This window comes from Tenrec ecaudatus, chromosome 15, assembly GCF_050624435.1.
Source record: "Tenrec ecaudatus isolate mTenEca1 chromosome 15, mTenEca1.hap1, whole genome shotgun sequence".
Lineage (NCBI taxonomy): Eukaryota > Metazoa > Chordata > Mammalia > Afrosoricida > Tenrecidae > Tenrec > Tenrec ecaudatus.
The window spans coordinates 22,316,481-22,460,659 of NC_134544.1; the positions used below are offsets into that span (position 1 = coordinate 22,316,481).

A 144,179-nucleotide genomic window follows, 5' to 3' on the forward strand; every position below is an offset into this window, starting at 1 on the left:
GAGGGATTTAAGAGTGAAGGGGTGGAGTATAGACTGTCAATCAGATTGCAGCTTGATGACCTCATTTGGAGGCAATGAGATAAACAGCTTGCTGGAGGAGGGACACAGGCAGACTCCCTGGGAGACATTCCAGCTGAGAAGACACATGGAGCTACACTAGCACACTGCTAGTACCCTTAGCTGGAGGAGTCATGTCGAGACCCCTGCCAGCACTGAGATGCTAATGCCACTGGATCCACAAGACTTCCCACCCACTGGCCTGTGGTCTTCCTGCATTTGGCATCATTGCATGTGTTTCATGAGTCTGAAAAGGACTTTATAGATTGGTATTAGACCTATGGGCTAATATCAGACTTATGGACTTGATCTGGACTGGACTGGGATATTTTCTCAATATTCAATTGCTCTTTTACATATAGCTCTTTCTTATACACATATAAGTGTCTATGAATTTGTTTCTCTAGACTTCCCAAACATATGCATCCATTTTGTCTTCAGTGATCGTGTCAGAAAAGTGAGTATCAAAAGTGCCATGTTATTAGAACAGTGTTTTTGTGTTTAGAGGGGCCTTGAGTAGAGGTCCAAAGTCCATCTGCTATCTTAATACTTAACATATAAATAAGTGTACATTGGCCTCTATCCCTTTCACTATAAATTAATATATTTACATATACACATGCCTATAGCTATACCTCTATAATTAGCTTTTTCTTCCTACTTCTTACCTCTATTTCCTTTCATCTTCCTCCTGTCCCACTATCCTGCTTATTGTATTCTCCTCCAATTATTTGTCCTACCTATCTTATATAGATAGACTAAGGTGAATAAAAACAAAATACACAAAAAAAATCCCCGATAGATAGTTCCAGGTCTGTCTGCTGACCCTTATGGGTGTTTTCCAATTGGGTCTGATGAGGTGCCAAGCCCTGTTCTCTGAGTCAGAAGTCTGTTTTCAGGATTCCTCAGGGACTTGATTACTCTGCTCCCCTTGCTGCCCTGTTGCACTCCGTTCACATTTTACCCTGCTGTGTGTGTGGCAGACCGGGCACACTTTCCACACAGTGTCTCCAGTGCTGTCCCCTGTATGGGTCAGTGGAGTGGGGCCGGCCCTACGGTCCTCTCTGTGCATTGGCTGCTTAGAGCAGGGATGTCTTCCCCGGGGCTTGGTGGGCTATGATGAGATCCGCTCTTTCTCTCTTAGTTCACACCCTGTGGTCTGGACAGACCTGCCACTCTCCCCAGGGCTATATCTTCAGGGCTGTCCATTCTTCTGAGAAGAGGGTCAGCATAACTCCTCTTGGGCCTGACTGCATTGTCTTCTCTGTTAGTTTGCTGCTCACCATGCTAGCTTCTCAGATGTTTGTTCTTTTGTCAGCCCATGGTATATTTAATATTCTTCACCAACCCCATAATTCAAGTATATTAATTCTTCCTTATTTATTGTCTGGCTTTCACATGCCTGTGAGTTGATTAAATATTTATAGCTCAAGTCTGGTGCTCTTTAGTTCTCACAATGATGTCTTTGCGTTTTAATGTGGTAAAGAGGTCTTTTGCAGCAGATTTGCACAATGAAATTTGTCGTTTGATTTCATGAGGGTTGCTGCCATGGACGTTGCTTGTGGATCCAAGTAAAACAAAATATTTGATGACTTCAATCTCTCCTGTCTGTCATTGGTCCAGCTGTGAGGATTATTTTTCTCCTTTACGTTGAAAGGTAATCCATACTGAAGGATGTCTTTGATCTTCATCAGTAAGATCTGCAAGTCATCTTCACTTTCAGCAAGCAAGGTTGTCGTCTTCTGCATAGGACAGGCTCTTAGTGAGTCTTTCTCCAACATCAATGCTGTCTTCTTCTTGATAATAGTTCAGCTTCTCTGGTTCTTTGTTTGCATACAGATTGAACAAGAATGACAAAAGGATATAATCTTGACAAACATCCCTACTGATTTTAAGCCACCCTTTGTTATGTTTAAATGACTGCTTGTTGTCGTTGTTGTTTTCCAAAACCATTTAATTGGGAGGTAATATTGATATCATATCATTCTGAGTTGCTTCGTTTTTAAGAGGTACTAGTGAAAAAGGACGGTGCAGAACCCACGCAGAATGCAATCTTACTACCGTGAGTTAGAAATGGATCATTATATCTTCCCTGCACTAGTATAATAAGAACAAGTTTGAGAAAAATGTGTTAACATTTATTATGAGGGGGTATTTGGGGCTGGAGTGGGGATTTTGAAAAATCATATGGTTTTTTTGGCCTGATTAGAATCTCTGGGACAATGGAAAAGAAGAACTAATTTTTCTAAGCAATGACAGGACCAGGGGCATGGTTTAAAATCAGAAAAAGTATGCACCAAGATGCTACCATTTCATCATGCTCATTCACTCTGTATGCTGAGCAAATAACCAAGCAACGGGGCTGTATGAAGCACACAGCGTCTGGATTGGAACCAGACTCAATAGCAACTTGTGGTGTGCGGATGACACACCTTGCTTGCTCAAAGGGAAGAGCACTGGAAGAACTTGCTGATGAAGATCAAATACTGAGGCCTTCAGTATGGATTATATCTCAACATAAGGAAAACAGAAATCCTCTCCACTGGGCCAGTAAGCAACATGATGACAAAGGGAGAAAAGTGTGAAGTTGTCAAGTATCTCATTTTACTCAAATGTACCATCACTGCTCATGAAACCAATCAAGGAATCAAATAATGTACCACAATTGGGCAGGTCAGCTCCAGTGATCTCTTTAAAGTGTGAAAAAGCAAAGATGTCATTTTGAGACCTACGGCGTACCTGACCCAAGACATTGCATGTGAACCGGGACACTGAGTAAGGAAGACTGGAGAAGAAGCGATGTCTTTGCATTATGGCGTGAGTGAAGAATACTCATGCTGTACAGACTGTGAAGAATGGACAAGTCTGTCTTGGAAGAAGTACAGCCAAAATGCTCTACCAAAGTGAGGATGGCAAGACTTTGCTTCAATGGCTTTGTTATCAGAAGGATCGATGTCTGAATATACTGGTCAAGAGGAAGGTGAGTGGAAGGGAGGAGCATCAGGATGATGGACTGACTCAATGACTGCAACCATGGGCTCAAACATAATCACCATGGTGACAATGGCACAGGACCGAACAGCGTTTTTTCCTGTTACATATATGGTCACGACGAGTCCTACCCTTCTTGTCAGCATCTAACACTAAACTGATCAACAAGCAGTGGCCCAGGGAAGACTGTTAGGATTAATAGGCTGTTTTAACTAAAATCTTTGAATCAACTTTAAGAAGCTCATACGAACCTCATTTTCCTTTGTAGGGGGTCTTATTAATCTCAATCCAGGAACACAGCAAATATACACTAAATTGAAATTGCTAATTTTTCTAAGGTCATATTGAGACCACCTTTATTTGTTTCCTCCAAATTAAAAATCGGTGATGGATAATGGCCTGCTCACGTTGCTCGCTCAGGCAGAGGTATCTCACAATGGTATGTGTGGTTTGTAAAGAAACAGATACGCACGTTTATGTGCAAGACAAACAAAAGCGTCTTTTTTAAATCGTGCTTTATGAAAAGACGTGTTAGCGTGGGCACAGAGATTATGAATTGTGCCCTGTTTCTCTTTAGGTCCTTTGTGCGTCTTCCAGCTTCTCTGTTATAATCATAAACTACATTCGAAATCATATCAGGAGGTTCTTTTTTTTTCTTCAGATCGCTCCATTCAGAAGGGATGCTTGCAAGTCTAACACAGCATACCAAGCAGTGTCAACCGGCTTGCACTTTCCATATGATGTCAAGGGGTTGTCTTTCTCTCCATGATGGAAGCTTGCAGACTTTATTTACACACAGAAACCATGCGCATGGTCCTATTGAGATCACACGGGTCCCACTTATTTCCATGGAAAAGGAGCCACCCCATGCAGTGAGCGACCCCTACAGTGTTACTACTACAAGGACTCTGGCATTCTTTTCCCTAGACTTCCAGAAAAACAAACTGCAAGGTCTAAGCCAGAGGAATGGACTGTGAGTCACCACTCAGCCTCTTGTACTTTTGCCTAGTCCGATCACACACACACTTGGCATGCAGTAAATTCCTATTGGGCAACACAGAGAAAGCTTGAAATTGGCACCTCTGGTGTAAAAGAGAGAATGAGGAGTAGATTTCTTCATGACAACTGAAGAGTCTTTTTGTTTCGTTTTGATGCAAAGGATTTGAGACCTTTCGATGCAAGTTATTAACTAAGTAGCACATGACATGTGCATTGTACAACAGCATATGATAATTACATGCTTCCAACCACCCCCAAAGCCTTTCTACACGTTCTGATTTGCGCTCGGCTTTGCAAATTGCTTCTGACTCATTAGCCTTTCACCCGAGGGCAGCACACCAGCTCCACAAAAGTATTGATATATTTTTCCCCTTAAATTTCTTTTTGTAGCAAATGCATTCCATTTACTGTTTAGCCTTGGGATGTCGATTTCCACAATGGAAAGCAGCGGAACCCTCGGACTTCTTTCCAATAGTCCCCCTTCTCTTCACACATCTACCTACCGGAGGCACACAGCCAAAGACCAAGTCTGCATGGCCACTCGAGGGCCTCAGCAGAAGAGTCCCTGAGCGGGGCAAACAGATAATGTGCCCAGCAGTTCACCATACGTTTCAGGGTTCGAGTCCACCCGGTGCTTGAGGGGTGCCTGGGCAGAAAGGCCTGGAGATCCTTGAAAATATCAACCACTGAAAAGCCTGAGGAGCACAGTGCCAGTCTGACCGGAATTGGTGGGAGGATGACTACCTTCTCTCTCTCTCTCTCTCTGAAATACTAAGATGAAGAAGAGTCATAGGGAGTTGTATGGTGTAAACACTACTGTCTTTGAACTAGGATGTCCCAATCTTGGGCCTATTGCCGAGCTGGTCCAGAAAGTTTGTGGTGAGAGGCTGTCCGGCTCATTGTAGAAATCTCAACAACATCCCTGACCTTTACCCATGCAATTTCAGTAGGACAGAGTTCTGACCTCCAGTTTTGATCATCAAAAATGTCTACAGCCATTGCCAAATACCCTGGGAGGACAAAACCTTCCTTAGTTAGGAACCTCTGTCAGAAACTAAAACCCAAACCCATAGTCATCAGCAGATGATGACTCATAGTGACCATGTAGAACAGGGTAGAATGGTTCCTGTGAGTTTCTCAGACTGTAACTCTTTATGGGAATAGAAAGTGCATTTTTTTTCTCCTGAGGAGCGACTAGTGGTTTCAAACTGCTGACCTTGGAGTTAGCTGCCAACTCGTTATCACTACACCACCAGGGCTTTGCATGAGACTAAAGATGAAAGCAAGCCCATTTCTCTTTTGCCATTTCCAATGACCTTCCTGACTCCTGGGGTCCACCTCTACCTACCTGCCGAGCCCCCAACAGGAAACACAGACATTCACTAAGGCTCTCCTCCTTTTCATGTCTAAACCCTTGAGCTCTGGCGAGCGTCCACCTTGGCAGGGAGAAGAAAGCAGACCCCGGAGCCCACTCCCAACCCTTCGCTGAAGTGGGGTTTGCGCATGGAGTTTACTGCACAAGGTCCATAACGCCTTGACTTCTGAAGCTGTACAATGCCCCCTTTTACCCATTAGCCACACCTGGGTCCCATTGCTCCCCCACAAATATTGTTTTGACTACAATTGTATTTAATTAAGTATGTTTACTCTGCCTTCCAGTTGTTTGTCTCATTTGGCACATAAATGCATAATTATGATCTAAGCTTAAATTATTCACATCCTGAAATTATCCTAGATTCCCACACTAAAAATATCCATATCCATCGAGTCCATTCTGACTCATAGAAATCCTATAGAACAAAGTAGGACTGCCCCACGAGGCAGATTCAAACCACCCATCTTTTGGTTAACAGGTGAGCACGTCCTGTTGCCCCACTCAAGTGCTCCCGTGCCTGGCATCCAGGTGCTTCTAAGTATCACTCTCTATACTGGTTCCCCTCCTTCCTTCAAGGCCTGCCTAAATAATTGGTGAGGTCATCCAGGACCAGTTGAACGGATCCTTTTGATTTACAATGCGGGTGAAGAACATTGCAAACACCAGGGATGGCCAGAAGAACAAACAAATCTGTCTTGGAAGAAGTACAGCCAGAATCCTCCTTAGAAGCAAAGATGGTGAGACTTTGTCTCGTGTATTTTGGACATGCCAGGCGAGAACAGTCCCTGAAGAAGGACATCATGCTTAGTCAAACAGAGAGGCAGCAAAAGAGAGGAAGACCTGCGCGTAGATGGATAGACACAGTGGCTGCAACAATGGGCTCAAATGTAGCAATTGAGGATGGTGAAGGACCACCAAGCAGGGTTTCTTTCGGTCGACCCCTAGGGTGACTGTGAGTTGAAACTGACTCCATGAAACCTAACAACAAAGAAGCCGTGGTCATCAGGAGTCAATCGAGCATGGTTGCTATAAACATGTATACAATTAGATAACTCTCTCTCACCAAAGCTTAGTTGTTTAAAATATATACCTATATACTCGAGTATAAGCTGACCCAAATATCAGCTGAGGCACCTAGTTTTACACAAAAATGGCATTAAAAATGTGCTGAAAAACTTGGCTTATACATGAGTATATATGGTGTATATACAATCTTAACCAATCCCAACTTCTTTTTATTGCTATTTGGTTTCATAACATAGATTCCTCATTTTACTTAGTTGCATGGTGGGAAGTGTTTTAAAACACTTCCTGGTGTTTATATCTTTTGAAGGAAGAAATACAGCCCATGAATTTATGTGATATTAATTTAATTTTTCATGAATTTTAATTGCCATGCAACTACTATATTGGAATAATTGTTACTTGCTATTGAGTCCCGGTGGCAGAGTGGTTACACATTGGCCTGCTAACTGCGATGTCAGCAGTTTGAAACCACCAGCTAGCTGCTTCTCAGGAGAAAGCTGGGGCTTTCTAGTCCCATTAAGAGTTACAGTCTCGGAAACCCACGGGGCCAGTTCTGCGCTGTCCTGTGGGATCTCTGTGAGTCAGCGTCGAGGAGCCGAGTGAGTGAGCTCAATAGCAGAGTAGAGCTGCTCCAGGGGGGTTTCAAGGTGTGACCTCTCAGAAGCAGATCTCCCAGGCAGTCTGCTGAGGTGCCTGTGCCTGGGTTCAAACTATCAACCTTCCTCCTAGTAGTCAAGTGCTTACGTGTTTGCATCACTGAGGGGCTTTGGTATTGGAGGCTTAGTCCGTGATAGCATACTGTGGATAGAGGAGGTGAGTAAGGGAGGCCAGCGAGGGTACGATGTTCACCAAGAGAACAAGTTCTGCTCTCTCTCTCCACCAAGGCTGCTACTTTAATATCGGATCCTTTTGACACAGGTCTTTAGCAACTCTGATGTTCTAGACACTCTACCTTCTTCAACTAGCACTTTCCTCCTACCCACACCGAGCAATCAGACTTGGGAAACAGATGCTCTGGACTGTTTAGGGCTATCACGTAGTGTTACTCTTTTTTTTTTGAGGCTCGGTGTTAGTGCTGAAAGCAGTCATTAAAACTAGATTAATTGAGGAGAAAACAGTTTTACAGAGTGCTTGGAGGTATAGACTCAGGACGTGAGGAAGGCAGACATGCTATAAATCCCAACTCAAGAAATGACAGCATAATCAACAACACCGGCCCAGCTATCCATAAAGTCCATCCTGGGAATAATTCACTACCAGGTGGAAAACAATCCAATAGATAAATAAAAGGAAAGCTGTATTTCACCACGAAGAATCATCAAAGGGCTTACCTCTAAGAGGTTTAACTCCTGTGAGTCATAATCGACCAGATGACAGTGAATTTGGGTTTTGTTTTTAGTCTGTACCTGCTGGAAAAACTTTGATGGGTAGCTTAACCTTAGTTTCTTCATCTGTAAACGGGAGATAATAATATATACTTTGCCTGGTTTTGTGATGATTAGCTATCATGCACGAGAAGTGCCAACCCAAGAGCTGGTATGTAATTGGCACTCAGCAGAAGGTGGTAATTAACCGTCATGTCTTAAAATTGTGAATAAGGGTCTGAACAAGCTTACTGCAAGAAATGTTTCACATTGCACGATAGCCCTAAACTATTAACATGGAGATAATTGTTATATTTTTTATCAAATCAAAAAGGCTAAATAATAATAAAAATTCTACAAAGGAAATTTACACCCCTCAGCCCATTGCTCTGTACTTCCATCTCAGAGGCAACCCTCTTCTACTTTTCAAACTACTTCCAGTGGTGAGACAGAACCCTGGTGGTGTAGTGGCTTATGCGTTGCCTGCTAAGTACAAGGTCGGCAGTTAGAAACCACTAGCCGCTCCCACAGCAGACTTTCTACTCCCATAAAGACTTACAGTCTCAGAAAGCCACCTGCGGAGTTCTCCCTTGTCCTATATGGGCACCGTGCGTCAGAATTGACTCCGTGGTGGAATGTGACTTTTAGTTACCTGTAGTAGGAGTTCACCTTCCATCATCCGCAATTCTGAAGTCCCAAAGTCTCTGAAAATCAAATGTTTGTAGCAACTCATTCGATTGCCAACCTCCCTGAGATCTGAGTTGCTGTTTCTCCCAAATGATTTTTCCCCATTGTTTTTCCACTGTGTTTGTCCATGTTCCTGGCTTTTCTCAAATATCAGGAGATTGCAGGCTGTCCATATTTAAGGGAAGCCCAGAAGAAAGTTGTCTGGAATATTTGTGTACAGGCCTTGTCTTCAGTTAAGCTTAATTCTGGGGAGATCTGATGTTGTACAAGTATATTCACATACTGATTTTCGTAGACCAGTACCTACAAGAATTTTTTGTAGGGTCTTAATAATTCTTTTTTTCTTGATGGAAAATTTTTCCTAAAGACTACTCTTTTTTTTTTTTCCTGAAGAGGTAAACAAGTTTTTCAAGTTATGGGGAACTGGCTGGTGGGCGTAGGCTGGTGGTCTCTCAGCTCAGTGGGCTGTCGACTCTTAACTATTGTTCCTGGCTCCTTTCCAGTGCCATCTGCTGTGTCGGAGTTTCCTGTCTCTTTGTTTCAGCTTCTCCCAAGGTTAAAATGATATCTCTCATAGAAATAAACCCTGTGGAATTGTATGTCAGAAACGAACACAAAAGGTCATTGCCACCTACATTAAGATTCTCCCAGTCACTCAGTGCAGCACATTTTAGACAGAACTAATTCAAATGGGAATTTCTATGTCTTGCTAATTAGCACGTTTTCAGGAGGAGGAAAGATTTTAGGAATGTCTTTTTTTGTTTTTTAATCATTTTATTAGGGCTCATACAACCCTTAACACAATCAATACATACATCAATTATGTAAAGGACATCTGTACATTCATTGCCCTCATCATTCTCAAAACATTTGCCCTCCACCTAAGCTCCTGGCATCAGCTCCTCATTTTCCCCCTCCCTCCCCAGAATGTCTTCAAAGAATAAAGAACAGGTGTGCGTCAGATGGTAGTGTCAGGCCTTGCCTTCCTTCAGAGGAGACGATGAGAATTGCCACGAAGACCAGCCCAGTGCTGGCTCCCGTGAGGTGAAGGAAAGCCAATTCTGACATCAGCCATCCCTGCCACAGAACTTTCTACCCTTGTGTTGTGTTCAACAATGTGTTGCAATGGTCCCTCAGAGCTCACAGTGGTTTATTGAGAAAGTAACAGTTCAACTGGTGATTAGTATCAACAGGCTACAACTCAGGGTCAGTCCTTGACTTGCGGACTAGCTCTCCCAGGAGGCTACTTGCCTCCTGTGTCTCTGCCTTGTCCCTCCTGTCTTTTCTCCTTTCTGTGTTCTTCCTTTTGAACCCTTTCAAGGGCAGGTTACACAGTTAAGAAAACTAGCCAATGATTAGATGAAGGCTTGGTTCTCTCAGCAGGGCAACCCACTGACAATCTCCTCAGTGGCCTATAATCACCTCATTTGAATGGTCCACAATACTAACCAATCCCTGTAAAATGTGTAAAATAGACCAACCACAGCACAGGCGGAAGTTCAGGGCCAGACAAAATGTATCAAACAGCAAGTTGCTGACAGTTTACTCAGAAAATGTCAATCAACCAAGCCAGAAGTTACATGTCTCTGGGGTAGAAAATTTGGGCAAAGGTAGCTCCTCAAAGATTTGGAAGGAATCTCTCAAGCTGTTTTCCCAATGAACCGAGGCAAAAGGTTACATAAAGAAACTCATTCCACCAATGATGCAAATCACAAAAAGCAGGGCATTGATGGATGCACCTTGAACCTGATGATAAACACAAAAGAATTAAGTAGTGTCACCTGGGGTGAATCTATATAGAGGGCAAGAAATAGGCTAGGAAGAAACCCAGTCAGGGGCTTAGGCCAACCTTCCTGAAGCATTTGCAATGCAATCCGTTGGAGGACTTTATCCGATTAAAGGGCAGAGAAGGCACTGGAAGAACCTGTGAATGGGATGGTCTGATCAGAAAACACTGTGGAAGTGAGTTCAGACTACACAGGCTATTGGTGTGGAGGAGTCTAGCGAGAACATTATAAGGTAAATTCACAGCAGAAGATAGCAGCCTCGTAGTTGTGTTCCTGTTATGGAGATGAAACTGACCTCTGGCCCGATCAAGCCTGAAGTTATGGAGACCAGGTCAGCACCAATGTAACGATGGGGAAACGGCAGGAAAGGGGAAGGAGACAGTGCCAGTCATGGCACCTTATCTCTCTCTTTAGGATCCCTTCAGACTCAAGGGTCTTCAGATGGGGAGTTGGCTGATTTCCATGCTTCATCCAGGCATGCCATTGTTCATCAATAGAGGCCTTCTGCCAAAGGCATCTCCAAACCCAACAATGGCTCCATCCAGACATGGGTTAGTATCTCAGGTAAGAAGTCTGGGATGGACTGGGTTCAGCTGCTTAGCGATGCCATGCGGGCGCTCCAGCCTTCCTGCTCTGAGTGCTCTTCTTAGGGCATTGCCCTTGCTCAGCTGCAGAGTTGCAGATGCAACTTGCAGTTGAAAGATGCCTGTTGCAATGCCAGAAACCAGGTTCTTGTTGAAGGCAGGACTCAGGAGGGGGATGGGTAATGCCAACCAGGTCGCATTCTCTTTTTCTTTTAAAAGACAAAACCCAAACAAAATCACTGCTGTCAAGTCGATGCGGACTCATAGGGATCCCATCGGGCAGGGTGGATTTGCCCCTGTGGATTTCTGAGACTGGGACTCTCTATGGGAGGAGGAAGCCCCATCTTTCTCCAGCAGAGCGACTGGTGTTTTCAACCTGCGGATCATCCACAGGCAGCACCCCTATGGATAACCCCTAAACCCAGGAGCTCCAGCTCTGCCCTTACCTCTGTTCTCACTTAATGACGGCGATCATGAGGTCAAGCCACAGGCTCGCTAGTATGTCTTTAAAATGTGCGAACAGCTGCACAGATTAAGGGTAAATGAGAGATGCGCAATGTCAAGAGGAAATCCTTCTGAGAATAACTTTGGGGAAGGTTGCAAAGCACCGGAAAGCAGCGAGACCTGGACAGAAATGTGTGTCTGTCTCGAGCTGTCATTTCAGAGACTCTCGGGGAGAGAGACTCAGGCTACTTGAGGTCAACTGAATAGAAACATAAGTGTAGATAAATGTGTGGACCCAGGGTTTCTCTTTTAGCAGAGCGTCATTTGCGATGATATCTTTATGATCGAGATGCTGTAGAAATTTAAGCAATTTGTGACCAGTTGGTGTTATTTTCCAAAGCCTCAGAAGAGACTTCAAAATCAAACATTACACATGCTCTTCAAATTAAACATACTTGTAACATGAATTTTCAAGTCTCATTTTTAAATGAACATGACATCAAATGTATTGATAAATATCTCCTGGGGCCTGGATCCCTGTTCAACTTTCTGAGACTAGATGGATGATTAGATTTATCTTATATACTCCAGGTAATTATGTACTTCCATTGAGAAGAAATCAATGCTGGCCCTTATTTTGATAACACACACTTTTTAAAAAACATTTTATTAGGGGCTCATACAACTCTCATCACAATCCATACATACATCAATTCTATAAAGCACATCTGTACATTTTTTGCACTAATCATTTTCTTTTTTTACATTTTATTAGGGGCTCATACAACTCTTATCACAATCCATACATATACATACATCAATTGTATAAAGCACATCCGCACATTCTTTGCCCTAATCATTTTCAAAGCATTTGCTCTCCACTTAAGCCCTTTGCATCAGGTCTTTTTTTTCCCCCTCCTTCCCCCCTCCCCCATCCCTCATGAGCCCTTGATAATTTATAGATTGTTATTTTGTCATATCTTGCCCTATCCGGAGTCTCCCTTTCCCGCCTTCTCTGCCCTCCATCTTCCAGGGAGGAGGTCACATGTGGATCCTTATAATCAGTTCCCCCTTTCCAACCCACTCACCCTCTACTCTCCCAGTATCGCCCCTCACACCCCTGGTCCTGAAGGCATCATCCACCCTGGACTCCCCATGCCTCCAGCTCCCACATGCACCAGTGCACAACCTCTGCCCCATCCAGTCCCTCAAGGTAGAATTCGGATCATGGTAGTTGGGGGGAGGAACACACACTTTTTAAAAGCTAGGAATCCATTTACTCAATAGGTAGCTTATAAACTCTTCCTGTAAATCAGGCACAGTTCTAGGCAATGGTGTCAAGGAGAAAGGGAAGAAGGAAAAATAGCTAATTACAATATAAAATAATCCAACCTATTGCTACCAAATTGACTCTCACTCATAGTGACCCTATGGGACAGAGAAGCAGTGACTGTTGGGCCTCTGGGGCTGTCAATCTTTGTAGGAACAGAAAGCCTCCTCTTTCTCCGGCAGAGCCACTGGTGGAACCAGATGCTGGTTTTTGCCTTTAGAATTCACTGAGCAGCCCACTTTGCTATCAGCGCTCCTTCTGCATCACTACCATCGAGTCAATTCCGATTTCTAACCACCCTATATACCAACATCTCAAACCAAATGCACTTACCATCCAGCCGGTGCTGACTCATAGGGACCCTGTAGGACAGGGTAGAACTGCCCTTGTTAGTTTCTGAGACTGTAACTCTTTTTTTTTTTAAATCTTTTTATTGGGGCTCATAAGGCTTTTATCACAACCTGTACATACATCAATTGAGCAAAGCACCCTTATACATTCGTTGCACTCGTCACTCTCATAATTCACCTTCCACTTGGGTTCCTGGAATCAGCTCGGTTTCCCGTTTTTTCCGAGACTGTAACTCTTTACATGAGTAGAAAGCCCGTTTTCCTTCTGAGGAGCTGCTGGTGGTTTGGAACTTTTGACATTGTGATCACAGCCCAGTGTGTAACCAATTCATCACCAGGGCTCTTTCAGTGATACTGTATCAGGTACAATAAATGGGTAAGTTGGAATTGATTAGTAAAATGTGCCTGCACTGTGTGGGTGGAGACGGGTTTTCTAATCTGAGGTTAACAGCAAATTGTTATTGTTGGTGCTATTGAATCAACTTCAACGGAAGGCCACCATAGAGGACAGAGTGAAACTACCCTATCAAGTTACCTAGGTAGGCTGTAATCTACCAGAGCTGACCACTAGATCTTGTCTCCAGCTGAGCCATTGGGTTTGAACCATTGACCTTCTGGTTACCATGGGGAGCTTAAGCACTGAGCCACAGGGCTCCTCTAACAGCAAATCCCAAGTGGAATGTGCCAGAGAAAGTAGGACAGATTGGAAATAGTTGATGAAACTTGGGTTCCAGTTCTACCGTACCACCTGGAAAACGTGTTCTTTTTGTCTTCCAGAGTGATGACTGTCCAAAGGAGCAAGGGGGCGAGAGGCTTGCACAGAGTGGGGAAAAGAAGTTCTTCAGTGAGGTCTGGTTCTGATTTATCGTTACCATTCTGTCTCTCTTGTGAATTACAGCCACGGTATCTTTTCACTTCTCCTGCATCACGTGTCCAGCACTGTGGTGTCTAGCAAACGGAACGGAAGTATAAAATGACAGTTTAGATACTGACTGGTTTATACATATGGCGAAGACATAGATTTGGGGGGACAAAAGGGTGAAATATGGATTGCATTGTGTCTCTCCCAAATATATGTCAACTTGTCGAAGCCACGATCCTCAGCGTAAAGTGATTCTCCTCTGATACCAATGAGGCAGAATTAGAGGCAGCCATGCAAATTATTCATGATACAGTCTACAGGGTTGGGTTGGTTGTATTAAGAGTGGATCTTTTTTGAGCTATGAGCAACATTAAACACTGAGCAGACAGCAGAGGGATCTGGTTGCCATCTAGAAAGAAGAGCCCAAGCAGAATCCTTTGGACCAACATTCCTAACTAAGAACCTGCCAAACCCGGGGGACGGGGGGGGGGGTGCCCCAACGTGTGGCGCTCGCCATGGCACTCCAGGCCACAGATGGTGCAGAGAGAAAGGCTCTATCTCTAATGCTGACACAGAGCTGGCATCTTGAATTTGAAATGTTAGTCTCCTAAACAAGGAGAAAATAAATTTCTCTTTGTTACATCCATCCTCTTGTGGTATTTCTGTTTGGGAGAGGGATGGCAGAGAAGGGGGGGAGGGAGACTCCGGATAGGGCAAGATATGACAAAATAACTATGTATAAATTACCAAGGGCACATGAGGGAGGGGGGAGCGGGGAGGGAGGGGGAAAAAAAAGAGGACCTGATGCAAAGTGCTTAAGTGGAGAGCAAATGCTTTGAGAATGATTGGGGCAGGGAATGTATGGATGTGATTTATACAATTGATGTATGTATATGTATGGATTGTGATAAGAGTTGTATGAGTCCCTAATAAAATGTAAAAAAAGAAAGAAAAAAAAGAGCATGGGATAAGTGAGACAAATGGTATGTTAAAGGTCTGAAACATAACATTCATTTTCTTTATCCCGGTAGCATTGTGTTTCTTTGTATAATTTTTAAGGAAGATATGTAGTGGTGTAACTCTTCGACTCTGTGATTCAAACCCTGGTGATCCATTTCATGATGATTAGGATTACAGCCTGGAAAACTCTATGGGGCAGTTCTACTCTGTTGCATAGGGTCATTGTGAGCAACAAGTAACTCAATGGCACCAACTCATCCCAAATATTTACTGTGGTTACTATAACAGTTCCAGTCATTTGGCAGGAGCCCTAGTGGTGTGATAGATTAAATGTTGGACTGCTAACCACCAGGTTAATAGTTCAAACCCACAAGCCAGTTCACTGTAGAGAGATGAGGCTTTCTACTCCATAAAGAACTAAGTCTTGGAAACCCACGTGGGCAGCTTGACTCATCCTGTACTGTCACTGTGAGCTGAAACGGACTCAATGGCAGTGAGTTTTTTAAAGTTTTATTGGCATATACTTCATATGTACAATTCAAGAGTTCAATCACATCAAGAAGAGTTGTACAGTCATCGCCACAATTGGTTTTAGAACAGTTTCTTCATACTTGTACTCATTGTTTTTAGTTCCCCATGTCCCCAAATTTGGGTTTTTGGTTGATTCATCCACAGTTTGTCACACTGTGGTGGTATGCATGTTGCTGTGATGGTGGAAACCATGCTACTGGTATTTCAAATAACACACACACGTAGACACACACACAAGAATCTCCAAAATTAGATCAATAGATAACACCAGGATACACGAGCAAAGATTGAAGTTGTCAAAGATTTCTGCGTATTGGGATTTACAAGTGATGCTCATGGAAGCCACGGCAAATAAATCTGCAAAAAAAGTTCTCTAAAGGGTTAAAGATCAAGGATGCCGCGTTGAGGGACAAAGTGTGCCTGGCACAAGCTGTGGATTGAGACAGCTGGACAATGAATAAGGAAGGCCGCAAAAGAAGCGATACATTTGACTGTTCATCCCAGTGAAGAATGTTCAGTGTACCAAGGATCATCAGAAGACCAGCCCAATCTGGCTTGAACCAAGTATGGACAGAAAGCTCTCTGGGAACCAGGCAAACAAGGACTTTATCTCACGTCTTTCAAGCGTGTGATCAGGAGGGACCAGCCCAGGGGTAAAAAACACACCCCAGTTTTTGGAAAGTAAAGGACCACCGAGAAAGAGGAAGACCCTCAACAGGATGGACGGACACAGCGAAGCTGCCTAAGGAACGTGTCAGTGTCCTGTTGTCCGCAGGGTTGAGACAGTGCAGAACTGACCCCAAGGCACCTAACAACCGTCGAAGAGCTGGCGGAGATTTTGCAAATGCAAAACTCATCTTCCTATAATTTCTATGACTTCAGAACTTACCTCTCCCTGTTTTCCCTCGCCTTTTATTGCAATTAAAGCTTCACTTTTTAGTTCCAAGCATGCAGTGCAAGATTCCTCTATAGCCATGCCAAGTGGAAGGTAATAACAACACTAAAATATATATCTTTATACGGCATAGACATGAAAGTATCCCTGGGCCTTCTGACAGGTATTTCATTTTCGTTGGGAATTAAGTGCCGAGAAGTGGAGCCAAGTCCGTGAATCATACAACGAATTCGAGTTAGAAGATGTTTCCTTTTGTTTTGCTGCGCTGTCCAGACACATTCTAACCACAGGAGGGGGCTTCAAAACGTTCTCGGAAACGTCCACTATCTCTTCATTCAGTCTTCCCGGGCACTTCCTGAAGCCCCCTCCTGCTGTTTGGACTACGTGCGAGAGGGAAATGGAGGCAAATATTCTCATTGGAAAGCCTTAAGGAGAAATTCCATTGATAAACCTTTATTGATCCCATCTGAAGACTCAAAGGATATACTCGTGAAGAACACCTGCAGCTCTCCAAATCAGACGCGATCGTTCTTTAAGGTTCTTTTAGGTTTCATACCCCGAGCTGGGCCTGTTTTCTTTAGTTAAGTCCCTAAGAACAACTTTTTTTTTCCTCACGCTACTTCATCTTTGATGGTTTCACCCCAGCGTGACCTGCCAACCCAGGGAGAAATATTGGAAAGAAGGGTTGGTCTCCCAGGGGTGACAGTTAAGTTTCAGCGCCTGCTTTTTAATACCTGGGAGGAAGGGGCACCCAAACGATGCCTACTGCCATAGGGTCGATTCTGACTCGTAGTGGTCCTGGAGGGCAGAGCAGAGCTGCCCAGGGTGTTTTCTCTGTGAGTGCCATTGAGTTGGTCCCGACCCTAGCAACCTTACCTACTGCAGAAGGCAACACTGCCCCGGCCGGCCCCATCCTCACGATGGTTCCTGCTTCTGAACCCATTGAGGCAGCCTCTGTGTCTACCTGCCTCCGTGAAGGCCTTGCTCTTTATTGCTACACGTCTATTTTCCAGAGCAGGATGTCCCCCTCCAGGGACTGGTCTTTCCTGACAGCCTGTCCGGAGGATGTCAGACAAAGTCTCTCCATCTCCGCTTCTAAGGAAGATTCCCAGGGTAGTTCTTCCAAGATAGATTTGTTTATGCTTTTAGCAGTCTGTGGAGCTTTCAATATCTTTTCTTTTTTTGCCAGCACCTCAGGTCACATGCATCGATTCTTCCCCATAAGAGCTGTCCCAGAGGGTTTATAAAGTTATAAATCCTTATGACAGCAGATTGCCACCTCATTCCCCTGTGGGATGGCTGGTGGTTTTGAACAGCTGACCTGTTGGCTAGCAGCCAGCCAGCAACTGAATGCTTAACCACTGTGCCACGGGGTTCCTCCGCAGAGTTCACTATATCCCTGTTGTTTGCTTAGTAGATCAGATTTCAGACATGCTGGTAATCCTTTCTTGTTCGGTAGTGCCTTCACTTTTTCTTCTCTGAAGAGCTTGTCCCTCATCAGATAAAAGTAAGAGGTGCAGTCACCATTTTACTGCTTGCGACAACAACGTTGCCCCAGGAAAGGGCATTGTCAGGGAATTCTGAACGTTTATCATTTGTCTAGTGTTTTAAAGGAAACAGGAGCCTGCTTCTTAAATGTTTAGCATCTGTTCTCAATACATTTAGAGTCTCAATCCAGTCCCCGAGGGAATTCAATCTGCTTTCCTTAATTGGATTGCTTTCTTCTTTGAGTGGAAGGACAAATAAGTGCTACGATTGTTTTGGTTTTTTTCCCCTTCTACTTCACTTTATGGTACCACAGCAAAAAATAAATACAAAAAATTCAAGTGTGACCAAAAAAGCTTTTGAAAATGATTGATGAGATCGTTCTCCACAGAGGGAACACTGAAATATGTCTGCTGGGCTTTAGCAAATGGATTTTGGTAGAAGTCAAAGTAATTACCTTAACTTCATATTGATTTATTCCTTTAAGCATGCTTTCACATCTATTCTATCATTTGATACATCGTCTTGTTAGACATGACTTCCGCCACAAACTCACTGCCATTGACTTGCTTTTGACTTTAGCGACCCTACATAGGGTTTCCGAGGTTGTAAATCTTTATGGGAGCACGTAGCCTCATCTTTCTCCTGTGGAGCGGCTGGTGGGCTTGAACCATGGGCGTCCTGGTGACAAGCAGCCCATCCTGTAACTCACTATGCCACAAGAGCTGCTAGACACAACCAGGAAAGGTAAAAATTTCCTAAACGATAGTATGTCTCATTTGATTGAGATCTTTGTTCATCTCCATCCTTTTAGCCTAATCAAATGTGAACATTGAATTCTCTCTCTTTGACTGTAATCTCTCTCCCTTCTCTCTTTATTTTTCTTCTGGTATTTATATTCATTCACCTGAACCTTAAGTATAGGTGTTCCTTAAGATTCAGCTCTTGGTGCTCTTTCCTTTTAAAGCATAAGCTGTGCTCATAGTAGGTCTGGTAACTGCACATGGGCAGTAAGGCATGCTCTCCTGAGATCCTGACTTGAATCTCCAGATATTTGCTGGACACATTTCTAGATGAATCTCTTGGAAGAAAAGTTAAAAGTTGATCGAGGGCGTTGACAAATCCAAGATCAGGAATCCTTTTTGTGCTTTATCATTTGGAGGTTGGAGCTCTATGAGCGACATTGTGGAAGAAAGGCCTGGTGATCTATTGCTGAAAGATCGCAACCATTGAAAAACCACGTGAGGCTCCGATTTACTTTGCTCATGAGGTCACCATGAGCCGATCCACTTAAAAGCAATGGGTTTCAGTTTTTGTTTTGTTTTTAAGGTGCAGCTCAGAGATAATCAAGCTGTATGTATGAACTGGGGTCTGATTGCATATATTGTGTAGGCAAATGGGATAACATTTCTATTCTATTATATTAATATATGTATTAAACATGGCCTTCAACTTTTAGAATCTAGGTACACAGCAATCCAAGATTGTGTATTACCAATCAGATAAGATGCCACTTTTTCCCCATCTTCCAAACAATTTATAATATATGATCTCGAATTTCCATAGCACATTTCTTTCTTTTTTCTATTTACCTGGGTGGAGAAAAAATCAATTTATTCCCTATTTAGAAAATGTAAAAAACAAGTACCTTGGGTGTACAATCTAAGAGTTGGCGGTGAGGTCAGTCAGGCACCCAGGAGTTTCACTCTGGGCCCATTCAGCCATGAGTATGTGGTGCCTGTAAGACAGGTCCGGGAGGTTCTCCTGTCCACACACACGAAAGGACAGCCACAGAACTCCCTGGAAGTCAGGTGCTAAGAAGAGGATAGAAGGGGGAGGGGGTGGTATGGGGAGGGGAGTGTGATGGGGAGGGGGCCTCAGGTAGGCAGGAGGAACGAGAATACTTGAAAATGCAAGAAGGAGGCCCTTCCTTCTTGAATGCTGACCCCACTGGCCTACGTGAGTCCTGAGTCCTAGCAAGCCGACCTTTGCTTCGGAAAGGCACATGGAAGGAAGAGCTTTCGTCCCAGTGATTGCAAGAGGTCACCTTCGGCCTTGCAGGCACTCCTTGCGCAGTCAGATTGAGCCCAGGTAGAAGCATGGATGCCCCTGTCACACAGCCCTCCGCTCGCACATGTAGCAGTGTTTGCAGTCCATCGGTCCAGACGCAGCAGTTGGGGTTTTTCCAGCTTAAGTTCATCCAGATGTGATGGGAGATGCTGAGGGTGAAGTGCATTGTCAGAAGTACACTCCTGATATCCACTGTCAGGAGGGGAGGAGGGTGACTTTGAACTTAGGGAGCAGAAGGTTGACCAGTCTGCCTGAAAGACGAAGGTGTTGAAGAACATGAGGAAAATGATGACGATGTTGAAGAGGATTTGCAACACCCTGGAGGATGAAGAGGATGAGCTGGATGATGGAGCCATTCAGAGCAGCTCCTCAAGATGGAATTGACAAAGAGGTCATAGGTCAGCAGTAGGAACTGCAGCGAGAGCACCAGGTTGTAGTACCTGGTCTGGGGCATCTTCCTTGTGCTCTCTTGTGCCTCCAGGGGGCACATTCCAGAGTTTTCTACAAAACAGCTCCTGGCTCCCGTGCCCACACAGAAGAGGCCTGGAGCCTGAATCAGGACTGTTTCCCTTGCTCTAAGGCAGTGGTTCTCGCCCTTCCTAATGCCAAGACCCTTTAATAGAGTTCCTCATGTGTGGTAACTCTCCTATTATAAAATAATTTTTGTTGCTACTTCATATCTATAATTTTGAGCTATTGTTATGAATTGGGCGACCACTGTGAAAGGGTTGTTCGACTCCCGCAGGGGTCTCGACGCACAGGTTGAGATCCATTGCTCTAAGGCAAGGATCTCAAAATGCCATCCTCCATTGTCATGGGATGCCCTCCATAGCACTTTTCTATGAGTGCTAACCAACATCTATAACAATATGTCTCTCTGCAAGTTACCTTAGTTTCCTTAATTTGTCATGACCTTGAAAAAAGCACACTGAATTAGGAGCTGTGTGACCCAAATGAATTCCAGACAGATTCTCAAAGGCTGTGACAGTAGGTTAAATTGGTCTTCCAACATCACAGAGCATTTGAAGATTAGAGCGTATTGATCATGCCAAAAGACGTTTTTGGTCTTTGCGTTAGGCAAGGAAGATGAATGCAGAAAAGCCTCTCCGGAATCTGGTAAATCACAGAAGGATTTAGAAATTCTGGTCATTTTAAGCAAAATCTAGAAGTGAATCCAGTGAGACTGGAAGGAATTATTATTTCCCTCTTAATAGCCTTAGAAAGTTCTGGAAGTGCAGTTAGGTCAGTCTTTGTGGTGGCAGCGGCATTAGCTGCCTTGGGTTGATTCTGACTCACGGCGCGTCCAAGTGTGCATCACGTTCCAAATGGTGACCTCCCTGAAGCAGAGTGCTAGGTCTAGCTTTGAAGGACGTCTGGGTGGGTTGGAACCACCAACCTTTCAGCTGCTTGCGCCACGCAGGGACCTCGAACCTTGGTGCAGAAACAAGCAGATCACCAGGCTTACCTTGACGGTGCTGCCGGGTGGGATTAAATCACACTAACCTTTCGGTGAGACTCCATACAACTCACTGCCATTGAATTGATGACAACTCATAGGGAGTCCATAGGACGGGGTAGAACTGTCTTTCAGTTTCCAAGACTGTAACTTAGAAAGTAAGGGAACAGAAAGCCACGTCTTTCTCCTGAGGAGCTGCTGGTGCTTTCGAACTGCTGACCTTACCTTGCAGTTAGCAGGCCAATGAATAACCACTGTGGAACCAGGCCTCCTTTTTTGCAAAGAATCTGCACCATTCCAGAACCTCACATAAAATGTAAACCAGTGAAAACCCTTTGGAATGCAGTGCTAATCTTTGAGACCACTCCCCAAGCTGTTTAGCCCGCGAGTGAGACACGGTGAATTCCTCAGCTTGCCAGAAGCACCGCACTCTACCTTAGGATGAGATAGTGTCACAGGATGTTGACACACATACTTCATACATTGCCTGTCATTAACCTGTTCCTTTCTTCCTGGTAACCTGTTTACTTTTGAGCACTTCCTCCTGCGAAAGTATCCGCCACAACCAGCGAGCATATCAGCTATAACCAGATCTGGTTGAATCGCCACCCTTTCCTTAGAAACCAAGCACAGACCACTCAGGTTATTGTTGTGGTTGTTAGGTGCTGTCAAGGCAGTTTCAACACCGAGTGACCCTGTGTGCAACATGCGGCAAGAATGAAACACTGCCTGGTCCCGAGCCAGTCTCCCAGTGGTGATCTTTGAGCCCATTGTAGTCACTGCGTCAAACTATCCCATTGAGCGCCTTCCTCTTTTTCGCCGATTCTCTACCGAGCATGACATTTTTTCCCCAGGGACTGGTCTCTCCTGACAATATCACTTATCATCAAAACCTGCTGTCATTGAGTTGAGGCAACTCATAGGAATCCTTAAAAGGTTTCTGAGACTGGGAATCTTTACAGAAGCAGACAGCCTCATCCTTCCTGGTGGGTTTGTACCGCTGACCTTTTGATTAGCACGCCAACGCTTAACCCACAGCACCACCAAGCCTCCTTAAAGCATCATTGAAGAGGATATTGCTCAACCAGATGAACAGCCAGATTAGTAAACATAAAGTGACATGTACTTTCTTCATTAGTTGGGGGTTGGGTTGAATGCAGGTAAAATCACAATGAAGGCAGTCAACCTTATTTGAAGCAACCGGTCACGTGGCCATTCATTCCACCAGTGACTCAGAGCCCAACCGGCCTTGGGGCCCCGCGCGCCCCTTGGGGGCGGGGCTATGCCCGGAAGGGCGCGGCCGGGGCGGAGCGGGCGCGATCCGGGGGGCGTGTCCTCGAGGAGGCGGAGACAAGATGGCGGCCCGGAGCGCTTGGAGGACTTAAGAGGCGCGGTCGGGGCCACGCCCCGGGCAGGAGGGACGCTCTGCGCGCGCCCGCTCTATGATGCTTGCGCGCGTCCCCCGCGCGCCGCGCTGCGGGCGGGGCGGGTCTCCGGGATTCCAAGGGCTCGGTTACGGAAGAAGCGCAGCGCCGGCTGGGGAGGGGGCTGGATGCGCGCGCACCCGGGGGGAGGCCGCTGCTGCCCGGAGCAGGAGGAGGGGGAGAGTGCGGCGGGCGGCAGTGGCGCTGGCGGCGACTCCGCCATAGAGCAGGGGGGCCAGGGCAGCGCGCTCGCCCCGTCCCCGGTGAGCGGCGTGCGCAGGGAAGGCGCTCGGGGCGGCGGCCGTGGCCGGGGGCGGTGGAAGCAGGCGGGCCGGGGCGGCGGCGTCTGTGGCCGTGGCCGGGGCCGGGGCCGTGGCCGGGGACGGGGCCGGGGCCGGGGCCGGGGCCGCGGCCGTCCCCAGAGTGGCGGCAGCGGCCTTGGCGGCGACGGCGGCAGCGGCGGCTGCGTCGGCGGCAGCGGTGGCGGCGGCGCCCCCCGGCGGGAGCCGGTCCCTTTCCCGTCGGGGAGCGCGGGGCTGGGGCCCAGGGGACCCCGGGCCACGGAGAGCGGGAAGAGGATGGACTGCCCGGCCCTCCCCCCCGGATGGAAGAAGGAGGAAGTGATCCGAAAATCTGGGCTCAGTGCCGGCAAGAGCGATGTCTACTACTTCAGGTACCGCCCCGGGGGCGGGGAGGGGCGGCGGGGGTCATGCCGGGGTCAAGGGTCAAGAGCTGGCCGGGCTTGGGGGGGGGAGGGGGTGGCATGACAGGACGCACGCGGCTGGGCCCGGGGCGCTGGAGTGAGTGTTGAGCTCTGTGCAGTGACAGGCAGGGGCTGAAAGGCCAGGACCCCCAGGGGGAAGCCCTCTGTGGAAGGAAAGGGTCAGAAGGGACACTGGTTTGCCAGGAAAGGGTCACCGTGGCAAGGATGGTTTGTCCACGGAAGGGTTAAAAGGTGTAATTCATCTAACTATAAAACCCAGTCACCGTTGGCTCCTGGCCCAGCCTGTCCCAGACTCATCACAGGAGTGTAATCATACACATGTGGAAGAATCAGCTCTCCCTACTAACGAGGGCCCGGGTCTTGGGAAAGTTGCACGGATGGAGTCTTCGGCATGTCCGGGCGTCCCCACAGCTCCCTTGGTTGCAGACCAAGTAAATTGTTACAGCTCTTACCTCCTGACCTTTCCAAAGAGTCTCTCCTACAGAGTGGGAATAGGCCTTTTCATTGTCTTCTGGAAACAGGCTTTGTTTTGTGAGTGTGGCTGCATTCTTTTATCACTTTGGTCAGTTCCAGAACCCTGTAAAAGATGGGTTTGTTAGCTTGGCTCCTGCTCTTTGACAGGAACCCCATCTCTTGATATTCTGAGGAAGAAGCCTGCACTTCGGTAAAAGGACATTTCCCCCACTGTTAGTTTTCAATCACATTCTCTCGTCCTTAGCTGTTCTGAGTTTAACTTTGCATGCAAGAGAGTAGGTGGCGGTGGTTTTTTTCCAAGTCATTATTTACACCTCCTTTTTCTTTTGGGGGCAATGTTGCCCCACTTCTGCAGCCAGCATTCAGTTGGCAATGAATGGGGACAGTTTGGTTGTCACACCTGGGGAGGGGTGGTGGTGGCTGGCAGATAGTGGATGGGGTCCAGAGAATGCTGCTATATTTCTTACAATACACTCGACAGCCTCCACAACAACAGAAAAAGAAGCATCTGGTCCCAGATGCCACCAGTGTCTAGATTGAGAATCGTGGCCTGGGTGATCCAAGGTTTTTCATCTGAAAGCAGGCTTGTGATCCTGTGGTGACACTGCCCATGGTTTTGGTGTGGAGGACCCCAGTAAGCACAGAAAAGTGCCTGTGACTGTTGGTACCCGTGGCATTACCTTGTGAGCAAGTTTACTAAAATTTCTTTGAAGCCATCCACTTCGAGGAGGAAACAGAAGCGTGCTGTATTCAGTGGCTGTGGACGGCATGCTTGTGGCTGGAGGGAAGCATCTTTCAGGTCATGTGCTTTGGCGTTGGAATTAGCTGGTTGTCAGCCATCTAGGTGAGAAGGCGTTGAATAAAGTTACTCAGGAGTTCATTCCTGTCTTCTCAAGTTAGTGTAAGTTAATACATTACCCCTGAGGAAAAGTGTGTGCACGCGTACAGTGTGATATTTGTGAATTGATAGTACTTAAATAGTACGAAAAAGCTAGAAGTAGATACATATAGGGGACTCTGGTGGTGGACTCATCGGCTAAGCACTACCACAGGTCTGCTTTTTGAACTCACCGGCAGCTCTTCAGGAGAAAGAGGAGACTGGACGCTTTTGTGAAGATTTGAAGTTTTTGACGCCTAGAGATGCAGTTCTGCCTTGCAAGCCATGTAGGGTTGCTGTGAGTCAGAATAGACTTGATAGCAGGGAGTTTGTGTACACACACACACACACACAGAGAGAGACACGCACATGCGGGCGCGTGAGCCCTGCTGGTAAGGTGGTGCAAGCATTATGTTGCTAATTGCAAGGTGTCCAATTCAAACCCACCAGCCGTTGCGCAGAAGCAAGACGAGGCTGACGGTTCCCATACTGCCCTGGGGTTTCTGTGAGTCGTAACGGACTCGATGGCAGTGAGGTTGCGTGCACGTTTCCACGAATGTCATCCCTGCTGATGTCAAATGCAAATAAGAACATAGCCCAGATGGTTGCTCAACTAAATAAATTCAGTAAATTTGTTCAGCCTGGTCTAGTAAAAAAAAATGTGGTGCTGCGGTTCTACTCATTTTTCTGTTGATTAAAGCTTCATCTTGAAATCTGAAACCGAGCGGAGGCCCTATTTAAAACATAGACGCTTGATGTTGTTTTATATTTTTCCATCGATGAGCATGTTAAGAGTGCTATTGGGAAAAAGAGGCCACCCCTCGAAAGTCCCCTTGTTGGGTTTGATGCTGTGAACAACTTTTCACTTTTGTGTGTTCTCTCGTTAGCAGTGCATCTAGTGCTTTTTCCCAAGTAGACAGTCTGCTGCAGCGCTGCCTGATGTCCTGTAGCAGGCAATTAGGTTTGACAAGGATATTCCGTGTCTGAAGCCCTTGGAGAATAGGTGCTAGTCTGTTCTCAGTGGAGCATCTTCCACTCTGAGCTCCCCTCCCGATGGCAGTTCTCCAGGGATAGGGTTTGTTTGGTTTTGAGATGACGTATTTGCTGAAGCGAACTTGACTGTTGCTCAGCTTTTTTTTGGTTGTCCTTGGAGTAGCTGGGAAAGTTCCTTTTAAAGGTCAAATGGCTGTAGTGGTCATCCTGACTGGCTGCTTAGTGTTTTTCTGATTGTTGTAAGTCTCTTGGTAATAACCTTTTTATTACAAACCCCCGAATTTGGTAGAAAAACCGATGTGATCCATTTAAAACAAACTCTTAAGTATATTCATTGTGAGAGGACTTGCAAACCACTATTCTGATAGTTACTTGGTGAAATCAGGCATTTTTTTTGAGATGTTACTGCTTATGCAAAATGGAAAAGGCACACATGAATGGGTCTGTGCCACGTGTGTGCAGTTAAGGGCTAAAAGGAGTCTTGCTAATTGTTTACTGACCCAGTGAAGATTTTGGTACCATGCAGAACTTGATCACTCTGGGTTTTCTTCTGATAGGTTATATTGCAAGGCCGAGGGGACCCAAGGTGGCGCAGAAGGCTGAACTCTTGACTAGTTGGCAGTTGAAAGGTTGGCATTTTGAACCCACCTGAAGGAGCCTCAGAAGAGTGGCCTGGCAATGTGCTTCTGAAAGGTCACAGTGCCATTTGAGAACCCCCCACGGTAGTTCTGCTCTCTGCCCTTGGAGCTGCCTTGAGTGGACAGCCAGCAACAGCAGCAGGGGTGCCATGGTGGGCACTCATCTTACACCCAGGAGAGGAGACCCAGGTTGGGTTCCTGGCTAGGGCACAGCCGCCAGGTGACTGCCAGTGCGTGCTGCTCCGATGCTGAACAGGTTGCAGCAGAGCTTCCAGACTCAGGTGGACTAGAAAGGAAATCCTGGAGACCAATGTCCTAATGTCACCAGTGACAACCTCATGGACCACAGCAGTTCACCCCTGTTGAGCATGGGATCAGCATGGGTCTGAGGCTGATTCACAGCAGTTGACAGTGGGATACTTGTTGCTTAATGAGAAACAGTAGCGACACAAACCTGTGACTTTAGTTTTCAGCCCTGATATTCCTATCAGGGGCGTCACTGCTTTTACCATTTGCTCTTCAAAACAACTCAGTGGCTCATAGCACCTGCCATATCCCTTCTGAGGTGGCTTAAGCGTTAACGCACCCATTGGTAATATGAACACCTGCGCCCAGCTGTTCACACAGATTCTCATAATGCTAATGCCTGGATTAACCTCCCCTGGGAGACTAATTTAAACAAATCTGTGCCTGTTAACGGAGGGTGTGGCTGGCGTTTATTAATTGGACTGAAATTAAGTGGATGGAAAAAGCATCAAATTTTGGTGGGAAGTTTCTAGCTGCTAACCTGCATCAGTCAGGTTCTTAAAGGAAGGTGTGTCTCTGGTTGCCATTTAAACAATAGAAGTATGCCTTCTCTCAGGATTACTGACAGTACTGTGGCAGTTCCTATATGTTTTTTTTTTAAGGGTGGGGCGTGATAAGGTATGGATCCATTGTAAAAGTTCCTCAGAAAGGCCCTTGCCATCATTTAAACCATTATTTGAATATAATGCTTTGCTAAGTGGTCTGCTGACTTCTGTCATTTCTGGGGTTTGGTTTCCTGCATGATGCTGGTAGGTTGGTATTTTTGAAATACAGTAGGCCTGGCCAACAGCGCACCTTTTGTTGCTCTTGCTTGCCTATGTCTTTGAGTCTAAACGTGTTGGGTTCTAGATTCATCTTTACAGCCCGTGTTAGAGACATGGGAATCATGGGAAATGATTCCATTTTCCACTAGTTGGATAGTGGAAACATGCTGGTAAACATTTTTGACTCTATATCAAAATTATGTGCATCTGCCTTCTGAAATATTGTGTATAATTCTGATCCCTTCTCAAAAAAAAAAAAAAGATGACCGTGGAAGCAGAGAAGAACAATTAAAATAATCATAGGGAGCAGGTGCACAAATGGAGACTTAAAACTACCTTATTGATCTGGAAAGAAGACACAGGAAGTCTAATTGAGGGTAGAACGCCCGGGTGAGGGCTGATAAAGGCAGGGTCTCTAGGGAAGGCCACAGAACACAGAGGTTCAGGGCACCAGCGTGGATGTGAAAGGGCTCCAAAAGTTCATGGAACAACGTCTGGGGCCCCCCACCCTGAACTTTTTGAAGCACCTGGAGGTCCATCTCTGCTTAGACGTGCCTGTCATTGCTAACCCTGTGGAGGACGGTTCTGTTTTGACCCGCATGGGGCTGCCACGAGTTGGAAGCAACTAGATGACCACTGGATATAACAATGTTGTAAGAACTTAATTCTAGAACATTAGAGTAAAGGCGAGGGTAACTCAGAACCTGTTGCTACACACAGGTTTATACCAAACAAAATGTGTTTAAACATGCCTCTTCGATCAGTGAATGGCTGTAGACACATTCTTTCATCCATTCACTTGGCTTAGTCTCATAAGGATGCCTTCAAAGAAAAGGGCCAGTGAGTCTGCTGGCCAGTTAAAATAAGGCTGAGAGGTCAGCCCAGAAGGTCATAGTCCCCTTTTTGGGGAATTCCAAAGGGATGATCTTGGTAGATTTTTCCAAAGGACAGAGACGAACATGGAGATGTGCCATGATCATGAAGGTGGTTTTCCCAGGACAAGGCTCATCCATTGCACTCCAGATGTGCTGACCCCTGCGATTTCCCCAAATGTGGGAAACTTGACTACCTAATTTGTGGGAGGGGGGGGACTGCATTCCTGCTCTGCCCTGTTTAAAAAAAAAAAAGTTTTAAGGAAATGGAAAACTGCACTGGTGGGAAAAGTCATGACAATCCATCTGCCTGTTGTTGAAGGTATAGCAAAGGCTGTCCTGAGAATTTTGTTGTGAAACTTTACCCCCAATCTCCAGGCCTGAACTTGCCATTTCAGACTTCTTTCTGAGTTCTCCAAACTCAACATTTCAAAGGAACATGATTTGAACGCCTTGAAGATGCTAAGTGTATGTTCCTTGGATCACTCCCCAGATTTATGTCCATCCCTGTGTTTCTTTTACAACTGTGACCTGACACCACCAGATTGAAAAAATAAAGGTTTTTCAATTGATTACAAAACAAAAGCAGCAAAAACTGCCATCCAGGGGAGTCAGGTACCTACTCATAGCCATCGTACCACTCATTCACTCACTGTCAGTGAGTCGATGCTGCCTCATCAGCCTTATAGGACAGGGTAGAACTGTGTGCCCCTGTGGTTATCTGAGGCTATAATTTTATGGGCGTTGAAAGGCCCATTTTTCTCCTGGGGACTGATGGTCTTAAAACTGCTGACCATGCAGTTAATAGCCCAATGCTTAACCACTGCGCCACCAGGGCTCCTTTCAATTGATCGAAACTCCAAATTCATTGCCATCCATGGTAGAACTCCCCTTTGGGTTTCCAAGACTGTAACTTTATGGGAGTAGAAAGCCTTGTCTTGCAAAAATAAAAGTCTTAGGTGATTAATTTTCAATGATTGTAAGACCACACTTAAAATTTTGGCAACTGTTAATAATGTTTTGCTAAATGCTTTATTTTGATAACATCTCTTAGGTATAGTTATCTCTGTCTTACAGATGGGGAAAGTCAGTTAAATGATGTACTCAAAGTTGTGCTTCTGGGAGGTACAGTTTGACCTCAAACCCTCCGTCCACTCTTGCAGAGACCCCATCCCTCCTCACAACCTCAAGTATGGCGAGACCTCATGCCTTATCCGCTTTGCTTTTTGAGCTTGGCGGTCCACGAAAAGACCCTAATTCCTATTGTACTCGTGGCTAGAAGTTATCAAAGGGTAGATTTTAAATCCTATTGTACCTTAAGATGATGTCAAGTTTAGGAAATAGAACAAGTAAAGTAATGTAGTTAATAAAGTATTATTGTGGGAAATAAAAAGAGATCGTACTCTTACCCAAGGCTTCAACACATTATTTCTCAGAAACAGATAAGCAACACTTTCCTTAGGGGGGAAAACTAAAATAGTAGTAGGAGTAAGTAGTAGTAGTAGTAAGTAGTAGTAGTAAAATAGTAGTAGGAGTAAGTAGTAGTAGTAAAATAGTAGTAGGAGTAGCAGCAGCAATAGTAATATGCTGTCCAGTCAGCTCTGACTCATAGTGACCGGAGGCACAATAGAAGGAAATACTCTCTGCGCCTGTATCATCCTCAATCGTTATTGTTGTGTTTGAACCCATTGTTAAAAGCACTGTGTCAGTTCACCTTGCTGAAGCTCTTCCTCTTTTGCTGACCTTCCTTCTCCATTACCGAGGTTGATTGACTTGTCAAAAAAGAAAAAAGAAGAAAAGGGAAAAACCAAAATCACTGCCATCAAGACGATTCTGACTTAACCACGACCCTGTAGGACAGAGTACAATTACTCAGGTGGGCTTCTGAGACTGTAAAGCTTTACTGGAGTAGAAAGCCTCATTTTGCCTCCATGGAGGGACTGGCGGTTTCGAACTGTTGACTTCATGGTTAGCAGACCAATTTGTAATCCACTCCACCACCAGGCCTTCTCCTGTCTTCCAGACTGGTGTCTCTTGGTCACATGCCCAAAATATGTGAAATGAACTCTTGCACCCTGGCTTCAAAAGAGCCTCTGACTGACTATAGGTCTTCATTTTAAAACATAGAAGAAATCAAGTTGTCACTTGCACACTATAGCTCATGAAATGCTTTTATATAGTTCCTACAAAAAGCTGCAGCACAAATGATTCAGAGTTGTTTTTTTTTTAAAAAGTTATCTTTAGTTTGAAGAAAGCAAAGAAATATATTAAGTGCTTATTATATAATATATAGTAAGCACTTAATAGTCTTTTCTCTTTTTAGTCTTTTCTCTTAATTGCTTTTAGCTTTTTCTCTTACTATTCCTTGTTGTAAACCTAGTTCTTGGAGTGAAGAAACCCTGAGATTGCTACCCTCAAGGTCAGTGGTTCAAACCTACCTGCTCAGCAGGAAAAAGTTGAGACCGTCTGCTCCCCTAAAGGTTCAAGCTTCAGAAACTATGTAAGGTTGATATGTTGTTATGAGTTAGAATCAATTTAGCGACAGTGGGTTTGGTTCCCCCCCCCCCTCCGACCCCCAAGAGTCAAAGGTGAGGTGGAATTGTGCTGATTATTCTTTCAGGAGTACCGAAACATTTTTACCTATTTCTAACTATGTTTGGTGATAATCTGTAAGAATTTTTCCAAGGGCATATCATCTTATTTGTCTTCCATCTAGTTTCTTGAATCTGGCTTACAAAGTCTTCATCAACCAGCACACTACCATACTTGTTACTCATTAGAGGAAATACAAAGCTCAAAACAGAATTGGACAGATGACTTTTCAAGTTGCTTTTGAACTTTTCTTATGTGAAATATATAATCATAACTTAATTTTCCCCATAACTTAAAGTTTCAATTAATGCAGTGGAAGCAGATGACTTGCAAAGAAGTTGCAATGCTTTATTATTATACTTAAGTTTTTTAGTGAGAGGAATAGAAACACATACCATTTTGACTCATGCTTGAGAGCGTCTCAAAACCAGCATGAGGCTTTGGAGATGAGCTACCCACTTTTATCTCCGAATTTACTGTTGGGGTTGGAATTTTAATATTCTTGGCAGCTCTTCTTTTCTTGTTCCTCTTTGCTGCCTCCACTAAGAAATGGGTGGAGGAGATTGTCAAAAGACAGCTCATGTAATTCCATCCGTCCGAATTTCTCCAAACCAAAAGCTTCTTAAGGAAGTAGGGATAAAAGTGACTTTGGTATCATAGCACTGCCTGCAAGTCTTGACCTTGACTTCTTCCTTGGTGTAGTAGCAATTCAGGCACCGATTTGAGAACCTGAGGAACATAAAGAACCAGCAGTGCATGGCAGTTGAAAAGTTCGTTTTAAAATTGAGCACTTTGCATAACATTGTTCAGACAATTCTAAGTGATTTACAAATGTCAAGGGAAATGACATTCCCTTTTTGAAAAGAATGTTAGTTTTGGAGTAATATTCATCATAGAAAATTTGAAAAGTACAGAAATGTCTAAAGTAATCTAAAGTTACAGAAAAAAATGCTCAAAATCTTAAGGACTCAGAATTTCATGACCCAAATGTTAACATTTTTGATAAAATGTCTACTAACCTTTCTCTTTCCACTTAAGCTTAAAAATCCCGTTGTGATTATATCATGATCATCAGTAGTGGCTTCCCCATGGAGATTGTCAAAGGAGGGTGCCTTGCTTTGGTACAGGGTGCTCTTAGAGGAGACCTGGTGGCACAGTGAGTGGAAGGTTGGCAGTTGGAACCCATTGGCTGTTCAGTGAAAGAGAAGACCCCGAGATCAGCCCCCATACATATGTCATTTTGGGAAACACGGGGTGGGGGTGGGAGTGGGGGTCTGTTTCTTCTGTGTTCTTCAGAGTCAGGAAAGAGGCAGAACAGACTTAAGAACACACAACAAGAAAGAGCATGTGATTTAGAGTGAACTTCCTTAGTAATGCTTTTTTTAAAGAAAAGTCCTTTTGTACTAGAAGAATCTCTAGACAAAGAATGAATGTTCTTAAGGTTCTTGACAAACAATACACTTAAGATAGAGCTCTGGTTATGCATTGGGCAGCTTAACCTTAAAATCAGCAGTTCGTAACCACCAGCCACTCCTAGGGAGAAAGATGAAGCTTTCTACTCCAGTAAAGAGCTGTATAGTCACAGAAAGCCACCGGGGAGCAGTCCTGCCATGCTTTGTAGGGTTGCTATGTGTTGGAATCAACTCAGTGGCAGTGGGTTCAGTTGATGAACACGTAGGCCTACATTCGTGTTAATGCCTTTCCTGGAGGCTCTCGCAGAATTAGGTGCCTCCTCTGGTATTCTGCACCCAGTCTCTGAACTCTTGCCACGGTTGCTGTAATAAATACTCTGCAAGTCTTGGGTGCCTAACCGATTCCGAATCTCCTCAAGGTCATGGACTGGATCTGATTCATGTCAGGGTCCAGTATGGCCTCTGTTACATGGAAGACACTTGCTGAATGGAGCAAATGGTTCATTCTTTTCTCCAGCAAGATCTTAGACTTCTGCCGGAGACTAGCCTTACAGCACAGAGACACTTTCCCCGCTGTGCTGCTGCCTGCCTGGGACATAAAGCACTGTTCACCTCGAATAGCCAGAACCCAACTGAGCCTGCTGCCCTGGAGTCTTTCTGACTTTCAGTGACTCGGGTTTCTGCAGCTGGAAACCTTTACAGGAGCAGACAGCCTCATTTTTCCCCCCTGGGCATCCATGTTACCAAAGTCCCGTTTCTGTCCACTGCGGGAGAGGGGTGTTTGGAGCGCAGCTTCACTGCAGACAGCAGGTTTTCCGTTTTTGCCCCACATGGTAGGGCATGTTGTAGTGGTTTGCTTTAGACAGCGGCAATTTCTGGAGAGTATACAGACCACATGTGACTGTACAGACCACATGTGACTGCCAGTAAATTAAAGTCATCATCCACTTAGAAATTTTTATATCTCAATGAAATGTTCTTTTTAGAGTTGAAAATCCAGTGCCTTTTCTTAATTTGTTCTTTACAGCCTCTTAGGTGGAGTTAGGGTTAAAGGTGACTTTCAATGAGTATTAGAAATGGAAGCAGGCCAAGATGTCATTCAAGCAGTAAAATGTTATTTTAGCAAGTCGGGGAATAGAACTCTTGTTGGCTTTTAATGAATGATCCTCAGTAATTTTCTTTGGGGCATTTAAATCGTGAGTGGGAGGAGTTAAAAGGTGTGAACACAGGTGGTTCAGGGGTGTCATTTCTAGGGGACTATTGGTGGGGAATTTTTCTTGTGGTTGAAATGAAATACTAGTATTTAAGGAGATTAGCAGTCATCACTATGAACTGAAAATGACTAATCTTTTTTGCTAGTTTACCAGGGTTGAGATAAGTAATCTCCCTCAGTTATGACTTGATGGTTTTAAGATACACTTACTCACTTGAGATCCTGGCATTGCTGAGACAGGGAGCTGCTGCAGCCATCTTAGCCTCAGGGAGCAGAGTCTAAGAGACGTGTGTTCTCCTCCTGGCGTCGCCTTCCCCAGGTGGCCCTTCCCAGGGCCAGGTTGTCACTGTGCTGATGCTTTCTCTCTGACAGGCAGCACTCCTGTCTACACAGCCACCTGGGGCCATGCTTGCTTTCCTCTCATACAGAGCAAGGTCACTGGTCTTAAAATCCTTCCAGTGCCCGGGCAAGCCCTAGTGCTGAAGGAAAAGAGCATGGCTGCACCATTGGTGGCAGGGATGTGGGTGCCAAGTACTCACTGGTGGCTGTCCAATATAGTAGAATTCCATCTGTGTGGTTCAGCGTTGCTACACTGCGCCCTGACTGGCTCGTCTCGTCCCAGCGACCCTTCTGTAAGGGGATGTCTGCTTGCCTAAAGATGGGCTTTCGGTCTCCACTCTGCCCTCCCCCCTCATTCACAATGATAGGGTTTTCTTTGACGCCTGATACCTGATCCAATCGACACCTTGTGATCACACAGGCTTGTGTGCTTCTGTGTACCAGTGAAACATACAACTTTCCTTTAGTTCTTTAATGTCCCCTCCCTCCCCCACTATCATGTTCCCAATTCTACTTTACAAATCCGGCTAGGGCAGAGCATGTACACCGGTACAGATAAGAGATGGAAACTGAGGAAATCCCGGACAGATAAACCCTCAGGACCAATAATGAGAGTAGTGATACCAGGAGGATAAGAGAAATGTGGAGGAGAAAAGGGAAACCGATCACAACGATCTATATATAGTCTCCTCCTTAGGGGACGCATAACAGAAAAGTGGGTAAAAGGAGACATCAGGCAGTGTAAGACATGAAAAATAATAATTTATAAATTATCAAGAGTTCATTAGGGAGGGAGGGGAAAAATGAGGAGCTGATACCAAGAGCTCAAGTAGAAAGAAAATGTGTTAAGAATTATGGCAACAAATGTACAAGTGTGCTTGACACGATGTATGTATGGATTTGTATGAGCCCCCAATAAAATGATTTTTAAAAATTCCATCTGTATGACAGGAAGTGGTGATTCAGTATGAATAGGAGGTTACTAAATACCAGTTAATATTCCGATGTTTTTGGATGTACTAATAGTTCAAGTTTGACTTCTACCCCACTTCCTGCGTTGCTAATTTGGTTTAGCAGTAGCAAGTGTGAGAACTGTTTTTCATGAGTCGATTCTGACTCATGGAAGCCCGTGTGTAACTGAGCAGAACTGTTCCACAGGGTAATGTGTATGGAAGTAGATCGCCAGACGTTTCTTCTGCAGTGCCTCTGAGTGGGTTCAAACTGCCAACCTTTAGGTTAGTTGTCGACCACAAGAGTTTGCATCAGACTTTTATTATAGATGACTTCCATTTAACTTTTAAAGGCAGTGAATTAGTTAGACAACTAATCCAATACATAATACTGTCCAATTGCAGTTATCAAGATCCAGCCTTTTAATTGGGTTCTCAGGTACTTAAACTTCCTTGATTTGGAGAGATGTGTTGGAACTGCGGAATTTTGTTGTGTAGAGAATGCTGCAGTGAAGCAGGGTCTCAGCTGCAGTAGGTCATGGGCACTTCTGCCCTTCCCTAAGGAAACTACCCGTGCAAGGTCACCTGCCATCAGAAACCTCTTACTGTTCGTCAGTGCCCTGGACTGTACTTAAAACAGAACGAAACCCTGCTGGTCCTTCGCTGTCCTCACCAATGCTTTCTTTGAACCCGTGTTGCAGTTTGCTGCCAATCTTATTTGCTGACCGTCTCTCTATTTTTCTCTTTTTTACCAAGCGGATGTCATTTTCCAAGGACTGCTCTCTTGATAACATGTCCAAAGTACACGAGACAAAAGGAGCATTCTGCTTGTAAGAAAGATTTGTATGTTCTTCTAGCAATCTCTAGGACATTCAGTGTTCCTCACCCACACCATCATGCAAATGCAGCAATTCTCGCCTTCCTTATTCGTCCAGCTTCCATCTGTATTTGAGGCGATTAAAAATACAGGTCAGGTGCACCTTCAAAAGTGACAACTTTTCTCTGAAATCCTTTAAAGTGGTCGTGGGTAGTAGAGTTGCCCATTGGAATCTGTCGATAGATCTCTTCACCGCTAATTCCATGTACATTGATTGCGGATCCAAGCAAAATGAAATTCTTGACAACTTCGGTCTTTTCACCATCGATTGCAGCGGTTCTCAGCCTGTGAGTTGCCACCCCTTTGGGGGTCGGACGATCCTTTTCACAGGGTTTGCCCGATTCATCACAGTAGCAAAATGACAGTTTTGAAATAGCAATGAAAGTAATTTTATGGTTGGGGTCACCACGACATGAGGAACTGTATGAAAGGGTTGCAGCATGAGGAAGGTTGACAACCACTAATCCACCATGATCTTGTCTTCATATATTAGTCCATTCGCTTCTCTCAAAAGTGACTTAACTGTTGCTGCCTGCTATATTTATGAGTGATCCTTATCTTTTTACTTAAAGTTGCTATCATAATATTCTCGTCTTCTGGAAAGTGAGTCTAAACGAGCTCTCGGGCCCTGATGGTGCAGTGATTAAGCACTCAGATGATAGCGAAGGTTGCTGGGGGACCCAAGCTGCTCTCTGCGCTGGAGAATGGCAGCCTGCTTCTGTATGGGTTGCAGCCGTGGGAACCCAAAGCAGCAATGTCCTGTAGTGTCACGGTGAGGCGGAATCAACCTGGGAAGGAGTTAAAATTTAAAAAAATATTCTTGATTAATGAGGTGTACTCCACTTGTCAGCACTGTTGAATTCTTACTACAAAGAGGGCTGTCTGGCTGACAGCTTTTGTTTTGTGGAGAATTTTTCCTTTGCTTTTTTAAGTACAAGGGAGCTTCAAATAGTTCCTGGAACGTTTTTATTTCCTTACCTTGCAAGACCGAGAAAAACAAGGCAGACGTATCAATTTCCAGGCTCACCCGTCTCACTGTATTAGTGTAGCGATACTTTAGCATTCAGTTATAAGGACTATATGGCTAGTCTAGTATCATGACAATTAGTTGTGATTGTAGAGGTGGCATAATAGCAGGTTTTCATTTGGGCTTCTTAGAAATACTTCATTTCTGTGTAGTGAAATAGACTAACCATGAAAGGATTTTCTAGTTGTTTTTTAAATTCCATGCAGTATGAATAAATGAAAAATTGATAATTTTATTTTGTCTATAATTTAAAATGATAGTGTCTAAAATTATTTCCCTGGTAAGGTTTTTTGCTGTCAGAGTTATTTTATGTGGTACTAATTTATATACATTAAACTTTGGAGTTTCAAAGCTCTGTGGTAAGACGGTAGAGTCATCTCTAACCACCCCCACCCCTAGTATTGCAGCATTGTGTGACCAGTGCACGTCAGTGCCTACCTACCCTGCTTTGTACTGAAAAGATGCGCGTATTGGACAGGGTTCTCTAGAGAGACAAACCAGATGGCTAGTAATTATATATAAATATATTTATAAAGATAGATATATAATTCAATAAATAAACCGTTAAATAATATACAGATAGATAATACAAGAAATTAACAGTTAAATTATAAAGCAGTGAGACACTAGCAGTCCTTCAAGTTTTGAGAGCTGCCAGTTGCCAGTCCCCTTCTGTAGACAGAGCTGGGCTATATATACCCAGGCAGCAAACAGCAAGGCAGGTCCCCAACTGTCATCAACTGTCAGTCCCCAGCTCCAGAGATGAACATTCCAATCGTGTGGGCTTAAAGGGACCTCAACTTACAGCGACACAGTCCACAGGCTAGGCACCCCACAGGAAGTGTACCCCTTTAAACTGAGGCAGAGAATAACCAAGGTGAGGCTCACCGAGCCATTTATCCCTCTGCCCTTCAGTTAATCCTACTTGTGTCTATCGGCCAGACCGGCACAATAAACTATAGCAATGCGATTCCTTAAAAGTCGCACTTCGTTCCAGCTTGTTTGAGCCTCCAAAGGGACGTGTGTTGAGATTGTTGGAAATAAGTAGATTTGCAAGGAATAGAGGAATTATTTCTACCCTGGGTTGAGGACTGAAAGCTTCAGAGAGGAGGTGGCATCTTAGCTGGGCTTGGAGTCTTTAATCGACTTTCGACAGGCTGTTGCTCATGCCATTCCTTTCATGGGAGCTCTGGTAGTACAATGGTTAAGCACCTGGCTTCTAACCCAGAGGTTGATGGTTCAAACCCCAAAATGGGTTCAGGGTGGGCAAGACCTGACGATCTGCTCCTAGGAGTCCTTGTATGGTCACTGTGAGTCTGATGAATTGACTCCACAACATCAGCATTTCTTCCATGTAGATGGACAGGACTGCAAAGTCAAAGGGACAGCGCTGATTGTGACCAAGTAAATCCTTTGAAGTTGAAATGTGAGTATTTTGCCAAGGAATTGAAAGGTCCCTGGGTGGCACCGATTGTGTTCAGCTACTAACCTAGAGATTGGTGGTTCGAACCCACCTCGCAGCACCTGGCTATCTGCTTCGGGAAAGGCTACAGCCTAGAAACCGCATCTATGGAGCAGTTGGTCTCTACTGCGTTGGGGTCACCATAAGCCTGAACCAATTCGACAGCAGCAGTTTTGTTTTTGAGGAGGTACATCGCTTTTTATCAACCTTGAGTCTAGAAGTTGAGAATGGGGTACTGGATGTGTGTCCGAGGGACTGGACCCTGAGGATTCTGCTCTGGCCTTTCTAGGTGGCCAGTGATGGCTCCAGCCAAGACGGAGAACTAGAAGAAGGTTCTGTGGCGGGTAGAAGGTGGTGGGCAGAAGCCCTTTAAGTTTTGGATAAAATTGAGTGTTCTGTGCTATTTTATTTTGTGATACTGAGCATATTTGGCCCTCTGGGTTAGAACTGGAGTTGAGGTTTATGTAACACGATACTCTTTGGTCTGGTATGCTCTGGTTGTTTCCTACATTGTTCTTTTCTGTTCTGGCGACTGACATCAACTGTAGTCAGAATTGTATGCTTTTTACTGTGTTTCAGGACTACTTAAGTCACGTGTTTGTGGGCAGAAAAGGTTGATAGTATCATCTGTTACCTTGAAGTCTGTGGTAGCACAGTGTCATAGCCTTTGTGACAAAGTGGAATGGGTGGATTTGGACTTGATCCAGAAAGAAGTTCTCCTTGGTGTTCTAGGGGACCATTTCATCGCTTGGTTTGCCTACCTTTTTCCTTTGTTTCCTGTTTCATTGTTTCCCGTTTCTTAAAGATCAGTTACTGCAAGCTTACGTTCCAAATACAATACTCTAGTTTATTTGAAGGCGAGGTCTTCTGGAGTTCACAGCAGTCGTCTTCTGGGAACACGCAATGTTGATTTTTAAGTTGATCTGGCCAGGACATTTCACTACATAAGATTTTGGAGACCAAAAAAAAAAAAAAAAAAAGGACAGGACATTCTTCCTCTAGCATTTATTTATTTTTTTGCAGATGATTCTTAATGTAGGGGGTTTTTTTTTGTTTGTTTTTTTCCCTCTAGGAAGGGCTAGTTTAGTTGGCTTCTAGCATATCTGTGACTTTTTGTGGTTTTCCAGCTTTGACAGAACTTCTTGAATAAAATTATTCTTGATAATGTTTCTTGAAGGTGGGATTGGGTGAACAAAACTAAGGAAGAGAATGAGTTCAAACCCATTTATAAATGTTTAATCTTTTTGCCTTAATAGTTATATGCGGAAGCGTTAAACAACTTCCAGAATTAGAGTTTTCTTTTTGTGTAGTGTAAATGTCATAAGCCCCAATCACACCAGCCCAAGTGCTACGCCAGCACCAAGTATTTGTGTGCAGTGTGTACACACTTAACTAGGGGAATGGTGCGAGTCGGTGGCTGTTGTCATCGTGAGTGTAAGACAGGAAGCAAAGGCTGTACGTGAGCTTGCAGCCATTTGCAGTGTGCATGTTGTGATGCACGTGCAGTTAGCTGAGTGACTGACCAGTGGGCTCCACTGTGGTTACATCTGTTAGAGGTTCCGGTGGCACCTGGAGCGCATATTTACCCTTCTTACAGGAAACTTCCCAAGTTCTGTTGGAGCGTTAGTGTTGGCTTGCATAAAATGGTCCTATGGCACCATGGGAGGCCGGCCAAAAGGCATACAGAAAGGGGTGTGTTGCAGAGGTCTGGGGCCTCTGTTGTTATTATTTGTAGAATTCACCCTATATATATATATATATATATTTATTTTTCAGTCCAAGTGGTAAGAAGTTTCGCAGCAAACCTCAGTTGGCAAGGTACCTGGGAAATACTGTTGACCTCAGCAGTTTTGACTTCAGAACTGGAAAGATGATGCCTAGTAAATTACAGAAGAACAAGCAGAGATTACGGAACGATCCTCTCAATCAAAACAAGGTGGGTTCAGTCACTCAGCATGTTTGTTTGTCACTAGAATTTTGGTTACCTAAATAACCTTCACACCTCCTCCTTCCCCCAGCTCCTCCTATGCCCATAGTATTTTGATTTTTAAAATCTGATTTAATTTCTTAATGTAAACATGGAGGGGGGCTTATGTTTTTGATTATCCTTTCATTTCATTCCTCCATGACCTTTTTGAAGCCCACCTCATACATCACACCTTAGGCCAATTTGGGCTACTGTTGGCAAAAGTATTCTTTGTTGATTAATTATCCTTTTTAATTCCCCCACCCCCATCCCCCGATAAGGCCCCATTGTCCAAAGAACTGTCAACATTTTAATTTGGCAATCATCCTTATCACATAGTTTGTGATTGCACACGAATTTTCAGATAAAATTTGAGAAAGAAACATTTTTAATGAACTTTTTAGTAATGTTGAATAGTGTTCTCATTCTAATACTGTGTTTGGAGAGTATTCCATTATTTTTGTTTAAGCTGTGATTTTTGTTGAGCTGATTAGTTAATAGTTTAATGTTTAGGATCCGAAATAAATATAATCCCAAATTAATATTATTCTAATTGTATTGAGGCACCCAGATACCTTTATAAAGAGCATTGTTGTTCTCCCACACTGCACCCCCTCCCGCTTCTTCTGGTAATGTACCCCACGGGCAACTGATGTTAAACATTTTTGCTCATTGTTTTCTTCCTTTGCCTTTGCGGGGTAAGTGTTGCCAGCACAGCTGTCCCACACTGTTCATGGAAGGGAAGCGGAAGGAGAAGCAGGAGCTCTTCTCTCTTGGGGAGGTGGCTGATGGAGTCCTGTTTGCCCTGCAAGTGTTGGTCTCACTGTAGGACACCGGGAGCAGTGGAATATAGTGGAAAGGATGGCTGGTGCATTGTCTCTGCCACTTATTAACAGGTGCTTGCCTGGGTGAGTTTCTTAACTCCTGAGGGCCTCAGGTGTCTCATTTGTAAACTAAAGGTAGTAAAACCTTGCCCTTTGCACTCTCGTCGTGGCTGACTGGGGATTCATATAAAAACATGCAGCATAGATAGCATTGGACAGACTAGTCTTTCTCCTTCCCCGGTGCCCCCTGCGAATGCTCTCACTTTCCTAAGCAAGCAAGCTACCTTTGTGAACGGATGATGGAAGAAAGGATGCTTTCTGGCATAAAGCTCCTAGTCCACATCTTTGCTTCTCTGAAGGGTGTGAGGTGTGGTGTCGCCTCCATCTCTTCTCTTTTCAGAACGGCTTGCATGCAGTTGGTTCTGTCTGCTGATTGAGAGGTCTGCGCTGGCACACCGTTAGCATATCAGTAGCATGCACGGTGACAGGACGGGAGGGAGACCACCAGCTAGAGGAATGTATCCAAGACCGATCCATAGTCTTACTCTGGGAAGTTTAATTTCCAAAATTGGTGTAAGGCCATGTCCTTATGCCGTGCATTATTTTCCCCAGGTAGCTTGGCATATGCCTTATGGAGAGACAGAAGGGGAGGGAGAACCGAAACTGCTTACCTGTGGGCTAGTTCGAGCTGATGCTTATGACGGTTTAACTGAGCCTAAGAAATGGGCATTGGAGCAGAGGGAGCTCCGTGTTTACACAGACGTGAAGCTCCCTGATTGCAGCTAAAAGAAACCTCTGCTGTAGGTTTACTTTGCTGTTTACATGCACAGAGGAAAATTGAGATTGTTCCTAAAGTTGCCTTTATAAAACGTCATTTTAGCCATGTTGCTAGGCAGTCTAGAGAAGGGGCTCAAGTATTTATAAACAGAATGGGCTGCTTTGAAATTGCCCTGTTGTTTATTATCAGAGTCGTAGTTTAGCTACAGTGAGTTTAATGTGAAGAGTTACTGCCTGACAAATTATGAATCATTTCAGCCCCCCAGGAGGCCCGAAAAACTAATCCGTCTCTAGTTTGTGTGCACCTTTATGCTTTAGCTGCGCTGGACCACTCCTCACCTGCACCATGGCATGTGCTTCCAAGATTCTGCTTGCGCATACGCTGTTCCTTCTGCTTGGAATGTGCCCCCCCTCCCCCTCCATCTGACGAGCTCCTCCTCATCCAAGGCCCAGCTCCATTGCCTTCATCTCTGTGAAGCCTGCCCTGCGTATGCCGCTTCATGCAGGAGCCAATCCCTCCTCCGTGCTGCTTCCCTGGTGCTTTGCTGTGGTCTCTGGTGGTTTGTCTGCTTCAGCTAGACTGTGCGCTCCATGAGAGCAGGGACCAGGCTTTTTTTTTTTTTTGCCTTTGTCTTTGTACCTCAAGTCCAGAGCCTAGCACCTGGTAAGTATTTAATAAACGCTTGCTTGATGCTTATTTGATGTAGTGTCCATCTCATTTCAGAAGTTTATAGTAGTAATAAATGTTTCTCGAATGAATAAATTGATATGTGAGACATTATGTTGGAATTGCTTTTATTTTCAGTGTTTTTGTTTGGTTTTAGATTGTCATCAGAATTTGTGAATGTATGATCTTACTGTTCCATGAGATTTTTTTTCTTTTAGTTAAGCAACCTGAAAATGAAGTTTTGCATTAAAACAATAACTCTTCTGTTTGTAAAGCAGAAAACCTATTTGTGGCTAATTAAGTAATGACAGCATTAAATAATTCTTTAGAACAATACCATATAAACAGAGTTTCAAAGCATAACATGCTGGGGAAGCTGAGGTGCTTAATTGGAATCTGAGATGGTGTGTTACTATTATAGCTACAGACCCGGCCCGAAGTATAATACAGACTAATATGTGTGAGCAGTAGAGTACTAAGCAGACATATCCCATTAGAGTATCAGAGAAGGTTGGAGAAGGAGCTTTTTCTGAGAACGGCTCAGGGAGAAGACGTAGAGCAACATGTCCGATGAACTTCTCTCCAGGAATGGAACTCCCTCAGCCACGAGCCACATGTGACTGCTGAGTACTTGAGTGTGGCTAGTGTGACTGAATAACTGCATTTTTAATTTTAATTTGACTCAAATGGTCACAGATGCCCAATGGCTGTATTATGTGACAGACAGCACAGCCTCTTGACATGTAACTAAGACAGAACCTTTCTTCCAAAGTTGAAAAGGCAGTCTGTTCACATTTGTGGATGCAGATTTTATTTGTTCTGCATATCTATAGACTCTGCAAGCATTCAGAAGGTATTACAGGCAAATCTTAGCGACATTGTGGGCTTCATTTCAGACCACCACAGTAAAGTGAATATTCCCACAGTCATGTTTATACCATACTGTGTAGTCTGGTAGGTGAGCAGTAAGTAGCATTATGAAAATGTTGGAAATATTGGAGAAGTTACCAAAATGTGACACAGCCACGGAGTGAGCATGTGTTGTTGGAAAAGTCACCAATGGACAGAGGGGAGTGTTGGTCAAACTCCAGAGCAAATTCAACTGCTTTTGAGTCCATTCCGACTCTACAAACCGGCAACTTAATAAAACGCAGTTCTTGCAAAGCATGATAAAGCAAAGCTTGATAAATGAAGTAGGCCTGTATTTAGGCTTTGATTCCCAAAAAGGACATGCATCAGGGTTTCAGAGATGTGACCTTGAGCGTTTTAAGATGGAAGCGGAGAGAAGCAAGTACGTTACTTGTATGCAAATAATGCACTTAACATGTTTTATGTGTACGGCACAATCATTTCTCCTTGTGTGTGATTTTCACAAGCTCACCATGCCTGGGTTTGAGAACATGTTGACTTTGGTTTCACTTTTCTTTGTGTCCAGTGGATTCAATAGGAGGTTTTCACCCTGGTGCTTGGCATGGAGGTCTGGCTCCCAGAGGGATTCCTCCCTGCTCTGCCAACGGCTGTGGCCAGTGTAGGAAGAAACCATGGTTCCTTCTTTGGAAACAGCTCCCAATGGACTCCACGGCCCCCACCCACAAAGAGTGCTGCCCTATGCACCCTGGACCACAAAGGCCACGCAAGCCTGTGCACAGTTCACCCCACTATCTAGCTGGCCAGCCACCACGTTTGAGTGGTTTTAATCTCCCCATGTGGACCCTGCGGGGAAAGCATGAGAGCTGGGGGCATAGAGAAGTCACTCAAAGCCCACATAAGACAAGCCCAGCTGTGGTCTGGGGACCCTGTTTGTAGCAGTGTGCACCGCATGTACACCGTTTGGTGGCCATCTTGATAGGGGGCCAACACTTTGGGAGCTGAATATTCTAGGGTTTGTAGCCTCCCGGCAACCCTGGTGGAGGTTGGTTGAAAGAATCCCTGCCGGTGTGTTCCAGCCTGACCGAGCTTCTCCAGGGCAGAGTTTCCTTGTTTATTTTCGGATGACTGGGTTATCAAATTCAATGTGGTCTTTATAGGTCCACCATCGTCATAGTTTTATTATCAAATACAATCCGAAATAATGTTTTCCAGTGTAAATGAGGGGGAACAAATCCGAAACTCACTTCTGGAAATGTCATGAGACAGTGTATGTGCCTACGTGCAGGCGCGTGGCCAGGACTCCTCACATAACAGTCATTTATGTGGGTATGGTATTTGCTACAAATACACTCACTGTGGTCTCAATATGTTTGTAGAAAAAATAGGTTTGATAACAATGTAGTGCTTCTGAGTGCTAGATGTCTTCTGGGAGCTTCAAGTAGCTGTTGCTGGAAAAAAATTTCATGTTTCAGATGTATCAAGATGAAATTTATTTTTACTTAGCCCTTAATATCACCAGGTTTATATAAAGCTGCAAAACTTATAAAATTCAAGTCCCCTAACATTAATTTCATGTGACACGCTGTATTTACCAGTTGCTCACAGTTTGAATATGGTATGGGACAAGTAATTGCTAGTTTTGGTTACAGTGTTACTAAAAGCAATGAAAGACCTGGTTCTTCACCTCATTTCTCTGTTCACACAAGTTAGAGACATCTGAAAATACAGAACATTATCTTTCTGTTGGATGGACTCAAAGGTAACAGTAAGCCTGCCATTACTGGTTTTATGGTAGCACGGCATTGTGATTATCTACACAAACTTGGATTTCTTGTGACTGTTTTAGATACTCAACCAAATGACCTAGAAGGCGCTTGTTTTTTGTTTCCCTCAATGAATAATAAGTAATTTTTATAACCTTATATAATTCAGAGGTGTTATCTGAAGTTTGAAATGCTCCTAAGTGAGGAGGCAGGGGTGGTGGCAATCAATGGGTATTGGATCAGATTTGAGAGGTTGGATTGGAAATGGGGAGGCTAGTTAATCTGTCGGAGAAGAAATGACCTGAATTAATACTGAGACAGAAGGCATGGTGCGGCGTGATTCCCCATCAAGGACTAGCAGATGTCAATTTAGAGGCTGTAGAGAAGTGTTGCATGACGACAATTCAGACATCACTTGTTCGGGTAGCATAGAAAATGGGAGAAGAATAAACGGAATGCGATTGGGAAGACGGGTTTAAAATTTGCTGCTTTCTGAAGGATCATTTGGACAGCAGGCATTCCCAGGCCTCCCTTGAGAACGGCTGCCATAGTGCTCTGTCATAACTTGTTGCCATTGCCACACTGAAGGGGCAGAAGAAAGGTCTCTTGGCGCACCGAGGACAAGCCATTGTTTATTAAATGAATGAATAAGCCTTGAAGATGAGGGAATTTCCAGAGAATGTGGTGTCTTAAGAGCCAGGAAAAACATGCCATAGTAAAATTGGACTAAGTCTGTGTAGATGTCTTCATTGGACGAATGTGGACGTCACATTAGAAAGTGAAGGGCGACCATCACATAATCAGCCTCACAGGATAAAGCCAAAAAGTTAATAGGAAATGAGAAATTCATAACAAAACACAGCTTTCTCTTATAAAGTACAATTTGGATTTTTCTTATGAGGTAGTTCATGTACTTGGGACGTAGCACATGCTATTAGAGAACTTGGAAGTAACTTGAGGAGCGAGTATTTGGGGGCCGGGGCAGTCAAATTTTACTAAGCCCAGGATTTGGAGAGAATGTCTAGAGAACGTAGCAGAGCCTGGTGCCACCGTCAGGTAAGTGTTAGACTGTTAAGCACAAGGTCAGCAGCTCAAACTCCCCAACTCCACGGGCGAAACATGAGGCTGTCTGTTCCCATAAAAATGTCCAGCCTTGGAAACTGCACAGGGCCACTGTGATTTGGAATTGACCAATGATTTCTAGAAAATAGTATGCAGTTTAAATATTTTGACCCTGACAAGGAGATAAAGTGTACATTTGTGGATTATTCTCATCAGCAAGTTTAGAGAACACTTGTGCAAGTATGCCCGTCTGGAATTTCAAGTCCCGCAAGAAATGGTGGCTTTGGTTTTGGTGTTTTTCATAGGAATGCACAGTGTATGGATTGGAGGTGGGATGTTTAAGGCTAGGGGGTTATTTCCCAAGCCAGATTATTGAATCATGACTCATGACCAGAATTTTTAGGATGTGAAATGTAAAATATCCTGCATATTTGGGGTGTGAAATATGGTAAGATACCACATTCAGTCTAATACTGTCTTCGTAGACTTTTATGATGTGTGTGTCCTACGCAAAACATTTTTGCTCTTCTCAAAAACTCGCCATCAAGTCAATTCTGTCTCAGTGACCCTACAGGACAGTGGAACTGTCCATGCGGATTTCCAAGATCCTAAATCTTTACAGGAGTAGAAGGCGTAATCGTTCTCCCATGGAACGACGTGGTTTTGAACAACTGGCCTTGCATTTAGCAGTCCCGAAATGTAGCTCCTATGCCACCAGAGCCCTGCTTATTTTGTACTCTTGGTTGAGTTGAAGTTTGAGAGCCACTGAATTAGGGGTGGATATACTGAGTAATTTGAGGATGAGTAGTGGTTAATAATGATCTAAGAGATTTTGATACATAGTTAATCACGAGGTAGGGATGTGAGTTGTGATGAGATTTGCTGAATAATTTTTAGGACATAGTGTGCAGTTCAGTATTTTGAAAAAGATGAGTATATTGCTGGATTCTCAGAAACAAGTTCAGAGAACACTTGTACAAGTCTTCCTGTCTGGTTTCAACTCCCACAAGAAATGACTTATTCCTGACCACAGTGCCCAATCTTGCACAAAAATGGCCTGTATTAGGGCTATTGAGGGTATGTGCCCCTCTAATTGCTTTAGTTACATCCCCATAAGAAAGTAGTTTATCATTTGGGGAAAATTTTACTTGTTTATTAGTGCCAAGATCAATTAGCTCTATTTACCTCCTACTATTCTGATCAGTTGAATTTTCTGTGCCACTATCTAAGGACTAACTTTGTCACAATCCCTACTCTGCCCATGAGCATCCACCTCAGTTAACCTTTTCCCATCTGTTCCGTACAATGGAAGGAACCCGTCCAGTGCTGCGGCACCACCCCCACAATGGTTACGTTTGAGTCTATTGTAGTCAATGTGCTGATTCATTTCTTTGCCCTAAAGTCTTGTTATTGGCCCTTAAATGTGATTATTCTTTATACATCTAATTTCTGTTAGGCTCTGCTCTTCTAATGAGAGTGTATAAGAGCTAAGGCCATGCAGAGGGTTTGTTATTTGGTCCCCAGGAGTTGAGTCAATACTGACCCAGCGACCCCTAGGGCAGAACCGCCCCTTGTGAGTTTTTGAGACTGTTTATGGTACTAGAAAGTCTTGTTTTTCTCCACCGGAGTGGCTGGTGGTTTCAAACTGTGGGCCTTGAGGATCACAACGTAACCCATAACCTACCTCTACACCACCCAGAGCTCCCTCAGGAGTTTAGGAACCCTAACAGGAAGACACATTGAGATGAGTTGACACTGACTACAAGGTGACAATTGTGAGCATGGTGCATGACTGGACAGGATTTTGTACGTTGTTTTATTATGAGTACCAACTCACTCGATGACACCTAACCACAGCATAGGCAAATTATATATGCAATTTTTTTGGTGGTGGGGCCCATATTGTGTGTTCCTCCCCAGTGATTTCACAGGGATTTCGGACAGGACTGCTGTACTATAGGTTTTCCTTTTTTATTTTTTGTAACTCAATATCAAGCAAACAAAATGCTGTCATCTAGTCAGTGCAGACTCATTGCGACCCCCTGTGGGTTTCTGAGACTGACTATTCATGGGAGTAGAAAGCCCAGTCTCTGCGAGGAACTATGCAGAGGTGAAATGCGGCGTGTGTGTTTCAGGGAGGGGCTCCATGCGGAGGTGAGATGTGAAGTGTGTGTTTCAGGGAGGTAGTTTATGCAGAGGTGAAATGCAGTTTGTGTTTCAGGAAGGTGGCCCATGCAGGGTGAGATGTGGCGTGTGTGTTTCAGGGAGGTGGTCCATGCGGAGTGTGTGTTTCAGAAAGGGTCTGAGGTTGGTAGTTGACTTGTTTCTCTTGAGCTTCAGCCCTATGCGTATCATGACAAGTAAACACCATTGTACTAAGTAAACACCATTCTTTCATAGGTACTCGCTATTTTGGCAATCTGCTTCCGTCTAGATTCTTCACACTCTTATTTGTCATTATTTCATGAGGTTAACAGCCTGGTTGACAGTGACTTTGCCAAAAAATACCATCTGGAGGCTGAGAGAACGGCTTCCCCTGGACTATTTGGAAGGCTGGCTTGTGGTTTGAAGAAAGACACTGGTCCCACCGATCTCTTTTCACTGCATCAAGCCCATTCCAGCTCAGAGCGACCCTATAAAGATTAGAATTGCAAAATCCAAATACTACAAGGGGAATGGTGTCAGCTTAAACTGTAACACTTAATTTGCAGAAGTCCATGGATGACAGGCCAAAAATCCATTCGCAGGGTCCGTGACTCCCCTCTGACCATGGTGGAGGCATGTGGATAGCGTTGCTATCTGTCAGAAAGGGTGTTGTAACCTTGATTATGGAGGATATGATTAGGTTAAATGTAATACCTGGTCATACGACTTCTCTTTGGACCCATTTAAAATTTGCTCTGATTTTCAATATTACCTGCTTTATTCTTTTTCTTGAGCATGTTTCCCCCCCCCCCTCTGGTTTATTAGTGTTGTTGGTCTATATATATATGCTGTTTTTTGTTTGTTGTTTTCTGGTATATAAAGTCCAGGAAGGGCAAATATATAGAGACAGTAGACAGTAGTTGGCGCAATGGCTTATTAGGGATGGAGGTTGTGGGGCCGGGAGAGGGCCAGAGGTTGGAGGGAAACAGAGCAAATAAGGAATGCAAGAAGAAAGAGAATGTTCTAAAACTGATTGTGTTAATGTTTTTTGTGTTAATGTTTATACAACTCTTTAAATACCGTTGAACTATGGATGTGTATCATACATGAATACCATATCAAGAAAATTAGAAAACACTAGAATTGCTCCATATGGTTTCCAAGGATGCAAGTGTCTGTCCATGGAGCGGCAGCAGTGGAGGCCGAGCCATCAAGCCTTTCCCTGGGTTAGCGTTACTCCGTGCTGTTAAGTAGTAAGGGAGGGAACAAACCTCTCTTCCATTCATAATCTTGAAGCAGATAATGCAGTTGCCCCTATTCTTTGCTTCATGATTTTGAGATGGGTATTGTTACAATGAATTATACTGCCATGCACTTAGCCTTGGAACTGGTTTGACATAGAAAGTGGAACCACTCAAGGTTAGGGACTGCGTCGCATACACAGGACTTTACACCCAATAGATATTTACTCCATCTTACAGACATTTTTATATTTTATTAGGAGCTCGTACAGCTCATCACAATCCATACACACATCAATTGAGTAAAGCACATTTGCACATTCATTGCCCTCATCATTCGCAAAACATTTGCTTTCCACTTAAGCCCCTGGCATCGGCTGCTCATTTTTCCCCTCCCTCCCAGTTCCACCCTCCCTCATGAACCCTTGATAATTTATAAATTATTTGTCATATCTTGCCCTGTCCGACATCTCCCTTCACCCACTTTTCTGTTGTCCGTCCCCCAGGGAGGAGGTTATATGTAGATCCTTGTGGTCGGTTCCCCGTTTTCAACCCACCCTCCACCCTCCACCCTCCCAGTATCGCCACTCACACCACTGGTCCTGAAGGGATCATTGCCTTGGAGTCTCTGTGTTTCCAGTTCCTATCTGTACCAGGGTACATCCTCTGGTGTAGCCATATTTGTAAGGTAGAATTGGGATCATGATAGTGGGGGAGGAGGAAACATTTAGGAACTAGAGGAAAGTTGTATGTTTCATCATTGCTACATCGTACCCTAACTGGCTCATTTCCTCCCCGCGACCCTTCTGTAAGGGAATGTCCAGTGGCTTACAAATGGGCTTTGGGTTTCCACTCTGCACTCCCTCCATTATTCACAATGATATGATTTTTTGTTCTGATGATGTCTGTTACCTGATCCCTTTGACACCTTGTGATTGCATAGGCTGATGTGCCTTTTCCATGTGGGCTTTGTTGCTTCTGAGCTAGATGGCCGCTTGTTTTCCTTCAAGCCTTTAAGGCCCCAGATGCTATATCTTTTGGTAGCCGGACACCATCACCTTTCTTCACCACCTTTGCTTATTCACCCGCTTTGTCTTCAGTGGTTATGTCGGGAAGGTGAGCATCATAGAATGCCAATTTGACAGAAGAAAGTACTCTTGCATTGAGGGAGTACTTGAGTGGAGGCCCAATGTCCTCCTGCTACCTTAATACTAAACCTATAAATATATGCACATAGGTCAGGTCTATTTCCCATCCTCATATAAATATATTTACATATGTACATGGCTTTGTTTAGACTTCTGTAAATGCCCTTTGCCTCCTAGTTCTTTCCTCTATTTCCTTTGACTTTCCTCTTGTCCCACTATCATGCTCAGTCTTCATTTGGGTTTCAGCAATTCATCTTGGTTACATTACCCTTGATCACACCCTACCAGGTCACCACTGATTTGTATCACTTGTACCCTTGTTCCTTGGTTTGTTAACACCACTACCTCCCCCCCTCTACCATGTCCCCCGGAACTGTCAGTCCCACTGTTTTCTCTTTTAGACAGACCTGCACTAATAACATGCACTAAAACAAGACAGCATAACCAAGCAACATTATACAACAAAACAACAAACCAAGGACAGAGCAAAACACAACAAGAAAGAAAAACTTGTAGTTCAAGGACTGTTTGTTGACCTTTAGCAGTGTTTTCCAGTCCAGTCTGTTGGGGTACCAAGCCCTGGCCCCAAAGTCCACCTTTGGCTTTCCCTGGGGACCTTGCTGCTCCATTTCCTTGCTTTGGTGTGGCGGGATCAGATCGGGTGCAGGTCCCACACTGTCTCTGGTGTTGTCCCTTGTAGGGCTATGGGTCAGTGAGAGACGTGTCTCATAGTGGGGCCAGCCATGTGGTCCTCTGTGTACTGGCTGCTCTAATCAGGAACATCATCCTTAAGGATTGGTGGGTCTTACAGACATTTTCGAGCACATTCTATAAGCTCATGTATGCATGTTGGTTCAGAGGAAATTTCTGTGTTCATGAAGATTAAGTGGGATGACAGCTAATAATATCAAATATTCTAGTCAGTGAATTAGAGGGAAGTAAGAGTGACTCAGGCTGTTTCAGGTTCAGTGGTCAGGAGCAGGGTCTCCAAGGGGATCTGGCATGGTTATATCTAAAGGATAAAAGCCAACTACAGAAAAACCAGGGAAGAATGACTCATGCAGAGGGAATTCCCACCACCATAAAAACAACTCTGACTGATTGTGAGCCTATGTACAGAAAATAATTTTTCCGTAGGCCTGAGACTGCAAATCTTTACAGGAGCAGACAGTCTCGTCTGTTCAGTGTTGGCAGGTTTCAACCACTGACTGGTTAGCAGCCAATCAGTGCAAAATCCCAAGGCAGGAATGTACTTAGCATGTTGTTAGGTGCCGTTGGGTCAATTGTGACTCACAAGGACACTATGTACAACAGAAACACTGCCCAGCCCTGTGCCATCCTCACAACTTTGTCATGTTTGAAACTATGGTTGCAGCCATTGTGTCAAGCCATCTCCTTGTTGGGCTTCCTCTTTTTCAATGACCCTCCACTTAACTAAACATGATGTCCTTTTTTTCAGGGCCTGGTCTCTTACTAGTATGTCCAACATCTGTGAAAGGAAGGCTCACCGTCCTCGATTCGGAGGATGTACAGCCTCCAAGTCAGATCGGTTTGTTCTTCTGGCGGTTCATGATGCATCAGTGTTCTTCATACTTAGCATAGGAGGACAAAAAGAAGGCTGGGGTGTTTAGGGTTTAATGAGTGAGAGCAGAGCAGAACTAGATGAGGTTAGAGATGGAGACAAACCTGACCGCATGAGTGGTATGGAATTCCACTTAAGGCATTTAAATAGTAGCGCAATTTACCTTCCCCGTGGATAATGTACTGTGAAAATGTAGAAGCAGAAGGTGGGCCAGCAGGAGGTTATCTGTCTAGGTGGAGATGATGACTTGGATAGTGTTTGTTTCAGGAATGAATAAAGGGAGAAAACATAGGTCCACACCAAAACGCAACTCACTGCCACCAAGTCAGATCGGAGTCAGCAATCCTATAGGACAGAGTAAAACTGCCCCTGTGGGTTTCCAAGAGTAACTCTTTACAGGAGTAGAAAGTCACGTCTTTCTCCCTCGGAGTGATGGGTTTGAATCACTGACCTTGTGGTTAGAGCAGCCTGACGAATAATCAGTATGCCACCAGGGCGCCAGCACTATGTACCAAAAGGCACTAGAACTATTTAGTATGTTTTTGTCCAAACAACTTCAAACTTCCTGTTAAATGTGGAAATATTCATAATTAAGGATATTTGTCTTTAGCTAATTAGACAAAGGTAACAGGCTCTTCACTAGCACCATTGTTCCATTGTATCTGGACAAGTTTGTGCCATGTAGTTAGCTTCTGATTGGACAGAGATGGCTGGAAACATCCAATCAGCAGAAGATCTGCAGCCACATTAGCAAACACGCTTGCTGATAATCATCATCTTGTCACTACAATGTTAGGGTTAAATCAGAAGTTGGTACTTCCAGTGTACTCTTCTATAGTGCCAATAACTAAGATAGAGATGGTAACACAGCTGCCCAAGCTTTGGTAAGATTTAACTTGGGTGCTCAGTTTCTGTTGATAATGGAAGCCTCTCTATTTCAGCCAGCTTTATAAATCCAGACTAACCCCTATGTAGACTGTAGCTCAGAGAGAGGATTAGGCTGGAGACAAGGACTTGCATGATGTTTTGTCTCAAGGGCACGTAAAGCAGATGCCATAGTTTGAATGTATGTTGCTTTGGCTGCCTTAGCCGTCTGTTTTGTTCGACGTCACTACTGGCTTATGCCATAATCATTTACTGACCTCACATTAATGAATCTCTACACCATTATATTTTGTAAGATTTTAAAATAAGAAATCTTCAGAGTTTGTTTCAGTGATGAATTCTAACCCTCCAGCTCTTCACGTAACCCCAGATGGCCCTCCTTTACAATGAACTCAAAGAGTAGTCCATTCCTCCTGTACAATTTTTAACATGCTACCTTAAAGGAGGAAAAAAAGAAATAAAAGTAATGACTTGGTTTTCAAGTAGATGTTAAGACTATAATTACAACTGGCAAAATTATAGATGTCAGACTTTTGGCAAAAATCTATGAAGAAAAAAATTTATGAAGATTGTGCAACTGTGTGTGTGAGTACACTAAACTACTCAGTTGCCTTGTTAAAATGGTATGTTTTGTCATGTATGCATTATATCAATTAAAATAAGACTACGAAGGGCTATAAGGCACTTTGCATTGTTGGTTTTTGCTTTTAGTGGAAGGACATTAGCTGTTGTCCACTCTATTCTTCATCAAATCTGAAATGCCCTTTTGGGAACTATCTTTGCTCCAAAGGTGGGTGCCATCCTTTGTATGAACAAAGGACTGTTTTCTGGCCAAGTAGACTAGTTTTCTAAGTTTCAATAGCATGTTCAAAATCCAACACCAATGCCCACTGCTGTCTAGGGGATTCCATCTCAGAGCAACTCTATAGGACAAACCAGAACCTCTCCCCAGGGTTTCCAAGAATGCCGTCTCTAAGGAAGTAGATCACCCCATCTTTCTCCGGGGATGCAGGGTAGCGTGCTTCTGGCAATGATAGAAATAAATCATGTGTTTGAAGGAGCCAGCATGACTCTATGCCACTCACTGCCGACTCTTGGTGACTCTTGGGCAGGGGACAATTGCCCTGTGTGGGTTTCCAAGACAGCCTCATCCTTCTCCTGAGGCACTGGCTTTATGGTCAAAGAATAAAAAAGGTTATATTCTTGATCAGTTGGAGGTGCGCGAGTTTCCAGTAGGAAATAGCAGTGTGGGAATGTGATTAGTATGCCTAAGATACTCTGTTACATTCACCCATTGCCATTATTTACATTAAAAAACACTTAACCATTCTTGATGCCAACTTTAAAGTATAGGGTAAGTCTGTTCATTTTCAATTTTATCCAGTGAGGTAAGAATGCAAAAAATACTTGAAAACCATTAGTGTTTGATACATGCTCTTCACAACTTTAGTGATCTTGCTCTTTATCCTTGTTAAAATATCAATTGACATCTAGTTGATTCTGACACCCGTTGACCTATGTGTGTCGCAGTAGAATTGGGCTCCCCAGGGTTTCCGATGGCTGATTTTCAATTGACTGCTGCTCCTTCTGAGGGGTCTGGGCTGAAGTGGAACCTCCAGCATTCTAGTTAGCAGACTAGTGGGTTAGCGGTTTGCACTACCCAGAGACTCCTTTAGTCAAGTTCTAAAAACCAAACTCACTTCCTTCTAGTTGATTTCAACTCATAGCTACCCTATGGGATAGGGTAGAACTGCTCCTGTGGATTTCTAAGACTGAAATTCCTTATGGAAGTAGAAAGTCCCTTAGAGCTCCAAGTAGCAACTGGTGGTTTTGAACTATCAGCAGCCCACTCTGCCACCACGGCTCCCTTTAGTCAAGTTAGATCACCGAAAAATCAATTCACTGTCACTGAGTCAATTTCAACTCTGAGTCTATGGCTTTTCCAAGGCTATAAATCTTTCAGGGAGCAGCCTCCTTTTTCTCCTAAGTAGCCACTGATGGGTGTGAACTGCGGAGAGTCTGACGCTGTTCTACCAGCGACACCAGGGTATCACTGAAAGTCTACTCGATAATTAGGCCACCCTCGTTTAGTCCTTTTCAGAATCACCACCAGGACTTGTCCTGTTTTTTAAAAATCATTTTATTAGGGGCTCATACAACTCATCACAATCCATACACACATCAATTGTGTAAAGCACATCTGTACAGTCATTGCCCTCATTCTCAAAACATCCACTTTAATGTTATATTCTTGGCTTTAGCACAAGGTCACTGAAAAAGTAGCATATGTTTGATACATGTTAGTGCCTTTATAATTTACATTTAATATCAGGGACAGCTTTTTTTTTCATTTTAAAAATTTTGTATTAGCCCGTAATTCACATGCCATACAATTCAATAGTACAATCACATTAAGGAGAGTTGTGCTATTATAACCACAATCAATTTTAGAACATCGTCTTCCTAATACTCATTGATGTTAGCCCATCCTTTCCCCTCAACCTCCCTAGCCATGTCCGTGGGTAATTGTTATTATTGTTTTTAATCATTTTATTGGGGGCTTGTACAACGCTGATCACAATCCATACATACAACCATTATGTCAAGCACATTTGTACGTTGTTGCTATCATTCTCAAAACATTTGCTTTCTACTTGGTATCTGCTCCTCATTTTTTCTCCACCCTCCCTACTCCCCCTTCTTCATGAACCCTTGATAATTTATAAATTATTATTCTTGTGCCAAAACTTACACTGTCTGACATCTCCCTTCACCCACTTTTCTGTTCTCCATCCCTCAGGGAGGAGGTTATATGTAGATCCTTATAATGGGTTCCCCCTTTCTGTCCCACCCTCCCGGTATCGCCACTCTCACCACTGATTCTAAAGAGATCATCTGTCCTGGATTCCCTGTGTTTCTGTCTGTACAGTGCACATCCGGGACAGCTTTTATTCTACTTATTTTGGATGCTTTTTCTTTTCTGATTATTATAGTTGTATAATTTAGTCTTTTTTTTTTTTTTTGCTCACCCCAAGCTCAGATCCACATTTGAAGCTCAGCTTTAGTATCCTTATGGACTTTCCAAGGGAATTTTTCTTGTTCTCAATTTTCTGTGTCTTAAAATTTATTGCGATCACATGTTTGTACACTGTGAGTTTCCAAAGAGCCACCTCAGATACTTATTGGGAAATGAAGAAATATAAATTTAAAAAATAATAAAAGAAATAATTTTGTATGTCTTCCAGGGCTTTGAGGGATAGGCAAGATCCTCAAAAATTGAGTTAATTAAAAAACTTCTAACTTAGTATAAAGAAATGTTAATATAAGATTCTTTGATGATGGCAACAAATGCACAAAAGTGCTTGACACAATGTATGTATGTATGTATTGTGATAAGCGTACAAGCCCTCAATAAAATGATTAAAAAAAAAGAAAATGATGGCAAAAAGGGATTCTTTAAATTTTTCACTCACAGATTTCAGGATTTTCAAAAGTTGAACATTCAGTTTTAATCTTAGAATGTATACTTATTTGTTTATGATATAAAATTTTTCATGTTTTCATTTACTGAAAAGGGACGGGTTCAAGTACTCAAATAGCTTTAATCTTGTCCCCCTTTCAAAGTGTGTGCTTTTAAAGTCCTAATTTCATGAGATTGGCAGTTACTTAGAAACATTCAGACACATAGCTGGGCATGGCCTAACTGACTGCTCGGCTGTCCCTGGGGGTGCGTAGCAATAACATTTCAGTGACAGCTCCTGGGGAAACCTGTTAGCCCAGCTTTACAAGTTACTCAATTGCACATGAGACTGTTTTTCAGCACAAAATGACTGAAAAAATCCTGTCTTCTGATGTCAAGTGAGTTAAAGGAGGAAAACAGACTCAAGAAAATACCAAGAAGAGATTGGGAGGAGAGGAATGCAGCCAACTTTGGGATTCTGTCTGCAGTCTCCAACTCTTGGGAAGTGAAAGGTCTCATGACAGACAACAGAAGTCAATTGTGTACTCTGAACATTTTTGCTTCTAATTTTTATTTATTGTGCATAAGAGCGCGCACACACACACATCACCACTGAAGCAAAACAAGTTTGTGAAAGAATTAGATCTTCCCTTACGATCAATAGTTTTACAGACTTAAGATGTTTGCATCCTAAGGATTACAATGTACTTCTGTTCTACTGACGCCATATTTGCTTCTAACCCCGAGTACCTTGTCTTATTGAAAGACATGTATTGTGTAGTGATACATAGTAATGCATAACTAATTACACCTAACTCCCGTAGTGGTTACGTATTCCGTCGTGATCCTCATGGTCGCTATTTCCAAACCACCAGCAGCACTGGGCGGGGGCGGGGGGTGGCGATGGCGGTGGGGTTTTACTCTTGTAAACAGTTACAGTCTAGCAAACCCGCTCGGGGGTCGCTATGAGTTGGCATCCACTTGAAGGCAGTGAGTTTTTCAGAGTGTCAGGAAACAAGGAACCTCAGTTACGTTAGGCTGCGATCCCAAAGTCCATCCCGGACTGAGGGAAAAAGTCAGGATTTTCTACTCCCATAAAGAGTTAAAATCCCAGAAACCCGCGGAAATGCAAGGGACACTTCTACCTTGTTCTGAGTCGGCATCGACCCGGTGGCATTGAGTTGTTTATTATGTAAGGGTTAGGAAGAGGAGCCCTGATGTCATAATGGTTACTCATTGGGCTGCTAGCTCAAAGTCAGCAGTTCGAAACCATCACCCCCTCCGCAGGTAAAAGACGAGGTTTTCCACTCCGGTAAAACAATAGTCTTGGAAACCCACAGGGGCAGTTCCACAGAGTCAGAATTGACTCGGTGGCAGTGAGTGTATGAGTCGGAAGCAACTCAATAGCAAGGAGTTAGTCGAGTGTCAGTGAGAGTTATTGATTCCACAGAAGCATGTACGTGTTAAACTTCTGTGTTAGTTGCCATCGCGTCGTTCTGACTCACAGCGACCCCATGAATAGTGGAACCAAACAGCCCCGGTCCTGTGCCATCCTCACAATTGTTACATTTGTAGCCACTGTGTCCATTAATCTCGTGTGGGGGTTCCTGCTCTCCACTGCCCCACCATTTTACCAAGCACGATGCCCTCCTCCTCCAGGACGGGCCTCTCCTCATAAGCTTCTTAGGATTACAAAACATCAACTATGCTAGAGGTGTGTGTGTGTGTGTGTGTGTGTGTGAGAGAGAGAGAGAGAGAGAGAGAGAGAGAGAGAGAGAGAGAGAGAGAGAGAGAGAGAGAGAGAGAGAGAGAGAGAGAGAGAGAGAGAGAGAGAGAGAGAGAGAGAGAGAGAGAGAGAGAGAGAGAGATTCATGTATGGCTTAAGTGAACCTTCTGATGTAATAGGTTTTCATAGAACCTGCTGAGTCACCAGGAACTTCCTCTAAAGTACACATTCCTGAACATTCTGTTCTTAGAGATGGCATCCTAGATGGCTCCTTTGTAGCCTGCTGGCCAGGTTTGTGCACTTCGCATGAAATTATCTCTTTTCAGCTATGTAAAGATAAGCAACCTGGGTGCCAGGGCATACTATTGATACTCATCTGATGGGAGTTATCTCTGAAAGGTAAGCACACCCATGGGGTGAAACCTGAGAAAAAACATGTCAAGCCTGCCCAGTACAAAGAGGGAAGGTTCCTAGGGCCCATTCAATTGGGGTCAAGTACTCCCACAATTAACACCACAAGTAACACCACAATGGGAATGATTGTTCATTTTATTTATGAGGGTGCATATCGTTCTATTGGTCACGTGGTGGTGAAAGTGCTTGGCTGCCACCTGAAACATGGCAGTTCAAACCTACCAACTGCTCCTCTGAAGAAAGATGTGGCCATGTGTGTCGGTAAAGATTTGCAGCCCTGGACACCCTAAGGAGCAGTATACTCTGCCTAGAGGGTCTTAAGACTGAACTGGCTGGAAGGCAATGCGCCTGGTTGGCTGTTCTTTTGCGTTATGATCATGTCTAAGCAGAGAGTGCACACAGTGCCTACAGGGCCCAGGCAGGCAATGCAAACACGGCTGTGGAAGAAGGTTGCATTCTGTGGGGCCGCCAGTACAAATCAATTGTAGCCCATTGCCAAACCAAGTCCAGTATTTCTAGATACTCCAGTCGCCAAGAGAACCTAGAATCCTGGGTTTTTATGCGAAGGTTCAACAATTTTAAATGTTGGTTTAATGAAAAAACTAAACAAAGCACTTCTTTGGGATACACTTGGCCCAGCTGCCACCAATGTGCACTTTTTGCTTTAGAACAGTGGGTGCCTTCAAGGCTGGTCTCAGGACCAGCAGGATCCATGTTACCTGAGACTTTCGCAGAAATGCAGATTCCCAGGCCTCATAGGACTCAGCATCTCTCGGGCATGGCGCTCAGTACTCTGAGCTTCAGCGGGCCTCTGTAATTCTCACGTGCCCACTGTATCAGCCCTGGAGGTTTCCATTGCAAATTCTCTCAGGAGGCAGTGATGAAGACCCAAGCTCATAGAATTTTCTGTGCATTTATCGATTCTGTTTCTAATAGCAGATGCATATTGTTTTCAGATGTATGTGTCCTTTAATGATTTGTGTTTGCCCACACCAGAAAGCACGATAATTAAATTGAAGCTCTTGTTCATTTTCTCTCTCTTTGCTCCCTGCGGCAGCAAAGAGTATTGCAAATGAACTTACCAGCAATTTTTGGCCACATTTTGATTTCCTTAGAACATGGCCGATAAATCCCCAAGTAACTCATAGCAACCCTGTAAGGATAGGGGAGAACTAACTGCCCCTGTGGGTTCTGAGACTGTGACTCTTTACAGGACAATCAAGCCCTGTCTTTCTTTAGCGGAGCAGTTAGTGGTTTCCCAACTGCTGACCTGTGGGGTAGCAGCCCCACTTGCAACCATGATGCCAAAAGGGCACCTCTGAGAGCATAGCATATACGTTCATTAAACATATGAACTGGCTTTCTGAAGCTTCAAGTCTCTTCTTTAAAATAATTACATGCAATACATTTTTTTAAAATGAGAAATACTTCTAGTATATCAGAGTTTCAAAATGGAATTTTGTTTGCTGGAATTAGAAATTCCACTCCAATGACCATATGTGTATTTGACTTATGTGGTCTTATCTAAGCTTGGGCTCCTAACAACTCATCAGACTGTTTATACTGAGATGCCATGCTCACTACTCTTTTCCTCCATTGTCAGCTCATAGAAAGGACTGCTGCCTCACCGATGTCCTTACAATTCTCCTGTCTTTTTCTATAGTTTTGCATAGCCCCGCCTTAAACATACTTGTTTATTAGAAAGTGTCTGGCTGATCAAATTAACAAAGAATTTTCTTACACTGTATATGTACAAAAACAAAACAAAACAAAGCACCGTTTTTCATCTATTATGAGAAAATATTGTGTAGGTTCTTCATAAAATTCTTTAAATTTTAGAATGTTAAAAATGCCGAGATAGATGTTTGGAATAATATAAATTAAAATAAAGAATACTGATTTTAGAAGCAGAATGAATCTCTTTGTCTTTATCTGTAATATTTAACTTATTAATGAAAACACCCTTGTTATTCACAGGGTAAACCAGACTTGAATACAACATTGCCAATTAGACAAACAGCATCGATTTTCAAACAACCAGTAACCAAAGTCACCAATCATCCTAGTAATAAAGTGAAATCAGACCCACAACGAATGAACGAACAGCCGCGTCAGGTAAGGGCCTCACTGCTTCTCCAATCCTCCTTTCAGACATAACATTTTGGTTTTCTTGTCAGGTCAATTAATTCTTGTTAAAATGAAATACATTTAGAAAGAGAGTGATTTTCTACCGTATGAGATGATGTGATTACAGTAGGATAACTATATTACTTTAAAATATAAAGTGCTTCAAGAAAAAAGTTAAGTTACCATTATAGTCTTCTGAGTTTTTTTTGTGTGTGTGGTAATATACATCAGACTTGCTTCTGCTATTTTTGTTTTATTTTTTAAAGATGATCTTTTCATGAATCCTAATTTATAGAGGGGTGAAGTAGGTAGCTTGTATTGTGTAGTTTAAAATTATTTTCTATCATTTATTTGGAAACTGTTTATGTTCAGATTTCTTATTTCATGCAGTCTGTTCCTATACTTTTGGAAAACCTAACTGAGTGAAGTTTTTCAATGCAGCATATTGTCCTGTGACTTCCATTTTTGTAGAAAATTAAATGTATTTTCCTTGTTCTGTATTGCTTCAAGCTGTGTTCCACCAGATCTTTTCTTAGGGTGTGTGTGGGGTGGGGTCTCGGGCAGGGATGGGGGTAGGGAGCTCCGCAAAACTGTCCTTCTGTGTTAATAAGGTCACATCACCCGGAAGGAGACTTGACAAAAAGTTTAAACTTTCCAAATAATCTTCTTTATTCACTCCCCAATTGTTCTCATAAAGTTTAGTGCTTCGAGAACTTTTAGTGGGATTTGAGGTGAGGGAGTGGACAGAGAAATGTGTGTTTGCGTGTTTTCTCTCCTCTCCTTTCACCGCCTCCTCTCACCTACGGAGTAGAAACCCTGCTTTACCTGTGACAATTGTCTTTTTTTTTTTTTCCAAGAAAGAAAAGCTGTAGTTAGTTCAAGGATCGTTTGTTGGCCTTTAGGAGTGTTTTCCAGTTCAGTCTGTTGGGGTACCCCGCCCTGGCCCCAAAGTCCACCTTCAGCATTCCCTGGGGACCTCGCCACTCCATTCCCTTGCTGTTCTGCTGCACTCCCCCAGTGCTTTGCCTCGGTGTGGTGGGATCACAATTCCCACACTGTGTCTCCGGTGCTGTCCCCTGCAGGGCCATGGGTCAGTGAGGGACGTCATATCTCATAGGGGGGGCTGGGCATGTGGTCCTCTCTGTGGACTGGCTGCTCTAATTGGGGTCATCGTCCTCAGGGCCTGGTGGGCCAGGATGTACTCCACTCTCTCCTCCTCCCCCTTCATCTGCTCCTGTGTGCTCTGATCAGATATGTCCCTCTCCCGGAGCTGCAGATTCAATGTCGTCCTTCGAAACAAATTCTTCTGGGGGGAGGGGCAGGCATCCACTTAATATTTGGTACTGGGGCCAGCCTCCCAGACCTCTCCACTGATTCCCTACTCCACACAGGAATGTTGCATTCATACCTTGAGGCACTGGGTTGAAGTCTGGTCCCTCGACGATTGTCTTTGGCTTTCCTATTTCTGATTCCCCCTTTAGATTACTCATTCCACCTTTTCATTTGAATTCTGTGTTTCACGAGCCCCTTCAGTGTGTCATCTCCAGACTTTCTAATAGTTTGGGCCAAAGCGTTCAGGCAGTTGCTCTTGAAGAAACGACACAAAGCAACTCTGTCCCCATATCCTCAGTAGTGTTTTTTCCTCTTCAGCTGAGCCAGGGAAACAGAAGATATTGGGAGCCACGTTGGATTAGCATCTTGCTATAGACGTCTCAAGATGTGAAGTTCTAAACTTGCTTTATTGTTGGCCCTCGCGAGATTCAACAGGGCCCATGTAAGTGTAACATCCAGTCTCAAAGAGGAGGACCTGCATGTGCCTTTAGGTTCTTGTGAACACGTAGCTTTTCTTTGGGTCATTAAGCCCTCTGTCGGAGGCTTTCACCTTTGGTTCCACTACTCTATCCAGTGGTGGTCCCCAGCCAGCCCCTTGGCAGCTTTAGAATAGTGATTAAGATAGGGAAGGAATTCTGGGTTTCTGAACTCTGCCCACCTTGAGCAAGCCTTTCCTTGGTTGTATTCTTTTTCATCCAAACCAAACCAAAGTCACTACCATAGCAGCTCAGTGTAGGACAGGATGGCACTGCCCTGGTGCGGTCAAGGCTAGAACTCTTCATGGAAAAGCCTTGTCTTTCTCCCTTGGGGCTGCCGATCGTTCCAGTCCACCAACCTGTGGTCAACACGGAACTGCTCCACTTAAAGATCATTTCTTCACAGAGGGTTTTATCCACATTTGTGTTGGAAATCGGGTAAGATAGTAGCTTAAGAAATCTCCGAGGATAAACAAGGTGGAAGGTTTTTTTAAAACTAATAACACCATTCCACATGGGAAGCTTGTATTGTCTTACTGAGAATAGAGAATATTTACTAAATTCCATTATCATCCTTTCTTTGCCTAATGATGCTCAGTACAGTCTATGAGCCCACGTGTTTTGGTTAAAGACTAGTTTACTAGCCAATTCCAGGCATTTTAATAGGAATTCTTTAATTTGTACACCTAAATTCAGTCAGATTTAAAAATTTTTTATTGAAGGATCATTTTATTTGGGGCTCTTAAAGCTCTTATAACAATTCATACATCAATTGTTTCAAGCATATTTGTACATCTGTTGTCATTATTTTCTAAACATTCATTTTCTATTGAGCCCTTGTTTCAGCTTCTGCCCCCCATCCTCATGACTCCTGGATAAATGATAAATTATTAGTATTTTCATATCTTCCACTGACCACTGTTTCCCTTCCCCCAGATTAAAAAACAGCTGTAGTCATTATATCTATTGTCTATCTAGCTATATTTAAGGACCCAGACTAGCTATGTTTATTTTTATATGTTAAAGACTAGTTTAATTTTTCTTTTATATTTGTTTTATGATTTTCTTCTCAAATAAAAAGAATATTTCAAAATACAAAGTCCCTTTCCTTTGTACTCTTCCTCCCAGACACATACTGCTTTTAGCCCAAATCTTCTGGAAGTTACGTGTGAGGGAGCGATAAAGTTATTTAGCAGATTAATTCTCAGAAAGCTTGAGGTGTTTTCACCTTGCTCGTTGTCACCGTACATGTTTTGCTAGGTGTTTTTAATCACACAGAGACCTTAATCTCTTTCCCCTTCTTTATCTTCACCATAAGATGAAACTTGACTACTTTCTCATCGGTAAGACTTCCAACTCTAGAGACATGCATTGGGTATATTTATGAAAATAGTAGCAGGATCATTTTTACATTCATGTTTTGAAAAGCATGATTTGTCATCCCAGTTGTTCCAGTTTAGATTCCGGTTGTTTAGTAAAGTTATTCTATTTTGACACGCAAAACTGCTACTTGACCAAAAATGTATAGACAAAGAGGCTTTTCTGAGTTTGCAATATTTTGCTTAGATTTATTGAATTAGATTGGCAATATAAATGGTCAAACAAGATATACAAGATATAATTCCTTGTAAAGCATTGAATTATGAGGCCTAGGACTAGGTTTCTGGATCTTAATCTCAGATATACCTTGAATACAAACCCAACCAAACTCACTGCTATCAAGTTGATTCTGATCCATACTGACCTTGTAGGACGGGCTAGAACTGCCCCTGTGGTCTTCTAAGACTACCTCTTTACAGGAGTAAAGGGCCTCATTTTTAGGTGTAATTAAATGTGAAGCCATTAATGAAATTAATAATTATATCTTGTCTAATAGACATAAGACAACCACATTTTACTTTTATAAAAATACAATTTAGGGATATCTGCTATATTGAGCCCTTGGTGATGCCTTAACTTTAAACATGGAAACCAGCACATGGAAAGTAAAGCTTCTTAAACAGAAGTCAGCCGTGGTTTCTGCATAGAACCTTAATTATAAGGTGGAAGTGGGGTAGTGCTCCAATGTAACAACACTTGTGAGGATGGCATGGACTGTCCTGGCTTCGAGTTATTACACACAGGGTCACTGTTGGTTGGCACCGACCCAATGGCACCTCCCCACCACAACCACTTGATTGTGAGGGAAGTGTCAGCCTGTTTTATAGACCCTGTTGGCATATTTGGTGAGCGCTTGCTTGTCTTTTCCCTGTACTGAAAACAAAACTTGGAGTTGTCATAAACAGTAAGATCATCCACCTGGCCTTTATCAGCTAGATAACACACAACATACCCAGGGTGGCTTTTAATCAAATTTAGTTGTGACGGTGTTGCTCAGGGTGACTTGCAGCACACGAAGAACTCCCAGTTCTATTCCTCCGGTAATTCGTTGGTGTGTCATCTTGGCTCTGTTCTGGACTCTTCGCTGCTCCTCCTGTCTTTTCATCCTCAGAGAAAGAAGCTTCATCTTTTAGCAGTTACTTCTTCCTTTTCATGATTGGGATGGAGGTTGCTGCTAGCCTTTAAGTGTTTTTGGTAGTTTTTAAATATTGATTACCTTTCTTTTTTTTTTACATTTTATTAGGGGCTCATACAACTCTTATCATAATCCACACATATACATACATCAATTGTATAAAGCACATCTGCACATTCCCTGCCCCAATCACTCTCAAAGCATTTGCTCTCCACTTAAGCCCCTTGCATCAGGTCCTCTTCCCCCCCCTCCCTCCCCGCTCCCCCCTCCCTCATGTGCCCTTGGTAATTTATACATTGTTATTTTGTCATATCTTGCCCTATCTGGAGTCTCCCTTCCCCCCCTTCTCTGCCGTCCATCTCCCAGGGAGGAGGTCACATGTGGATCCTTGTAATTGATTGCCTTGCTTACGGAGTATTTACATTTTTGCTGAGAGTACAGTGAAGAAGGGGATTTGAATATTTCATTAAAATCTAGGTTTTGGTTTTTTTTTTAACTTTTGGTTTTACTAATTTCTCTTTCAAACGGAAAGAATCTTTACCTTCTTTCTGGAAGTCACCCTTTTCTTTTAGAATAAATGTTATAAAATACATTGGAAGAGACTTTGCAAATGAAAGGTACATGATTAAAACACATGCATTTTAAAGACACTGCTGTGTGAAAAGTTTGTGAATGATTTCAGTGTTCAGTTTTAGTTGTAAGATGCCCAGTCAGTGCTGAGTCATCATGATCCTGCCCACAACAGAACGGAACACTGCAGCATTTTCAGAACTGTAGTGTTTGAACCCACTTTTGTAGGCACTGAGTCAATCCATCTCATCAAGGGTCTTCCACTTTTCACTGCCCTTTTACTTTATCAGGCATGATGTCCTTTCCCAGGGAGTGGTCTCTCCTGATGATAGAAGAGGGGGTACCCCCCCAAAATGGATTTTTTTCAAAGCTATGTATTGAAATAAAAACAACAACCACCTTTATCACCTTCAAAGTGCCCTCGTTACACTTAATACATTTGTCAAATCTGCGATGCCATTCTTGGAAACATTTTTCAAATGCATCTGTTTGGATGGCTGCCAGCACCTCCCTCACTTTTTCTTCACCTCTTCTACTTTGTCAAAGCACTGTCCTTTCATGTCCTCTGCATTCTCAGAAACAAAAAGAAGTCACAGGAGTGAGGTCAGGTGAGTCAGGTGCGTGGGACAAGAGAGCTATGCTGGTTTTTCCCCAAAAAACTAGCACACTGAGATGGCTGCGTGAGCAGGTGCATTGTCGTGGTGGCAAAACCAGTTCCAGGTCTGCCACAAATCAGGCCATTTTCGTCACACATGGTTACATTATCTTTTCAGAACGTCTAAATAGAAAGCTTGATTAATAGTCTCACCTGGTGGAGTGAACTCCAAATGCACTACAGTTGACATTTCATCCATTTGGGAAGTTGATGGACCTCCAGAAGGAGGTTTGTCATCAGTCGGCATTTCACCTTTTTTGAGATGAGAAAACCACTTGTACACTTGAGTTTTTCCATAGCACTGTCCTTGTAAACTGTGTTCAACTTCACAACAGTTTCTGTGGCATTTTTCTCGAGCAGGAAAAAACATTTCACAGGCACACACCGTTCTTTTAAATCGGCCATCACAAAAACTGAGGTTTGAGCAAAACTACTTCTATAAAAAAATTCACTGTGATCAGAGGGAACCTTCCCAGGCTACACCACTGGGTGCATTAACTCAGAGCAAGTTACTCAGTGCTTGCCTAGCAGGAAAAATGCCTACTGCTACCACTCTGCCCAGCTCAATTCCGCTTTTTGGGGGTACCCCCTTGGATGTGAGATGAACTCTCCCCATCTTCGCTTCCAGAAGCATGTTGGCTGCTCTTCTCCTAAGGCAGATTTGCATGTTCTTTTGGTACTCTGTATTGTCAGTATTCTTCACCAACACTGTATTTCAATGCATCAGTTCTCCCTTGGTGCCCCCTATTCAAGGTCCAACTTTCACACGCATATTAGGCAATTGAAAATACCTTGGCCTGTCATTACAACCTACAAAGTCACCAGTTATTCCAGGAATTCTAGCGTCATCCCCTCTTCTCTAACTTCTGAGAGTTATTTATAGTATAGTCTCATGATCATGTTTTTATGATTAAGAGCAATACATGTAAACACAGAATCCCACAGGGAACTCTCCTCTCTAGGCAGAAAAATTGGCTGCCTGGGCAGGGAAAGGAAGGGATGTCTAAGACAGGCTTGAGTTATCTTGTTTGTTTGTTTTTTTCCATGCTCTAGATGACAAGTTGTTGTGTACTAAAAGCATTATTCTAATGATGTTGGAAAGATGGCATGCAGCAAATGTCACTAGTACAGACAAGTGCTATAGGTGTTCAAGAAGGGGAAGAAGGTTTAGGGAAATCTTTAGAAAAGCTAGAAGACATATGCTAGACTTTGAAGATGGAGTGGAATTTACCAAAACAAATGAGAGAGAACATTCCAATTAGGAAGAATAGCATTATTTAGGAATGGGCAAGGAATAAGGAGACAAGTTGGTTGTGACCCTTCTGTGAGGGGATGTCCCATTGTCTACAGACAGGTTTTAGGTGTGTTAACAATATGGTTTTTGTTTCTTTGTTTGTTTGACTCTTCTGATGCCTGTTAACCCAATCCCGTCAACACCTTGTGATCACACAGGCTGGTGTGCTTCTTCCATGTGGGCTTGCTGCTTCTCTCCTAGAGGTCTGCTTGTTTAACTTCAAGCCTTTAAGACCCCAGACGCTATATCTTTTGGTAGCTGGGCACCATCTGCTTTCTTCACCACATTTGCTTGTGCACCCATTTTATCTTCAGCGATCGTGCTAGTAGGGTGAGCATCACAGAATGCCAGGTTGTTAGAACAAAGTGTTCTTGTGTTGAGGCAGGGCTTGAGCAGAGTCCCAAAGTCCATCCACTACCACAGTACCGCAGTGTATTGCCATGTAAATATATATACATAGGCCAATACCTTTTTAAATGAATTAATGTATTTACATAAGTACAAACCTATGTTTATACCTCCATCCATAGCTTTGCTTCCTAGATCTTTCCTCTGTTTCAAAAGTAAAACTTTTAAAAACTCACTTTCATCCTTTCCTTTTACCACCCCAATAGCATTCTCTTTGAATATTTTGTGTTAATGTAGGATCCCCCCCAATAGCATTCTCTTTGAATATTTTGTGTTAATGTGGGATCCCTGGTGGCACCAGGGTTATAAGTTTGAAAGTGTGGACACATCAGCCACTCCACACCAGAAATGACCTGTAATCTGTTCCCATAGTGATTTCGGCCTAGGTAACTCACGGGGGGCAGTTCTAGTCTGTTCTGTAGAGTCACAATTTGATAGCAGTAAATTTTTTATTTTATTTATCTTGTAAGTCTGAATTTAGAAATCACTTCACGTGTTCAGAAAATCCTTGATAGATCAAGCCTAGGTTTAGAGACCCTCCTTAGTGTTTCTGGAGCTCTAGTGGAGTTGGGCTGGTAACTGCAAGTTGAGAAGTTCGAGTCTACTCCACTGGAGGAAGATGAAGCTCTCTGCTCTTGTAAAGATTTAGTCTTAGAAACCCGAAAGGGCAGTTCTACTCTGTCCTATAGGCTTGCTAGTCAGAATCAACTCAATGGCAGTGTTTTGCTTTGTTTTAGTTGGGCAACTACTCTGGTTTAGGAAATTTTCTTTTATAAAAACCCAAACCAAAGAAACTAACAAACTCACTGCCATCGAGTAGATGCTAACTCATAGCCATCCTGCAGACAGGGTGAGTTTCTGAGAATGTAACTGTTTGCTGGAGTAGAAAGCCTGTTTGTTTTTTGTTTTTTTTACCAAGGAGCAGCTGGTGGTTTCTAACTGTTGACCTTGAGGTCCGCAGCCCAAAATGCATGACTAATTCTCCATAGGGCTACTACTTCTTATAGGATAATTCCCTTTTTTTTTCTTGCACCCTCTTCAATTTTCCACATTTTAAAATTTCCCACCCTGCCCCATTTTCCTTTTATTGGTTATCATTTCTTGAAAGAGTATTCTAGAATATGTCTTTAGCTGTCAGTGTATATCTTGGAGTTGAAGTGCTGGGTCATACAATATTCGTGTATTCAGTCTTATTAAATACTAATACACTTTTCAGGTTGTTTGTTAATACAAAGTTATATGCCTACCAGTAATGCCAACATTTAATATCATCTATTTTTAAAATTTAACCATCCTGGCATGATTTTAGGTTGACCACATTATGATTTTACTTGCATTTTCTTGGTAATTAATTATATTAAGTTGTTTATTGGTCATATGCCCATTCTTTTATAATGGTATAGTTCGTTAATCTTTTAACACATTTCTCTACTAGATTGTCCTTTTTTTCTTATTGACTTTTGGGAGTTCTTAATATATCCCAGGGATGAGTTCTTTGTTATGTATATGTATTACAAATACCTTCTCTCCTTTTATGGTTGAGTCTTTTTGCTATTTTAATGATTCTTTTCATAAAAGAAGTTCATAATTCTAACAGAATTGAGTGAAGACTGGGAGGTAGCTGGGTGGTTCTTGTGGGATGCTAATAATGTTCTTTTTCTTGACTCAAGGGCTGACTACTTAAGTGTGCTGGTCTTGTGAAATCTGAATGAGCAGCATGCATCTGCATGGCTTTGTTAATTTTATACTTTTCTGTAGGTAACACGTCAGTCAAGATTTACAAAAGACAAGGAAGATGTTTTCTTAGCCTTTATTTTTTAGTTCTGCTAACCCCCAAATTATCAAAATATCTCCGTGTTATCTTCAAGAACTTTTGCTTTACATTTAGATCAGCAGCACTTCTGGAATTGACATTTATGTGTGCAGTGAGGGGGCATTATTACTCTTGTTTTTCCATATGAATATCCAGTGCCGTGTATTAGAACAACCATTCTTCAGTGTTCTGTAGGTTGCCTTTGTCACACATCAAATGTTTGTGTATGTCTGAGTCAGTTCTTCGACTCCCTGTTCGATGTTTTTGGTCTATTTTGTATTATTATGTGACTCTTATCTCTGGATTCTGTGCTTTTCTCTTGATATCTACCCGTTCTTCCCCAATACCACACTGCTTTCATTGCCGTAGCTTTGGGAAAAGGAGTCTTGGTATCTGGCAGTGTACCTTTTCCAAGTTTGTTATTCTTGGATCAAAATCGTCTTGGTTATTTTTTATAGAATGGCTTGTTTATTGTCTCCAAATCTGGCTAAGATTTAAATATACAGAGAAACTTTTGAGAACTGAAACAGGAGCGGATTGGCTTGTTTCTTCCACGTCTCAGAAAGGCGCTGCCTTTGATAGGGTGCCGTCTTACTGTGTTTCTGTTACTTGTTTTGGCGACATGCTTGCCTTTTCCTCCCTGGCGTGTTTCTACCTTTCCCAGAGGCTGCCTTCCTCAGGGCTCAGGGCATCAAACAATTTGGGAAAAATTCACATTCTTATGGGATTAAGCCTTACCATCCATGCATTTTGTTTTTGCTTCTATGAAGATGTTATAATTTTCAGTCTAACAATCTGCATATCTAAAATGATTCCTAAATATTTGATGTCTTTATGTTATTGTAAAGGACATACATTGAAAAGATTTTTATTTTCCATCTGCTAAGGTGTAGAAGTAAATGGAATTGTGTATATCTGTCATCTTCCTAATTGTTGCTGTGTTTGAGCCCATTATTGCAGCCAGTGTGTCAAATCATATTCTTGAAGGTCTTTCTTGTTGTTGTTGTTGTTGTTGATCCACTACTTTACCAAGAATGATGTCCTTCTCCAAGAACAGGTCCCTCTTATTCGCATGCGCAAAGTACAGGCCTCAAACTCTCATCATCCTCGGTTCTAAGGAACATTCTGTTTGTACTTCTTCTGAGATGGATTTGCTTGTTATTCTGGCCATCTATAGAATATTGAATGTGATTCACCAGCACTCTCTCTCAGGGGCATCGGTTCTTATTCATTGTTTTAGCTTTTGCAAGCATATGAGGTGACAGAAGATGCCATGGTTTAGGTCAGAACTCTTTCTTCTTCAAGATGACATATTTTTGCTTTTTTACTCTTTAAGGTGGTCTTTGCATGAAATTTGCCAAATGCATACAATCAATAAAAAATTCTTGATTTCTTCCATGAATGTTGGTTGTGGATTTAAGTAAAATGAAATCTTCTATGGCCTTAATCTTTTCTTTGCTTATTGAGATAGTTAAAGTTTATTGCACCAACATGGCTGATAAACACATGTGGGATTAATTGAAGGGTGGAGAAATAAATGGCTTGATGAACCTCGCCCTTTTGGTTCTCAGGTCTCTTGCTCTCTGATGGTCAGACCAAGGTGCAGCTGCCTTAGCCAGTTCCCTGCTTCAGCTGGCAAGGCTCACTTCCTGCAAGACATCCCTAAGGAGAAGCCACATGGACCTACCCCGATGCAGCCCTGAGTGCTGGAGCAGCCGCACTGAGATGCTTACACATTCACTGATTCGGCTTTTCTCCTGCTGTCGGTGTCATTGCGTGTGTTTTGTGAGATTGAGGAGGACTTTGTAAATTGGTGTCGGACATATGGGTTAATGTTGGACTTAAGGGTTTGGTTGCACTAGGTTGGGATACTTTCTTAACATACACTTACCCTTTATATAAAACTCTCTTATATACATAAGAGTTTCTGTGGATTTGTCCCTCCAATGTACCCAGACTAACACACTTATCATGAGGTTGCTTATTGATCCAATTGTGATTTTGTTGTGCACCGCCCACCCCTTATGTTAAGGTATAAGCCCACACTGAAAGCTGTTGCCTTTGATCTTCATCAGCCCGTGCTTCGAATCCTCTTCTCTTTCAGCAAGCAGTGTGTCACCTGCATACTGCAACTTGTTAATGAGCTTCCCCCATCCTGTTGTCACATTCTTCCTGATATAGCCTAGCTTCTCAGATGATTTACTCTGCATACAGCTTCAATAAGTGTGGGGAAAGGATACAACCCCGGCACACATATTTTCCGATTCTCAACCATGCAACATCCCCTGGTTCTGTTACAGCGACTACCTCAGCCTGTGTACAGGTTCTAAATATGTTCTGGAATTCCCATTCTTTTCAATGCTATCCATAATTTGTCGTGATTCACACAATTGAATGCCTTTGCATATGCTCTGAACCCAAGAACACATCTTTCTGGTGTTCTCTGCTTTCAGCCAAGATCCATCAGATATCAGAAATTAGAGTCCCCATTTCATGTTTTCTTTTGAATCTTGTTTGTGTTTCTGGTAGTTATTCTCTGTTACCTTTGGTGTAATTTTACTTGCACGTGATATTAATGATATTGCTTGATAATTTCCACCATTTATTGGCTCATCTCTCTTTGGAGGGATCACAAATAACATCGTTTCCAGTTAGATACCACATGTCTTCCACATTTCTCGCTGTAGATGAGTGAGTGTTTTCAGCAACGCATCCATTTGTGGCAACATCGCAGTTAGTGCTCCATCAATTGCCTGCTTTTTGCCTTCTGTGCAGCTTGTCTTGCTTCTTTCAGTCCTGTCGGTTCCTGATGACATGCTGTCCCCTGAAATGATTGCATGTGTTTGGTACGGAGACTCTGTGTATACCTTCCATATACTCTTGATGTTTCTTGTGTTCATGCGTTTTGCACAAGGAATCCTTGGGCACTACCATTTGAGGCTTTAATTATTTTCTTAATTTTTCTCAGTTTCAGAAAATGCTGAGCATATTCTTCCCTTTTGCTTTTCTAACTCCAGACTTTCTCACACTTCACCATAATACTTTATCTTCTCTAGGAGTCTTTTGAGAGTTTTTTACATCTTCATCTCTTTCCGGCATTTTAGCTACTCTCTTCAAGAGCAAGTTCCAGAGTCTCTGCTGACCTCCTGCTGACCATCGTTGTCCTTTTCCTAACCTTTCTTGAGTTTTTCATCTGTGATGTCCTTGATGTCACCTAGAACTTGTGTGACTTTTGGTAATTTGTGTTCAGTGAGCCAATTCTGTTCTTGAGATGGTCTTAGATTCAGGTCAGGCATAGCCAACGTCGAATTTTGGCACTCATGAAATTGTCTACTTTCATTCCGTTTCAGATTGAACTTGCATATGAGCCATTGACGATCTGTTCCACAGTCGGCCTTGTTCTGACTGACTGAGCTTCACCCTCTCTCTTACCACAGATGTAGTTTGATTTCAGTTTTTTCTATCTGCTCTATAGTCATCATTTATGTTGTTGAAATAAAGGAATTTCCAATGAGAAAGTCATTGGTCTTGCAAATTTTTGTCATGCACTCTCCAGCATAGTTTCTATCACTAAGGCCGTGTTTTCCAACTCCTGATCCTTCTTCCTGGCTTCCAGCTTCCACATTCCGAGTCACCAGTAGTTATCAGTGCCTCTTTGAACAATTTCACATGATCAAATTCTTCAGTGTCTTCATCGTGGCCATTACTGGCTGGCGTGTAACTTTGAACATCCGTGTTACTAACCGGTCTTCGTTCAGGCCTGTGGGTACTCTCTGAGCACTGACCGCCTTGAATTTCAGGATAGATTGTGAAGTCAGGGATTAAGTTACATGATTGCAATTAGCTTCAAAAAAGCTTTTCTGAAGGATATCTCTTCCGATAAGCAGCTAACAATAGGTCTCTATGATAGATCAAAGTTCCTGCAATGGAATGAGCTTTGAAATCTTTAGTGCATTTTTATTCAGCACCTTATATTGCTGATTATATTACCGGTGTTGTCTAAACCAAAAAGGTCAGACTTGCTTCATGTCCTTACGCACCTTTCAGTCTGAGGAAAAAAAAAAAAACAAACCCTGGACAAATGGTTCCAAGTGTAATGGAAAAGTGGCACATAAGTGAAAGGTAGTACGGGAGCAGACCTTGGTCCCTGTACAAGCTGATACATTAATAATTTTTACCATAGGAATTTTTGGGGGGAATTCTTCATGGAATACTTCTTAGGTAACTGAGCACTCTTATTCTATGGTCAACTTATGATGACATAACCTTTTAAGGCATTTGACAGGAACTACCAGCCCAGTGCCTCCATGGCAACATAGACAGCTACAGGGATGTGATTACACCAAACCCCGACCAATTGTATTTTACCGTGATCTTCACTCACCTATCTTCTTCAGCAAGAGTTGCTTTTTCTTTGGCTTTAGCAAAAGATCACATTGCCATTTGCACATGAATCAGGTCTTCCCTTGATGCACGTAACAATTTTCTTGTCACCGTCAGTCGTTTTCTTCACGGTCCACCCTGACAAAGTAAAGGGGTAGCTTATGTTTGACTCTGATGTTTGCAAACCCTGATATTTAAGTTAGGTTGTTTTTGCCAGTGGTAACTAGGCAACTGAGAGATCATGTGGGGCTGATCTGAAATAGAGCCGTATTACAGTGGACAATGCATTTATTCTGGGCAAGATTCCTGGTTCATCTGGTCAGCTCTAACCCCGTGGCTTGCCTGTGTAGTTATTCACAAATGGGTGAATGTCAAGTACATGTTTTCTGGACTTTGCTTCAGTCTACAAGGATGTGACAAGACCCTTTGTTCTTCAATTAGACTTGGTAAAGGCCTTAGGAAAGAGATTAAAATGTTCATTGGATTTTTGTTAAGTGTTAGACTATTAACTGCTAGGTTAGCAGTTCAAATCCGCCACTCGCTCAGCAGGAGAAAGATGAGACTCTCTGCTCCTATAAAGGTTTACAATTTTAGAAACTCTAGGGAGCAGTCTACCTGAGTTGGAATTGACTCAAAGGCAGTGAGAGTTAGTGGATATTAGAAAATATTATTTGAATACTTCAGTGAAAAGCACATTGTAAAAGAACTTATTTGCCAGCAGTTTAATAAACTTTGTGAGAGACGTATGGCAACTATAACTACTCCCATTTTATTAGTGAAAATATACCCAGAGAGAGAAAATATACCCACAGGTGAAATGACAAGCTTAAGAAGGCAAATGTATCTAATCGTTGAGTTAGCCCAGACAATTTACACTTAAGCATTCCTCATTCTGCTGCCCCGTACGCCCTCTGTTTACACAAATTTATTCCACAAACATCTGAGGACCAATTATGTTTCTAGCAGCAGGCTGTTGACAGAGATGAAGGATGCTCAGGTTAAAACTCTTAAAATGGTGAGATTTTTAAGGCAACTTTGGTTCTTATACTTTCCAAAGCACTAACACATTTTCCTCACATACTGTAAGAGGTCCTGTATATCTTTCTTATATATTACTTTTTTTTAACTAGACAAGAAGGAAAAATGGTAAATGCCTTATTCAGTGCTGTCATTGAAGTCAATGCTGACTCATAGCAACCTTACATCAGGGTTTCCGGGGTGGTAAATCTTTATGTGATTTTGAACTGTCAGCCTTGCAGTTAGCAGTTCAGCACTTGCCTGACAGTGCCACCAGATTTCCTTGACAATTATGGTTAGAATTTTGTAATTTGTTGCTAAGAATCAGTAGTCAAGAATACAACAACATCACTCTGGAAGAGAAACCAAAGCCCAGGAGAGGAAAGATGGAGATGGAAAAAGTGAGAGAAGTTGGCACATTGACGGAGCCAGATCAGAGGAGGCAAGTGAAGCTATGATGGGAGCACAGCTGTAGAGATCGTCTTGGAGATGCGGCAGGACACTGCCTCTCTGAGACAGGGTATGGGAGCAAGGGAGAGCGAACTGCTTCAGAGACCATCTGAGGTAGAAGGGAGGGTATTTACAGAGGTTCAAGTCCCACCCGCTCAAGCTCCTGTCCTGTATTCTTAGAGGCTAATTTTCAGCTCTGGCATTTAAGTGAAAGAAGCCACAGAAACTTGTTTAGAGATTGATGAGTTTGAGATGAACTTTATGTCGTTTTCATTATTGGCATCTCAATGTGATCTATTGGAGATGATCATTTCGGAAGGGAAAGGTACATTTATAGATGGTGTAGGAGAGCTAAAATAGGGTTACGTTTGGTGTGCCTCGATTTGCCTCTGGATTTTCAGATTAAACATGACCAGGCCCCACTTATAGCTGCATACTAAGAATTTATGGACATCGACTTCTTCAAGATGAACCTGTCTCATTTCTTTTCTTACCCCAGCCCCTCCCCGCTGTGGCTGTATGGTTTGAACTCCTAAAGGCATTCTAGGTAGAACTATGTATTGCTCATAGTCGATGACAAATTTGAGTATGTGTGTGATTGCTGGTGCAATGGAAAATAATAGAGCACTCCTTCTAAACTCCCTGTACCTGGATGCTTTCTAACTTATGGGTTACGCTGCAAAAATATATGTTTCTGCTGTTTGGAATTCTGCATTTCCCAGTAGAAACAAAACAATGTTATATATGGTTCTAGCATCTCCGATCCACTCATGAAAGACCATTCCGTCTAAAGTGTGTCTGAATTAGTCAAGTAATTGCTATTTCTCACCATGTTCCTATCCAGGAAAGACTTGGATCCGAACGCCTAAGAATAAGAATTGTGTCTCCTTACTCCCAAGCTTTCTTATCTGCTTGTATAATGGATTTCCCATTTCTCCCTGTTTGCCTCCCCATTGTCTGGTCATGAAGCAGGCATCTATGAGGCACAGGAAGGAGCCATTGGGATGGAGGCTCTTGACAGTTAAGGAGAGGAGCTGACTGCACTGATGCTCTATACCCATGGAAGGACCCCTTTTCTGCTATGAGATCTGGGCCCCACTCAGTTAAACCTCTCATCACCTTCTTCTCCTTCTGGATCAAAGTAGAGCGATCCTGAACTTTTGGTCTCCAGCCACATACCCCATGCCTTTCTTTAGGGACATCTGACATGTTCTGGAAACATTTCTGCCCTTTTGAGGGTTTCTAAACTTTCCTGTCACCACACCATGCAAATAGATGAAACAAAAATAGCCAATAAATGGCAGTTTCAGGAAATCATAATTAAAAGCTGCCCATGCAAGCCACTGGGCTTGAAATAGAACAAGATTTGGACCCTTCTTTAACCCTCCGTCTCTTGTTTTCCAGTGCGAGCCCTTCATTTCCGAGCATCTTTCCTGCCTTGCCCAGACTGTTGAGCTGGAGAGCCTAGGCAGCGAGTCTCACCCTTGGTCTTCCCAATGAGGAACAGCGGCACAGAAAGTGCTTTGTTGATGGTCCTTCTAATAAGGAATTAAGGAAAGAGTTGCGTGGATCACATAGATCCAGCCAGAAGTCTTCCCTGCTGGCCCTTCTTTGAAGAAACTCAGTGCCGGGGATGGTATTCCGATGATAGCGCCGAGCACTGCTGCACAGCGCAGGGTTTTCCATCTTCCACCCCTCCCTCTCTTCTTCCCAACCCCACAAGGCTGGCTTTGTGTTTTCATTTTGTCCTGGGCCCAGCATGCCAGCTGGTCTTGCCTATCCCAGGGCCTCCAACCAGCCTTGGGCCCACGTGAGAGGCAGTTTGATTTGGGTAAGGGGGCAGACAGAATATATTTTAAGATTTGTGTAGCTAACTTCATCATTCCACGAATCTTGTAGAGTTGTGCTTGTTTCCCACTGAATAGCATACTCCTAGAGGTCAGGGATTGTCATTTAATCTATTAACCATCCCTGATGCCCAGCAGGGACATGAGTTCAGTTACATAGCTGAAGAGTGATTATGACCCATTGGCTTCGGGTTTCCACCAGTTTCTGTCTGAGCAGTGAGTCAGGCCTCTTTTATGATTCTGAGTTTCGTTCTACATTTTTCTCACACTCTTTCCAGGACCGTTTATGCTATCTTCCTCAGAGCAATTGGGAGTCAGGCACTATCGAATTCATTTGGTCTCAGGGTTGTGGAGACTGATGACTTTTGTAATCCATTAGTCCATTGGACTAATTGTTTCCATATATCTTTCGATTCTCATTGGCCTTTTTCCCTTTGATGGGAAGAGACCAATGGATGAACCTTAGATAACTGTTCCTGAGCCTTTAAGAGTTCAGTCACTGTTCACCAAAGTCACAGGTAGTTCACCAAGATAGGACGAAGGCCATTGTCTTTGTGAACTGTTATTCCAATTGACCTTAGTGTCTCCTGAAACTACAGTTCTGATCCCCCAGCCCTATGACTCAATTTTTAAACAAGTGTTTGGTGATATCTAAGAAGTTTTCATGGCTTTATACCCTGTGCATTCCAACACATCTTTGGATAGCAAAGGTAAACATACACATACAAACATCCGCTGTCAAATCTACATGTGCTTGTTAAATGTACTCCCACCTTTGTTTAGTCTGCATGTCTATCCAAGCAGCTCCTCATGGGCACAATGGTTGCACGATTGTGTATAAAGCATATAAAGCAGTATGTGCCTGTTGCCTTTAGCTCCAGCCCAAACCATCTTGCTTTGACTTCCCCCAAAGAGCTAAAATTCCTTCGCAGTCCATCTTAGAGAGCTAAGGGTGAAGGAGGAGACTAATAATAAAGATGTCAGCTCCCCATACCATCGCACCAGGATACAGGTGTGTGTTTGGGGGCGGTTATAAGGGTTGTGGTCCGTGAGCCCTGCTTCTTCCCCATCCCTTTTGGATATTCTCCATAAGGCAAGTTGAACAAGTCTCCCAACGTTTAAGTTAAATCCACAGCAATTAAAGGAATGCTGAAGTTGTATTCTGGTTAGCAATTAGCTCACCATGGCAACTAATTTAGTAATACCTCCTCAGGTCTGTCTTCCAGGACTCTGAGATGGATGAAATATGAGTATATGCCACTGGGCTTCCACGGACAATCACTCCCATCTCCAGCCGTTCACACAAATACTTTCCAGTACCTACTATGTGACTGGCCTTGGGTTTCCAGGATGAAACAGAGCTAGTGAGAGTCCTAAAGAGTTTTGCTGGCCTGTAGGGAATTCCAGGTAGAATAGAAAGAGAGGAGACTTGTGGCCAAGGGTAATCTCTCTCTTGTCCACTGGTGCATCCACAGTGCAAGCATTAATCGTAGTAGGAACTCCATCAGCATAAGTTGAATGGATGACTGGTATTAGTGAAATATGATAACTAAATATGAGGAGAGAGAAAAAGGACTAAAAACAATACCAAAAAAAGGCCTGTCTTGGACTGTGTCATGTTTGAATAAACAACTGTGTACCTCCCTAGCTTTGGAGGGCACCAAGACCTTTTCTGTGCCTTCCCAGACACCCACAGCGATGACCTAGGAGAAGGTCACTTGTGAGTGTTGAATCCAGTTAAAATGCAGAGACATTCGGAGACACTCTATTTATTTATTTCTCCTCTCTTTTTAAAATCATTTTATTAGGGGCTCATACAACTCTTATCATAATCCATCCATATATCAATTGTGTAGAGCACATTTGTACATTCATTGCCCTCACCATTCTCAAAACATTTGCTTTCAGCTCCTCATTTTTCCACTCCCTCCCTGATCCCCTCCCTCATGAGACCTTTATAATTTATAAATTATTATTTTGTCATTTCTTCCCTGTCTGACGTCTCCCTTCACCCACTTTCCTGTTGTCTATCCCCCAGGGAGGAGGTCACATGAAGATCCTTGTAATCGGTTTCCCCTTTCCAACCCACTCTCCCTCTACCCTCCCATTATCACCACTCACACCACTGCTCCTGAAGGGATTATCTGCCCTGGATTCCCTTCATTTCCAGTTCCTATCTGTACCAGTGTACATCCTTTGGTCTAGCCAGACTTGCAAGGTAGAATTGGGACCGAAGCATTTAGGAATTAGAGGAAAGTTGTATGTTTCATCGTTGCTACCTCGCACCCTAACTGGCTTATCTTCTCCCCGAGACCCTTCTGTAAGGGGATGTCCAGTGGCCTACAAATGGGCTTTGGGTCTCCACTCTGCACACCCTCCCTCATTCCGTATGATAAGATTTTTTGTTCTGATGATGCCTGATACCTGATCCCTTAGACACCTCGTGGTCACACACGCTGGTGTGCTTCTTCCATGTGGGCTTTGTTACTTCTCATCTAGATGGCCGCATGTTTACCTTCAAGCCTTTAAGACCCTAGAGGCTATATCTTTTGATAGCCAGGAACCATCAGCTTTCTTCGCCACATTTGCTTATGCATCTATTTGTCTTCAGTGATCATATCATGGAGGTGAGCACACAATGATGTAATTTTTTGTTCTTTGATGCCCGATAACCGATCCCTTTGACACCTTATGATCACACAGGCTGGTGCACTTTTTCCATGTGGGCTATGTTGCTTCTGAGCTAGATGGCTGCTTGTTTACCTTCAAGCCTTTAAGACCCCAGATGCTATATCTTTTGATAGCCGGGCACCATCAGCTTTCTTCACCACCTTTGCTTATTCACTTGCTTTGTCTTCAGCGGTGTGTTGGGAAGGTGAGCATCATAGAATGTCAATTTAATAGAAGAAAGTACTCTTGCATTGAGGGACTACTTGAGTGGAGGCCCAATGTCCTTCTGCTACCTCAATAATAAACTTATAAATATATGCATGTATTTCCCTATCCTCATATATAAATATATTTACATATGTACATGCCTTTATCTAGATCTCTATAAATGCTCTTTGCCTCCCAGCTCTTTCCTTAATTTCCTTTGACTTTCCTCCCATCCCACTATCATGCACATTCCCCACCAGGATTTCAGCAATTCCTCTTGGTTACATTACCTTTGATCACACCCTACCAGGCCTCCCACACACCCCTCACCATCGATTTGGATCACTTGTTGTTCCCTTGTCCCTGGGTTTGTTAACACCAGTACCTTTCCCCCACCTCTCCTTCTCCCATGTCCCTCCGGAACTGTTGGTCCCGTTGTTTTCTCCTCCAGATTGTTCATCCAGCCTATCTTATTTAGACAGACTTGCAGAGATAATAACATGCACAAAAACAAGACAGAGCAAAACCAAGCAAAAACATACAACAAAGCAACAAGCCAATGACAAAACAACAACAAGTAAGAAAAGCTTGTAGTTAGTTCAAGGATTGTTTGTTGGCCTTTCAGAGTGTTTTCCAGTCCAGTCTGTTGGGGCACCACGCCCTGGCCCCAAAGTCCATCTTCAGCATTCCCTGGGGACCTCACAGCTCCATTCCCTTGCTGTTCTGTTGCACCCCCTTAGTGTTTTGCCTCGGTGTGGTGGGATCAGATTGGGAGCAATTCCCACATTGTGTCTCTGGTGTTGTCCCCTGTAGGGCTATGGGTCAGTGCAGGACATCATGTCTCATAGTGGGGCCGGCCATGTGGTCCTCTCTGTGGACTGGGTGCTCTAATCAGGAACAGTGTCCTCAAGGTCTGGTGGGCCACGATATGCTCCACTCTCTCCTCCTCCCCCTTCATCTGCTCCCATGTGCTCTGATCAGATATGTCCCTCTCCCGGAGCTGCAGATTCAATGTCGTTCTTTGAAACAAATTCTTCTGGGGGGAGGGGCAGGTGTCCACGTAGTAGTTGGGATTGGGGCTGACCCCCCAGACCTCTCCACTGGTTCCCTACTCCACGCCGGCATGTTGCATTCACATTTTGGAGTACTGGATTGAAGTCTGGTTCCTCTTCATTTGGAGACATTTTAGAAAGGTTTTTCTGGAAGTAGATTGCCACATGTTCTTCCTGTGGAGTGATCATTCGGTTCAAACTGCCTCCCTCTGGGTTAGTAGTCAAGTACTTTAACATTGCGCCACCAGGGCTCCTGAGTCCATTGGAAAACCTGCTTTCCTTTTCACGCACAGTATGCTAAGGGGCTTTACTATCTGGGAAAAATCACCTATGAAACATAATCTTTCCCTAATGATAATGGATAAATAACAACATGATTTGTTTTCTTTTCCCCCCTAAGTAATGATATTAAAAATCCATGCCAATTGAACCTTTGAAAATGGGAATTTATAATTTTTAGAGAAATCTTAATAGTCCACGGCCATGTAATAGCATGTACTACTGTAAGAGTGGGTCAGATGCAGAAAATAGAAAAACATGTCTTGAGTAATGTCCTTTAGAAGAATTTGGATCTGTAGAAATAACTGAGATTTGGAATGTCATCCAGCTTCCTGTAAGGAAAAATCAGGAAGCGATTGAAATGATTCCATTTTCGTTACTCAACAGCATCGATGCATTACTTTGTTTCAAGAGAATGCTTACTTACAGTGCTGTTTGCTTCACAGCTTTTTTGGGAGAAGAGGCTACAAGGACTTAGTGCATCCGATGTGACAGAACAAATCATAAAAACCATGGAACTACCTAAAGGTCTTCAAGGTACGTTGGACGTTGTGGGGAACAGATGTTTAAGTCCTTACCTTACTGTGCTCTAGCATTGTTAGATGCTGTGGATTCAAAACCCGCTCAGGCCTGTTCTTAGCTTATGGGGATCATACTCTTTGCCTGAGGACATCCCTCTTGTTTGTGGTAACCCTGGGGAAAAAGTATGTCATGTTTTAAAAAAAAATTTTATTTGGGGGCCTTTCAGCTCTCATAGCAATCCATACATCAATTGTATCAAGCACACTTGTACATATGTTGTCATCATCATTTTCAAAACATTTTCTTTTTACCTGAGCTCTCAGTATCAGTAAATAATAATAATAATAATAATAATAATAATAATAATAATAATATGTAATTTATCAAGGGTTGATGAGGATGGAAGGGGGGGACGGAGGGAAAATGTATGCTTCTATGTACATTTTCCAACTTGTGGTTTGCAAGTTTGCTTCAGTCCAGTATATTGTTTATTTTTTTTCCCCTGGGTAAAATGTTGGCTTAAGTTAGGTTCATCACATAAGTTAGCTCATGTGCAGTTTTTAGCAACCAATGAGGATGCTCCAAGTTGAAAGCAACACCTGGCCCCTGCGTTTGCTCTTTCTCTCATCCAAAGTACCGTTAGCAGCTTGGCTTCCTGTCCCCCACTATGAAGTGCTGCTGTAAGAAGCAGTGGGAACGGAGTGCCCCTTGGCACAGCAACAGCCCAAGTGGGACCTGCCAGGGGGAATCCCGTCTATCTGTCCTATCATACGAGGGCCTTTAAAAAGTTTGTGGGGAAATTTCATGACCTTTACTTCCATTTTTCCATGAATTTTTGAAACCACCTCCACATATCAGAGAAGCACACTTTTTAGAAATCTTAAAACTTGGGCTTCTGAATCTTAATGTATATTGGACTGCTCAAGTTCCTCACTCTAACTTACAGGCAGAAGGTTGTCCCCGCCTTTTAAGGTCTTGGGGGACAGACAAAGCTTTCTCGGTGTGTAGAGTTACCATCTCAGAAACCCACAAGGGGCAGTACTACCCTGTCCTGTGTGGTCTCTATGAGTCAGCATTGACTCAATGGCAGTGAGTTTGCTTCGTTTTTGTTTTTATGCTCTCAGAAGTGATTGCTTTAGCTAGTTTAACAAAGTCCGGACCTTAAGCATTGAATTGAAGTGTGGCCATGGCACCTGTCTCATTCAAATAGTCCAAGTGTGCACTTCCTAGTTGCATTAATTTGGAGCCTTTGTTGCTGCTGTTAGCAGCCGGCCAGTTTGGCTATGGGTTTGCCAAAGCTTGCAGACAAAGCTGCAGCTCCAGCATACTGGCATGGGTTTCTGAAGCAGGGAACTGCTGACACAGAGAGAGAAACGTGGAGACGCTGCTGGAAATGAATGCTCAGAGCTGAAAGGAGCGAGCAGGCCACAGCCTTCAGACTACCTTCATAACGGGATGATTACACCATCACTCACTCACCGCATTGTATAAAGGTCTTCAAACAATGGACCTTGCTTGAGGACGTGAAAGCAGCCTGTTAGAGTTTAGTCCTTCAGAAATACAGTTTAAGATGAGGTTGAGGCTTTATTCAAATGTTCCGTTATTGCGTTATTATTACTGTGAATTCTATCGGTTTCCAATAAGCGTGAGGTGCGGTACGGCGGTACTCTTTGCTGCCTTGACTTACTTCCAGTTTACATGTCCAATGCCAAATGAATAAGGTTTGGGATCAGAAGGCAAGGGCCAGAGTGTAGACGTCTCAGTTGACTAAGGTTGCATCGGGGTGCACAGTGCCTCCATCTATAGCTTCTGTTAACTAGTGTCCATTTCTTCTGCAGGAGTTGGTCCGGGCAGTAACGACGAGACCCTTTTATCCGCTGTTGCCAGCGCTTTGCACACAAGCTCCGCACCAATTACAGGGCAGATCTCGGCTGCCGCCGTGGAAAAGAACCCCGCTGTTTGGCTCAACACCGCTCAACCCCTCTGCAAGGCTTTCATTGTTACAGATGACGACATTAGGTAAGGCCGCTTAAACACCTGCAGTTTACATTTTGGAGACATTTTACACCGGCCATTAGGCGTAGGCACAAAGAAAAAGAAGGCTTCGCATTTCCCTTTTAAACAGCTCTCACAAACACCGGGCCTTTGGAACCAGTGCAGTTTGAAAGTATTGGAGCGCTGTGGCGAAGGGCCTCGACGGGGCCCAAGGCCAGGCCCCAGATGCTCTGTACCCATCGTGGGTTTTGTGATTGGAGGTTCGGGTTTTCTGCGCTCTGTGCTCTGGAGCAGTGCTGCCTTCAGCCGTTCTTCCTCCATTGGTTTGTCAACACCGATCGCGCTCCTGCTGCCTTTATTTCAGCTCAGCCGCGTTTCCAAAGTTCGGTGCATTTCTCTTGATTATACTTCCGTCACTTACACTCAATTTGGAGATTTATTTATCTTTCCCTTGCTCCAACATACGTTTTAAGGTGCCCTGAAGGCACATCTCGCGTACACACACACACACACACACACACACACACACACACACACACACACACACACCCCTTCTCTTGATGAAGGGGGGCCAAGCAAATGCGAAAAATGAGCAAAGGTTCAAGGAATTAGACAGCCGGAAAGGAGGCAAAGGAGCCTTGCCTGTGAGTAGTGGGTTGTGCGTTGGGCTGCCAGTCCTAAGGTTGGTAGTTTGAGTCCACCACCCCTGCGGAGGGACAAAGACGAAGCTTACCGCACCCTTAAAGGGTTAAGCTTCGGAAACCCACAGGGCCGGTTCTCCCTGTTCTATGTGGTCACTGTTGATGGAAATGACTCCGCGGCCGGGAGATTTTTCTTTTTTTCAGAAACGAGGAGCAGACACAGCTGTGACTCTAGACATTTTTCCTCATTCTAACATTGAGTCCTGGGTTAGGTTTTTTTCAGCAAATAAGAAAAGGACATCATCCAATTCAGACTTGCCATTTTTCTAGAAGATAAAGCAAACCATTGTGCAGGAGAAGTACACCTATTCCCAAAGAAGCCCTGAAAGGAATTGTCATGTAGCGCTTTTGAACTTTACTTTGACTAGCTGTTGGTGATACTGTAGTATTTTGTATTTTCTTTTAAAATAGGAGTTTATATACTATACTACAGGCAGACTTCAGAGATGTTGTGGGTTTGGTTCCAGCCACTGCCATTAAGTGAATATCTCAACAAAGTGAGCCACATGAGGCGTTTGGCTCCCCACTGCATAAAAGTTATGTCAACATGACTCTGTAATCTCTTAAGAGTGCCATAGAATTATGAAAAAGTTAGAAAAATTGAGTGAATTACCAAAACACAACACAGAGACACAAAGTGAGCCCATATTATTTGAAACAAAAAACCAAAAAACGATAACAACAGACTTGCTCGATGTAGATATGTCACAAGCCTTTGGTTTGTGGAAAACGTAATGTCTCCGAAGTGTGATCAAGCAAAGCACCAGAAAGCAAGTCCTGCTTGAACACATGCCAGCAATGTTCTTCCTGCAGCACTATCCCGAGCAAAAACCAGCAGATGGCACCTTCGAATCATGTAGGTTGAAAATACGTTTTATCTTTGCATTTTCGTGTTTTCTCAAACCATAAAAGGTTGACCTGAACAGTTTTTGAAATATATGGGTCGAGCTAGGGTTATAATTGTAAAATACTTTTTATATTAAAAAGTCGTTCCTTTTATAAAGCTAAAAGCGATCAAAGTTGTTATCACACACCTTGATCACATGGAGTTTATGATCAGCTTTCTTTTTATAAGAAAACAAATCCAAAAAAGCAGAGAGAGAATTGGTGTTCCCTTTGGACTGTGTTTTCCCTGGAGAGAGAAATTGAAGAGCAGGGCCCACTCTGTGCGTCCCGGGAGGAGAGCAGTGCAGGCACCTGCAGGGACCCCACCAGGTCTTTGGGGTGTTGACTGGGGCTCTCTGAGTGATCTCAGGGAATGCAGTGCCCCAAGAGGATTGCAAAGCTAGATATGCACAAGTTCCCTTTAAGATGAATTTATCTAAAAAAAAATTGCTCCTTTGATGGAGTTATCATAAAAAAAATCATTAATTAAATATTTCTTGGGGAATTAATCCAGGTTCGAGAGAAGTTGCTGCAAATAGAATTGTTACTCCCTCTCTTTTTGAACTGCATAGCTAATATCTTATTTCTTGTAAACCTCCAGCTACAGTTCTCCACCACATTCACTAGGTACTTCTCCCCCAGCATAAGTGATCCTCTTTTACTGCACAGGTATATTAATTTTCCAGTGCAGCATAAAAACCCAAGTCGAGTTGATTCTGACTCATAGTGACCTGATACGACTGGGTAGAATTGCCCCGGGTGAGTTTCTGAGGCTGAATTTTTTTAGGAATAGAAAACCGGATCTTTCACTCATGGAGTAGCTGATGGTCTTGAACTGTGGACGTTGAGGATCATAGCCCAATGTGTAACCATCATGTCACCAGGGCTCCTCAATACTGCCTAAGCAATGCATTAAAAACTTGGCAGTGTAAAGCAACACTGGCTTTTTGCTCATAGTTCTGTAGTTAGAAGTCTACCTTTTCTGGAGCTAGGACGCTTTCAGGCTTACAAGAAGCAGTTCCCTGTGCTGGGTCCTCTGTCCTCTTGTTGGCTATCAAAGAGGTCAGCTTTGGGTGGCAATCTTAGCAGCACCAAGCTACATCTTTCTTACGTATAATGGCTACTGGCTCTGAATCCCTAACCTTCCTGTTAGCAGCCGGTTGCCTAACCACTGCACCACCAGGGATTCTTGCTCCCCAACTAGTAGTGGAGACTCTTATTATTATTACTTTGGATGACTTAGAGTTATCCACTCTTCTTTTTGACATCCTGCTGCCATCCCGGAGACAGAGAGAAACTCCCAGGCTTGGGTGGGAACGTGCCTGGCAGCGCAGCTGCTTAGCTTCCTCGGCAACTAGATGTTTCAAGAGCGGCTTCTCAGTCTCGGCCTTCGATGTCCAGGATCCCAGGGCCTTGGGTCTTCAAGGCCTCCCTCCCAGTCTCACCTGGGAGACAGGGCTCAGGGTCCGGTTGCCCTTCCTCTTTGGCAAAGCTTTGGTTTGGTGCCAGCATAGATCCCCCTCTGCAAAACCTGGCCGGTGTCCTCTCCTCACCCCACCAGCCCCTGCCCAGGCATTGAAAGGGATCTAATCACTTCTGAAGGGCGTTTTATACAACGGGAGCAGCGGCTCCCCACGTTCCGCTGGCCCACTCCTCACTGCCCCGTCCTTCTCTTTTGGAAAAGGAAACAGGAAGAGCGAGTCCAACAGGTGCGAAAGAAATTGGAAGAAGCGCTGATGGCAGACATCTTGTCACGAGCCGCCGATACCGAGGAGCTGGGCCTTGAAAGGGACAGTGGAGACGAAGCCTAAGACAATGATCAGGTAACCCAGAACCTCAGGGAGACAGGCTTGGGATGGAAGTGGTTTTCTTGTTATTTTCCCTCTATTTTAATTGCCTCCCCCCATGAGTATTGTGAGGTCCCCCGGGCAGAGAGGGCTTAGAAAGGCTTCTCCTGGTGCTGCTCAGGGGACATGGCACAGCAGAGCTGTCCGCGCTGCCCTTACGGAGCACCCTGGTTCCCCGAACCAGTGCTGCAGCCACTTTCGAGGGACACAGGCTTTCCTGTAGCAAAAGGACAGTGCCGGGAGGGGGCCTGGCCACCCTCAGCACCCAGGCTGTCCCTGTGGGGACCCCATTCTCTGAAGGGTGCTGTCATCTCCCCTGTACTAACTTCTTGGGCTATGCCTCAAAAAGTAGGCAAAAATCCCTCCCTTGGGCTAGGTTCTCCTCAGCGCAGACTCCATGCAGACAGTACCAGAAGCACGGGTATATTTAGACAGAATAGTTTACCTGGAAGTAATCATTTTTAATTTGACAAATTCCTTAAATTTATCTTTACAAAAAATAAAAAAAAATCCATCTGCAAGGCCACCTGTTTGAAATGGTGGCGCTCAATCCCCAAGGGCGTACGTGGCACCTCATTTTCCACATTCGACCCTGCTTAGTTGTGGCAGGGATTGTTTACCTTACTTTCTCCCCTCCGTAAGCTGATCATTTATTTTCCCCTTTGAAGCCCCCCTGAGAAAGAGCATGAGGTGGCAGGAAAGAGAAAACTGAGAGTAAGAAATTGAGAGAGAGGATTTGGGGGTTGGGGGTGAGTCGAGAGTGGGGGAGAGAGAGAAGACACCAAGTCTGAAGTCTGTAGGCTTCTCAGAAGCCTTCTCTGTCTGTTTGAGACTGATGCCCATCCTGACAGTCAGTGCTAGTTGCTGGGGATGCAGCGTCGAGCACACCCAGCAAGGTCCAATGACCACATTAAACAAACACTCTAAGGGCTATGCAATTATGAGGTGTGATAAGAACTACAAGGACAAAATACAAGTGCTGTGTCAGTTGGTAGCAGGGGACCCGGTGTGGCTTAAGGGGTCACCTAAAGCCCCTCCACAGGAGTGGCTTTTACGTTGCACCCTGAAAGGTGAGTAGGAGTGAGTCAGGAGAACTTTGGGTAAATCGTGCTCCATCAGAAGAAAGAGCAAGCAAAGCTGGCCTCTTCTCAGGAGTCAGGTGGTTAGGATGCAGGAAGTGAGGATAACGGAGTGTGAGGAACCTAACACTGTAAGGCCTGGGCATCATGGATAAAGATTTTGAGCTTGTCATTAACACCAGGGGGAACCCTCCAAAGGGTGAGTGACGTGACTGGATCTGCATGACTGCTGCAGGGGGAAGGGGGACTAGAAATAAACGTAGCTTGGGAGAGGTTCGTGCGCGAGGCCAGCAAGAGCCCATGGTAGCTTCCCAGGCTATGTCATGCATGGAGAGAAGAGAGGGATGGGGAGACTTGAAGTGTATTGGATGTAGAGACAACTTGAGCAGATCTCTGGGTGGGAAGGTGAGAGAGTGGCCAGGAGGACTCTAGGTTTGCCACTTGAACCCTGGGCTGGGTGGGAAGGTTGGCCAAGGAGCCCATCTGTGGGTTAGGAAGAGGGAGGATGAGTTTAATGGTTAACACAGTTTCCCCTTTCTGAGAGTGCAGGGTTTTCTTCATTCAGGGCTTGAGGTTCACGACACAGCGAAGCAGAAATCAGGTGATGATGTAATGTCCTACATTTCCACGCTCAGCCACAGCTGCCCCCGTTGGTCACACAGAAGCAGCTGACTAGTTCTGTGCTGTTGTAGTTTTTGCTTTCTGGGTACAGGACGAAGTGATGTTGTTCTGGTAAGGATGTGTCTTAAGGGAGTTGATGAATGCACTGAGTACAATCTTCCCAAGAGAAGTCTGAAGCTTGGGTTTTCTTCTCTCTCTCTCTCTCTCTCTCTCTCTCTCTCTCTCTCTCTCTCTCTCTCTCTCTCTCTCTCTCTCTCTCTCTCTCTCTCAATCTCTTTCTATAATCAGCATCAATTCTTGAAAAGCCCTCCTCTTCTCTGAGAGCTTCTTAGCCTTTTCTGTTCCCCTTCAGACTGTTTCCTTAAAACCCTCTGAGGATTATCAAGGGCTGTCTAACTGCAGGGTTGTTAGCGGCGGACCCTGCAGATTGGCGCCGAGGCAGCTCCGATCGACTTCAGCCAGCGCGGGGTGTCGGCACTAGGAATGCTGCTCTCCCAGAGCTGGCAGTTACTCACTGCCTTGAACACATGTGGGTAACGGGGTTAATTCACCAACTAATAATGGGCAATACATTTTGATTAATTCTTAGAAAGTAGCCGCTATTTTTGGCATGGTGAGTATAGGGAGATCCACATTAGGTATGTCGTATGCTACATTTGAAAATGACCTTAGTATTCGTAGGTCATTAGACTTGTAGGCGGTAGATAAATTAAGAGTACTTCTTAATGATAAAGATTACATTTTCCTGACTCACTTAATGTAGCCCTCTATGCCCTTGTGTTGAACGAACCAGAGCACTGGCATGTGACTTCCATTAGATGCTCAGAGTCGCCTCTAGAATAGGCAGGGCAGCTTAGCATGGAGAAGGGAGGGGTAGTGCCCAGTTCACCGGGTTGGTCGGAGATGGAACCTGAGTCTCTCGGTCACAGTTCTCTTCACATGTGGCCATCCCATCATATTCCTTCTAATGCTGCGAATTAGCAAGGTGGACTTTAAAAATATAGATGCGTAGGTAACCACGGGGCGGGACTTGCTGTGTTACTTCGATTTCACAGCCTGGAAGCGCCCAGATGAACCGGGTGATCTGCCAGAGCTTTGAGGAGTGGTCGCAGGAAAAGAACTGCACAAGGCACAGATGTTTAAAATACGTCCTTAGCTGCGAGTGACTCCACAAATCATTTCATAGATAATTGCACAGTGCCCTTTGACCCAAGTTCAACATCTGTCATGTACAAGTGCTTTGAAGAAAAATAAAACTCATCTTTGGGAAGTGAAAGAAATCCTTGCAAATCGATACTTCTCTGAATGCTCCTAAACTCTGTTTGGACCTGGCCCAGTCAATTCGGCTTTTCTTCGTCACTGTGTCCTTGTTGCTTTCTTTCTTTCTTTCATGCTGATTTAGGTCATGGTAGACAGAGCTTATTCACATACGCACACAGAGGAACACGTCAAAGGGTACTCCAGGCTCTCATCAGAATAGAACTCTTGAAACAAGTAGCGGGCGGACAACCTGGGACTTTTCATGCATGATGTGATGTTCCTCAAAGCCCCTGGGAGAGAATGGCAGCCCTGGGTGAAACGTGGTTTTGAGTGACTTTGTCCTGTTCTGCAGGCCTCTGGCTGGCTCCCTCGGGACCTTACCTCAGCTTCATTTTTGTTTGTTTCCTTCCAGGTAGCTCTCGACTGACTCTCCCCAAGAGCAAATTCCTAGAAATTCAACAAAAATGTTTCCACTGGGTTTTGTCTGTTAAGAAAAAAGAAAGAAAACCGCGACCTGACCACATAGAGCTTTTTAATAGCACTAACCAATGCCTTTTTAGATGTATTTTTGATGTACATATCTATTATTCAAAAAAATAATGTTTATTTTGAGTCTGAGGACTTAAAAGTAGTCTTTTTTAATATCAAGCAAGACCCTTCAAGTAAAGCTGAGCTTTGGATGCTAGGTGCAGTCTACTGGAGATGCAGCACTTACACGGAATCCTTGTCTGCCCTCCCCCCCCCTGCAGTTTTAATATGAATGGATCAGGAGTACCAAATAAATTTCCCAATGAAAGATTATTGTGACTTCATTGTACATAAACAGATTTTTATACTTCTATTGAAAAGGACACCTGTACATTCTTCCATCTTCACTGTAAAGACAAATAAATGATTATATTCACAGACGGATTGGAATTCTTTCTGTTAAAGAGCACACACAATAAAGAGCCACTCCCCACAGACTCCCCAACCCCCCCCCCCCATATTCCAGGTTTACATTCCACTTTGATTCTTGGATCTTTGAGAATGTGGTGGTGGGAAGAGCTGAGACCTTGGCAGTGCAGTAGTCCTCAGGAGAGAAGTTGTCGAAATTGTGTTGCTGTCACTAGAATTTCTCCATTGCTATCTAGCCTGTGTGTGCTTGGTACATCAGAGAAACAAAACAAAACAAACAAAAACTGAAAAACGAACTGAAAAACCCAAACTCACTGCCATCCAGTCGATTCCAGCTCACAGCGACCCCCATGGAGCCGGTAGAACTAGCCCGTGTGGGTTTCTGAGACGGTACTTCTTTACGGGAGCAGAAAGCCTTGCCAAATGTCTCCGGGGGAGCAGCTGGCCCCTTTGGACTGCCGGCCACGTGGTGAGCAGACCAAGTCGTGACCATTGCGCTATGAGGGCTCCTCTATAAACTTCTTTCTTTGCTTGGACACGCGTCTGATACTACCAGAAGTTCGTGTTTGTTGCTTTTCCCTGGAATATTTCTCGCTTTCTATGTCTCACTGAGGAGCCTGGCGGCGTGGCGGGTTAGGCGTTGGGAGGTCCACATCGGACACCATCCCCTGCTCCTCAGGACACAGACAAGTCTGTTGGCTCCCTTGAAGATTTCGTCTCAGAAATCCCTGGGCAGGGTCCTTGGGAGTCAGCGTCAACTCCTTGGTAGTGAGTTAATGTTCACTCACAGGAGCCCTGCTGGTTGATTGCTTACCTGCCAAGCAAAATGTCAGCGGTTCAAATCCACCCACCTGCCTCTCCGTTTAAGACGAGGCTGTCTTAGAAACCCCCTGGGGGCAGTTCTACTCTGCCCTGTAGGCTCCTTCTGAGTTGGAGAATGATTTGATGGCAATGGACTTGGTATTGATGTTCATGAGCTGACTGAGTTAACAGGTGAAATTCAGACCCCAGGCCACAAAGAGAGACAGCCTGGGGGCATATTTCCTTGATGTATCAGCTTGGAACACTTACTAGTCAGTACCAACCTCCAATGTATTAACTTATTTTTCTATTGAAATTCAAAAGTCTCATTTCCATCACTACTTAAAATTCCTTGCTGTTTAATTACTAAAACTGGCACGGCATTAAAAAAATGATTTCGTTTGTTTTTAATCAAAACATACTTAAATGAATCTGCTCCAGGGAAGGAGGGGAGGTAGTTATATGCAAATTTTGAATAGATCCCAAATAAAGTCTTCCTCTTATAGTAATTCTTAGTTCTTGTTACAATTACATCCAGAAGGGATGTGGTCAGGGAGGTGGCCTATTCCACTTCAGTGTCACCTGCACATTTTATGGCCCCTCCCCTCAACACCCTTCTCATCCCCAAGGAAGGGAAAGAAGAGGGACATAGTCCGAGCTGTGGCTGACTGGCTAAGGCTGGGCCGCTGCCATCTGTCTGTATCAAACAACATAAATCGCCCCTTCGAGGAACTCCCCATTTACATTCAACTTTGATTCATGAACTGCAGGCCACCCGCTTCCTGGGAGCCATCTGTTGCCCACCAAGAGGAACATTTGTGAGCTCTGGGAGGGCAATGGGCCCAGATTCTACTGGTGCCGAGCCCGCTGTCCCTGTTGGGCTGCGGTGGGGGGATAGTCTGGGTTTCCTCTAAGACTCTGTGTGACTAGCTAGAATGGATATCCTCCCCCACTTCCCTCAAGGCCATGACTCTTCGTTTGTCATCAGGCTTGGGAGTCACTGCATCTTGATGGTTGTAGATTGATTTTACACAACCATCCAACCCAGATGCCCACGCTCATAGCAGAAGCTTTTGTAAAAACACAGAACACGTACAGAAAATGTACTCCCCACCTCCTGTGCTCAGGTGGAGAACAAGGTATGAAAACCCTTACATGGTGTCCAACTGGGGATACCCTGTAAACCCTCAGTGCCCCTAATATGCCCTAGGAGAATATGCCCCCAAATGACATTCGCCATGTTAACCCCGCCAGCCTCCCACTCTTACATTCCCTGACTCAGGTGAACATGAACCACCAACCTTTCCAGCAGCTCAAAGCAGGACTCACCCAGGGGGCTCCCTCAGACATCTTGCCATTCCTGTTGACTGGCCGACTGCACATCTCACCAAGCGCTGTCTTCTCCTTCACCACAAGCACTGCCCTCAGAAGACCTCCTTTCATCTCTGGACGTGGCAGTGGCTTCCTCAGGGGCTCCCCGTTTCTCCCTGCCCGTTGTCCCCCTTTCCATTCCAGTTCCCTCTCTAGCCCTCCTCCACCCTCCTCCCAGTGCTTCTCCCAGCAGGCACGTGCTTGCTACCTTACCACTGCCCTGCCCAACCCCTCCCTGCTCTCCTGGGCCAGTGGGGTTAGAATGACTCTTAACAGCAAACACTTTGAGTTAGGGGAAGCTGTGTTTGTGCCGTGGTTTGGCCATTTGTGTGACTCCTCCGGTAACGGTGACATAGTCTCTTTGAGCCTGTTCCTCTTCAGTGAAACAGGAGTGACAATACCTACCTCAGAGCTGTTGTGAGGACGGCGTGGGGCACTGTAAGGTCTCCAGCGCACTGCCTGGGTGTCCTGAGTGCCCACACAATCTCTACCCCCAACATTTTATTTCTGGCCACAGCACAATGTCTGGTTTCAAAAGTCTGTGTTTTATTGTTTGTTGACATGTCACCCATCCCACCACTAGAATGTAAGCTCCAAGGGAGCAAGGCTGTGTCTGTTCCCCTCCCTGCCACCTCTCAGCCCAGTGTTTAGCCTGGGGCCTGAGGATAGTAGGACGCACTGAGGATCGGTTGACTGAATGGAAAATAGATCAAAAGGCCCCTCCTCATGTTCTTCTACCTACCTACTTGGTCTCACCCTGTCACTGTTCCCATCGTACCTTTGGCTCGAGGAAAATCTGCCTGCTCCTCCTGCTTAGTGTCCACCAAGCCCCACCCCCAAGCCTTTGCCTGAAACCGCCTCCACTTGCCAGTCGCCAGCATGTTGGTCAAATATTAGTGCAATGGCTCCCGCCTCTGAGATGTTGCCTCTGGATTCTCCAGGCAGATGGACTTCTCCCTCTACTCAGTTCAGGTTGTACTTTGTGAATGCCTCCATGGAAGCACTTTACTGTACTGCATTGTAAAATGATGTTTTTGCATGTCCATTTCTATGATTAGACTGTATGCACCATGAAAGCAGAGACTGTCATGTCACCCTAATGTGCCCAGCACCGATCACAGTGTCTGACACCTAGTAGCTTGTCAGTAGCTGCTTGTTGAATGAGTTCCTGAGTCAGTAGAGTCGCTGCCGTTAGGAAAATGTTGCATGGTGTATCTGTTATCCAGAAAGGGAATGCCCCAAAGACTTCCGGAATATTTCTGTTGTTGTTATTCTAGGGGATCTAGACAGCATTATGTAATCTCTTTGACTCTAAGATTACTTGTTTGAAGTTTAAGAATCATACATCGAATACTATAGACCTCCGTAAAATGACTGCAAAAGACATCAAAAAGCTTTGTGATGCTAACTCAAAGTCCAAACCCAATATTTGCACTATTAGTGTTTCCATAGTACATGCTATGAGAAAGATGTACAGCAATAAATTTTGAAGTTTTAAAAATGCCTGTGTAAGTCATCTTCAGTGACTTCATCTGTGAGCGATGTCTCTGGTCTATGTTTCCCACATACAAGGGTGTAGGATTCCCAAACAGCCCGAGGCAGCGCAGTGACAAGCCTCTTGCTCATTTCTGAGATGCTTGGGCCAGCATTTTGAGGATGTGGAAAGGGCAAAGGTCCCTTCCCGAGTCTGGATGAAGCCATGCTAGATCTCATGAAGCTCACTGGAGAGTCTCCACACCCCAGGGCTCTCCGAGGTTCCTCTGTCTCCCGCTTTCTTGTCTCTCATGGGTGGGGAGCACCTCTTCAAAACCTCCTTGGTCTCCCTCGACCAGTCCCTGGGTGGGGCAGGGATCAGCAGGCAGTTGCCACAGGAGGAGGTTGGGAATGGAACAAGGAGCAATCTGCCTGCACAGCTCAGAGGGACAGGGTCGACCTAAAAATGTTCAGTTACACTCTGATCTCTCTGTTTTCATGGTAAAGACAACATTTTTAATTTCCTCTCATTTATATAGCATTTCCTGATGTATTGAACACTTTCACTGCCATTAAGAATTCCTGTTGGCACTGCCAGGTAAGCATTGTACTGCTAATCTCAAGGTCAGGGGTTCAAACCTACTTGCCCTCTCATAGAACAAAGATGAGGCTACTAGCTCCCATAAATATTTGCATCCTTGGAAACATTATTTAGGGTCATTCTGAGTAGGAATAGACTTCATGACAATGGATTTTATTTTTTACCTCCATGTGTTTTCCGTCCTTATGTTAGTCCAGATTGATTAGAGAAACAATTGCAGAGACACACATATATATGTAAGAGAGAACTTGATATCAAGAAGTAATTATGCATCAATAAAAATCCCAGCCCAGTCCAGATTAAGTCCATAATTTCAATATTAGCCATAAGTGCGATATTAGCCCATGAATTCCTCTTCTGACTCACAGCACATTCAATGATGCTGAATGCAGGAAGATTGCAGGCCGGTGGGTGGAAAGTCCTGCGGGTCCAATGGCGGTGGACACATCTGCAGGGCTTTGGCTGCCATCCACGTGGCTCCACGTGGCTTGTCAACAGGAATGTGAAGTAGAGAGAGAGAAAGAGAGAGAGAGAGTGTGTGTGTGTCCTGCCACCAGGGTGAAAGAAAAGGAGTTCCCAGAACCCTCATGATTAAGCCATGGCACAGGAGACAACTTTAGGCTGTGACCTGACTGACAGGCGAGCCTCCACCCCTTCATTCTATGTATCAAGTTGACATGAAATTATCTAACTACCACACTCCACTAACGGCCTCTTGAATTTCAGCCCACATATCCACCATGGAATATGCACCTATTGTTATTATTGCGAGCTAGGAGTGGAAGATTCTTAAGGACCTGGCAGGTTAAATGACTCACCCAATCTAGTAAGGTCCAGAGGGGGACTGGAATACGGAGCTCTTCGGGGTCAAGGTTTGCTGTATTTTCTAGAACACCATGCAACCTTTCATGCCTACTGTCCTCTCAGCCCTCACACTGCGTTTCTGAGCACCTCAATAAACCTTTATATTGATCAAGCACAGTCTGACTGTGACCTTGAGGCTGGTCAGCTGCAGAGAGAGTCTTCAGAGGCAACGTGTGTTTGTGTTTTTTTTTTTTCATGTGTGAACAGTCAAAGCTCTTCCAGCAAATGTTTCTGCCGAGAGAAATCTTTAGTCAGATTATTTATCTTATATAAGAGGTGGGAACAGGTGCAGCTTCTTAATCACAGAATGCTGGGAGTTATTTTTATCTGGGGGCTAGAATTTTCTTTCTGCTGCAGTACGTTCAGATTTTGGCTTCCTGAACTTGATGCTCGGAGAAGCCCTGGAAACAAGACATGACTGGAACGTGGTGGAGTGCATGCATCTTCAAAATCGGGTGCCTGCACCTCCGGGGATTTGCCAAACTGTTCAAGAGAGGGTTAGGAAGCATGTGACCTCTCGATATCGATTCCTCACCTCCTCTGTGATTTGAGTTGTTGAGTGCTTTGTTGTGTGCATAGTATATTAATAGAGCCGCACATGCATACAGCCTCTCAAGATTGCTGCTGTTAGGAGCCACGGCGTCGTTCGGGCTCATCGTGACCGTGCGTCCAACAGAAGGAAGCACGGGCCGCTCCTGTGCCAGCCCCACAGTTGTTCTTATACTTGAGCCCGTGGTGGCAGCCACTGCATCAATCCATCTCCTTGAGGATCTTCCTCTTTTCTGCTGCCCCTCGACTTTACCAAGCATCATGTCCTTTTTCCAGGGACTGGCCTCTCCTGAAAACATGCTCTGGAAATGAAGTCTCACTACCCTTGCTGCTAAAGAGAATTTGGGCTGTATTTCTGCCAAGAAAGACATTTATCTGTAGATAGCCATCAATTTGGGGTATGTGTTTTTGCTTTGTCAAGGTGTATGATTCAAAGAGTTTGAGACCACTCCTCCAGGGCAGGGCTCCTTATCTGGAGGCCAGGCACCTCTGGAAACCCCGTTGGTTATGTTGTACAAATTCTTGGGACTATGTACCCTTTTCCTGGGATGGTGTTCAAAGTGTCTATGGAATTCTCAACAGGGAATATATCACCAACAGGAGTGAACCACTGTAGGGGAGCTATACATCCCCCAAACGTTAAGAACCACGGGTCTAATTTTCGATCACCAAGGCTGGTGCTGTTTGGGCTTACACATAGAAATCCAGGCAACCTGTAGCTTAGTTCAGTGAAATGGTACCAAGTGCCTGGTATACAGGAAAGAAGAGAAAAAATGGGGTTGCTGTCATCAGTTCTGATCAGCAAGTCTCTCTCTGAAAATAATCCTGGTGGTTTTTTTTAGGGACTTGAATCTGTTTCGAGGGGTGAAGGGTAACTTGAACTTTTACTGACTGGACTCTTCTCTCTAGAGGAGAACCAAAATGCATGCTGTTGAACACAGCATGACTTCTAGCAACAGGTCTTAGGCCCAATAACGGTTCTTGACCAAACCACACTCACTGCCATCGAATCCATTCTGACTCCCAGTGACACGAACACGCTTTATGGGAGTAGAAAGCCGCATCATCATCTCCCACAGAGCATCTGGTGGATGCAAATTGCTGACCTTTGGGTTAGCAGCCCAATGGGTAGCCAGCCCACAACACCACCATGGCTCCCTCAACAGCACCTAGTTGTGTGGAAACAGAACCATTCGGACACTTCCTGGGGGAAATCCCACTAGGCACAGGGTCAATGCATTGTGTATGATGGAGAGGAATGACTTCTTCCACAAAACCTCTGTCTTAAAATAGTCATCCCTGTGTCTCCCCTTCAACACGCAGTCATGTAGGAAGTATTATAACCGAGACAGCCACGACCTTCCAGCTAGGGTTCTTTTTAAAAAACAAAAAACCCATGATCATTCGTGACATTTTTGGAGCGAAGAAAATGTTGGCTTATCAGCAGCTGCTCTGAGAAAGGAAGGAATGAGTCACCTAGCCCTGAAAATTCTTAATACCTGGGGTGGGGAGAGTGGGGGGGGGGGGGGAGAGTGGGGTGGGGCGGGCCTGCAGGAAACCTCCATGAGTCAGATGAGTCAGAGACACGCTCAGCTTGTCCAGAATTTCAGATTCATTCCCGGAATAGGCCTACTCTTTGTTCTTCTGTGTGTGTGTGTGTGTGTGTGTGTTTTAAAAAAATAAATGGCAATCCACAGGTTCTCTGGCCACATCCTTAAAGTTCAACATCACCAGAGAGGCTAGAGAAGAACCGAGACAGAGAGTAAAAGAAGGAAGAAAATTCAAACAATTCAAGGAGATTTCTCCTTGGGACCAAAACTGGTGCTTCAGTGCATATGTGGGGAAGAAAGAACTGTGGTGTGTTAGTCTGAGTAGACGAGAGAAACAAATCTAGGGAGACACATATGTGTATAAGAAAGAGATTTATATACAAGAGCAATTGAACATTAAGAAAACATCCCAGCCCAGTCCACATCAAGTCCATAAGTCCGATATTAGCTCATGTCTGATACCAGTCTATAAAGTCCTCTTCAGACTCATGAAACACATGCAATGATGCCGAATGTTAGAAGATCACAGGCCAGCGGGTAGAAAGTCCCTGGATCCAGGGTCATTGGAAACATCTCAGTGCTGTCAGGGGTCTCTGTATCAGGGTGTGTCCATGTGTCTTGTCAGCTGCTATGTCTCCCAGGGTGTAAGCAGAGAGTCTCCCTCCTCCAAGGAGGAAATACCATATTTCCCAGAATTCTGAGGAGAAGGCCATGCCCACCCAGAAGCCTCATTGGCTATGATCTGATTGACAGACTAGACTCCACCCCTTTATTCATAATCCTCTCAAATGGACAATTATATAATTACCACATGTGGTGATGAAGGACATTAGACCCACAAGCCTGTGCGCTCGCTCACCTGCACTCTTGTTCATTCCCAGAAGCACTTAGCTCATCTCCTCAGAATGAAAAGTGACAGCCTTATATTCCCCATGTCTTTATTTCAACCTCTACTATGAAACAGACATAGAAGGTTGGGCAACCCAACAGCATGCCATTCACAGATGCCTTGGCACCACCCGTACGGCCCTGAAGAGCTGGTGCCTAGACCTTCAGCAGCAACCCTGGGGTCCTGAAGAGACAAGCAGGAGGACGCAAGGCCAGCAGGAGCAGGGCAGTGCACATGGCCTTGTTCTCGACAGCGCCAAGTTCTTGGACCAACTCCGATAAAGCCTCTCCCTGGGCTGGCTGTGAAATGAACGAGGCATGCATACATTGGTTTATTTTTACAGCTACGGCAAACTGCTACATCCCCCAAGTGAGCCTCAGCGTTGACTAAGCCTGCTTCACGAGTCACAGGAACCCCAGCCGACTGTGTGGACACTGTCACAGCTTCACCTGCTGCTACTGAGCGCAGCATTTGGTTCACCCTGCCTGCGCTCCTACCATGATTTCTGCCCGCTTTGCCCATCCCTCATTTTGCCAGGCTCTATTATATTTATGGAATCCTGTGGCACAGCCGATTTTGGAGATACTGGGTGGTGATGCAGTGGATTAAGCATTGGGCTGCTAACCCAAAGATCCATGGTTTGAACTCACCACTCTCTTTTTGCCCCTCAGTCTCTTTCCAAAAAGAATTTACCGCCTCAGAACCTATCTGGAGGGCAGCTCCACCCTATCCTACTGGGTCACCACAGGTCAAAAATGGGTTTTCTATTCCATTTTGTAAGACATCACCAGCTGTTTCTCCTTTACCTCTTAGATAGTCTGCTGGCCTGGATCACATTTACAGTAGACAGGACTGCTTACCTGCGTGAAGAGTTAGTCTCAGAAACGCACGGAGGCTGCGCCACTCCCTCCTCTACGGTCGCTGTGAGTTGGCACCGACTTACTGGCAGTGAGTTTTCTCTTTCTGCAATAAGCCAGAGTTCCTCAAATGGCATTCATAGGCCTTCAACTACATGTCTTCCTTTCAGACCTTTGACAACTAAACTCATCAATCAAATCAGATGTTTGATGCCGTTGAAATGGCTCCGCCCATGGCGACCCTATGCGCAACAGAATGAAATACTGCCTGGTCGTGCGCCGTCCTCACCATTCTTTCCGTGGTTAAGCCCCTCGTCAATCCATCTCCGTGAAGGCCTTCGTCTCCTCCACTGCCCCTCTGCTTTATCAAACTTCATGTCCTTCTCCAGGGGCTGCTCGCTCCTGACAACATGGCCAAAGTTCGTGAGATGAAGTCGCACCATTCTTGCCTCTGAGGCCCTACTTCTTCCAAGACAGGTTGGTTTGTCCTCCTAGGGTCCGTGGCACTTCCCATATTCTTCTCAGCACCACAATGCAAAGGCATCCATTCTTCCTCGGTCTTCTCTATTCGGTGTCCAACTTTCTCAGTTTAGAACTGCACATGAATTTTCGATTGGTGCTATAACAAAGCACCACAAATGTGGTGGCTTAAAAGAACAGCCATCGCAGAAACTATTCAAAACTAGAACAAATTGAAAATGGATCAAAAAGGAGAGCAAATGATAAGCTGTTAAATTTTAACCTGACTGAATCTGCAACGATCACTTTCCAGTGAATTTTGTATTACAATAAGGCAATGCACATCACCGACGGCTTGAGCCATGTCTATTTCCCCTGCACTTTTTAAACCAAGACAACTTTAACATGGGCCCAAAGGGTTAGCAAGTGACAAGATATTATAGTTTAACCTACATCTGCCATATATACATCGTTCTTTGACAACAAAGCTATTGACATTCTTCAAGTGTGATCAGAGGTTATGTTTGTGCTTTAAGGAGAATAAACCCAAAACTTTCTATGAATATATATTTAAAATTAGAATAATATAATATAATTTTTATGAAATAAAAATAAATATACTTCAGTTGAAACCAAGATCAATGATTTTTCCCATATTAATAAGAGTAGTTTATAATGTTTTAAAAAATATTCATAATTATATATTTTCCCCCTCTGAAGGACTTTTACTCACATTTTATTAATATAAATAAATTATAAATTCAGGAAATATTTTCATTCTCCGCACCAAAGAATCAAGTAAAATATTTTAAAACCATTCATTGCTACTTATTTCTAAATCTTCCATTTACATTTTATGGCATGTGTATTATGAAATTTCATATAGAAGTATGAGGCCACTAGTAACTACTACTAAGACATTGAGCATTTGTTCCAAGAATTATAATAAATACGTTCATTTGTTGCCTTAAAAAAAAAACGAATACCCATCTATTATGTCATGGTTTTACAAAGGTCAAAAGTCCTGGCACTGTGACCGAGCAGGTCCTCTGTCAGAGTACACTGGGCTGAAGTGCAGGTGTTGGCTGGTGGGGGAGAAGCTGCTTGCAGGCACACACAGCTTGTTGGCAGAATTTAGGTTCATGCACCGGCAGGGCTGAGGTCCCCACTCTGTCCTGGATTGTCAGGTGGGAGCTCCTCTCACCTTCCAATGTTACCTACATTCCCACGCTCGTGACCTCCTTCCTCTTTACAGGCAGCAGGAGTGGGCGGGCGCCTCCTTATGCTTCCAGTCTCTCTGACTCCTTTCTCATCTCCTTCGCTCCACTCAGAGGAACTTCTCTGCTTTGGAGGGTTCAAGGGATTAAATTAGGGTTACCCCAAATAATCTCTCTGTTTTAAGGTCTCTAACTTCAATGGCATCTGCAAAGCCTGTTAGCCACGTAACCTAATGTATTTATAGGTTTCGCGGGCAATGTTTAGGGTGCCATTCCGAATGCGCACAGCTGTAAGAAAGTAGTCTTCCATGACTCAAGCAATACAGGAGATTTTTTGGTGACTATGTAAAAGATAATTCTAGTGTAGGGAAGAACCGCAGTGCAGATCTCCTGGCTGCCAGCTTGCTTGTACACTGTCTTCCGTCTCTGACTGCCCCTCTATGTATTTGACTCACCCTCAGCTCACTTGCAAGATATCTGTCATAGGTTCAGGTGACATGTCCAGATGTCATAATGATCAAAGGAGAAGACTTGTTTCTTCCACTGAGTGCTTTTTAGAATCCCCTGAACACTTGCCCTTGTACCTTGTACCTTGCTCACTGACTTAGAGTGGGCAACACTGCCAATCCTAACCCAGTGTCAAAGGGCTCAGATTCATCATTTGAGAATGATACAGTTTTGGGGGCATCAATCCACAGTCAGTGGTTTCATTACTTGTGGTGATGGTGAAGTGAAATTCTTGGTATGTCTCTTCTGTCCATAGTTTTTATAATGCCCATCCAATAATGGGGTGGGGACATGTAAATTAGGCTAAGCTGTACATATATTTAAATGTTAAGGTAGGAGGCGGGCATGGGGTCTCTACTCAAGTATGCCCTCAATTCAAGAATACTCTGTTCTAACAACCTGGCATTCTGTGATGCTCACCTTCCTGACAGGATCACTGAAGTCAAAATGGGTGCATCAACAAATGTGGTGAAGTAAACTGATGGTGCCCGGCTATTAAAACATATAGCATCTGGCGTCCTAAAGGCTTGAAGCTAAAGAAGCGGCCATCTAGCAGGGAAGCAAAAGAGCCCAGACGGAAGAAGCACACCAGCCTGTGTGATCACAAGGTGCTGATGGGATAAGGTATCAGGCATCAGAAGACCCTGAACAAACAAATGTAGTGATGCAAATGATAGGGATTCGAGTGGAGACCCAAAGCTCATCTGTAGATAATTGGACATTCCCTCACAGAAGGGTCACAAGAAAAGACAGAGACAGCCAGGGTGCTGCACAGCACCGACAGAACACACAACATTCCTCTCGTTCGTTAATGACTCCTCCTCCCCACAATCATGACCCCAGTTCTACCTTACAAATCCGCTAGACCAGAGCATGTACAGTGGTACAGGTAAGAGCTCCAGACACACGGAATCCAGGACAGATAAACCCCTGAGGAGCAGCAATGGGAGTAGCAATACCATGAGGGTGGGGGAAGGTTGGGGGAGAAGGGGGAGGAAGGAGGAACTGACTACAATGGCACACAATTTCCCGCCTCCCCAGGGGGACGAACAACAATAACGTGGGTGACGAGAGGCAGTAGGCAGTGTAAGATGCGAAAATAATAACAATTTATAATTCATCAAGGGTCCATGAGGGTGAGAGGGTGGGGGAGGGAGGGAAAAATGAGCTGATACCAAGGGCTCAAGAGGAAAGAAGATATTTTGAAAAGGATGAAGGTAACATGTACAAATGTGCTTGGTACAATTGATGCATGGATTGTCATAAGAGCTGTAAGAGCCCCCAATAAAATGATTTATTTATAAAACAAACAAAAACCACTGACTGGAGTGCTTATCAGTTTTGTTATCCTGCTGGGTAGAAGAGTGAGTAATAGCTGAAATTGGAACAGAGAGTTCCAGAACCATTACGAAAGAAAAGCCCCCAGGACGGCACATGAGAGACTCCCCCACCTGCAGTGACTGAGGCAGCAGAGGCCCTAGGGGCTGCAGCACCAAGAGCAGGAGGCAGGGAGGTGGACTTCTCAGTCTACAGAACCAGCTAAGCTGAGTGTCTCAGGGCAGGAGGCTAGCTTGCAGAAGGCTGGATGCCCTCTGAGCATTCATGAGCAGTAAGGGAGTAACACTGACTGGAGCAGCGCAGTGATCAAGGGACTGCCTGGCTGAGAGGTTGCACACCTGAGAGAGCTGTGCCTGTTGCCACGGCTCAGAAGAGGCACTGCACACCACAGAACTGCACCCTTCATGTTTTCTGATTCCGACTTGTGGCAATGTGTTAACTACCCTAATAAAGCCCTGTACTTGTAAGCCTCACCTGGGAATTCTGTGTGGCCAGCAGAACAGGTGATCGAACCCAGCAGAGAAGCAAGGATGGTTGTAGTGAGAGTAGGCTAAGGAAGCTGGAGGGTGGAGGCATGTTGGATTTCTACCTTGTGGCAGTCAGCCTTGGACTGGTGTGGAGTGGGAGTCTCCTGTCCCCTTGTGTAGCCAGAGGCAACAGACACGGCTCCCCAACTTCCTCCTTGCCCTTTCTTCGTCATCCCCTCCCAACTGCTTATTATTCGTTCGTGCCAGGCTTCTCCTCTACCTTTGTGTTTTCATGTTAACTGGTAATTGGAGAGTCGGCTTTTCCTCACAATTAATCTAAGTTAGTATCTTTTATTAAGTCCAAGAGCATCACACCTCTTTCCTGAGGGCTTGCCAAGTGCATGGCTGCCACCAAGCTGCCCCTTCTCGCTGCTTTGACTGCGTCCCACACACTGCGACGTTTTATATGACTACATCCTGCCCTTTTCTTCCAGTGGCTTTCATCTGAACTAGGCTGTTCACTTCTCCAAGCGTGCATTGAGTTAATCAATTTAGAGATTAGTATGTTGGCAGAGGATGCTAACTCGGCTGTCACTAGGGCTTCCAGAAAAGTTCTGTGACATTCTGACTGCTATTTGGATGTTCCGGTCTGATACTACTTGAAGAGCAGTTAGTGTTTAGTGCCATTCCACTACAGCTGTATTCGCAATGGGCTCTTGCTTTCAGGAGTCCTTCTCTGTGGTCATCCCATAAAATTAGCAAGCGACTCTCGGTTGCTCTTTCTTTGAAAATTATATAACATAGTTAAGACATAATTGCTTTTCTCCTTCTTTTAATCTGGGTAAAATAAATGATTCAAGAATAAACAACATGGCTGAAGATAGGGTAATTTTGCAAATACATTACCTCCTGAGAAGAAAAAGCAATGATCTCCATTATATTCTGAGAACAATACTTAATAACTACAGCAATTACAATGTCACAGGACCTTCATAGCTTTAATTTAATATCATTCAGACCTTTTAAAATTTATCCTTTACCTACATATTAGAAAATTTTTCGTTCTAATCCTCTGACTATAGTAAAGTGGATGAACATTAATGAGGCTATAGGCTAGGTCAAGTTTTGATGCATTTTATTTCTACCCCAGGGTCATCCTCTATGATATGTGTGTGTTGGGGGGCCGGCGGGGGGAGGTTCTTGAAGTTCCAAAGTCAGCACCTGCAGGCATACAGTGCACAATGCGTGTACAAAGTTCAGGGAGCACTTTAGAACAATCAACTACTTGAATGCAGCATTTACCCAAGGGCACAGGTCAGAAGGGTTAGGAAAGGAGGAAGGGAAGCAGAAAACCCAGGGAGGAAGTGGACTAAGTGAAGTCACATTGTGGGGATTGCAATCAATGAGGTGAAACAAAATGTGTGTGAACTCTTGGATGGAAAACTGATCTGCTCTGTAAACTTTCACCCAAGTCAGTTTTTAAAATTGTACAACCGGAACGAACACTAATGAGATTGTTTCATAAACTTTTTGGAAGCCCCACATGTGCACGCCAGTGTGTGTGTGTGTGTGTGTGTGTGTGTGTGTGTGTGTGTGTGTGTGTATAAGAGACCTGGTGGCATAGTGGGTTATGAGTATGACTGCTAAGCACAAGGTCAGCCATTTAAAACCACCAGCTGTTGCTTGGGAGAAAGACGAGGCTTTCTACTCCCATAAAGAGTCATAGTCTCAGAAACCCATAAGGACAGCTCTACTTTGTCTAATAGGGTCGCTATAAGTCAGAATAGACCTGACTGCAGGGCACTTGTTATCTATCTATCTATCTATCTATCTATCTATCTATCTATCTATCTATCTATCTATCTATTTATCATCATCATCATCATCTATCTAACTACATCCCAAATCACCCTAGAAAACGTTCTGCATCATCTATAAAGCATGTCCTGCCTAGTTGGGCATATAACAACAATCACGGTAGTCACTGCCTTCAGTCAGTTCTGACTCATAGCAACCCTAGACAGGATTTTTGAAGATATAAATATTTCGGGGAACAACCAGCCTCATCTTTCTCCCAAGGAGTGGCTGGTGGGTTTGAGCTACCCACCTGTGGTTCACCGCCAAAAGCTTACTTGACAGCGCCAACAGGGCTCCTTTAATTTAGCATAGGGGACCTTATAAAAACAACAATTCTATAAAAATGTCCAAATCAGTGATTTTCTATTGGAGGGTAATTTTCCCTTCCTGGGGACATCTGACTGTACTGATTCATTTTTGGTTGCTCCAAGTGGGATTGGAGGTTGCTATTGGCGTGGAATGTCCAGAGGTCTGAAATGCTGCCACACCCCTCTCCCCCCACGAAGCACAGGGAAGCCCCACAAATCTCAGATCACCAAAACATTAGTGTAAAGGGGTATTTCTTTTTTAAGTTGACAAAGAGATATCTAGCTGTTTAATTTTGATTTTTAGATAAAATTCAGTCTTCAGAAGTGAATGAAGGTAGGGAAAAGAGAATTCTTAAGTGTTCCTGCTTGGCAGAGGAGTTTTGTTTCATTCTGCGACTTAACTATTCACAGTAAAATTCGTCTTTTGGTGTCTAGTTCCATGATTATACAGGTCCATCCACCTGTACAATCAATACAGAATGCTTCCATCACCCTCAAAATTCCCTCATTGATTTTTTTTGTTGCATGTGAAAGCGAGACAGCGAATAAAGAAGACAGAAGAAGAATTGATGCCTTTGAATGATGGTGTTGGAGAAGAATCTTGACTGCACCATGGGTGACCAGAAAATGTTCAAGTCTATCTTGGATGAAGTACAGCCAAAATGACCCTTAGAAGAGAAGATGGCCACACTTTGCCTGTGCTCTTTGCCATCAGGAGGGACCAGTCCCTGATGAAAGTCATGCAGAGGAAGACCCTCACGGGGGCAGGTTGGCATGGTGGCTGTCCCAATGGGCTTCAATATAGCAATGAGGGCGAGGATGGTGCAGGACCTGGCAGTGTTTTGGTCAGCTGCCTATTGGGTTACTATGAGTCAGAACATAGCACCTGACAGCAACAAGAACCACCGACAGTCAACCCCTTCCTTGTGCGCAACTCTTGTCAACTATTAATCTGTCTGCTGTTCCTATACCTTTGCCTATTCAATAATGTCATATAAATGCAATCAGGCAGTATGTGCCTTTCTGTATCTGCCTCTGGCACTTAGCAAAATGAAAGTATGGATCATTCATGTAGCAAGAGTCCATCCTTTTATTGCTATGGCCAGTCCCTGTTGGTTTATCTACTCATCTGCTGAAGTACATGACTCCATTCTGTCTTCACACCACAACTCTATAATTTCAATGCATCTTAAAAGATGTGTTTACTTATCAAGGGTTCATGAGGGAGGAGGGAACAGGAAGCAAGGGGGAAAAGATGAAGAGCTGATACCCAGGGCTTAAATGGAGAGCAAATTTTTTAGAATGATGGGGGCAGCGAATGTACAAATGTGCTTGACACATTGATGTATGTATGGATTGAGATAAGAGTTGTATGAGCCCCCAATAAAATGATTAAAAACAGAGATTTGTTTATTATGGAGCAGATGAAACAAAAGATCTGCCTCACACTCAGTGCATAGTGAATGTCTAAATTCACAGTTGTAAGTCAAAAACCCACAGGAAGCAATGGCTGTATTGGTAATCAGTCTGCATTTTGCTCCAAAGAGTTACCCAGGTTCACTTTCATATACCTAGGATTATGCTGGATACAGTACTCTCCAAGCGCAAAAACCAGGACCCCAGGAGAGTGATCAGTGTGCAGCAAAGAGAACGGATGCCATCTTCAAAGGAATTAAAGCAAAGAATCCAGCGAAGGGGGTAGTTGCAGAGGGGAGGGAAATGTTAGAGTCAAATGCTAGCAAAACCCCACCGCGAGATCAGTTACACAGAGGCCATTATGACTTGGCCCCAATGGACACACTGGGTAACATTGTGCCCTGACCCATGGAAGAGCTGTAGCCCTGACCAGGGGGCCACTAGCAAAAGCTGCCATCAACAAAAAGGGTAACGGCTTACAAAGTGTGGTGAGGCAGTAAGAGAGTGAGGGGGTGATAAACGAAGGAGTACCCAAAACACCTCAGAATTGTGCTTGGCAGAGGTGAGCTTTCCCAATATGCATTTTACCTGCAGGGGCAGCCCTCTCTGAGTTAGTGCACCCAGTGGAATTGTGTGGGAATGTTCTCTCTGGTCACAGTTGATTACTTTCATACAAGCATTTTCCCTCAGACCTCATTGTTTGCGATGGCCCATGTAAGAGAAGAGCATGCAGCTGTGAAATTTTGTTTGCTGCTTGGGGGAAAAATGTCACAGAAACCATTGTGATGTTGAACACAGCTTACAAGGAAAGCACTATGGGAAAAAGTCAAGTGTAAAGTGGATTTCTCCTTTCAAAAAGGATAAAATATTGATTGATGACAAACCTCATTCTGGGTGTCCAGCAACTTCCCAAATGTATGAAAATGTCGACTTGTAGTGCATCTGGAGTTCATTCCACCAGTCAGACTGTTAATCAAGCTTTCTATTTAGAGGGTCTGAAAAGATTGCATAACAGTGTGTGACAAAAAGGCCAGATTTGTGGCAGATGGGGGACTGGTTTTACTATCACAAAAATGCACCTGTTCATGCAGCCTTCTCAGTGCGCCAGTTTTTGGCAAAAAACAGCATGCCTCTCTTGCCCCACACACCTGACTCACCTGACCTTGCTCTATGCAACTTCTTTTTGTTTCTGAGAATGAAGAGGGACATGAAAGGACCACATATTGATGACTTAGAAGAAGTGAAGAAAAAAATGAGGGAGGTGCTGTCAGCCATCCAAACAGATGAGTTTGAAAATGTTTCTAAGAATGGAATCGCATATTTGACAAATGTATTAAGTGTATTGGAGGGGGCTGTGAAGGCAATAAGGTAGTTATGCAAAAAAAGTAAATACATAGCTTTGAAAAAAATTCCATTTATTTTTTGGTAACCCCTCATAAACTTGACCTCTCTCTACTTCTGCCAGTGTATTCCTTGGTGCCTCCCATGAGCTGAACCCAATGGGGGGGCCACATGCTGAGGCTGCAGAGGTCAGCGTCATAGCCATGGAGCAAACTAGAGAAAGATAGGGTGCCGCAAGGGGGCAAATAGAGCGACCTGCACACTCAGTTAATCTGCTCTCTCTGTCTTTTCTTTCCATCTGCATTGGCTCCTGCTCTTGTTCTCTCCAGAGTCTTTACCCTTCAGCCCCGTTGACATCTCCCCAATTCCCTAAGGCCTTTCTCCATATAAACCAAGCTCATGGCCATCACACCGAGTCCATGCTGACTCACAGGATTTCCTTTGGGTTTCTGACACTGTAACTGTTGACAGGAGTTGAAAACCCATCTTCCTCCCACAGAGCCACCGGGGGTTTCTAATACTGACCTCTTGATTAGCAGCCCAGTTTGTAAACACTACATAAACAGGGCTCCTCCTGGAGTCTGTATTTCCCTCGAAATGCAAAAAACCAAACTCAATGCCAGGGAGTCTTTTCTGACACAGAGACCCTATAGGACACGGTAGAACTGTCTCTCTGGGTCTCTAAGACTTTACATCTTTACGAGAGCAGACAGCTTAATTTCTTCCTGTGGGCCAACTGGTGGCTTGAACCCCGTGGACTTTAAGGCTACCAGCTCAATTGTTGCCCAGCACTGGGCCAGGGTTTCTTATGGTCACCATCTAGCTACCAAAAGTAGATATTTTTAAGTGGAGAGTAAGGAGAGATCACACACACACACACACACACACACACACACACACACCCCTACCTTTTGCTAATTGTTAAGTGGCACTTTAAAAGCTGCTGGAGAATGAGCTAGACCTAACCTGATATCAAACAACACAAATGTAATAATATTCTTACCGAACAGTAACTTAATCCTGTTCTTTTACTATCACATCATTCTACTAAGTGATTGTGAAGGGCATTTCCCTCGTCTTAGGCTGCTCTCATGCGTCGAGATCAGGATTCCTTAGGCCGATTCTGTTATTAGGCCAAATGTGAAGGTCGGGGTGGAGGGTGGGGCAGGCTCTCTGGCTGCAGCATCTGTCATCAGTGATTTACTGCCTACTTGCAGCTGTCCCGGCTGGAGAAGGACGCGGTGCTTTTCTCAGGTGTGACCCCCCTGAAGCTCTGGGACTGCGTAGATCTTGGTCAATGGCAAGAAGACGGGCAACTTAGATGTCAGCGTAGCATCTTCCCACTGCAGAGGGTTTAACTTCCTGCCTCCTTTACGATAGGAAACTGGCCGTGGAAGACAGAAAACATCCAGCTCCCCCTCTCTTCAAGGGTTGCTGTTTTGTCAGCTGTATCTGACTGTTGCACAAACTATTTTGCAAGGTGGGCGTATCAAGTGGGTTTCATGTGCCATCAGCTGGTGGTGTGTTTCCAGTACTGGGTGCTCTGGCGTTTTGATTCTAGGGGTCATGGCATCAAAAGCAAACCTATTGTCTTCCACTGGATTCAGGCTCATGGCGACCTCATGTGCTACAGGGTAGAAATATACTCTACAAGGTCTATCATCCATCCATCTATCTATCTATCTATCATCTATCTAAACTTTCTTTCTTTCTATCTATCATCATCATCCATCCATCTTCCCACCCATGTTCTCTAATCTTTACGAAAGTAGATGGCCACGTTTTACTTCCTCAGCACACTAGATAGGTATGACCCACCAACTTTTGGGATAGCAGTCTAGCACAAAATGACCTGTCCTGTGAACTTGACAAAATGCCAGGAAAAGGGAACATCTTTGCTCTTGCCTGACCTTGCAGACAGCACCCCTAGGCCAAGCCTTCACTGCAGTGGATGCAACCCTGGAAGGTCAAGCTCCTCAAACTTGCTCTGCCACCAGTTTAGGAACATGGAAGGGGTTGGCAGGGTTGGTGCTGGTCCTTCCCCTAGAGAACGCTGATGGTGCCCCTTCCTTGGCCTTTCTTTGATTGATGTAATGTCTGAGCTGTTTCCAGGGCCTCCAGCGATCAGGAGTTCTTCCAGGGACCAGAACCATTTGTGTGAGGAGGGGAATTTTTACCACTTCTTGAGCCAACACTTTTGGTTCTGTTTTGAATTTTATCCATGTTAGTTTCGGTGTGTTGGAATTAACCTCTGGACGATGCCAACACCGTCTCTCTTCCTAGATCAGACCATTCACTGGAAAGTGTGTTATGGGCGGTGCTTGTGGTAAACTGCTCCCAGTTGTTCCATGGTATGAGGGGGTCATTGGCAGAAGCTTGGTGGCACACTGGTTAAGCATTGGACCGGTGACAGGAAGGTCCATGGGTGGACCCCACCAACCTCTTGGGAAAGGCCTGGGAATCTGCTTCCATCAAGACTAAACCTGTTTGGGGGCAGTTGATTCAGAGCCATTGTGTTCATACAAAGGACTACTTAGCACCCCCGGGGGTGTTCCATTATGTTCATGGGGCCACTCGGAATAGGATTTCATGGCGACAGTGGCAATGTTAGTGTTTTTATTGGAGTCATTTCTGTTTGAGGACTAAGGTGCACCTGAGTCAAGTTGAAGCATTTTCATTGGCCTCTTTTAGGCCTTCCCTTTGCTAGCTCGTGGCTGGAGAGGCAGACGTATTACCTTCCTCTTGTCTCTGGCTGCAGAGATAGTGCAGGTGGGCCACACGGAGGTAATGACACAGGCAAGGTAAATGGGACACATTCTATTCTCCTGGGAAGAAATCATCAAACTCACATCTTTCTGGAATGCTACCTTCTTTAAAAAAATAATATAAAAATGTATACAAACTAGTTTCTGAATTGTTTTTATCCCAGAAAATTTAAGAGATACATTGTAAGCTCATGCATCAATGTCTACAAAACCCTTCAAAGGAAATGCGCACCAAGAAGCAGGCATGGAAAGTCAGTGCCAAGTGCTGAAAAGAACTCTTCAGAGGGTCTATCCACATTTACCACCGCTCTTTCAGACATCTGTCCTAATTCTTTCCCCAGGCTGGTCTGTAACTATTACCTGGGAGAGACCTATAGGGCCGGGAGGGATTTCCATGCCTCCTCATTTCCCCTCCTCTTCTCTCCTTCCTCTGTCAGTCCATCCCACAGGTTCCTTGGAGGACTGGCCTCAGAGAGAAAAGGAAGTCAGACATGTGACTTCATGTGTGTTGGAGTAGAACTCTGCTTCATGGGTTTTCTGGGGGTGATTTTCCAGAAGTGGACTGCCAGGCCTTGCTTGAACTGGTGGACTTGAATTAATGCCCACTCTCTGTTGAGTAGCTTGAAAACCCAAAGGAATCTCTGTCCACAGCTGTTCCATGGGCTTGCTGGTGGTTGGAATCACCCTGATGGCTGTGGGTGGACATGGTGGTGCAAGCTCGCACCACCCAGAGACTGCCCATGGTGTTGACCCTCCTCAGCAGACAGATTCACCTGGCAGCCAATGGGTACATGGGAATGGTGCCACAGGGAAGGCACTTCCAGGCTTGGCTCACAGAACACACCACCACCACCACGGCCAACCAACCAACCAACCAACCAACCAACCAACCAACCAACCAATCATCCAAACCAAAGCACTGCCATCGAGCGGATTCTGGCTCGTAGTGACCCTCTAGGACAGAGGAGAACTGCTCTTGTGGGTCTCTGAGGCTGGATCACATGGCGTTAGCTTGTTCTCACAGAGTAACTGGGGGGTTCCCACTGCTAACCCACTGTACCACAAGGTCTACTGTCTCATAGTGAGGCACTATTACTTCATGGAAATGGACACTTTGTGTTCACATTCATGTCCTTTTTTCTGAAGTACGCAGGAGGCCCACAATGACCCTGAGTGATAGCACTGTTTCCATTGTAAGGGAGTTGTCATTGCTGCTTCTGGCCAAACATGAGTCAGGTGTGTCACATAGGACAGCCATTTGCACCATCATGCTGGGAGGTACGTGCCTGCTGTGGCAGTTACATCATCTGTCAACCTGCGAAGGGGTGGAGTTAAACCTGTCCATCCGGTCATAGCTAATGAGGCAATTCTGGGAACTCCTGTCTTCTTCCCTGGAGGTGGGACACACTCTCTCTCTGGTAGACATTACTGATGACAAGCCACATGGAGCTACACACTGATGGAACCAGAGCCCAGGAGCTGGAGGAGACACATGGAGGCCCCTGCCAGCAGTGAGGTGCTTCCAGTGGAAACACTGGATCGTCACGGCCTTCCACCCACTGACCTGTGGTCTTCCTGCCTTCAGTGTCATTGCATGTGTTGCATGAATCTGAAGAGGAGTTTATACATTGGTATTGGATATACGGGCTAATATCGGACTTATGGACTTGATCTGGACTGGACTGAGGTGTTTTCTCAATATACCATTACTCTTTGATTTAAAGTTCTTTCCTATACATATGCGAGGCTCCCTGGGTTTGTTTCTCCAGTCTACCCGGACTAACACAACCATGAAGACTTTCCCCCTTACTACATCATTGGATTTCTCTGGCTATGAAAAACTTCGGAAACATTGCTAGCTCCTTGGGACATTCTCATACAGTTCCACATTGTAACAGTTTAGGAATTTCAAAGGATGTGCTGGTGGTGTGATAAGTAGGAGGTAGAATGGAACAGCAGATGTTAAAGTTTCCTGGTTGTCCATCACAGAAGCCCTTTCCTACACATCATAAGCACCCCTCCAACCTGCGAGGGCAACACAGACACGTGGCCCAGCGTACCCTTGACAATGCGCTCATACTGGTCCAAGAGCTCTACAGATATCTGCTTGATGAATCTTCCCAGTACAGGGCGGTAACATTTCCAGACAAGGAAACGGAGTCACACCAAGGTCAAGTCACACCGATCGTAAAAGTGAGTGAGTCACAGAACCAATATTCAGGTAAGTGTACCTGTTCTACCCTCTTCCTTCATCCATGCCTTTCTCTTTTGATTCCGCCTGGAGATTCTGGGCCGTGGCCTTTATACCCATAGCGTCGGAGGTCTTCATAACTGTTGGTAGGACTTACAGTTTTATTCAAGACTTACATTGAGGAGGGAGGTGGAAGTTAGGTAAGTGTTATTGCTGAGTCTGCAGTCCCTTTTGGCACCCGTCAGAACCACCACCTTCTTCCTCCATTCATCCAGCAGCCTCATTTGTCACCTACATCGTGCATGCAAATAATTCCCAGACCTCTCTGTAATTAGACCCCTCGTTTGCCTGCAATGTGTGGACAGTGAATAATTGCTTCTAAATGGAATAACAAGCAGCAGTTATTTTCATAGTATGAATAATAACATTTAAAATTCCAGCAGGGCTTCTAGGATGTTAAAATCACTTTATGTTGGCTCAACATTTTGAAGAAAAAAGAATCACTAGTCTCAAGACGGTGCTTACTTTCTCTGAATTCGAACAACAGCATGATCACTGGAAATGGAGCCGTGGCACTGCAATGGTTAAGTGCTTGGCTGCTGACAAGGCAGCAGTGGGAGTTTGCCCCACCACTCCACACCCCCGCCACCGCCAAAAAAAAAAAAAAGACTCCACCAGAGAAGCGAGTCAACAGGGGTCTGCTCAAGGATAGATTACTACCCAGGAAACCCAAGAGTCAGGTCTACACTGCGATATGGTTTCAGAGGTGGCAAGGTGGGCTTGGGGGGATGGGCAATTTTAAGAGTGAAGAGAGTCCCTGGGTGCCTTAAATGGTTAAGCACTGGACCACTGACCAGAAGGTTGGCGATTGGAAGCCCCCCCACCCCTCCCCTGAGGTCCTCTGCAGAAAGCCTGGTGATCTGCTTTGGATAGAGCACAGCCCTCTGAAGAGCCCTCTGGAAGAGGAGCCACTCTGCTGAGGGGCCAGTGCAGGGAGCCCAAGTTCATCAGTCTCCAAGCCAGCCACAGATCCAAACCAGGCTGGGATATGTGTGTCCTGAAATTCAAAGGATCCACACTGAGAATCAGGAGGGCAGAAGGACACATTTGGAAAATAAGAGCTTGAAAAGCCTCCCTTGGTCACTCTCCCAGGAAAAGTGAAGACTGCTTATTCTTGAAGTAGCCCACGCTTGCCCTTCCCTGCAGTGGCTTTGTTGGCATCTGGCCTGGCGTCAGGGCTCAGGGCAACATGACTGGACCTGGAGATGCCCCCCACCCAGGACATGGACCACCATAAAAGTAGGAAGTTCAATTCCACCAGGCACTCTGAAAAAGAGCAAGGAGGCTATCTGCCCCCATAAAGATAGACAGTACTGGACACCCCGCCTGGGGTTGCTATGAGTTAGAACAGCCTCATTGGCAGTGTGTGTTTTAGGTATTGGGTTACTATGAGTCGAAATCAAGTCCACAGTGGTTTGCTTGATTGGGGATCCTCATTTCCTGGCCGAGAGATTAAAGCAAAGGGCAGCCCCATCTTGCCTTGAGCTGGGCTGAGGACAGACATGAGCCAGCCCCAACCAGGCCGCCCTCTCCTCTTCTGTCCCCTCCCGACCACGGGGAAGAACCCGGAGACCGCATCCCTTCAATGATAGGTCCTTAGCCGTCATATCCAAAATGAAAAAGAAAGTAAATATAAATCCCTTCTTTATGTAATTTGAGAAGCTTTTTATTCTCCCAGCCTTCCAGAAATTATAGACATAATTTGCAGTTTTGTGGCAGGCATGTGATTTGATACTGTTTTTGAAACTCAACCTAGCTTCAGACAGTGGGGGTTGGGTGGGGTGGGGGTGGGTGGAGGTATCTTTTACGGCACGTATAGACATAGTTGTGTCAGGATTCTTTGGTAAAGGAAAATGAAAGTTGCCAACAGTCAGTCAATAGCACATTATTTGTTTATTTTGCTTAGTTTCTTGGCATACTGTCTGAGTGACGAGTACAGTAGCGAGATGAAAGGTTTGAGAAAAATTATGAAGTGACAGGAGGTGCTGGTGGGTAAAGATAGCCTGCCAGTGAACTCACCTGTGGCAGCCATCAGTCCCATCCTTTCAGCTCACACGGCCATCACATAAGATCACCAGCCAGTCCGTTCATTGTAGCGACAGCTGGGAAAGCCAGAGGGATGGTGTCCGGCTCAGTGCATAGGCCCAGCCATCATTTTCATGAAGCGGGCAATTGATGTAACCACAGGACACGGGCTCTTTAATTACTTACATTCCCTGTTTTTATTTTTGGGCTCAAATCAAACTGTCAAGAAGAGAACGTACTCCTTCCCCCTTTACGTATTTTCTTAAGCAAAGAAAAATTCCATCCACAGATGTACATACTTAAATCTCTTTCTCTCACAGTTCAGAAAGATAAGGAGAGTGACCTGAGATGATGTTCCTCAGACTCACTACTTCTTTTTATTTTCTACATTTTTACTGGCACCTAATCCACATATCATATAATCCAATAGTTCAGTTGTTCAATCGTATCAAGAATGTGGTAGTTGCATACTCTGGTGTCACCTTGAGGATATTAGATGTGAAGGGGTGGAGTTTAGCCTGTCAATCAGGTCATGGCTTGATGACCTCATTTGGAAGCTCCACAGAGATGAATAGCTCACTGGAGGCCAGGCACAGTCTCTGCTTTGTCTTCCTGTTGACAAGCCACATGGAGTTGCGCTGATGGAGCCAGGGATCTGGAGCTGGAGGAGCCACATGGAGACCCACACCAGATGCTTCCACTGCCACTGGATCTATAAGACTTTACTCCCACTGGCCTGTGACCTTCCTGCATTAAGTGTCAGTGCATGTGTCTAAAGAGGAATTTATGGACTAATGTCAGACATATGGGCTAATATCAGACTTATGGACTGGATCTGGACTGGGATTTTTTTTTTTTTTACAATACAATTGACCTTTTATATAAAGCTCTTTCTTATACACATGAGTATCTCTGGATTTGTTTCTCTAGTCAACTCAGAGTTACACAATCATCACCACAAGCAATTTTAGACCCCCAACCCCCACCCCGATGCATGCATGGTTAAATCGCCCGATGCATGCATGGTTAAATCGCCCGATGCATGCATGGTTAAATCACCCCGATGCATGCATGGTTAAAATGCATGCATGGTTAAATCACCCCGATGCATGCATGGTTAAATCGCCTTTAAAGTGAGGTGTGCAATGCAATCAGTTCTAGTGCTTCCTCCCCACTCCCGCCTCATGTGTACCACAAAAACGGAATTTAAAATATACTGAAAAAAACCCAACTCGGTTTATACTAGAGTATATACGGTAACTGTTCTTGGACTGGGGCTAGGGTTATGTAGGAGCCCATGACCCATCTGCTTGTCCATGGGATATGAACAACTCAGGCTTACTTTGGCATCCGCAATATGACAAAATCAAAACCCCAAAGACGAACTGCACCAAATAACAGCAACCAACCAACCAGCAAACAAACAAACAGAAACAAAACAAAGCAACTCAAGGTAAAGGCGGGAAAACCAAAACCCATAGAAACAAAAACGTACAATATTGTCAATTATCCCTCTGGGGTATAAGGCGATTTGCACTGATACTACAACCAATTTCCCAACGACACAGCCCTGCAGACACTGTCAGTATGAGGGCTCTTTTGAGGTTCACTACGTCTTAATACATTCAAGGTCTCCCCAAGGGTCTCCTCTGCAGAGGCTGGCTAACAATTCCCCAGGTGCCCACCTTGTAATTGAAGCTATTATTCCCCCGAGGAAGATCAATGAGGAATCTCTTCAGACAAATTCTTTCCTGTTCAGACAAAGACAACATGGGGAGACCATGCTTCTTCTCCCAGTGACCTCACCTTCTTTGTGGCAGTTGCATAATTTGTGGTCAATTTGAGACTGAAGTGAAGGGGTGGAGTTTAGCTGGTTAATCAGGTCGCAGCTTGATGACCTCACTCGGAGGTGCTAAGGAGATACATAGCTCATTGGAAGTAGGACACACGCTCACTCCCTGCAAGCCATTGCCGACTATGAGCCTGATGGAGCTATGTTGATGGCAGCCAGATCTTTGGAGCCGGAGGAGCCCCGTGGAGACTCCTGCTAGCACTGAGATGTTTACAACGCCACTGGATCCACAAGACTTTCCACCCACTGGTCTATCATCTTCCTGCATTGGGCGCCATTGCATGTGTTGCATGAGTCTGAAGAGGACTTTAAAGATTGGTATCGGATATATGGGCTAATCTCGGATTTATGGACTTGATCTGGACTGGATGTTTTCTCAATACTCAATTGTTCTTGTATATAAAGCTCTCTCTTATATACAGATGCGTGTGTATATGATTTTGTTTCTCTAGTCCACCTGGACTAACACATCCCTCTACCACCACCACCCCCATCACTCCACCTCTAACTCTACCTCCTTGCATGGTGGTCCATGTCCTCAGTGGGGGGCATCTTCAGGTCCAGTCATGTTGCCCTGAGCCCTGACACCAGGCCAGATGTGAACAAAGCCACTGCCGGGAAGGGCAAGCCTAGGCTGCTTCACGAATAAGCAGTCTTCAATTGTCCTGGGAGAGTGACCAGGCGATGCTTTTCAAGCCCTTGTTTTCCAAATGTGTCCTGCTGCCCTCCTGATTTTCAGTGTGGATCCTCTGAGTTTCAGCACACACACCCCAGCCTGCTGTGGCTGGCTTGGAGACTGATGAACTTGGGCGCCCTGCCGGCTGTGTCCTGTCCAAAGCAGATCACCAGGCTTTCTGCAGAGGACCTCTGGGGGGCTTCCAATTGCCAACCTTTGAGTCAGTCGTCCAGCGTTTAACCATCTGAGGCACCCAGGGGCTCTTTTCACTCTAAAAATTGCCCATCCCCCCAAGCCCACCTTGCCAGTTCTGAATCCAGTCTCCCTTCCTGAGCTCCCAAATTTCCTTCATTCCCCAGGGCAGGAAAGCGGAACCCTGGGTGACCTATGGGTTAAAAACCAAACTTTTTCAGTTTCCAGGAGTGTGTCCTACTAAGATTCCCGTGACTCTTGGACAGGCCGCCACCCCGCTCCCTCTGCGCACAGGTGGAGGGTCCGGCCTCCTGGCAGCCCTTTACATTCATCCACGGAAGCCGGGTGGTGTAGTGGTGACACGTTGGGCTGAGATCCCCATGGTCATCAGTTCAAGACCACCAGCAGCTCCAGGATGACAGGCTTTTTTACTTCCGTAAGCAGAAGGGCTGGCCATCGGCCTAAGGTCTCAGCTGCTGGCGACACGGGGCAGGCATGAAAGATGCCCGTTTAGAACGCGGGGGCCTGGTGGCAATCAGCCTGCCTGCTATTACAGCACGCTTTATGGATGCTGTCAGGGCCCGAGCCATCCTCTGGCCACGTTTGCTCCCATGACGCGGTGTTAAATGCGGGACTCCACAATCCCGTCGGATTTTAAGAAAGCACAACCGCCTTTTGATTTATTTTCTCGCTGTTTCTAGAGGAGGCCGCTAGGGGTCGGTGCAGGGTCAAAAACGGCCGCCGCCGCCGCCCGCGCCGCCCGGGCTCCCGGCCTTTGCTTGCGGACGTTTGCGCTTCTCAAGGGAAATGGCCGTCCAGGGCGGTGCTCCCGGAGCCGGCTCGGCCGCGGCGACTGGACGGCGGGCTCCTTAGAATGAAACGGGGACGGGGTCGCTGTGAGTCAGCAGGAATGCGCAGGCAGGCAGGGTTTTCTTTTCCAAATGGTCCTTTGGAAGCTTCATCCCATCCAGAAGGTCCCCCCACCCCCTTTCGTTCAAGAAGGGTGTGCGTGTGTGTCCTTACAGGAACATGCGATCTTTCACGTGGGAAAAGTCCTGACTTCTTTCCCGTGTTCACGGAAGGGCTGGAAGCTCCGGGAAGCGACCTCAGGTGAGCGCGGAGGGGGCGCCCGGGTCCCCCTGCGCCGCCCGGGGAGCCTCGGAGTTCGGGTTCAGCCCGCGGGGCCGAGCGTGCGCGCGGACAGACCCGAGGATCCACGGGCAGCGGGGACACTGACTGTCGTCGGTGGGAGGTCGGGGGTGGGGGTGGGGGAACCTCGTCTCTAGAATGCGAGGGAGGGGCGGGACCTTGACTGCCCACCCCACCTGAGTGCTGCCCCAGGACTCTGCAGACAGTTGCAAATGAAGCCAAACTCCAAATTCCAGAACCGAGTTCCAAACCCAGCACCCCCCTGCTTCCACCCTTTCACGTGGACGCGCTCTCCCTGACGCACAAGGCTCCCGGGACCATTTCTCTTGGAGGCGCTCTCTGGTCGTTCTTTTGCACTGCACCCACACCCAAAAGGGGAAATACAGTTTCTTGCTTATTTATTTGTTCATTCATTCATTTATTTACTCATTAATTCATTTATTTTAAAAGTAGTTTTTCTCAGCAGCTCTGCATTTTAAAGACCCTGCTTTAAGCCAGAGCTCCCTGGGCCGGAGGACAGACCAGGTAAGCGAAGGATACTTGCAGGACATAAATGGGTTCCCCTGGGATTCTCAGTGTCTGGTATTTGACTGAGCACGTGGACCGTAGGGCGCCCTAAAGGAGAAGTTCATTCCCTGGGGCTCGCCCTCCCGAGCAGAGGAGACGGAACTTGGCCGCCAGGCACTCCCAGGGTGCCTTGTCCCTAGCATGAATTTACCCTCGAGTCCGGCCGGAATGCGGCTATTTTGCTAGTTCAGTGAAGCTGCCCCTCCCCTGGCAGGCACGTTTTAGTTTCGGGAGCCCCAGTAGCGAGGCCTGTCGCGGTAGCCCATCCTGCCGCCAGAGGGCAGATGCACATTATCTATTGAAACGCAAGTTATGCTTTACAATAAAGACCATGTTAATAAAAAATGCAACATAAAAATTATGCTTCAGTGTCTTTCATTGCAGAGCTTTAATATTTACAGGCACCTCCAGGGTACCTCAGTACATATAATATAGATATCTATCCTTAGCAAACACACGTATTTATAAATATAGTGGTTTTATAGGCACGGGAAGGCTAGTTAGCAAGAGAAGTTGCTTTGTATTACCGTTTGCTTCATTTGCAACATCAAACATGCATAACAGAAAGAGTGAGCTTAAGAAATAAACGTAGAATAGTTAGCAGGATATGCTATTTTTATAAGAATTTTTGCTTTTATTTCCTTACTTTTACCTAGCAACAATTTTAAAACAACAATTCTGAATGTGTGTTTTTTTTGGAGCTTCAAGATTGAAAAATATCGTCTTCGAGATAAGCTATGTGCAATTTCTAAGTGGCAATATTTTGATTTTTAGTATCCTTTTTGCCAGCTTTTACTGAACAGGAAATTAAACCCGGCGAATAGAATGGCCTACTTGTGGTTTAGGGAGTTCTATAAAGCATGTGGAACTAGGGGCCTTATAATGACTTGAGGGGCATCTTAGAGATTTTTCTCTTTGGCTCGGAAGACCCCAGGTCTGTGAAGCTCTCTCAGTGCCTTTATTTGGGCCACATCTTTTATATACAGTTGGTCCAATGGCCTTATCTACAGTGCCCAGTAAACCTGTGTTTCCAACAAAGTAAAATGAAAATCTCATAGTTTCAAAGTTAGTTCTCTGAGCCCAAAAGTGTTCTGGGGCATTCCCTTAGCCTCAGTGCAAAGAAAAACGTTACACACCCAGCACCTCGGAATTGTCCCAGAGACAGCTCCAGAGAAAGGAGGGGCACGAGTCACGGAGGGTGGTGGTGGTGGTGGTATTGATTTTGTGGGAAGAGTGAGCATAGGATGGTTTTGGGGTGTGTGATGCTGCATGAGATCAACCTGACAGCTGTTGACCCTCTCTGGTAGGCCATGCCTTTTCCTTGTCATTAGGAGATAGAAGAACTGCTGACAACCTTATGCAGCTGATTCCTAGCTTCAAAGAGAGCCCCATGGTAATATGGGGATGAGAAAACACAAGGAAGAGAAACCATCGTCTCAGTGAGAACCCAGTTTTCTCTTGGTTCTTCTCCCCTAATGGATATCATTTGGAGATCTCAGAGTCTTTTAATCTGGATGTTCAAGTTCCTAAAAACCTACCCTGTACAGAATATGCTTTGAACTATCTACCTCAGCAGCTCAGCTTAGATTCTTGCTATTTAAAACGTGGGCCAGCAGCCCCCTCTGGGAATTTGTAAAAATGCAAAATCTTGAGCCCCCACCTCAGACATCGGGAATCAGAATCTGTCTTTTAACAAAATTTCCAGGTAATTCATGCACACTAAAATTTGATAATATTTTCTATCTTTTCCAGGATTTCGTGGGAGTAGAGTTGATTCCTTTCTAGTGGAGATATAAGAACTTTTGGTGGTGTAGTGGGCTATGCACTGAGCTGCTATCTGCAAGGTTGGTGGTTCAAACTCGCTATTCACCCCACGGGAGAAAGATGAAGTTGTCTGCTTCCACAGATATTTTTAAAGGCCTTGACAACCCAAGTGGCTGTGCTGTTCTCTGCTATATATTCTATCCAAATCAAGATGAATTGGAACTGACTCTATCGCTATGTTCTTCTTCCTCTTTTTTTTCTTTCCTAATATATTTTCTGAAATACTGGTCTACTTGGTGCAGGTAGATGGGATGGGTTACCCAGATGGGAACCACTGATTTTCTGGCTCTATTAGCTAGAATGCATATAAAAAGAAATTCAGCCAGCACCCTACCATTTCCTCAATATTTTTTTTTTACTGCAAGAATATAAGGTTCAGTTTGCCTTTTATTAGGCAAACTTGACCAAATTCCAATTTATGAGATCTAAAATGAGGGAGCGATTATTCACGTTGTAAAAAGAGCCTGTGCTTTGCAGAGAAATTTACTAAATTATTCCTTTAAATTGCCCTGGGATACATTTGAAATAGAATTTGACTTAAATGTTGATTCACAGCCCAATCCTCAAGCTGGCATATAATACATAAATTGAGATCTGATTGCACAGATAGTAGTTTGGGGCCCATTATTAATACATTTCTGAAAGAGCTCTTGACCACCCTTTTCATTTCGCTCTCCTATTTCATCCTAATTTCTCTAAGTCTCCAGTCTGGAATCACATCTTTTTATTCATCTACAGCCCCTAGAGCTCGATTGCTTCGCATCTCAGCCAAACCAAAGGCAGAGGAGACACCAAAGCTGATTCCAAGACAGAGGACCCTTTGCCCTGGTGAATAGGAATAGTGGTATCATGCTTGACTCGAGCCTGCAGCATCCTGGCTGGTGAGAAAACCCTGCCTAGGGATGTCAGATGTCTTCCTCTGGAACACTGAACAGAAATGGTCCCTGGGCCAAGCGCATTTTCTGTACATTGTGGACCACCTTGGAACAGCTGCTCTGGCTTACCCACTCTCCGGAGTTCTCGTCACCTTTGCATGTATCTCTGTTACGGTACTCTTACCTCTAATGTGCAATTCTTGGGTTTTTGGCTGTTTCCCTCAGGGAGGTTTTAGAAGGCAGGGATGATGTTTTTCTCATCTTTATGCCTCCGGGACCAAGCACATACCAGTATTTCACACAAGGCTTGTTGGAGGAAAGACTTTGGAATCGACTGCACAGTCACTGATACCTTTAGAGAGGAGCCAGAGCCCGACATCTGAGCAAAGTAGCTACAGGGAGCTGGTGAAATGAAATGCCCGTCTGTTCTCTCACACAGGCAGCAGGTCCAGGATCATCTAGGACATCAGCTAACGAAGCTTCATATTTGGCTTAGACATGGTGACTCTACTTGAACATGAACAGCTGCAAAGTTCTGTAAGCATTTTTTTTTAAAAAGAGAAAATAAAAACAAAAATGAAACACTACTGCTTGCTTCCTGGACTACCTGGTGACAAGTCAGGTGGTTGGTTGTCTCAACAGCCGACTCTGCTTGTGGTACTGAATCACTTCCCAGGTCATCTCCAGGAGGTGCTCAGCACTGACCTCTTGTGGGTTTGTCTGGGTAGGTAAGGTGTTTAGAACAAAAGGCTGTCTGTTCTTAACCCTCCTCAGAAAGAAGAATCAGAATCATGCCTTTGTCATTTGAACTAAATGCAGATACTACTCCTGGCCAGACAGACACCTGCTATGGTCACATCCCAGGAAGTGGTGCTGTTGTAGAGGAGCACTTTCTTTTTTATGTAGTTGGTGTTTTTCTTCCTTGAGTACATCCTGTCCAGATACTGTGGTAGTTATAAGCCCGTGTCACCTTGAGGGTATTAAGAATGAAGGAACGGAGTCTAGCCTGTCAATGAGGTCACAGCCTGATGATGCCTCCTTGTGGGCATAGCCTCCTGAGGATTCTGGACTCTCTCTCTCTCTGTCTCTGTCTGCTTCACCTTTCTGTTGAAGAACCACACTCTGAGGGCTGGAGGAGCCATGTGGACACCCGAGTCAGCCCTGAGATGCTTCTCCTGGCATTGGATTCACACGACTTAGCACCCATCGGCCTGTGATCTTCCTGAACTTTGTATCATTGCATGTGCTGCGTGAGTCAGAAGAGGAATTTATGGACTTATGGTCTAAGGTTGGACTTAGGGACTTGATCTGGACTGGGCTGAGATGTTTTCTCAATATACATGTGCTGTTTGATTGAAAGCTCTCTCTTAACATACATGAGTGTCCTTGGACTTGTGTCTCTAGTCTACCCAGCCTAACACAAATATCTTCCTACCACGCTACATGGAGGTGTTCTTTCATTGGAAATTTGTAAAGATTAAAATACATTTGTTCATAGTAACCAAGCTCAAACTTTGGTATGAAAGCTACTTAAGTTTTCTACACAGTTAACATAATTCCATACAACAATTAAAGAATGATAGAGCAATCTCTTCTATCTGCAGGGGATATGTCTTAAGACCTGTAGTGGGTGGATGCTCGAAACCTCCCTCCCCGACACTGATGACTAAATGTAATTTACAAGTTAGAGCTATAAGAGAGCAACAATAATAACTAATAATGAAGGAGAACAATTATTCCGTAAAGCTTATTCGAGCTCCAAACTTCCGGGCTCACTACCCCTGAGTGGATTGCAACTCACAGCAACCCTAAAAGAGAGCCAGGACTGCCCGTGTGGGTTTCTGGGGCTGTCGCTCTTCTCTCTCTCTCTCTCTTTTAATAAATCATTTTATTGGGGGACCTTATAGCTCTTATAACAATCCAGCATCAACTGTGTCAAGCACATTTGTACACATGCTGCCATCATTTCCAAAACATTTTCTTTTTACTTGTGCCCTTAGTACCAGCCCCCATTTCCATCCCCCCTGCCCCTTGCCATCTCATGAACTCCTGATAATTTAGAAATCATTTTAATTTTCATATCTTACACTTCCCACTGTCTCCTTCACCCACGTTTTTGTTGTTCATGCCCCTGAGGTGGGAATGGGGGTGATATATGTCAATCATTGTGACTGGTTCCTCCTTTCTCCCACTTTCCCTCTGTCTTCCTCCTACCCTCATAGTATTGCTACTCCCATCATTGTTCCTCAGGGGTGAATCTGTACTGGATTCAATGTATTGAGAGCTCTATCTGTACCAGTGTACATGCCCTGCTCTAGCCGGATTTTTAAGATAGAACTGGGGTCATGATAGTGCAGGGGAGGAAGCATTAAAGAACTAGAGGAGTGTTGTGTGTTTCATAGGTGCTATAATGCACCCTGATTGGCTTATTCCTTTCTTGTGACCCTTTTGTGAGGGGTTGTCCAATTGTCTACAGATGGGCTTTGATTCTCCATTCCGACCCCCCTCATTTGCATCGAAATGGTTGCTTGTTTTGAGTCGTCTGACGCCTGATACCTGATCACTTCAACACATCGTGGGTTGGTGTGCTTCCTCCATGTGGGCTTTGTTGCTCCCTTGTTAGCTGCTTGATTAACTTCAAGCCTGTAAGACTCCAGCTGGACACTATATCTTCTAATAGTCGGGAGCCATCAGCTTTCTTCGCCACATTAGCTTATGCACCCATTTTGTCTTCAGCGATCCTGTCAGGAAGGTGAGTATCACAGAATGTCAGGTTATTCGAACAAAGCGTTCTTGCATTGAGGGAGGACTTGAGTAGAGGCCCAATGTCTGCCAAGACTGTCACTTTTTACTGGGGTAGAAAACTTCATCTTTCTCCAGTGGAGGGGTAGGTCGTGGGATATAAATAGACTTTCCCCAGCTTTATCTCCCCCCAAATATATGCCAAACATTAGAGGCTGTTTGCCAGCAAATGGTGGGATGCTTAGAGATATTCTCCCTGAAGGCATCAGACTACTGTCTGGTCCACTGTAAGTGGGGCTCACACCCTACTGATAAGGATAGTAATTGTTTCCATGGAGAGTCAGAGAGCAGGTCAAACCTGCTCAGTGACATCCAAAGTTAGGCTGTCATCCTGAATCTAGGATCCTCCCATCTTGTCACATGTGTACCCCCAAATCCCTCCCTTTCCTATTTCGTGTGTACCCTTAGATCTCTCCCTCTTATTACGGTATTACCTATAGGACAACCTCTTCTTGTGACATATGTCTTTACCCGTAATTAGGGGGCTTACATGCCCCCAAAGATATATAAGCCTTGGTTAGAAATAAATTGCTCTCTCTCTCTCTCCCAGTCCCTGGTTCTTCTCTCCTCTGGCCCTTGTCCCTCTCCCTCTGTCCTCTCTCCTCCCGTCCCCTCTGCTACCCTGTCCCCTCTCCCCTATATCCTCCTTCCCCATGCTTTCTCTCCCCTGCCTTTCCCACCTTCCACATCCCCACGTGGACCACCAAGCGGGGCTGAGGTAAGCATGCTATCATGAAATGTGTCTGACTCCTTCATTTTATATTCTCTCTTATCTCTCATGCTCTCTATGAGTTTACTTTAATCTTTATTTATTATTGCTGTACAATTGTGCCTGCCGGGCCTGTAATGATTTGTTAGGGGCTGGCTCCCCTGACAGTAGATGTTTTCATACTGTTGACCCTGCAGTTAGCAGCCAGTGTGTATCTCAGGACACCACCAGGGCTCCTGTTTTGAACACAAGTACTGCAAAAGCACCACAGTTGATCCGGTAAGTGAGATGACTGCTAAGTTACTAACGCGTGGGGAGGTAGTGCTTCTTCCCCTTAGCTCTTGTGGAGCTGGAGCAGGTCAGACATGACCACCATTGCCATTTCTTCAGCACCTGTGTCATGTGATGAGTCTAGAGAGCGCGTTTGCTGCTGTGGGAGGTGTGACCAACATTGTTACAAGATGCAGCTCAGGCAGCAGGCAAATGGTAAAACAGTTGGTCTCTCATATTTTCTAAGCTGTTTTTATGCTCTAAGAATTCTCTCAATGGAAGTCGGGAACAAGGCTATTGATTTTTGTTCCATTTGGGATGGGTTAGGCTTTAGATGTATTGACAGATGCTTGTCCTCAGGGAACTTTTTGGGAGGAATAAATACTCCTCTTCTCTGGGTCAGACAAGCCCTTTCTCCAGAGGATCCTAATGAAGACTGAACATGGAAAGATCGCTCAGATTGATGTTTTAAACCACAGACAATCACCACCAGTAAGCCAAGGATGTTGGCTGTTATGATTTTCTTTTGCATAACATGATTTGCAGCCTTTTGGGATTTTCCTATAGCTCAGGGCCATCAATCCCAATTAGCCAAAGATCAGAACCTCTTGCCACAGGCGAGAGCCATCGCAAGGAGCTGTCTAATGATGCATCCAGGCGCCTCAACATCTGCCAGCCATCTAGAATGATCACATTAGCTGGTAATTGTTGGTCTCAATGTTCAGATTGTGTAGAGTCAGGAAGCTGTTTATCAGGAAGTTGCTCATAGTGCATGATGCCCTTCTTGGAAATACTTATAAGAGAAAAATAGAACTGCAGCTTATTAAGGGGTGTGACAACCAGGTGTGTGTGACGTGGGACAAAATGGGGAGAAAGGCAAAGCTCACCTTCAGTGCTTCTGGACTTCCCATGGGGTGCTATTTTTCCCTCGTTTGTAGTGTCTGCTCTTCCTTGGGCTAGATATACAGTGCTCGTTCCACATATTTTCCTGCCAAAATCCACTTTTAGAAAATTGTCTACTTCAAGGTAATAGTGTCACTTCTGAATTCATTCAGTGGGCATTTTATGAGTCAAGCGAACTGGTGTTGGGGGGCTATAGCGGAATAAGTGGAAGATGTTACAGGGGTTGGATGGGAATAAGATAAAGCCTGCCCTTAGTGCTTGAATTATGTGCTGCTTTGGCCGGAAAAATGTAACTGCATTGCTTTATCTAGCTCTAGGGTCTTATTTCTTCTTAAAGGAATTTTGGTCTCAGCAATAGGGCGGAGTGGAATTGTGGGAGGAGGGAGACAGTTCCAATTGCATGTTACTTTTGCAAGTGAGGACAAGTAGGATGCATGTCCGTGGCTGTGTGCTCAACTCAGAAAAGGAGTTCTTTTTTTCCCAAATACCATGATGTATTTTAAAAATGATAAATATAATAGAAACTGATTGCACAAAACTAAAACGAAACCCCACCTGCTAAAGAAGAGACAAAAGATCACCTCTAATTGCAACACCCAGAGATGATCATGATCAACTTTTGGAGGCAGAGCATACCTTTCCATAAAAATTAGATTATACTAAACATAATGTTTGGCTGCCTAATTAAAAACAACTCTTAAGAAAGCCAGTCAGTTCTGCAACGGGCGATTGAACCAAGAGCAGTTTAAAAATGCTAGAAGAAGAATGCAGAAAAGCCAAGAAGCGGCTAAAGCCATCTCTCAAAGCTGAAGAGGGAATGCCAAATGCTTTTCACATAGTATTAGGTGTGGTAAGTAACCTGGGGGTGAGTTAAGGGAGACAGGAGGATGTGAATGGTTACACGCAGGCCATTTCATATAAAGGAGTTGATTTTGGTATCTGTGGGGAGGTCCTGGAACCAATGCCCTGTGCACACTGAGGAGTGACGGAAATGAACTGTCAACAGCTTTCTCTGTCAAGAGCATATACCTGTCAGCAATCTCAATGGCTGCCTATCATTTCATTCTATTTCTCCTTTTAACCACATCTTAATGGATAAGCTTTACATAATTCTGCTTTTTACAAGAATGCTTTGATGGGCATTATATAACTGCATCCTTATGTAAATTGTTTAAAGGATAATTTCCTTTCAGCAGAATTATTGAGTCAAAGGGCATCTATATTCTAAATATTTTTAAAATAAATCTTTTTATTGGGGCTCATACAACTCTCATCACAATCCATACATACATCAATTGAGTAAAGCACCCTTATACATTCGTTGCCCTATTCTAAATCTTAATTCCCGTGGTCACACTACTTTCTAAAAGTTGGAAATTTATCATAAAGACAGGTTTGTTTCTCCAAACCCAGCCTTTAATATACCTTGGTATTTTTTGTCTTTTAATGCTCATCAATTGAAGAGGTAAACATGGCTTCTCATTATTATGATTTCTATTTTCAAACTATTAGCAATTATAAGTATCTTTTCATATTTCTAAGAATTTAAAATATGTATTTAAATCTTAGATCCATTTGGAATGAATTTGGTATCTGGTGTGAGGCAGGGGTCCAACTTCATTCTTTTACAGGTGGTGATCCAGTTGTCTCAGCATCACTTATTGAAAAGACTATTCCCCCTAGGAGATTGTCTTGACATCCTGTTTGAAGTCAATTGACATACATGTATGTATGGGTTTCATTCTGGACTCTCAGTTCTGTCCCATTAATGTATATTTTCTCCTTAGGCCAATGACACAGTCGTGCATACTGTAGCTTTGTAATACCCGTTGGAATTGGGAGGTATCAGTCTTCCATTTTGTTCTTCCTTTAGAAAATTAGTTTTGGCTTGTCTTCTCATGATTTCATGAACTATTTCTGTTCCCTTTTTTTAAAAAAAAATGCCCCTTTATGCCTACATCTCTTTATGTATGTGCGCTTTGAAATGAGAAGCTTCTTAATCTCCCCTGGCTCTAGGGAACCTCATGGAATCAGCCTGTGGCGAAAGAGGCGCCCAGCGTAGCATTTTTGACATCTCTTATCCTATTGACTTCTGTTGTTGCTAGGTGCCATTGAATCAGTTCCAACTCACGGTGACTGAGACAGAATGAAACACTCCCCTTGGTCCTCTGGCCCCTCACCGTGGCTCTTATGTTGGAGCACATTGTGGAAGCCATTGTGTCCATCTGTCTTGTCAAGGGCCTCCCCCTTTGGTGCTGTCCTGCTCCTTTATCCAACATGACGCCCTTCTCCAGGGACTGGTCTCTCCTGACAACATCTCTAAAGTACTTGAGGTGAGGTCTCCTCATCCATGCCTCTAAGGAACATGCTGACTGCACTGTTTCAAGATGGATTTGTTTGTTCTTTGAGTAGTTCCTGGTACTGTCAATCCTCTTCGACAGCCCCACACTTCAAGTGCATTGATTCTTCTTCAGTTTTTCTCATTCAATGTCCAACTTTCACGTGCATATGAGGCAATTGAAAATACCATAGCTTTACAGGTTCGCTCTCAAAATAACATCCTTGTTTCTTGACACGTTCAAGAGGTCTTGGGCAGCAGATTTACCCAGTGTAACATGCCATTTGAGCTCTCAACTGCTGCTTCCGTGAGCATTGATTGTGGATCCAGTCCAGATGAAATTGTTGACAGTGTCACTCATTTGTTTATCATGATGACTCCATTGTGTAAAAAAAAAATAAAAATCAGGCCACGTTGTGAACAGAAAAACAAACAAACAAACAAACAAACCCAAACCCAGTTCCTACCATGCTTAAGAAAAAGATGCCATGGGTGAAAAAGAATCAGACACAGTTAAAAATGGACTATCCCTGTCAATTCATCATTAGTAGCTAAAGAGAAGGAGGAGTGTGTAATGATCCATTGATGTGTGGGTAAAGAAGATTAACACTTCCTTTCACACTCATTTAATCTCATTAAAACATCTATTTTGTGGAGATGCTTTATAATGTTTGCCATCTATTAATAGAGTGACACATGTATATAAGATGTAAATGTACAAAATGACTATAGCAGGTACATTTCGTAACAGAAATCAGGGTGCAGAAAGTTGCCCAAACCTTGTGCTACCTTTACTTTGGTTGTGAGAAGCCGTGTAGACTAGACATTATCCAATAAGTGGTAACCAGATCCAAGTAGGTTTCTTATCAATGGATGAGAGTGCTTGTTGTTTGCTGCAGCGAGAAACTGCCGGTAGTCATTTGCAAACTGGACTACAGGAATTAAGCCAGCGGGGAAGAAGGAAAACAGTTGAGCAACTTCTACAGTTAGTCAAGGTCAAGACAATGACCATCCACACTCAGACAGTGCCCTAGAAATGGAGAAGTTATGTAAAGATAGTTACCAAATATTAGATCCCGGATCTGGTACTCTGTTGGCTATAGAGAGTGAGGAAGAGGGGGAGTTATGGATGATATGGGAGACCAGTGTAGTAGAGGTAAGATAGTCAGTCTAGTTTGGCACATATTAGGTTGGTGATGTCCAAATTTGCTGGGAAGATAGCTTATTGGGTGGATATTTAGAAATAATGGTACATATATTTATAGACACACTTACATAAATGTACACATGTTTAAAAAATACCTCGCTGCCATTGAGTCAAAGCTGACTCATACTGACCTCCTGTGGGATTCTTAGACTGCAGCTGTTTCCAGGAGTAGAAAGCTCTGTCTGGTGGTATGGGATTGCTGACCATGTGGATCGCCAACCAATGCATCAACAAAAACATGTAGAACTATAAATATCTCCAAAGAAATACACCCCATGCAACGGCAATAATTTCTGTACCGATTCTTCATAATACTCATTGTACAAAATTTAGAAAACAATAAAAAGGTTTTGATTTAAATATTTTAATACATAAAGGCACATATATATTAGGACTCCCATTCTTTCCCATAAGGATATTGAATCAACATCTTGAAATCACAGGGTATTAGTGCCAAAAGGAACCTAATCTATCAATTACCCCATGTGGTAGTTACGTAATCTGTTGTCAATCTGAGACTATTAAGAGTGCAGGGGTGGAATTCAGCCTGTCAATCAGGTCGCAGCTCGATGACCTCCTTTGGAGGCGCTAAGGAGATAAATAGCTCACTGGAGGTGGGACACATGCTCACTCCCTGGGAGACATGCTTGCTGACAAGCCACATGGAGCTACACTAGTGCCCTGGAGCTGGAGGAGCCATATTGAGACCCCTGCCAGCTCTGAGATGCTTCCACTGCCACTGGATCCACAAGACTTTCCACCCACTCGCCTGTGGTCTTCCCATGTTCAGCGTCATTGCATGTGTTGCGTGTAACTAAAGAGGAATTTATACATTGGTATCAGACATATGGACTTATGAACTTGATCTGGACCGGGCTGGGATGTTTTCTCAACATACAGTTGCTCTTTTATTTAAAGCTTTTTCTTATACCCATGAATGTCCATGAATTTGTTTCTCTAGTCTACCCAGTCTAACACAGGCCAACTCTTACTGTAATACATTAGTGACATAAGACTTTGTATGAAGAGCAGGTGACACCGGGAGGTAAGCATTGTGTGACCAGCAGCAAAGTTGATGGTGTGAACCCTTTGTGGGGCTTTCAACCTTCCTCATTCCGTGACCCTTTCATACACTTCCTCAGGTTGTGGTGACCTCCAACCATAAAATTATTTTCATTGCTACTTCATCAGTGTCAGTTTGTGACTGTTATGAATTGGCGACCCCTGTGAAAAGGTCGTTTGATCTCCAAAGGGGTCACGACCCACAGGTTGAGAACCACTGCCTTAGTGGGAGAAAGGTGGCGCTGTCTGCTCCTTAAAGATGTATCTTCTCAGAAACCCAGGGAGCAGCAGTTGGACTCTGTCCTATAAAGTTGCTATGACTGAGAACACATGTCTTGGCAGTGACTAGCACGCCTTCTGTTTTAAAGTGCAAGGTAGACCGAACAGTGATTCTTAAATATGAGTTGCCCCAGATAAGGAAACCAGGTAGAATTATCATTAAAGACATCGGGAGGACAGAAGAATAATGGAAAACTTTGGAGCACCTTAGTTCAGTGACAAAAGCATTAAGTAACTCAAAATCTTGAATGACTCACTTGACTTTTCTGGGAAAAAATTTCCAGCTAGTGGTGAAAATGAAAAAAAAAAATCGGTGGTCACCAGATTGATTCTTGTCGGTTATTTGCTTGTTAGCCTCGTCATGCATGCCCTTTATTGCTGTGCACAGCTCAATTCAGATGCACTTGCCCTGTGACTTGACCATCCAAGTTTAGTTCTTCTAGGTTAGTTTGGTCAGTGACCTTTGAGCTTTTGGGCTTCATGACAGTCTCTGCCTCTGACGGTTGCGTAGTATTATAATTATTATGAGCACAGCCCTCTTTTTCTTAATGGGAAAATGAATTACAAGCAAACACTTGAGACAAAAACATTGGTAAGCTAGGACCTACTCTTAACGAAACTTTGCTTGATCCCTATGGCTGATTTGTAATATATTATGCCATATTAATGAAACTGATTTCTCTGTGGGTGAATGGACCAGGTATTGGATAACTATTAGGGGGTTGTGTTAGACCAGGTTGACTAGCAGAACAAATCCAGAGACACTCATATCTGTAAGCGGGAACTTTATATCAAGAAGTAATTATGCATCAATAAAACATCCCAGCCCAGTCCAGATCAAGTCCATACATTTGATGTTAGCCCATAAGTCCAATATTAGCCCATGAATTCCTCTTCAGATTCACACAGCACATGCAATGAATGCAGGAAGATCACCAGCCGGTGGGTAGGAAGTCCTGTAGAGTCAATGGCAGTGGACGCATCTCCAGGACTCTGGCTGCCATCAGTGTGGCTCCATGTGGCTTGTCAACAGGAAGGTGAAACAGACACAGAGAGAGTGTCCTGCCTCCATTGAGCTATCTATTTCCATCATGCCTCCAAATGAGGTCATCAAGCTGCAACCTGACTGATAGACTAAACACCCCTTCATTCTTATTTACCAAGTTGACATGGAATTGTGTGACTACCACGGGAATGACTCCCTTTTCTCTGAACATACATCACCTCGGATGGACAGAGTGTTTCAGTGGGAAGCCTTCCTATCACTCAAGCCAGGACCATGGGGGGCCGATAAAAATTGATTTTGTTCATTGTCCCCTTACATACATTTTGTATTGCATCTGTTTCATTTTATTGTAACAGCACGTACAGAGAACACCTCAGAGGAGAGTAATCTTTCAAGAAAAATGATGGCTCACAAACTTGCCCCGAGGGGAAAAAGAAAACAGGAAAAGTCCAAGTCTTTGAAACACCTGTCAGAACATATTGTTCTATGCGCCAGTTATTGTTTTAGAGGATTTCTCCCAAGAGGCATGAACATACAGATTTTTGGTGGGGTCAGCGTTCAGTTTTAGGCACCTGAGGTTCCTTGAATAATTGTTTATAAAAGACTTAAGGAAAAGAAAGAAACACACACACACAAAGAAGACCCATATTCACATTCCTCTGCCTCTCTACCAATTTCTGCTAGTATTCAGCTTATCTGAAAATGAGTGTCCTAGTTACTTAGTACAGTTAGAACAGAAATGCTGTGAATGGTGGCTTCAACAATCAGAATTTTTTATCATCTCACAGGTAGAAAACCACATCCAGATGGCTCGCTTTAGCAAAGGCATTCTCTGTCACTTAAGGAGGAAGATTCTCTTTGTCTCCTTATAACTTTTTTTGGAGATTCCTAAGTACCTTGCATCCATTTTTCCCTGACTAGGAGGTTCTCAGTGCAGGGATCCTAGATACAAATAAGTGCTCTGCTCACTTCCTTCATCATGCATTTCTTAAGATAAGAACTCTTTTTACATTGGACAGGGCTATGCCCTGAGTAAGGGTTGGCTCTCACCCTAATCTTCTTATAATTGAGAAGATTGGTTAATCACATCAGATCACACCAGGGAAGATAATTACATCATTGCATATCTTCCAAACAACCCAGAATCGTGGTGTGGTCACAGTGACATATATTTTGGGAGTACACAATTTATCAATGAGAGTTACATCTTTGTGTGTGTGTGTGTGTTTAACTCAAATTTCTCAAGAGAACCCTGTGCAATGTAAGTCCTATTATAGATTTTTAGGAATACGTTACTTAAAAAAGCTCTCAGTGGAGGGGGTACAGGGGAATAAGGTCACTACTAGAGCTGAGGTAATTTTCTTTTCCTCAGGAGGAAGCAATCTATAGAGTGCTGACAAGAAAACTGGACCATAAAGAGAAAATGGGACAGTCTGCTTTATTTGGTAAACTGCAAAATTTGGTATTTAAGAGATACATCCTTTAATACGAATTTCACAGCACTTCTAGCTATCTACCCTCCTGTCATATTTAAGAAGGGAATTTACAAGGCAAATAAAGTAAATATCTTCAGATTTTGGCTTTGGCTCTCGGTCTGTCTGGCATAGAACTTAGCAAAAGGCAATATTACTATTCTGTTGAAAGTTTTGTTTTATGTAATGAATTGAGGATTACTAAAAATGCAACTATAAATAAGCCTTATATATAGAATTAGTTGTTTTCAAAAGTGGAAATGACTGGTAAAATTTTTTTCAAGATAGTTGATGTGATATGAAGAGGACTGAACCAGGATGCGGAGGTGCTGGATTTGAGTGATAATTTTACCATTACCTAGCTGTGGGTTTTTGGGGGAAAGCTTCTTTATTTTTCTGGGCTTTAAGTAGCATATATAAAGTGAAAGCATTAGGTTACATCATTGGCTTTCAAACATTTTTGGTTACAGCCCACAGTAAAAATCAAATTTTGCACCATAGCCCAGATACATATATACATGTGTGAGTAGAACATAAACAGAATTTTCAGGAAAAATATTCTTGCTATGCCTGATACACTGGTAATTTTAACTCATTCATTTTTACCCATTCTGTCTCATTTAGGGAGAAAGGCTGATTGAAACTCATTAAATTGTTTTCACTCGTGGATTGAAATTCAGTGTTGTAAACACTGGTGCTTTCAAGGCCTTTTTTGTTGAAGAAAGTCTCTAAGTATAACAACGAGATCATGAAGTATTTACTAAGTAAGGAAATACTACTTCCCAGGAATGAATAGTTCCTTCTTGTTTATGCAACTTCTCAGCATATTAAGGAGCTCTAGTGGTGTAGTGGCGGAATGTTTGGCTGCTAACAGCAAGGCCAGCAGTTTGAAGGCACCAACTGCTCCACAGGAGAAAGACGGGACTTTCTACCCTCGAAAAGAGTCAGTCTTACAAACTCCCAGGGGCAGTGTGCCCTGTCCTGTAGGGTCATTATGGCTGAGCATTGACTCGATGGCAGTGAGTTTGCTTTGGCTGGTCAGTATATTGGAAGTAATCAGTGCTACCACAGGTGATCATAATTTCTTTAGTTAGATGTGGCAAGAGGTGCATCAAGACTTGGTTGTCTATGGGGCTAGAGGCTACCCCATTGGCCACCAGGCCAAATTCTCAGTGACGTCATAAAGTCAGTGATATTTGTTTGTAGAATGTGCCCCACCTCCTTTGTAAGGACTCTCTTGTCAGGGCTTTGATCCACTCTCTGGTGTCCCAAGTGACTCACTTCTGCATTCATGTTCGAATGCTTATGGGCTTGGGCCAAGCAGATCCTTGGGAATCAAGCTAAGTTTCAAGCTTGCTTAGAACAGAAGCTCAAAACTCATTCTGTGTGTGTGTTAGTGAGAGTGAGTGAGAGAGTGAGTAAGTAAGAGTGAGTGAGTGAGAGAGTGAGAGAGTGAGTGAGAGAGTGAGTGAGTGAGAGAGTGAGTGAGAGAGTAAGAGAGTGAGAGAGTGAATGAGTGAGTGAGAGAATGAGTGAGTAAGCAAGAGTGAGTGAGTGAGAGAGTGAGTGAGAGTGAGTGAGTGAGTGAGTGAGAGTGAGTGAGTGAGTGAGACAGTGAGTGAGTGAGTCAGTGAGTGAGTGAGTTAGTGAGTGAGAAAGTGAGTGAGTGAGTGAAAGAGTGAGTGAGTGAGAGAGTGAGAGAGTGAGTGAGAGAGTGAGAGAGTGAGTGAGAGAGTAAGAGAGTGAGAGAGTGAATGAGTGAGTGAGAGAATGAGTGAGTGAGAGTGAGTGAGTGAGTGAGAGTGAGTGAGTGAGTGAGAGTGAGTGAGTGAGACAGTGAGTGAGTGAGTCAGTGAGTGAGTGAGAGAGTTAGTGAGTGAGTGAGAAAGTGAGTGAGTGAGTGAAAGAGTGAGTGAGAGAGTGAGTAAGTAAGAGTGAGTGAGTGAGAGAGTGAGAGAGTGAGAGAGTGAGAGAGTGAGAGAGTGAGAGAGTGAGAAAGTGAGTGACGAAACTCATTCTTCACCTTGGAGGGCAAACTGGACTTGAGTCAAAGATAAAAGTCTTGACTACTCTCCTACTTTCCTTGTAGACATTTTAATTGAAATCACTGTTTCACAGGATTTCAGAAGAGATGGGCTCAAACGTGCCATGAAAGCATCTAAAATGAATGAGGCAACTTGGTAAAACAGAGTTAAGAGTTTGACTTAGTCTTAATGAATGAATCCTGTTAGTCATTGAAAGGTGAGACATCATGTTTATCCTACTTACTTGACCATGACAAAACTTTTATAACCTCCTTCAGCCTTATCGGCGAAGTAAGGGAGCGTATCGGTCCTTTCAACAGTGCCTTCTTCACCTGACACATATTCATAATAATCCGTGCCCTGAATACACACGTATACAATTATATTGATCTATCCTTAAAAAGAATGAAATATGGGAGTCAGAATCAGTCCAATGACACACAACAACAACAGCATATATTAGCCCAAAGGGTCAACAGTTTCCCTAAAGCACAGGTGAGGAGGTAAGGGGTCAGTGAAACTGTTACTATGGTCGTTAGATGCAGGCAAGCTGGTTCCAACTCAGACCCAGTGCCAAACAGAAAGGACCCTCCCCTTCGCCCCCCCACCCCACCTGCACCATCCGCTACATTGTAGCACTATCATTTGCTACATTGAGCCCATTGTTATAGCCACTGAGCCCTCCAGGTCCTTGATGGTCTTCCTCTTTTTGGGGGACCTATTGCGATACCAAACAGGATATTATTCTCCAGGCATGGGTCCCGTCTGAAAACCTGTCCAGTCAGTGAGACATAGTTTTACCACCCTTGTTTCAAAGGAGCATTCTGATTGTGCTTTCTTCCAAGAAAGAGTTATTCTTCTGGCAATCCATGCTATTTTCAATATCCTGCACAAACACCATCATTCAAGTGCATCCGTTCTTTGGTCTTCTTATTCAGTGTCCAACTTTCACATGCAGTTGAGGCAATTGAAAATATCATGGTTTGGGTTAGGTACATCTGATAGCTCAGAAGCAACAAAGCCCACATGGAAGAAACACACCAGCCTGTGTGACCACGAAATGTTGATAGGATCAGGTATCAAGCATCAAGGAACAAAAAATCATATCATTGAAAAGGTGGGTGAGTGCAGAGTGGAGACTCAAAGCCCAATGGTAGCAATCGGACACCCCTTACTGAAGGGTTGTGGGGAGATGAACTGGGCAGGGCTCAGGGTAGCAATGATGAAACATATAACTTTCCTCTAGTACTTAAATACTTCATCTCCCCATCCCCCCATTATCATGATCCTAATTCTACCTTACAAATCTGGCTAGACAAGAGGAAGTACATAGGCACAGATAGCAACTGGAAACAAAGGAAATCCAGGACACATGACTCCTCAGGACAGTGGTGAGAGTGGCAATGACTGGAGGGTGGAGAGAATGTGGGTTACAAACGGGGAACTGATTATAAGAATCTACATATAGCCTTCTCCATGGGGGAGGGACAGCAGAGAAGAAGGTGGGGGGAGACATCAGACAGTGTAATATATGACAAAACAGTAATAATTTATGGATGATGAAGGGTTCATGAGGTAGGGGGGAGTGGGGAGGGAGGGGGGAATAAGCAGCAGATATTAAGGCCTCAAGCAGAAGGCAAATGCTTTGAGAACGATGATGACAACAAATGCACATATGTTCTTGACACATGGATGTATGTATGGATTGTGACAAGATTTATAAGAGTCCCCAATAAAATGATTTTTTTAAAAAAGAAAAGAAAATACTGGAAATGGAACAGCCGCCATTATTGAGAATGTTGCAATGTTATCCTGTCATTGATTCATTAGTGTAGAAATTATTAAATGGGAACCTCGTTTGTTGTGTAAGTTCTCACGGAAAACACAACGAAGTATTATTAAAAGCAAAACAGATGATTGAGTCAATCTGAAGGCAGTTGTATTAGAAAATACCTGGAAAGTGTGGAGTCTTAGCAGTGAACACTAGCAGGTTCCTGTGATAGAGTTTCAGCACATGAAGACGTCCAGTCCCCGGGGACAGGGTGATGTGCTCTTTCTTGGAGCTTAGTCTTGAGGACACTGGTAATGGACTTTGAGTGCCCATGCTTCTACTACAGGAGAGAGATGTATCGAACCAGCCTGGTATATTCAAATGGAATTCTTGTGATGTCTCACTTAGATTCATTGCCCATTAAGCATCATTCTGATTCCCATGTAGGCAGATTTAAAGGATTCATTGGAAAATTAAAAAAAAAATCATGATTTTTTTTAATGTACTGTCCATCTGATGGCAATTTCAATGGAAAAATGAATACTTTACCAATCTGGTGTCTGCCTTTGTTTTCCTCCCAGGACCTGGAGAACACCCCTGGACACTGATAAAAATGATTTCATTTCCATAAAATGCAAGCTCAGACCCTACCAAGGTCTTTAAGATTATACCACTGCCAAATTCCGTCAGGATCCCTAAGTTATTCATGTCAGGCACGTTTGTACATTTCAAGTTGACCAATGTTTCATCAAGTGTGGGCCTGGATCAGTGGTTCAGGACATCACCTGGGAGTTTCTCACAAAGAGACCTTGGGAAGGAACTCATCTATATCACCTAGAACATTCTATTGGTGGGAAAATCCCAGAAGTTCACCATCTTCTATATCACGGATGAATGGAGTTCCCTGTAGACTGGTGACGTAAGAACTAAAATGACAGGATATTGACCTTACGCATCCAGGATACATGATGGAGCATCTTCTTTTTATAGAGTCAAACCCTTAGTTCTTGGTTTCCATACTCAGGAGTCTGTGGGGCGTAGCTAGAACAGTTAGTAATTTAAGAAAAGATGCCAATGGCAGAGAATCATTCCCTGGATCTTCTCCTCCAAATCCCCCTATGATGCAGGCTGGACCGGATCTGGTTTCCAAAATTTTCTGCATGTTTGGTGTGTATTGTTTGGTTGTTGTGTTGTTCAGATTAGGGTGTATCTCAGAGGTGTTAGGTCATTAAAGTTGTGTTATATGTTTTTTATTTTGGGGTATATGAATCCCGGGATTGATGATCCTATAGAGATAGCAAGTCGAATAAGGGTTTTGGGGGCAGTGGGGCACAGTGGTGGTGACGGGGTGAAAGGAAGACGATGCCAAGGAGTCTATGGAGACAAGGAATGTTTGGAAACTGATTGTGGTAGCAAATGTACAATTCTGCTGGTCATGATTGGACTATGGAATATATATGTATTCATTCCCAATTAATTACAAAATCATTTTTAAAATTTAACATATTCTTCTATATTGTCAAAGGAAATATGAATTGTTGGAAGTTATGTGAAGGTTTGAGAAAAAGGTCTGGAAGAGACATCAAGAGTCTGCTCACTCATCCACATAAAAAGGCTTGCTCTGCCTGGGACAGTGCAGTTTCAAGACTTATTAAAAAAAGGCATGGGAAAAAGAGAGTTTCTAGTTATTCTAATCCTAGTACTATTATTCGGACATTTGAATGTTTAAAAACTCGAATGTTAAAAAACTATCAATATACTGACATCTCTGCTCAGGCTCTTGCTAAGAGTGGGGTGCCTTAGTATTGGAAGCAAGACTTGTATAATAATTACATCACAGTAACAAATTAATGTTTATAGCAAGCAGATTGTCTTATATAGACATTATATTTATACCTATAATCAGTATATATTATTTACATTATATATCCTGTTTATATACTTGCAGCATACAGATGACACAACTTTGCTTGCTGAAAGTAAAGAGGACTTGAAACACTTGCTGATAAAGTTCAGAGACCGCAGCCTTCAGTATGGATTGCAACTCAAAGTAAATATGGAGTGTGATGAGAGTTTTACGAGCCCCCAATAAAATGATTTAAAAAATCCACCCAAAATGTTCACAACAGGGCCAATAAGTAAATACGAAGGTGAACTGAGAAAAGATTGACATTGTGAATGAGTTCCTCTTTCTTGGATCCACAGTCAATGCCCATGGAAGCAGTAGCTAAGAAATCAGACGGTGCATTGCAGACAAGCTGAGATGAAAAGCAGGATGTTATTTTGAAGACTGAGATGTGCCTGACCCGAGACATGGTATTTTCAATCATACGCATGTGAAAGTTGGTCATTTGAGTAAGAAAGCGCAGAGGAGAAGTTTACATTCTGAATTATAGTGCTGGTGAAAAATATGGAAAGTACCAAGGAGTGCCAAGGGAACAAATGGATCTGTCTTGGAAGCTAGAGTGCTCCTGAGAGGGCGGGATGGCAAGACTTTGGCTCATGCACTTTGGGCATAGGATCAGGAGAGACCAGTCCCTGGAGAAGGACATCAGGCTTGGTAACGTTGGGCGGCAGAGCAAAAGAGGAAGGTCCTCAAGAAGATGGACTGCCACAGTGGCTGCTATTAGGGGCTCAGACGTAAGCACAACTGTGAGGCTGATGCAGGTGGTGTTGCATTCTGTTACACACAGGTTTGCTGTGAGTCAGAACAGACTCCCCCTCACCGAATAACAAAGCATGCTTGTTTATCAATTTATAGATGTGTAAAGTGCTTTAATAGAGTTTTTATATACATAAAATTTATTTATGTATAAATTATTTATAGGTACAAATGATGTACAGAAATATATAATACATACACATTTACATATATTAAATAAATGAGGGGGCAACCCCCCCAAACCAATGCTCATTTGTTTTCTTGATGTGAGGGGGAAGTGCATGTGGAGTTTGCTCCACCAGGCCAGACTGTTAATCAAGCTTTCTATTTAAAGGTTCTGAAAAGATTGTATAACAGTGTATGACAAAAAAGGCCTGATTTCAGGCAGGCAGGGGCTGGTTTTGCCACCACAACAATGCACCTGCTCTCAGCCATCTCAGTGAGCCAGTTTTTAGCAAAAACAGTATGCCTCTCTTGTCCCATGTATCTTACCCACCCAGCCTCACTCTGTGTGATTTCTTTTGGTTTCCACAAACGCAGAGGAACATGCAAGGACAGCGATTTGATGACCTAGAAGAGGCGAAGAAAAAAAGAGGTAGGTGCTCTCAGCCATCCAAACAGATGAGTTTGAAAAATGCTTCTGATAATGGAATTACAGATTTGACAAATGTCTTAAGTATAATGGAGAATACTTTGAAGGTGATAAAGTTTTGTAAAAAATATTAAATACATAGCTTTGAAAAAAATCCGTTTTGGGGGGTACCCTCATACATATATGTATCTGTATTTGCGTAGGTGTATATTTAATATATCTAAGAAGTAATCATGGAGGCCTGATGATGTAATGGGTTTCATGTTAAGCTGCTAACCATGAAGTCAGCAGTTTGAACCGACCAGCTACTCAGAGGGAGAAAGATGAGGCTTTCTGCTCCCCTAAAGACGGACATCTTCAGAAACCTACGGAGCAGTTCTCCTTTGTCCTGTAAAGTCGCCATGAGCCTGAGCTGAGGGAATGGCAGTCTATTTGTGAAGTCGTTATCATTCTTATTTTACACGTTGAGGTAGTTAGTTTATTGTGCCAGTCTGGCCAATAAACACACGTGGGATTAATTGAAGGGCGGAGAGATGAATGGCTCGGTGAGCCTCGCCTTTCTTGTCTCTTGCTCTTTGATCATCCGACCAGTGTGTGGCTGCCTTGCTTGTTTTGTGCCTCCATTTGCAAGCTACACTACCTGTGGGACACCGAACCCATGGACTGGGTGGCTGTAACTTGAAGTTCCTTCAAGACCTGCTTTGACACACCATTGGATTTACATCTCTTGAGCTGGGAACTGTCAGACCGTCATCTGGTTGACTGTTGGTGACCTGCCTTCTGTTTGCTGCCTGTGCCCGGATAGCCTGAATTGCTCTACAGAGGACGACCCAGTGGCCCTCAAGACTTGAAGAACTGCCAGTGTCTCATGGGAGTGAGTTTCACGGAGCCATTTGTACTGCTTTATAATTTAATTAACTCTTGATTTCTTATGTTATCTATCTATCTATCTATCTGTCTAAATATATATAAAAGTATTAGCATTCTGGTTTTGTTTCTCTAGAGAACCCTGTCTAACACACATGTGAACAAATTGAGGCTCATTTAGCGAGACTGACACACCCTTGTCCCCATCTAGGATGTGGAAGAGGAGGTAGCAGCAGCAACTACAGTTAGACATCTGGCCGGGAACTGTTGCTGCTTAAGTAGGAATTAACAGCCCCCCCCCCCCACTTATCTTTTTTGATAAACTTTAAAAAAAATCAAAGTACAGTATGTTTAAAGAGAGACTTACAGATGATGAATTTTTAAAACGAAGACATGGGCATGAGCCAGCACCCAGAATATTTCCAGTCCCCTAGAGGCCCTTCTCATACCCCCCTCTGCCCCTGTGATAGGTCTCTGCTCCCCACAGTCAACGACGCTGCTGAAGAGAGTCCCTTCTGGCCCCTCTCCTGTCACCAGCTTTGTTA

General features: G+C 44.1%; 1 protein-coding gene, 1 long non-coding RNA gene and 1 other non-coding gene across 4 annotated transcripts; all 3 read left to right on the forward strand.

Annotated features, from left to right (window-relative positions):
- Window positions 1–22,790: 22,790 nt before the first annotated feature.
- On the forward strand, window positions 22,791–91,528 carry MBD2 (methyl-CpG binding domain protein 2). The gene is made up of 7 exons (XM_075533029.1): window positions 22,791–23,350; window positions 39,974–40,133; window positions 60,705–60,842; window positions 82,269–82,359; window positions 84,183–84,363; window positions 87,610–87,748; window positions 91,145–91,528. Exons 1-6 carry the CDS (start codon window positions 22,806–22,808, stop codon window positions 87,734–87,736), a joined length of 1,242 nt encoding a protein of 413 aa, XP_075389144.1. The 5' UTR covers window positions 22,791–22,805; the 3' UTR covers window positions 87,737–87,748; window positions 91,145–91,528.
- On the forward strand, window positions 28,405–28,565 carry LOC142428249 (U1 spliceosomal RNA). Its single transcript, XR_012780184.1, has one exon. It is a non-coding gene; the product is annotated as a U1 spliceosomal RNA (small nuclear RNA).
- Window positions 91,529–120,035: 28,507 nt separating the features above from the next.
- Window positions 120,036–124,252, forward strand: LOC142427871 (uncharacterized). Of its 2 annotated transcripts, XR_012780106.1 has the most exons (5): window positions 120,036–120,365; window positions 120,871–120,929; window positions 122,724–122,815; window positions 123,534–123,676; window positions 124,110–124,252. It is a non-coding gene; the product is annotated as an uncharacterized LOC142427871 (long non-coding RNA). The 2 variants fall into 2 exon arrangements; XR_012780105.1 differs by having other exon boundaries at window positions 123,534–124,252.
- The last annotated feature ends 19,927 nt before the right edge of the window (window positions 124,253–144,179 follow it).

Coding starts and splice junctions, on each gene's coding strand:
- MBD2 (XM_075533029.1), top strand. CDS start 22,806: ATGCGCGCGCACCCGGGGGGAGGCCGCTGCTGCCCGGAGCAGGAGGAG. Junction 23,351..39,973: donor AGCGATGTCTACTACTTCAG/GTACCGCCCCGG, acceptor TTTATTTTTCAG/TCCAAGTGGTAAGAAGTTTC. Junction 84,364..87,609: donor GTTACAGATGACGACATTAG/GTAAGGCCGCTT, acceptor CTTTTGGAAAAG/GAAACAGGAAGAGCGAGTCC.